The 132,186-nt window shown below is 37.7% G+C and overlaps 5 protein-coding genes across 8 annotated transcripts; 2 read left to right on the forward strand and 3 right to left on the reverse strand.

Annotated features, from left to right (window-relative positions):
- Window positions 1-3,531: 3,531 nt before the first annotated feature.
- On the reverse strand, window positions 3,532-15,787 carry LOC128866283 (dolichyl-diphosphooligosaccharide--protein glycosyltransferase subunit STT3B). The gene is made up of 5 exons (XM_054106886.1): window positions 14,260-15,787; window positions 10,326-10,522; window positions 6,364-6,834; window positions 3,837-4,035; window positions 3,532-3,779 (listed from the first exon to the last, which is right to left on the reverse strand). Exons 1-5 carry the CDS (start codon window positions 15,652-15,654, stop codon window positions 3,708-3,710), a joined length of 2,334 nt encoding a protein of 777 aa, XP_053962861.1. The 5' UTR covers window positions 15,655-15,787; the 3' UTR covers window positions 3,532-3,707.
- A 1,690-nt stretch (window positions 15,788-17,477) lies between these two features.
- LOC128866298 (mitochondrial import inner membrane translocase subunit Tim17-B) lies at window positions 17,478-20,745 on the forward strand. Its single transcript, XM_054106911.1, has 4 exons — window positions 17,478-17,629; window positions 17,682-17,825; window positions 18,506-18,683; window positions 19,651-20,745. Exons 2-4 carry the CDS (start codon window positions 17,682-17,684, stop codon window positions 19,851-19,853), a joined length of 525 nt encoding a protein of 174 aa, XP_053962886.1. The 5' UTR covers window positions 17,478-17,629; the 3' UTR covers window positions 19,854-20,745.
- Window positions 20,746-22,051: 1,306 nt separating this feature from the next.
- Window positions 22,052-27,551, reverse strand: LOC128866290 (E3 ubiquitin-protein transferase MAEA). Its single transcript, XM_054106898.1, has 7 exons — window positions 27,060-27,551; window positions 26,358-26,463; window positions 25,189-25,464; window positions 23,717-23,841; window positions 23,519-23,661; window positions 22,720-22,792; window positions 22,052-22,663 (listed from the first exon to the last, which is right to left on the reverse strand). The coding sequence occupies exons 1-7, from the start codon at window positions 27,426-27,428 to the stop codon at window positions 22,565-22,567; spliced, it is 1,191 nt and encodes a 396-aa protein (XP_053962873.1). The 5' UTR covers window positions 27,429-27,551; the 3' UTR covers window positions 22,052-22,564.
- Window positions 27,552-29,363: 1,812 nt separating this feature from the next.
- LOC128866316 (cytochrome P450 307a1-like) lies at window positions 29,364-40,684 on the forward strand. 3 transcript variants are annotated; one of them, XM_054106954.1, is made up of 3 exons: window positions 29,364-29,818; window positions 29,865-29,965; window positions 39,178-40,684. In XM_054106954.1, exon 3 carries the CDS (start codon window positions 39,276-39,278, stop codon window positions 40,431-40,433), a length of 1,158 nt encoding a protein of 385 aa, XP_053962929.1. In that variant the 5' UTR covers window positions 29,364-29,818; window positions 29,865-29,965; window positions 39,178-39,275; the 3' UTR covers window positions 40,434-40,684. The 3 variants fall into 3 exon arrangements, with proteins under 3 accessions (XP_053962929.1, XP_053962937.1, XP_053962921.1); XM_054106962.1 differs by lacking the exon at window positions 29,865-29,965; XM_054106946.1 differs by lacking the exons at window positions 29,364-29,818; window positions 29,865-29,965 and adding an exon at window positions 35,597-36,113.
- LOC128866307 (nephrin) lies at window positions 33,508-107,535 on the reverse strand. Of its 2 annotated transcripts, none has more exons than XM_054106933.1 (15): window positions 106,802-107,535; window positions 97,916-98,045; window positions 87,368-87,576; window positions 87,194-87,304; window positions 81,472-81,678; window positions 79,928-80,079; window positions 71,283-71,427; window positions 69,422-69,552; window positions 66,658-66,817; window positions 59,743-59,913; window positions 58,624-58,746; window positions 56,627-56,760; window positions 53,996-54,170; window positions 52,546-52,814; window positions 33,508-33,709 (listed from the first exon to the last, which is right to left on the reverse strand). In XM_054106933.1, the coding sequence occupies exons 1-15, from the start codon at window positions 106,869-106,871 to the stop codon at window positions 33,647-33,649; spliced, it is 2,250 nt and encodes a 749-aa protein (XP_053962908.1). In that variant the 5' UTR covers window positions 106,872-107,535; the 3' UTR covers window positions 33,508-33,646. The 2 variants fall into 2 exon arrangements, with proteins under 2 accessions (XP_053962908.1, XP_053962899.1); XM_054106924.1 differs by lacking the exon at window positions 33,508-33,709 and adding an exon at window positions 48,784-49,306.
- Between the last annotated feature and the right edge of the window lie 24,651 nt (window positions 107,536-132,186).

A 132,186-nucleotide genomic window follows, 5' to 3' on the forward strand; every position in this document is an offset into this window, starting at 1 on the left:
GCTGAGCCTCTTGTCCAGTGAAGGTTATGGATTTCATTAGTCCCAATACGTTTGAATAAAACGCAAGTCCTTTGGTGTGTAGTGGCTTCAATTGGGGGGTTACATTACAAATGAATCAACGGAATGAAGATGAACAATTTAAATGTCAATTTAAAACACTAATAATGGCTGGTTGCTTATTTGCGGTAAATGGACAGTTTCAAATAGATTGGTGCTTACGATAACGGAATGGATATATTTGGTGGTAAAAATATTGAAATATCTTTTCGCAATGTTATGGCACTAAAGAATATATCCGCATTTGCGAGTAGGACACATTTTCTGCAAAAGACGGTCCCATTCAGTGCCCGATTGTAAGGATAGCATGAAGCGCAAATCAATACATCCAAAATCCAAATAGTTATTAGTTTGAAATAAACTAATTTTTTATATGCGAACAAATCCACTTTTAATTCGTAAATTAGCAAACAGTTTTCCCCTGCATGTAAACTAATTTATATACATATGTGTTCTCCTCATACCCATGTTTCTATTTGGTACATATATATATATGTATGTGTACATGTAGTTATATTATTATAACGCTAGCTTTGTGTAGTACATAACGAATGTAATTTATATAGTTATCATAATATAGTTCATCATAGTCAACATCAATTCTATAAGTTAATTAAAGAAATTGTAATAAAAAAGACAAAAGTAGTTTGTAAACCTTTAAGCTTAAATAAAATATGGCTAATTCGAAAAACTGTTCAGAAATAAATTATGTGCTTCTTTTGTATTTTAAGAATACCATTTTATTTTCCTTTGTGTATACACAGTCTGTAATAAATTATTAGTTTAACGATATTTTATAACGTAATAAAGAATTTCACAACGGATATAGAAAAAAAATCGATTTAGTTTTTCATCTTTAATTTATTCAAATAACATTTGTCGAGAATTTTTATAGTATCCCTTTATTCACTAGCTTTTCGACAGCTTTTCAATTTGGAGTTATGAAATCCTCATAGCAGGTGCTGCATATAGGAAGTATTTCCTTGCTTACTTGCATTTACATGCACATCACCCCAACGTAGACCCACAAATGTTGATGATGATTCACATGTGTAATTTCTGTCTGCAAGATATTAATAATATTCAAAATGTACTTTTACACTTATCTCTCCGCAAATTTCTTTTTATCTGCTCTGCTTATTCATTTAATAACAAAATCGAACACTTTGTTATTATGAAAAAAGTTGTTTGCGTTTATTTACTATTCACAATTCAATTCGCCTTGGAAATAATTATTTTGACACTTGTGCCAAAAAAGCAAGAACAAAATACATGTAACTTTTTGTTTTTGTACAACTGCTATTACCTTGTATAGATATGCCTTGTTGTTTACTACAAAAGAAGAAAATAAAAAAACCGTCGACTTGTACGTACTGTACTTCACCTCCAACAAAGGTAATGCCAGATTTTCGCACAGAGGAGCCGTAATTAATTTTTTTCCACTTTCACATAGTAATTAAATTTTACCAAGTGTATTCAAAAAGTTCGTACTTTTATAGTTTGTTTGGCCATTACGCTATCAAAATTCTTATTCCGATTAATTATTTTCTGCCAAAGAAATAAACGTTCCGAAAATTTCCAAAATAGTTTCTAAGTATATCAAAATTGTAATCAAAGTGTTTACCTACCATTCCAACACTGTGACAATCGTTACAGACAGATCGTCCTGTAAGCCAAAGTAATTTATATTTAAATATTATTTTAGAATCGATTGCCTTTACTGCTCCATCAAGGCTCAGCTGTTCCAAACATATCAAAAACAATCCCATACGAACCGACTATCACTTTGCTTAACAGTACGACGGCCATATCGCTTCTTTTCTTTACGTGTGAAGAAAAAAGGAAAATTTAACACGTTCACGCCGGCGCGTACCACCGGTGGCCCGCACAAGTCTGCTTCATGGGGCGGCGCGTACCACCGGTGGCCCACACAAGATTGCTTCGTGGGGCGACGTGTGCTACCGGTGGGCCGCACAAGATTGCGTCATCTGGCAGCGCGTACCACCAATGGTACTTTATTAGACGGTACCTATGCGATAAGATGCCATAATTGACTACGCTTACGAACAAATTCCGTTTCATGACCTGTAATCGCTCCCGTCCGATAGAGCGAAAAGATGTTAACATTGCCGTCTGTGGGCGAAGACCATGAATAACAGCGCCGGCGTGAACGTGTTAAACTCGAGTTTTGCTGTTGCTTATACGACTGCAGATTTACCAAATCCATTTTTCAGTTTTTTCCGCGACAGTAAAATATATTTCTCTTTGCTCTAGTTGCATTCTTAAAATTCGCATAATTTATTGGTGTTTCCTTTTCCCGAACAAATATCATATTATATGCGGCAGCATTAACGAAATATTGCCATACGCCCTACGTAAATGTTGCATATTTCATATGCGAAAAGAACAAGAAAAATTAAACCCTTTCATAAATTAAAGACCGAGTGTAATAAAATTGAACATTTCACTTCCGCTTTTTTGTAACAAATAAAATATTCCGACCTTGTGTACAAAGATAAATTAAATGTAGAATAAATGCAATATTTTTACGAAAAAAGAGATACGATAACATTAGCTTTTCAACCCCTTTTCACATAGCACAAAAACTGTATGATTTAAAAAGTGGTCTTATTGTATGTATTTATACTAAATTTATAGACTACCGTTGAATCCTATACCTGCTAGACCCCATAATCCTTTAGAAAAACGTTTACTACCTGTACGGATATGTGTGTAGCTGTATGGAAACCAAAACGAATCATAAAAATATATCGATCAACGCGCAAACACAAACTTGTAAATCTTTCATCCGAAAATGAAAAAAAAAAATAATAAGTACGCCACTAATTCATATACTCTGCGTTGTTTAAGAATTCAATAATTTTTCAAATTCGTTCAACAATTTTTCTGCCTAAAAATTCGTCTCGGCAACATTTTCAGTCGAATATTTTTTACAATTTTCGACGTGGATTAAAAAAACGAAAATTCATATATGCACTAAATCATTATACGTTCTTCCTTTAGCACTGGGTTAATGCAATTTCTTTTTTGGTTATTCATTTGGTCATCAATAAGATTTTGCATGATCACCTTGCGGTAAAAGAGATATGTTCGCGTTGCGTTCCACACAATTAAAAAAAAAAAACGCACTAGAAACAGGGTAACGCATAGTGCACTAAATAATTAATGCAATTAGAGGACAGTTAAAACACTGAAAAACTGAAAACAGAAAGAGAAGAAATTAAAAATTTTCCATCGCGTGGTAGGTACCAGTCATTGTCGGAGGATAATAAACACTAAAATTAAATTATCTTTTTTCTATGAACCGATCCTGATAAAAATCTAATTCTGATTCTGAATCCAATATATTGCCGTAATCCACATACAAACTAAACGAGAAAACCCGTTGAAAATTCGTGTGAATAATAGTGATAGTTTTAGAAATTCTCGTGTTTAACAGATAAACAGACAACGTTTCTAAAAATGATCTTATTATATTCTTGTACACTTCCTATACAACAAAATCGTATTATTGTAATCAAATTATAAGATTTCATATTTCGCTAAAAGTGAGGTTTGTTTGGAAATGTGAACTTTTTATGGTGTATTTAAATATAATACAATCCACTTATATTAATTTGCATTTTTGGTTATTTCTTAGACCGTTTGCCTTTAATCACAGTTGGTCGACTTCTTATATATCCTTTACGGCGTTTGGAATTCTGCAAAACAAAAAAAGTTGTAAAAAAGAATTATAGATTCTTTACGAATTATCACACCTTTTTTGATATATAATTTGTTGGCGCTAATGTTCTTTCACTGAGTTTTAATGAAGGCCTGTTGAATTCGTATGGTTTCTTTACACGGTAAATTCGCACCAGCCAATGTTCAGTAGTATACGCTTCTTCAAGGTAAGTAAGATCAAAGTCCTTGTTTCCAATTATTGCGTTCCTCGTTCGATCATATCCTGCTGGGCCCCTAAAATTATAATCCAAATAAAATGTTAATGTAAATAAATTGAAAATTAGAAATTCCATTAATGATTACCTTAGAAGGAAACTAAATGCATGTATATGTGTATGTGTATATGTATATATATAGGTATATATTAGTATATACTATAGACTTAACCGTTAAGAACTGTAGTGAGTATGCAGTGCGTTTTAATAAAGCCAAATTTTTAGTCAAAAGCCAAACTTCGCTATGTTTCAAAATTAAATTCTTAATATTTCATTATGAAATGATAACTAATTAATAAATTTACGAGTGATCAGTTGGAAAAAGTTAATAATGATTGAGTTAAGCTCAATTTCATTAATTGGTGCCAAGATTTTTGTAATTGATTACCCGGCATTACTGCTAGCTATCCAATTTCTTATTCCTGCGAGAACACTTTCTTTTAATTTTTTCACGTAAAGTTCTTTAGTACGCAGCATTAGCGCGTTCACTGCGACAACTCAACAAGATTTCGAATTCTATTATGGTTTTTTTTTGGCCAAGAAAGTGTTTTCTAAATTACTAAATTCAAGTTTATTTTAGTGCTTTCTGTACTTAGTTCTGAGTTATCGTCTTAGTCAGTAACAACCTTTGAAGTTTATTGACTTTTTGAAAATACATAAATAAATAAAATAAATATTGCTGATTTTACCTATGAACAACTTGTTTTTAAATGAGGAGACAATTTAAGTTAAGAAAGTGAATCAACACTGACTTCGCTTGGTCGCAATACAAAATATTAATGGTTTAAAACTGTTCTATGGCTCTAGTTCCTGGGCGATGCTACGGCTACTAACACGCCGGTCAACTCGATTATTTCTCTGATTTTATCTCAGGCCTGCTTGTGCGAGATGCATCTTTAACATCAAAAATGCCTGATGGAATCGACGAAACCAAAGTTGCACATAATTAGCTGCTACATTATCGGCACCATAAACACCAAGGCGCATCTATAGAAGGTGGTGTGATTAGAGTAGTTGATTGCTTGTTCTTCAACTCGCCTTTAATTTTGAAATATCAGAAAAACAGAATGACGAAAAGTTGTTTTTGTTCTGTAAATGTGCGACAAAATAATTGCATCTTTTTGTCATTCATTCCATTCTTCTATTCTCTTTCCCTTGACAGTTCTAATTTTAAAAATTTTGTTGTTGCTCGAATGCTACCACCTTGAATAAATTCGCCTTGATAAACACCATTCACAGTTTCAGCGGCCTGGCTTGCATTTCGTCCTTATCAAAGAAAAAATGTAAAATGCACCGAATTTTCTCTTTGTTGACTTCCATTAATTACATCCTGCAACTCACAACTAAATGGAATAACACAGCAAAAGAATTTTTTAGTGTGAAATAAAATTTAAATTGTTTGATCGATATTTTACGAGATCCATGCATCACTACAGCCGTCTACCGAGAAAATAATGGATTTATTTTTCTTTAAACTAAAAGTATAAAAGCCTGCATAAAATAACTCGTCGAAAAATAGAGATTAATGCAAATGCATTCGTGACAATATTGCACACCATGCACACCAAGTTTAAAAATCGACTAATGAAAAAAATGGGGGAACTTGACTTAGGTACAACCTTATTTAGCAAAATAAATAAATAACACAGGTGGAGAAACCACAAAATGTTAAAGCAATGTCGATCATTGGGACAGACAAATAGCGTGGACCGAGGTCCACGGTACAGTACCATAAAATGTATTAAGAAAAAAATTGGCGCTTACACCTCTGTTAGGTGTTTGGCCGAGCTCCTCCTCCTTTTTGTGGTGTGCGTTTTGATGTTGCTCAACAATTGGAGGGACCTACAGTTTTACGCTGACTCGGAACGGCAGATATTTTTTCTGAGAAGTTTTTTCATGACAATAAATAAAACTCATTTTTGGAACTTGTGCAATTTTTCTATAATTACATTTTTTCGTAAACTTTGGTATGCCAAATAGATTGCAAATTTATCAGCTTTCATTGCTGAAAGTTCTTACAAGTAACCTTAGTTCTTAATTTGCTTAAACTCAGTCTTGTGGACCGTGGTGCATCGACCTTATTCGCAAATGTGTCAAAGTGGTAAATTCAAAAGTTCAGTACGAAATCTTTAGAGATATTCATTTATTTGTGATTTATTATTTCAAATCCTGGCCAAATTGTTAAACAACGTACTTAATGTCAATGGACAGATGTTTAAAAAAAAAAAAAAAAAAAAAAAAAAAAAAATATTTCAAAGTGGTCATATCAACAACACACTTACACATGCATACATATGCTATATATTGAAAAATAATTAGTTTTGATACACTAACACTTTTAACTTACCTGTAATCAAGTCTAAGCTCTCCAAATCGGTAATAACTAAGCTTATACATGAGGCAGTTAAGAAGGGCGGGTGCACCTTCTGAGTCTATCCGAAACTCTCCCCTGTCAGTGAAGTAATCACTTTCTTTGATATCTTTCGGATGCTCTCCCTCTGCTATTCGTACCATCCACAAAAATTTATTAATATCGTCGCCGGAGTAACCAATAACTCCACCGAATATAACAAGCACATAATCAACATCCAATGACGTCATTATTTCATACGATTTTTCCTCTGTAGATGACATTGCTTTTCCTACTAAAGCTATATGACTATTATTCCAAGTATTATTGTCAACCAACGTTGTTCTGTTTGCCATTCCAGCTATTTGATACCCATAATCCCACCATGACATAATTCGAGCATTGTCTGCCGTATTTTGTGAAAGCCAATAATAAGCCTCACGGAAGTCATCTAATATATTACGAGACCTGCAAATAAAAATAAAACTCAGATTAAACCACTAATAATCACAGTGTTATATATAAATATTAAAGATAAAAGGCTCCGCGTATTTGAAAGGAGTTTCAGAAATGCAGCGACCGAAGTTACATATGTTAGACTCACTCACTTCAATCAGCATGGAAGTTAGATAATGTATTCCAGATTAGTGAGCATACTCCTTTTTTTTAACCAACTAGGAACCCTTAAAGTTTTTCGAGTAGCGCTTGCAGTCTTTCCTATTTTGAACGAATTAAAGTTATAAACCAAATTTCTAGTGTAGAGAATGAAGCCTTTCGAGTAGCGCTTTAGGAATGCTAAATTGGAATAGGCTCTAGGAAACACACAATTTACAATTTAATAACGAAAGTAAAACCTGAATCTAATAAGACTCCTAAATCCAAAAACTCCATAACTGTTGAAAGTTCGAAATTTAAGGGCGAATAATGTGAAGGGATACGATTATGAGATTTTGAGAGGGTCATATGGTAATATTTTTTAATATTCAGTGACATTTTTTTCTGACGCTCCACTCTGTTCGATTATTTAAATAATTTTGCAGTGAAAATACACTAACAGGCACGTAAACTTTCTATAAAGTTTCCAGTCATATGGAAACCACGAAATCAGGCAACGGATTATGAAGGAGCAACAAAAAATATCGGCAATTTGAAAACGTCTTTTGATTATACTCTATATATAATAAAGATGTGCTTCTTCCCTTAGGTGACAAATTGAGATGTCTTGTCGGTTTTATGGCACTTCTAAGGTGCTGTATACATCACCGAAAATATCAACTTGGGGGACGAGATTATGGAGATCTACAAAAAAGTGAAGCTTTTGAAGTGGAAAGGAAGCGTACAAGAAAAGACCGAGAGGTTGAAAATCCAGCAAAACTTCTCCTCCCGAGTATGAAACCTCTCAAAAGAGACATAGAAGACCCCTTGAAAAGGGAAGTTAGCAAGCCAAAGTGGAGCGGAAGTACTTATGTGGCTAAATACGTTTAATAAATAGCTCATAGCGAATGGATAACTAAACCCGTTCGGTTAAACCGAACGCCATTATCATAAAGAAGGCACACGATATGTCATACAGCGACAGGCTAAAATTGAGATCTAAAAAAACAGGGAAAGCAGGTCAAAAGAGTAGAAAACATTTCCAAGGGAGAAATCCTGTTTGAGTTCAAGTTCATGTTCATGAATAAGAAACACTGAGCTTGGAAATGGAGCAAATATAAGGGCACTATTTTTATTTGATGGTCCTGAATTGTTCGTTGTACCTGTTCCCTGGATTTTTTACATAAGTCCACCAAAAAAGCCTTCGTTTAAAATATTTCCAGTTGGTCCATTCAAGATTTAACTCCATATAACAAAAGCCTTATAACACCGATCAAATTAGAAAAGTAGTCAATCGGCTATCGTCTTGTTTGGCGTGTACATGTGTACTGCGCTACTAGGCGGTCCAATGCATCAACCTGCTTTAGTAATATGATGTATAAATGTGGTGATTTATAGATATGATGCATAATTTAAGTTTTCTTTTATTATTATTGAATTTTTTTATCAAGTATGCATTTTTAGATTGTTCAAAGATTAGTTCGCGTAGTCGTAGTAAAAAAAAGAGTGTAGGAACTAAGCAATAAAATATTATTTGCATATAAATTTGAAATTTACTTTATATTGGTCAATTAAATAGGCGAAATATTTGTTTGATTTTATTGCTTAAAAATCCCTTGCAGTTATATGCTGTGCAACAAGGTTTGCTATTTAGCTATGGTGAAAAAGAAAATTGCGAGGGGAACTTTGACTGCCCCATCGCTTGGGTATTGTGCACGATCATTTCACACACTCATCCAATCACTCGTTGTTCAGATAGCAACGAAGCAAAATGAGCGATACTGTGTTGATAAATTTTCGTATACCACTAACACAATCTTATTGCCAGCCGAAACCTGCACGATCATTTCACACATATTCACACACTCGTCCAATCAGTCCTTTTTCATACGGCAACGAAGTGTCATTGGTTGATTTTTTTCGTAAGCCACCAACACAATGACAGTTTTTTGTAAACATACCTCTAGTGACGTTATATCATCAGCTGATTCAGTCAAGATCGCTCAGAGCCGCACTAAAGAACTCATCTTTCAAATCTTTTCACCCTGACTGTGCAGCACACTACTTGCTACGTGCTTTATTTTTACTTTTCAAAATGCCAACTACAACAACCGAAGTGTGCTTCAACCTTTTCATGTGCTACCTCTGCTACTCATTTTGTTCAAAGTCTAAGCAACAGACTCCTGTTCGTGCTGCAAAATAATGCTTGTACTGAAAGCTATTTTCTTTTCAAATAGAAAAACATTGCTGTAGAAAATATGTAAGCAATTTTAAACCCTGGAAGGTGATATTTGAACAAACGAATCGAGTGCAATACCTTCTCTAATTATAGGAAAATAAAAACAATAAAAGAATGAATAGGCAAACCAACGCTTCGCACTTAAATTCAAACTTGAAATAATGAAACCGTATAAGTAGAATGCCGGACATATTGGGGGTTTCACGGGACAACTATAATAATTTTTATAGTACGGGATTGTAACAGCTATTACGGGACCGTCCCACACAATTCGGAACGGTTGGTCACCTTAGGTAAGACTCAATTAAGGAGTACTTGAAGTTTCCATGCGAAATGGTTAGGTTAGGTTAAATGGCTGCCCTAGCTAAGGGCTCACTTGGACAAATATTAAGAAATTCGTCCGTTGTGGTGCCATACATGGGAGAGGAGAAAGGAGATGGGAAGGAAGAAGGAGCCTTGGGATTAGAGACGATGATGACCATACATTTTACGACGACGCCGACGGGGGCTGATTTGCGTTCGTAGTTAGCCGTAACAAGCTACTAACGAACTTCACCAAATTTATGATATTTACACCGGCTATATTCGCAGGCGTAGCGAAAAAGTGGGAACCCAGATGTCTAAGTCTTTGCCAGACGAGAGCAGGGCAGCTGAGAAGAAGGTGTTGAGATGATTCCACCTCGTCCTCCAGACAGTTTCTGCAGAACGGACTTGAGGCAATCCCAAGTCTCACGGCGTGAACACCTAACGGACAATGTCCGGTAAGGATGCCCACCAAATTCAAGAGCTGGGACTTTGCTAGCCTTAGGAGTTCCCTTGAGCGTCCCCGATCTACCCGTGGCCAGAAGGATCTCGCGACCTTGCACGTTTGCGCACTAGCCCAGCGCTCGCTGAGTTGACTCGAGGCCCATCTTTCCAGGAGCAGACCACAGGTTCTCAGGGGAACCACAATTCTCTCATTTCGCGACGAAACCGTCTCCAATGCGAAATGGTAAGAAACAAATTAAATTTTGCAAATGCTAGATCTAGAACGTGTCCCAGTTCATTTATGTATATAATATACATACATAGGTATACATAAATAATACAAATACATGAATAGAATTTTCAAAAGAAATGAACTTACCCGTCTTGGTTGTTATGAAAGGCAAGAACAATGGATGGGCTTGAATAAGCGTTACTTGTAACCCATGTACAATGTACTGCAAACATCATCAGTATCATTAAAATGGCGAGAATAATAACGCTTTTCAGGTTAGAGCCAATTCCACCTCGTGCCTCATGTTGAGAATCATGTTTTGGACGAAACTTTATTTTCCCAGCCTGAAAAAAATTGTGAGTTCAAACATAAGTTAAGTAAAGCAAAAAGATATAAAAATATATCATTTTTATAGATTTACTGATTAAAATGAATGATTTACTTATAAAACTACACTGCATATGAGTCACAGCAATAGTAACCACACCTTCAGCTGATAAAAGTAATAGAACTCGTATGCTATCAACTAATCGACAAATACCCATTCAATTATTTAAATTGGCAGGGTAAAAAATACTGTTCTAAATTAACATCAAATAGCAACGGATTTATTGCAGCAATGGACTAGCAAACACTTTTTTTTTTAACTTTATGTTTGCTTTTTTAACTGAAGATAGTACATTTTTCATTTATGCCGTTTTCTCGATTTCATGGATTTCATGCCAAGTGATCAAAATATTTTGGAAATTATCGTTCGTTCTTTTCAAAATTGGCTTACTTGTAGGCTTGAGTATAAAATGGAGTGAACTGCAATAATTTAAAACAAAATTTAATAATATTTTAGACTTATTCAATATTGAAAATTTTGGTAGTTTTTAAAGACTTCGGTTCCTTTAACCATTTTTATAATTTTTTTTTTAATTTAATATCAAATATAATTTTGAAAAAATATAGTAAATATTTCATATATATATAAATACTATTTTTGTAAATACTAAATCTTAAAATTATTAAATTTTCTTCCAATTTTTTTCAGTTTACTCTCTATTATTGCAAAGCTCTCAATAATATGGAAATTATTGGATAAATTAATATAGTTAAAAATTTCTTATTTTCTGCATTCAAATACACCTTGGCACATAGCAACATGGCTTTTATCCTGATAGATCTACTTTTATGAACTTCGCCGTTTTTTCTAATTTTATATTAAACTCTTGAAAATAGGTTTCAGGTGGATGTTCTATAAACTAATTTAGTTAAGGCACAAACCATAAGTTATGCACTTGCCACTTGAAGTCCACTATTTTGCTTTTAATTGGCTTGAATCGTATCCGAAGAACAGAAAGCTAGTTGTTAAAAGTGGCACAGTTGTCATTTATTCCTATTCCATAAGTTTTGCACTTTCCCCTTGAAGTCCACTATTTTGCTTTTAATTGGCTTGAATCGTATCCGAAGAACAGAAAGCTAGTTGTTAAAAGTGGCACAGTTGTCATTTATTCCTATTGCTTTAACAATCTTCATCAACGATATCGTAGAAACTTTTAAGTATTTACTATACACCGGCGACCTAAACCTAAATCATATCGTGAGAAGTTTTTAGGATTACGTAAATATACGAGAAGATATCTATCGCCTTATCTCGTGGTGTAGCAACAGTTGATTATCGCTAAACTATTATAAATGTAACATCATAACGTTTTCACCTTACCTCTGCTCAATTATGTTCAACTAACTGTATAATACGCATGCTAGTTCTAAACGCGCTAATACGGACAAAGGCTTAGGATTTTATCTCGCTCAAAATTAAGCTTCAATTATCATTCCCGCTGCCAGCTCTAAAATCGGATTTATCAAACAGAACTCCCAAGAGTTCATTGACCCGCTGACCCTAAAAATATCTTTCCATGCCTACTAAGATCTCTGATGGTCCCGAGTTCATCGCTCATTGCGATAATTTGGAGGGAATTAAAAAAAGAATTCACTAAATTTGCTCTTCGTCAAATGTTCCTCTGTTGTTGAATTTTGAACTTACTGAGCCTTTCAAATAGAAGAAAACATCTTAGTATTACTATTATAAAGGACAACATGGATGAACTATTACTTCTTTAGTTTTTTAATATTCCACCCAGACCTCGAAGAGCTAAATACATACTATGTGTTTTACATAAAATATCATGGAACAAGTTATGGCTTGAATGAATCGATTAAAAAATTTATATCGCTGTTTAATGTTATTTCCAAAATATTTTAACAATTAAATTCTAGCCCAAACATTAAGTATACATATGTTATATGGAGTTCTAAGGCTCTCTAAGCAAGCCTACAAATAAACCAATTTTCGAAAGAATAAACGAAAATATCCAAAATTTCATCAAAACTTTCTACTTTTTAATCAGAATTTTTCAGCGTACTCAGTTTTAATGCATTTAACGCAACGCATTAACAGCTGCGATTTGCTAAAGAAACGTAATGAAAATGATCCATTTTTAAAACGATTGATAGCTGGCGATGAAAATGGGTTGTTTACAACAATATCAAGCGGAAAAGATCGTGGAGCAGGCCAGATGAACCTACTCAAACAATATCAAAAGCTGATATTCATCAAAAGAAGGTTTTGTTATCAGCTTGGTGGGATTACAAAGGAATTGTCTACTTTGAACTCTTACCACTCTTACCACCCCACCGAACGATCAATTCTGTTGTCTATATTACATTGAACAACTAACGAAATTAAACAATGCAGTTGAAGATAAGGCCCGACTTGGCAAATCGAAAAGGTATTGTATTCCATCATGCAAGGCCACACACATATTTGGCCACTCGGCAAAAATTATTGGAGCTTGGTTGGGATGTTTTGCCACATCCACAATATAGTCCTGACCTTGCACCATCTGATTACTTTTTGTTTCGATTCTCCTTGAATGTAAAAATTTCAATAATGATGATGATGTCAAATCGTACCTGATTCAGTTTTTTGCTAATAAAAACCAGAAGTTTTATGAACGTGGGATTATGATGCTGCCTGAAAGATGGCAAAAGGTCATTGATCAAATGGGCAATACATTACAGAATAAAGCTATTTAGTTCCATGAAAAAATTGTCTTTGATTTTCAAAAAAAAAAAAAATCGGAATTACTTAATTGCCAACCCAATATATTATATTACTTGGAACAGAAAGATTCTTATTCATTTTTGTCACAGTAGGAGTTCAGTTCAGATTATATGCATTCTTGACATCATAACGTTAAATTTAACTTTTGTCGAAAATTGCTTCTGACGTTCACTTTACATGAAAATGTTGAGTGCACTCAAAGATGATAGATTACCAGGTTGGTCTTCAGCTATTACCAGGTTGGTCTTCAGCTATGGTGAAAAACGAAATTGAACCAGCAACTTCGGCTGCTATGTCACCAGGTACTCGGCAACAGAATTCTGCCCGCTCATTTCACACTCGTCCAATTAGTCGTTAAGACTATAGATGACTAGACGCGAAACTCTTTTTCTCGTGAGCGCTGTCAAAATGCCCATTTTTTACAACTTTCATCAGCGATGGCCCACCGGAGGAGACACTAATTGGGTATTTTTTAAATACAAATTGGAAAATTTCAGCTTCCACATTCAGTTTGGGTGCTCGGCTCCCCAGTAGGCTTACATCACCCATATACACAACATACAATAAAAGAAGCACAATTAGTATGAACTACATATGTAAGTATACAAAAAAAAAAAAAAATTAAGATTTAAATGAAATTATCCATAAATAAAACATAAAAATTATGAAGATGAAAATATTATTATAGGGAAATACATAAAATAAATATAACATTAACTGGGCTAACTACATTGTAGGACAACAAAAACTAATTTGTAGGACAACAACAACCTTTTATTTTATATAACTTAAAAAGAGTTAACAACAATATGTGTGTAAAATATCTCAAACTAACGAGACTACTACTCATTCATTTGCATTATCTACGGTTTTAACTCAAAGTATAAAATATTTACATATTTTACATTAAGTATTATTATTTGTGCATTAATTAGTTATGTGCAATAATAAGTGAAAAATGTGTCTTACTTTATCGTAAAGATTTCTTTTCTCCACATTGTTGTCATCATGATCCTCCGCATTAGATGAAATTGCTCCTGGTATAGAAGTTTTTGAAGTGTTATCTTCTTTAAGGAATACTTCCAATATGGTAGAAAATGCGATACCCGCTAGTACACAAACGACTGGAGTTAGCGTTAACATTAAACGAACCATAACACCAGCAAAGTAAACTGCACTAATGGCATATAATATTACGAAGACACGTTCATCATTCAAGTGTTTAACGCAGTACCAAATTCCAACAGGGAACGAACACACAAGTATGTGCAAATCGAAGAAAAATGAAAACCAAGTTGTTGGCTGATGCTCTGATACTGATGCAATTATAGGTATATGTATCTTAGCATATCCTGTGTCCCAAAGCGAATAAAAACGACCACTCCATGGTGCAATTACTCCTAACGCAGTCAACGAAACTACGCCAACAAATACGATAATTGCAGCTACAACGCTTCCAAACAAAAACACTTTACGAAATTCATTCCGAGACAGGACGCTTTGCAAATGCCGCAACACAGCGACAATGAGCAATAGGACAAACACACCTATAGCGGCCATATGTTCGCTCGTGCGTATGGGTTGAAAACCAACAAATGGTATTTGCATCGATAATAATAAACCCAGAATATAGAAGGTTGAATAACTGGTCAAAAGTCTTGGGGAATAGCGTCCCATAATTAGTAGCAAAAATACGTGAAGTGGTATTAAATTAATGATGAACACGTATCCACCCCATGCAGACACCATATAAAAATATGATACTGCGGTAGCAGCTGCCCAAAACATGGACCCAGTTTTTATTGATCGCACCCATAAGAAGTATGTAAACTGAAGTGCGAATATTGCTATGCCTTCATTATCGTAGGAACCCGCTACCGACCGGCTTATATATCCCGGTACAATGGCAATGAAACTTGCAGCAAAAAGACCGGCTCCTTCAGACCACAATTCACTAGTGAGTAAATACGTTGATATTGATGTTAACCCACTAAATACTGGTGCCAAGAACACACAAATATCCCGAATATGAATAGGTATGTTCAAAGAATGTAATACATAGTGAATTCCACCGGAAGTTATCATCAATCCTGGATACACTGTTCCACCAACTATTCTTCCCAGAGGATACCATGCACGTTCATCGAACCAATTTAAAAACTTGTAAAATCCATGTTGTACCATATAAGCAGTAGCACGGTAATTGAACCAAGGATCAAACTCATGAATTATGGATTCAAAACGAATTACAGCAAATAGTCGTGATGAAAAACCTGCCAGCCACGCAATCAAGAGAATAGTGAACGTTATCAAACTGCTGAACCCAACAGATTTGCGCCACATAACTTTTGAAGGTTGGTTCATAATGGAAAAACTTGAATCTCCGTAGATTCGCGGACTACGAATTTTATTTCCACTTGCTACAATTCACAATCTTTAGAAAAGGTACACGTAGGAACACATTATTCGATACGATGTCAAGTCGATACTTTTACAATTCGATACTGAAATTTTTTACTTGTTATGCCACGTTCTCACCACAATTCGCAAATTATTCTGTTTCCGCGGCGCATTCATGATTCAATTTGCTACCCAAGGCGAATAGAGCACCTTAGGTGGCGCCTTTGAAAAACATTTTTTTTCTCGCGATTTTTACAAGTCTGACGTCAACTCCCTTTTCGATACAAAACAACCGAACAAAAAAAAAAGGAGAAAATATAAATGTTTGTGAAAATTTATTGAATGGCTTGGTAATATTGTGATTTGTGAAATGTAAACTAATCACAACGGAGTGATGTCTTTTAAATTATGAAAGCACAATTTAAAACCTCTAAGTGCAGTTTGTTTGGTACCTCTCTTTGTTACATTTGTTGTAGCAGTTCACTACCTCTGCTTGTCCTTTGCTTATTATTATTATTATTTGCTGTTAATTCAGTGTTGGAAAAATAAAGCTTTTAATGAATTTTATAGCGAAAATTTTGTTACTTTGTTCTCTCCTATTTCCAACAATAAGAAAAAGAGCAAGCAAATGACCGGCCGGCAAAAAGGTCCCAACAAAAGTGAATACGAAAATTCAGAGCATGAGTGCAACTGCAACTTCTGCAAGCAATTTACTTCAATTATATTTTATTGGACGAGTGTGTAAATACATGAGAAATGTATCATAGTTTTAGATTTTAATGTTGTCAGAGGGAAAGTCCAAGAAACATGCTGTTTTTAAATTTACATATTGAGATAATAAGCTGAGTTGTGTATTGCGGTCTCAGAGAACCTATACGCTTCGTAACTAGCACATCTTAAAAACTATGCAATCAACCCACTAGAACTAAATGCCGCTTTGAGTATATATGCAGTAAATAAAAGACTGTCTATAAACTATACAAACTAAAGAGAACGAAGTACCATGTTATATTGTGAAAGCAAGAATTATAAAAAAAATGTTTGGTAGTTTCTATTCTAGGCCACTCGCCCCCTTTACAAACAAGTGATTTCTCCTCCTTTTGTTTGTAGATTCTCAGAGTATGACGTGGCAGCGAAATTGGCAGACGCAATCTTGTATTATATCATTCTTGCTAAATAGCAAGGCAAATCTACTAAAAGTGATATTGGCAAACTGGCTAATTGCTATTTTCAATGAAAATTTTTCATTCACCGCGTGCATGTGGATGTCAGCATAAAATGATATGACGAAAAGCCGTTCTATTGGCACTATTGTCGTATGATTCTAACTCAAAATTTATTTCGGCTGCGCAACATAGTTAGTTAGTCTTCTTTTTCGTTTCTACTTTCTTTTAACTTGATATTTTTATGTACAACACGTTGTTGTTGGTCTAGTGTTACCAGCTATAATTAATGATCCTTGCTACATAGCTACCAAGGTGGTTTTAATAAGGTGACAGCATTCACCCAGCTGAATTTTTCGCCGTAGGTATGGCTTACGTCAAAATGATATGCTTTGTTTGTATGTATTGGTATGTTTACATTCGTATGTTTACATTTGCTTGCTGATTTTGACATGATGCTTGCACCAAACGCAACAACAAATACATGTAGGGTTTTACTTATATGTGTTTGCTGTCACCTGTAATAAATTCGCCTTGATAGCTACTGTATAGCAAATTCAGCAAAAAGTATCGATACCAAATAATACACTCGATAAAAGCATGAGTAAAAAAGAAATACTGTCATGTAAGTACGGACATCGAGGATCTCTAATTTTACTACATTTCACTATTACCATACAATAGTCGTAACTAATAATTCTTTTTAACGGTTTGAGGTTAAAAATCGTTAAGCGTTAAAATTTGTGTATAAGTTCGAGTATTTTGTATTAGTTAAGGTATATACGTGAAATGACAAAAAAAAACAACATAAAAATCAATTAATTCCAGATGGAAGAATATGCTAGGGAGCCGTGTCCATTCAGGATTATTGATGATTGTGGTGGTGCTTTCGCAATGGGTTGTATAGGAGGTGGAGTATTCCAAGCCATTAAAGGATTTCGTAATGCGCCATCGGGCTTCAATAAACGCATGGTAAATATTTTATATAATGTAATTCACCACGTTCGTACTATAATCAAACAATATGAAAAAATTTATTTTGTACAAATTTGGCTTGGATATGGTGAAATATGGTTAATGTTCAAAAGTCTAGAATAGGTCCCGTTATCCCTTTTATGGGGATATCTCTATGATGTCTTGCTGCATCATCGGTATTCTGACTTGCTTCCAAGCTTATTTTTATTACTGCGACATGTGCGCTGGTGTGTGAATTTATATATATATATATATGTATATATGTATGTGCAATGGAATTGCCATAACTCGTAATCAGAGGGACTACCCAAATATTACTAGTTTTTTGTGACATTTACGAGTCAGGGTAATATGAAGACGGAATGAAAAATTATCGCATTGGTTTATCGAGCATTTTCCTCCGAAGTTTCAAAATCATGTTTTCACTTTCCACTTAGAACGCAGTTCTAAAGTAAATACGTCTTTTAAGCTGACTCTAAAAGAGCTACACTATTTTGTTCGGAGTTCATGTATTCGGCAGCCCTTTACTGATATATCAAATACGGTGATATGTTGTAAGGTGAAATGCTTTTTAAAGTGTATGACTATTTTGATAAAGAACATATAATTTCTTATTAAGTGTATAGAAACAAAAGGCAATAAAATTATTAAGTGAACTAATAAAATATTTTACATAGATTGGGAGTTTGACTGCTATCAAAATACGCTCTCCAGTGATTGCAGGAAATTTTGCAGTTTGGGGAGGAATGTTTAGTACTATAGACTGCACATTGGTACATTTCCGAAAAAAAGAGGATCCATGGAATTCCATAATAAGTGGATTTGCAACTGGTGGAATTTTAGCAGCAAGAAATGGTAATTATTATTATAATACCTGGATTTTTATATGCATACATTTTTTAAAAAGCAAGTATTGTGTGAGTTACAACATGTCAAGGACCTGTAGTAATCTTATGGTTTACTATTGAAATTGGCTTTTACAAGTCTTTCCTATATTTTGCTTATATGATGGCCAGGGCTAAGAGCATTCGTCTACCGCTTGAAACCAGAAACAGTTTATTGTATTCACTGAGCTTAAAGTATTTATAATAAATATAAAGTATTTTAATATCTATACTACATACACACTTTGAGCCAATGCAAGGACATACATATATCGCTTTAGATTTAGCATATACCACCAGCATTTAATGACGTTTACACAAGTACAAAGTTTTGATGTTTTCTTTATATTTAATATTAGTGAACTGGTAGATTGAGCGTATAGATTAATAGTTGTTGTAGCAGCTCACCAGGCCTTGGCTAGTGCATTTTCAACGGGTTGAGTTCAGCTGGAGAGGAGAGGGATGTTAGGTCAGTGGTAACACCAAAAATGTTGAGGTTGTTAACCGCCGGTATTGGTGTGCCGTCGACTTTTACCTTTATATAATGAGGCACAAGTTAGACTAAAAATAAAGGCTCTATAGGCAATAGGTTGTTAGAGCCTCGAGGAGGATGTAAACATTAGTTGTTTGCTGGAAGAATCTCATAACCTAAAAAAGAACTTTTGTTGTATAAGCAAGCAAAAATTATCGCCAGCCCGTATTTCATGTTGTGTAAAGGTTCTATTAACAGTATCTCATTAGATGTAAATGTGCATATATGTAATACTTCTATATTAGCAGTATAAACAAGTGATTGCCAAAATTCCGTATTGCATAGCTGTGCAGAACATACTTTATGCATACTGATATAAATATGTTTTTCTAGACTCTAGTAAAGATCTTATTTGTTTGATTTACCATGATTTGAAAGCTAATATAATTTTCCATTATCGCTTTAGGAATCCCTGCAATGGCGGGTAGTGCTATAATTGGAGGAGTTCTGCTGGCATTAATCGAAGGTGTTGGAATTTTATTTACACGTCTTTCGGCGGAACAATTCCGGAATCCTACACCGCCAACCGAAGATCCGACGGTGTTGGAAGGTGCATCAAAATCATTCGGTTTCGGACAAACACACCAACAGCAATCGCAGTACCAGTGAATATGTAGAACAACCGAACTTTAAAATAATTTTTAACTGTAAATAATCTTCGGCTTTATTTAATTGGTTTTGGAAGGAACTCAAATTTGTAAAACGGCATATCGAATAATTGTTTTTTCAAATAAAAAATAATGGCCTTCAGACTATTTAGGACTTCGCTCTTCGAAAGAACGTAATGTTGCCATATTTTCGGTTTTCTGCCTTTCACTGTTAAAAGACTTCTAACAACTTGTGTAACTAAAAACAGCAGTCCTCACACATGTATCTTTCCAAGTAAATTACAAACTTCGCGGCTAAAACTTTTCGCCTACTTCATTAGATAATTGGTGAACCCATACGTAAAGGAATAAATATGGTTTCCAAATGATTTAAAGTTATGCTTATTGATTAGGGTAGCTTTAAGATAGTTTAATTGACTTTCTGTTATGAAACCAAAATTGTATGTTACTATTTAAAAGTCGAAGGCAGCCACACCACTTTCTTGAATTTCTAAAAAAATGAAATCTTTGTATTTTCTCAACTACTACTCTAACAAAACGGTGTACAATTCGACTTTTTATTCCAATAGAAGCTTAGAAATGAAGTATATTATTTAATATTTATCTACTGTGAGGGAATAAAATACAACGGCTCCGAAATGTTCAATGCTATCGAAATGCCGAAGTCACAACTTTTGTAAAAGTTAACGGGCGATTTTTTGTTTGCATCGTAGTTTACATGTACATTTATTGAAAAAGTAACAGGAAACAATTTTTAAAGTTTTTGAAATTTACTTTTACTATATAACGACATTAAACTTATTAAATAAAAATTTAATTAGTTTTAGATCATATCGTTTCAAAAATAAATAATGGACTGTATTTGGAAAATACAAAATGCAATACAGCAAATATGCATCTTTTTTATTTATTTTCAGTCTGCAGAGAGACTAATAAAATGAGTTAAATTTTTCAAAATATTAAGTTTGAATTATTACACAATGGGGCATATCGGATGACAGATTTATTCATTGAAAATAATTGGTTTTGTTAGTTGAACGAACAAACAAGCGATTATTTCTAAGACTATAGGACGAGATATGAGAGACAAGAGATTGGAAAGCCTTTTGATAAAATTGTAAACAAAAATTAACAAGAAGTATATTCTTCTATCAGACAATGACTAGGTCTAGCAATTTCCATGTGCCGATATAATGGTGAGAACCATTTGGCAAATGCGAATTTTGTACATATTTTTTGGTTTTCTTAACGCGCAATATTCGAAACGACTTTTCATCAAGGCAATAAAAAGTGACTAAATGCTTGAAGATCTGCGAAGTTATTAGTATTTTGGAATACTTTGGAGACAAGGAAATCAAAATGACAGCTTGGCGTCAAAAAAACACCCAGATATTTAATTTCGTGACTTCGATTTAGTACACAGTGATTTAATTTGTAGTTGAATAAACAACCTTTGGCTTTCTGTTAAATGTTGCATTTAATTTTTTTATATCATTGAGATATAAATAGTTCGTTGCGTACCATTGCTGAAATGCATACATATCTGATTGTAGGTTATTGCTGTAAGATGGGTGGCGTACCTTAAGCGTACTCGGTGGTCCAGAAATTCCAAAAAATCGTTTTTTTTTTGTTTTTTCGATCTTTCGAAAGTATAGTATCTTAAGAATATACTGTGAAATTTTCATGCGGAAATTCCCAATATTATAGCTTCTACAGCCCATTAACTAGGAAGAGAGTGGTCCACGCGCTCTTGTACCTAAAATTTTAAACTCACTCTCGAAACGACTTTTTTCGGCCTGGTGTTGTCAAAAAAAAAAAAAACTATTCAACCGAATCGTCTGAAATTATGTTGTTCACAACATCAATGGCTAGTAGATGGATACGCTCGTATGATAATCCTATTATTTCAATTACTTTATTTTATTTTTTTTGAATAAAGAACTCAAAAACTCGAATTTTAGAGTGTCAAATTCAAAACCGCGCCATTTTGTAAGTTTTTTTATTCTAGTAGCGGGACATTGCTGCAGTCATATTGATTATTAATTTTTTTGGTTGTTGTGCTTCAGACAAATAGAAGAGCCAAAATGGACAACACCGTCCAGGTACAATTTTCCGGATGGGTCAACTCCAGCGACATTTTTAAAATAAAAAAAAATTAATTTTTGTATGTAAAAGAAGTTAAATAAAAAGCCTAAAAAATTAAATATCGTTTTTCATTATTTTATTGTACAAAAAATTCCTGAAAATACCCTAAATTTTCGTCTCTTAAGTAAGGGGCTTACATTATACAAATGGCTGTGAGTTCCTTGCAGAGTATCTGAATACGCCACAACTTACTTATTTATAAATACATTTTAATTATTAAACTAAAATAAATTTTAAAATGTTTAACTCTAGGGATTTGGTAAAAAAAAAAAACAGGTTTTCGTAGACCCAGTTTTAAGTAAAATTTGAGTTAAACCAATTTTTTTTTAGCGTCTGTTGTGTTCTGTTAAATGAAAAACACATTGATGCATATCTAATCTAGCGTAGTAGCGTACAATTACTTGATAACTTAAAATATAAGACACAAAGGATAAGATGTAATTTGAACTTGAATGTCAGATAGCCCGTTTATTAGCAAAAATAAAATATTCATCTTTAAATTTATAGGTTTATACGTTGTTTTGTCGATTCGGATTTATTACTTAATAATTTTTTACAACATTTACTTTACATTACAAAAACTTTTTCAACTTTTGGATTCGAAAATGTTGTATTTGTTATGGGACAAACCACAGCGCCATCTTCTTTGGTTATTTCTGGTACCGCCTGAAATAAACAATAAAGTTAAAATAAATCGCTTCACGAAGACGGACTGGATTTACCAATTGTCCAAATATTTGACCGTTCGGCAACATCATTGGCAAGTTATGTTCATTTAGGGGAAGTCCAGTGATTCTACATATATAAGGACGAGATTAAAAAATTGTTCTTTAAATTTATCTAAGTCAAACGGAAATTTCATATTTTGAACTTATTTTTGTGTCATTTAAATAAAAGGTTGTCTAAAGTTTTCAAATAGTCACGTTTACATTATTATTTATAATTTCAATAAAAGTACGAGCGATGGCGGCCGTCGTAGCCGAATGGGTTGGTGCGTGACTACCATTCGGAATTCACAGAGAGAACGTAGGTTCGAATCTCGGTGAAACACCAAAATTAAGAAAAAGTTTTTTCTAATAGCAGTCGCACCTCGGCAGGCAATGGCAAACCTCCGAGTGTATTTCTGCCATGAAAAAGCTTCTCACAAAAATATCTGCCGTTCGGAGTCGGCTTGAAACTGTAGGTCCCTCCATTTGTGGAACAACATCAAGACGCACGCCACAAATAGGAGGAGGAGCTCGGCCAAACACCCAAAAAGGGTGTACGCGCCAAATAAATATATATATATACGACCGTTGAATCTATTATGATGAAATATTATTTAAATGGCTAAAAATGAATTTAGAGGATTCGCAGAGTACCACAGAAGTCATATAATGAAATTTCACACAGTTAGAAAATAGTTGGTTGCGGTTTGAACTCCTGTAAACATTTATTCAACCGCTCCAAACTTGAAGACAAACGATAATACGACACTTGTGAATCTCCTATAGAAGTTCTTAATCATACTACGAATCATACCTGCAAATAAGACGACTCTGCACGCAGTGTGAATATGGCAAATTCTTTGCTATTTGATTGAAATCCTCCTGACAAACAGGGCAATGAATACTCTTACAATTCGATGAATAGCATTGTGGCGTTTTTAATGCTGATAGGCCAGCCTACACGAAAATGTTTTTATTTGTAAATTTCAAAAATCGTATTCAATGATCTCACTTGGATTGCCACACTTAACAAAGACTGAGTTGATAGTTGAAACAGTCGATAGTTTTCATTCCGAAAGTTCAATGCAAGATCCTTCCAACGCCGTTTACTAAATAAGCTTTTGTATGGCTCGGTTTCTAAAAAATAAGAAAGATATAATTTATTAGAGAAAGAAGTAGCTCTACAAAAATTGGTATTCTAAAAAGTAAGTACGCAGTTATTAAATCTCTTTGGATACTTTGCCTCAGAGCGCATGAGAAGATGTGAAGAGCATGGAAGCTCTGCAACTGAACTTTTCAATTCACTTCGGGTTTGGTTGATAACCTCGATCCGTGTCAAATCAATAAAAAAAGTCACCTACTAGAAGCCATTTAAGCTGCTTTCAACAATCGTGTGACAATGTACGATAAAACAGAATCAAATGAAGTCACGAGTAAAATGTATGTTGTTCACTAGACAGGGCTAGTATGCTGGGGCTGCAGCCCTTGGTCGGGAAAAACCCGAGTCATTCCGGTAACGTAGAACCGGCTGCCATGGGGAGTGCCCGCACGACACTAACCACCTCTTCACATGCCCCCTAAAACCGACTCATCTAACACCCCTCTCCCTCTGGACCCAACCTGTCGAAACAGCATGTTTCCTGGGCCTACCCCTAGATGAGCTAGACGAAGACGGCCGGTGATATGCTCTACACTGACGGGGCTACCATTCCTGTTAAAACAACAACAACAACAACAATTAAAATGTAATGTAACGTTTCTACCATGATTGGAATCATCCTTGGCAAACCTCTTAAGCCAACACGGCGGGCGCCGTGTTTACAGTTTAATGATGAATTAATTGCCTTGACTTCCGACTTAACTTGGAGAATTCCCAGGGGCTGACATTAAAAAAAAAAAATGTTATTGAATATATTTTTCTTATACAAATTGTGATGTTTTATTAAATTCAATAAATTTACAGGTTTTAACTACGAATCCTTAGTGTATTCATCGAAAAGTATCTACATAAAACTAACCGTTGTTGTTGAAATCGGTTTTTATTTACTAAAATTTCAACCTTTGCACTACTCTGTACATTAAATTTTTTTATCCTTTTCAACGAAATTTTTTTTAACTAAATTTGAAATATTTTACATCTCATTTGCTTTTCAGCTTGCTTTGCACGATGAAAAATTGCTATTCGACTTTTATATTTATGTAGCAAACGAAGCACGAAGCATCGAAGTATAAAATGTATATTTATTTCTACATATTGGATTTTAACTGTTTGATTACTAATCTAAAATCGCTCCAGTTTCTATGATTTTTGCAAAATAATTTTCTTTAAACTAAACTTCATAAATTCGGACTAAAAGAGGCGTAGCTTATTCTTGCAAAAATAATCTTAAGTCTAGAGATTGAATATTTCGATTTCAGTGGCAAAAGAACTGAAAAACAAAATAGGATTTCCTTTCATAGTCAAATAAACATTTAATGACTTACCTGTATTTGGTTGATAAGCTAATAAAGCCATGCACTTGCAAATTTCTTTGAGCTGTGTTTTCTCGAAAGCCTGGAAATATTTTCTGGCGTGTTTCACTGCTTCTACTCGGTTATCACTTCGAACTAGTTCTACAAATTCTTGAACGCGTAAGCTGAATTCCATATTCGAATTAATTTTTCTAAGCTTAGATTTGTTGTCCATGCACCATAACACACATTTTAAGGTCTTGTGTTTGGTAAGATCATCCTCAACTTCCCTTGATGTGTGAAAAATATCTGTAACATTATTTGAGAATTAGCTGCTTTTTCTAATAAATGTACACATGTTAATCGAGGAAATATAGTAGATACTGTGCTTAAAAGATTTTACAAGAATATTCATTATTCTTTAAGGGTGGTGGTACTAGACCAACAACACTCTTCTGTAAGCTTGATTGTCAAAGCAAAGTATTGAGAACCTAGAAAACAAATAATGAATTCGCCGTGGTCGGCGTAGCCGAACATTAACATTTTGGCACCTTTTTTAATTTTAATGATTTTTGTAAAATGGTATATATTAATTTGAAAAAGCTCCACAAATCCAATTATTTATAATTTTAGAGAGCATAGAATTGCTGCTCGATCTGTAAAAAGTAAAAAAAAATCTTGTAAAATAAAGTTGTTGTTATAGTATGTCGAGCCGAGTTTTTGAATTCCGAAAAATGTTGCAATGTACGGCATTTTAAAAACAAAGTATGCGTTTTACGTCATAAATATAATTATAAAATTTTTTATAAATTTGTTTAATAAATTATTAAAAGTCAAATCTATAGAGAAAACACTTTCGAATTTTAAAAAAAATACAGCATCAAAAAATATTAAAAACTGTATGAGTTATCATGCAGACCGTGCTGGAAAAACGAGTTTCGAAAAAAAAATGAGTTTAAAGTTTGAGGTACAGGAGCGCGTGGACCACTCTCTAAATACTTAATGGGCTGTAGAAGCTATAATATTGGAAATTTCCGCATGAAAATTTCACAGTATATTCTTAAGATACTATGCTTTATAATATAAAAAAATCGATTTTTTGAAAATTCTGGACGTATGTAACCCCTTAAACATTGTGGGATCGCTAGATTTGGCAATTTGAATAATAAATAATAAATCAGTTCTTAAAAAAATGTTAATACCTAGATTAGTTAGATGTCGGATATCAGATTTCCTTGCAAGGCATTCAGCAGTTTCATAAAATCCCCTTCGTAGAAGATGTTCGATTACTATACGATCCATTCGAATCTGAAATAAAAGAAGCAAATATACAAATTATTCATATAAAATACTTGGGAGGTTCTCAAAAACAAAAGTGAAGTGAGGGTCTTTAAAAATTAAATGAGATATCTAGGACACATCAAGTCTACTCTCAAATTCGAGAGGAGCGAAATTTTTTAATGGGTTCGAAATCCCTCACACAATACACCAATACAAAGCTTTTTTCTAATGACAGTCGCCTTCGGCAGGCAATGACGAACCTCTGAATGTATTTCTCCCCCTTTAAAAAGTTCCTCATAAAAAACATCTGCCGTTCTTAGGGGGCAAAAAACTGTAGGTGTCTCCATTTGTGGAGAAATATCAAGATCCACACCACCGATATATATACATATAAAGGGTCCTTCAAAAGGCGATATGTGTTTGTTTTTGCTGTAAACGCAGACAAATATGCGCGTAAAAAACATGGCTATTGTCTTATTTCTTATGTTCAAAGTACGGTTTGAACAAAGGAAACAATTTTGAAAATAACTTTAATTTAATCAATGGTGTTTATATGTAAGTGAATACCGTTCTATTTTGATGTTTTATTAAGAAAAAAATAAATAGGACATTTTTGAACTCACTCTTTTCCACTGGTCCATTGATGCCTGCCACGCATCCAAACTAATGTGAGAATCCGGTGGAGCAACAATTCGCAAATGTTGCAGTTTGCGCTTGCACACCAATCCAGCGTTTAATTCGTCCAATAAACTCTCCTCTGCTTTTCTTTTTAATATTTGAAGGCGTTGTACAACATTTCCTACAAGTTTACTCACTTCGAAGACGGTGGGCAAAGCATTGTTTCTGTTTAAGATCTTTTCTGCATCCCTAGACACGTTCTGAATCTGATCCAATTCACGATCCAGGTTCTTTTGAGCAGATCGAAATTTTTTGTTTAAAACTTCGTAGGGAACTTTAAGTGTAGAATGTTCCAACGATTTAATTTCCGCCATCGTTCAAAATAACAACCCAAAATATTTATCTTTATTTGTTACTCTATCAACTTTAAAACTTCACCTTTCACACAATTTATAGATTTATAATAATATTTACAACGACTGTGGATGTGTTGAAAACATCGACGTCTTAGTCGATACGATATTTATCTTCGATACATCGGAATAATATGTCGTTTTGGCGAAGCGTTTTACCATTCATGGAATCAATGCATAATTTATGCAGAGCAACATGATAAGGAATCATAAAAATATATTTATTACGTTAAAATCCAAATAAATTTTTCACAATAATTTCTCTGAGATCAATCACTAGATTGTCAGGTAAAAGTTTATAAATTAATGGCAACACAACCTAAGACCGAATACTTTATGCATACAGCTCTGCTTGTATATATGTATATACCATTGTAGTTTCTAGATATAACATCTCGTATCTTCTGGCGAGTTCTGTCTCACCATCTGCTGTCGACATTAAGGCGAATTCATGTTCTTGTTTTGACATCTCATTCGCTCGCTGTGGTTGATTATTTTGATATACGTTTTGGAATAGAAGTATATGCAAAGGCTAGAAATGCCAAAGAAAACAAAGTATGGTACTAAGTTTACGTTTTATGTGAATTGGATGTCGAAATGCGTGAAATATCCTATGTATCTCACAGCGAAGTAGTACTCAGTTCACTCCGTGAATTCACCGTGTAACATGATATCAAAATGATATTAGCAAAATATTTTTGTGTCTATTTAAAATGAACATACGTCTCATTTAAAATGGAGCGGAAATTAGTAGTTGGTTTACCAGTAAATTGCCTGATTTAGAATACTCCGAGGACATGACATTTTTAAGCGAACCGTTTTCGGAAAGAGTGTAAGTAAATCTTCTTTATAAAGGGTGGCGCAAAATTAATCGGGTGGCGCAAAATTAACCATTCAACTTTTTACTAAAAAAAAAAAATATTTTGAATGACGGAAATCTTTATTTTGACCCTTACGTGCTCCATTGCTTGTCTGTTTGTATCCTGCAACTGTCTAGCTTACAAGTGTCAAATATGATTGCCGTAGGACGATATTTGCAAATATTATAAATCTTTCCATAATTGATTAATTTTACGCCACCTGTTATATATTTGTATCAATACATATGTGTAATAATATGTTTAAAAACGCTTGTTTTCCAAAATTTGCCAAGTGCTTTCGGGGAGATGCTCATAAATTTGACGTTTCTTCTCATTTGACAATCAATATTGCTAGCAAGCTAAATACCTGTTGCTGATGAAATTTCACGGCTGTGAAGTAAGTATTAGCTTTAGGAGTCGGTGCGAACAGACTCAATTCCAAGTTCCACAAAAAGCGCATGCAACTTGTAAGTCCAAACATAGTATAAGGGTAATAAGAAAACATTGTATGCTGAAAGGGAACTGATATATTTAAGCGATACATCCCAAAATATCGATGCGGGTTCTTATGTAGAGTATACATGCTCCAACCGTTGGATCAACACATTGTACAATAGGTTGGATGTTTAGTACCCATGTATACGGTATACAACGCATTGGCCATATTTATTATTTTTGTATTCGTGACGTCGCACATTTCGCAGGATGCAGAAATTAAATAAATTTTTCCTATAATAAGAATAATTGATGAAATTTTATTTTATTTATTATTTTAATATTTTATTCTATTTATTTTCTGTGTAAATAACTAAAAAGGAAAATTTAAATTAAGTTGGTTGTATAATTATTGTACATTTGCTATCTATATTATACATTGTATTGCTCTCTTTGTTCATAAGCTCAATCACTTATTTACTGTTGTGCCATGTTGAAAAGGTTTTTAATGGTATGGCCGATATCAGACCGTTAGCCGGCTCTCAGCGAATTATACAGAATCAGTTGGTGGGCTGACGTAGCAGGGGTAATGGATCGGTGTGTTTACGAAAAAACTAAGAATGTGTTAGTGATATACGTAAACGATTTAACACAATGTCACTACGTTGCCGTCTGAACAACGACTGATTGGACGAGTGTGTAAATTTGACGTGAAATTATCGTGCATATTTCGGCTGGTGATAAGATTGTGTTAGTGATATATGAAAAAAAAAATCAACACAGTCTTCGCTCATGTTGTTTCTCTGCTATTGAACAAGGACTGATTGGATGAGTGAATACATGTAATGATCGTGCAGAATTCGGCTGGCGAATTACCCCTCTGGCGTGGCAGACGAAGTTCTCTCACAATTTTGTTTTTCATCATAGTTATTGGCCAAAGCGAGTAATCTATCATCCTTACTGTGGTGTAGCTCATGTCGTTGAGTTCTGAGGGAGAGCGTCTTGAAATTCAAGATGAATGAACCCATGCAGCTGTTTAGTAGGTGGAGATATAGTGTAAGTATATTAATGTATTTCATTTGCTGATATATATATATTGCAGGTGATTAAATTACTTTTTTAAGTTCGAATTTAAGTCGAAATTAGTAAAATGGGCGTAACTCCGGCCCCCGCGACAGGATCAAGATCATTCAATACCCATCGGTAAGAAGACGAGCTTGTGAACGTTTAATTATGCCCGCTTTGGTTGCCAGGTCTGCTACGTGGATCTTTCTGTCTTGTTCTGGGACGATTGCGACAAAGTGAACCGGAACCCACTGCTGCGGAAAATATTGGTGTTCTTGAACCAGTTCGGGGTGGTTGGGTTCGATTGTTACCTTGTGGGTAGAGCTACAAGTTTTTTAGGTTATCCAAACTGGTACGTATGGTACGACTACAGGCTACTGAGCATTAACCAACCAAATATGTTCTGGAAGAAGCACACCCAATGCTTTTGCCCCAGCATGGTGTTGGTACCGTAAATATGTGGTTCCCTTTAAGAGCAATGGGAACATGGCATCATATGGGAGAGATGCGCTTAATAGGTGCCACTCTCTTCGGAATAAAATTGAACTCTTGAAAATTTGCGACGACAATACGAAGCAGTTTTTGATTAGAAAAAACTCTTTTGATAAGTTTCAAAATTGCATTTGGTTCAGAAGCTTGAACAACTAAAATGTGTACGTTTTCCTTCTTCTCCCATGCTTCATCTTCTGTAGAGAGTTGGAAGTGGATATTTTTCCGCCATAATGTAGGCTCTTTCAGGAGCTTGGAATTATTCAATTCATCTACGTTACAGTCTCGACCCACTTGATCATAGGCACAGGTTTGAAACCCCCCGGCCTAAAACACCAATTGAAAGTTTTTCCTAACAGTGGTCGCCCTTAGGTAGACAATGGCAAACCACCGTCAGCAGTGCATATTTCGTACCACCAGCCGATAGGCTACGATATATACGCAGCAGCCATACGTTCGTATTAAAGCGTGGGCGATGCCACAAATTTGGGAGCTGGTACTCGAATCAGTATTTACAAACCAAGGAATGCTTATTGAAGGTAGCTGCAGAAAATAGATATCTCCATTTATACGAGAACAAGAAGATGCACTCTATAAATAGGAGAAGAAGGCATATATATATGTACATATATGTATAACTGTAGTAACTAAATATGTTTGGCTTGGTGGCTCGTAAATTAGTAAAGCTGTTATCTAAACAAATCGAAATAAATATTTATTCGGCAGTCAATTGATTCTCAGTGTTGTTGTGGAGTCTGCATCTTTAAAATCTAAAATTGATGACTGGTTTGTAAACCACTTGGTTAACTTGAGTGGTCTCAAATTTAATATATTAACTATCCCACTTCTAATAACATCATACAGATGCTAAATTTTTGGATCCTATAAGTAATCCACATGGCGGCCGCCGTGGCCGAATGGGTTGGTGCGTGACTACTATTCGGAATTCAGAGAGAGAACGTCGGTTCGAATTTCGGTGAAAGATCCAAAAATAAGAAAACGTTTTTTCTAATAGCGGTCGCCCCTCGGCAGGCAATGGCAAACCTCCGAGTGTATTTCTGCCATGAAAAAGCTCCTCATAAAAAAAATATCTGCCGTTCGGAATCGGCTTGAAACTGTATGCCCCTCCATTTGTGGAACAACATCAAGACGCACACCACAAATAGGAGGAAGAGCTCGACCAAACACCCAAAAAAGGTGTACGCGCCAATTATATATTTGTAAATACCGGCGTATACTACAGTGTTAAATCAAAAAATTTGAAGTGATTTAAAGGAGTGCCGTCTCTTTACTACCATCTGAAAGTTTCTGCTTCTTCGCGCATGAGAATTTAGTGGTACATTTTAGTAATATCCGCCGTAAAAGCATATTTATATAAAAGGATACGAGTACACCTTTCCTTGAATGCCGATCCAACGAATAATATTTCATTCCACGCATTTCGAGAAGAGCTTCGATTCGATGCGTGAAAAACAACACGTAATTTTGTCATCGATCTTTCAGGTGGAAGGGTCATGTGGGTCACTCGTTATATTATTATTTGTTGGGTTCATGTGACCTAATTCGCTATATGCATTCATGAAGTCCAGCTACATTTTGCGAAGTTCCAGATCTTTCAAGGTTGTCAGTCTTATTTGCAGCCAAAGAGACAAAACTTAAGAAAATTGTTCTCGCTCTGCTTGTGATCCTGAATCTAGCAGAACTCTTGCCCGGAGGTGTTCTACGTAGCTTCTCTTAATATTGACAAGCCATCATTACACGATCTGGTATACTTGTCGTATGCATGACATTAGAGATCTGTGCGGCATCAAAAGAAATGAGTCACAGAAATGGGTGTATAATGAGTGGTGCAACCGATCCGCTCTGCATTTGATGCAGGAGTCACACTGCAATCATTTTATGCATAAGGGAACCAACTTCTTGAATCTTTAATCGCTGTTGCGCAGAGGGACTCTTAAAAATAAGGTATGGTAAGGTTATGTAATGATCCTTAGATTTACACTAAGGCCAACTTTATTTTCTCCGTACCCTGGCTTGGTTTGTAGATATTGGCGGTCGTTGACGGTCTTAATCAGGAACTGGATGTTCCATTCCTTCATGAAAATGTAGTCCCTCTCCCCAGTTTGACTTGGTCGTGGAATCAACTTATAATATCACTAAGCGGCATTATCGCATTTGTTATGTTGTTATCATCATCATCCAGCAATTTCGAACAGCTGACACTGTATCTATCATCATAAGCAACGATCTCGCAAATGGCTTTGGGATACTTGTCAGCTCAAAAAGTTACGAAAATCTGTTAAAGACTCTTTGGAAGACTTTCCAGGTTCCCAGTGATTCACCAGATAGACAGATAGCTAAATGGTAGAATTTATGAATGTCTGTTATCATAGAATCATTATGGATTAGGCTTCCGAAGAGAATTATGACGTTTTTAAACTCAGAAAATTGGCCGCTAAGTTTTGGCAAACTCATTTTTGGCGGTCTAGAGCTATGATTGATTTAATTATGGACTTTGCTTCAACAATTATGTTTACTAACTCCCCACGGGACGTGCCGTCCTCATCAATTTTTTCTATTTTCGACTGACATTCCATATCCTTTTCGCTATGTGAATTTAATATTTAATTTAAAGTGGGCTGTCCAACTCAATCGGATCCAACGACAGCTTGGATGCTGCTTTTCACAACATTTCTCTGGCGCTTTAAGTCAGTCATTTCCTTATTAAGAGAGGGACTTGGAATTGATAATTTTTGGCCTCTCAATAAAATAAAAACAATGCAGGTGGTGCTTTCGAAGGAACAAATCTTAACCAGTGAATTGACTTCCTGTTAAATTTGTCGACAGCACATGCTACATAACAGATAGTTCAGAAAATGGGAAAGATAATTTAGCTCGAAATAGAGAAAATGGGCATTAAACAGCAAAAATTAGCCAAGTATTATACAACAAATACAGGGTAAGTTGATGAAATTGAATGTATTTTAGTGGGATACACTGGTAAAATGTAGAATGGGTGATATTTCGGGCTTACAAAATTTCGCTTCTGCAAATTTCATTTTGGATCTAGGCATTGTTTTTTACTACTTAAGCAAGAATTTTCGGATTTGGTTTGCAAAACAGCTGCACCATCTGTAGAAGTATGAAATAATTTATTCGCATTGAATTACATCTATAACAATTTTCTCCATTTATTCAAAATCAAATAATCTTTATCTGAGCTTTAAGTTTAAATCTTTCGTAAAACCATTTAAAATATTAAGTTATGCACATAAATTCCAATCCACTTTGGTGCCGCCCTTTTTCTTGTAGATATCAACCATCATCAGATTACGTAGGCATGTCATTAGCATATTCCAAAAACGGAGCGGTGCACAGTGAGCCAGGTGGCACCTAAAAGTGACCAAAAGTCAGAGTTAAAATGTATGAATGCGAATCTTACCATCATATTCAGTTTTAATATTAGTATAAATATTTACATTATTAGTTGAAAGTACTAGTTTTTCATGAATTGTTTTTTTTAACTTCGAACACGATTTTTTACCTAATGACCTCCTTTTTTATAAGAAAGCTATCTAAAGAAGTGTAGACAAAAGTCAAGTAAGAATGTAAGAATTGCACGGAAGGATGCAGTTAAGATTTAAGGAACGGAAGGTCGACTTCAAACATATCTAGTTGTAATATTGCAACGAGATGTCGTACTCCCAAGTATGAAAAGTAAAACGGAACAAGTTTTTTTTAATAGCGGTCGCCCCTCTGCAGGCAATGACAAACCTCCAGGAGAATTTCTGCCATGCAGAAGTTCCTCATAAAAAACCAGTTGTCGCTCGGAGTTGGCTTGAAACTGTAGGTCCCTCCATTTGTGGAACAACACCAAGACACACATCACACAAGTACGAGAAGGAGCTCAGCCAAACACCGAATAACAGGTCCCAATAAAGGCATCAGAATATAAACTGAGCTAAAAAGGCAATGAAGTTGATTTCAACATTAGTGATGTCAATTTGTTTGTCACGCTGGGCATTTTACAAAATTCACTACGATCGATATTGGGACTGTTAGTTGGTGTATAGAAATCAGGGGACTCAGGTACACAACCGATGGAAACACTGTTTCCAGAGCCTTCGAAAGTCCTGCACTACTTGGTGAATGTCTCGGCTTAAAATGCTCGATCCTATCTATTCAGCTTACAATGGATTAAAACTAATTTGATAAACTTTGTTCTTGCACTGCACAAATTTTTGTGGAATATTGTTTATGGTATCCCATATATCTAAAAGTTCATTATATGCTTGTTTACGGGAGTGCGAGTATTCTACCGGTAGGACTGTTTAATGAAGCAGGATTTCAAAATTTAAAGAAATCAACAAAGCAACTTAAGTAATAGAGCTGCATCTTTTAGGAATATGTTTTATAGATCAATGGATACAGCAAATGCTATCATGTCTTCGAAAAAAAAAAAAAAAAAAATGCCTGCCAATTTCTAAAGAGGCTTTAGTTTTACTAACTAAAGTTCATAGTGATATAAAAACTTCTGAGTTCCAGCTCACAAAAATACGGAATCTTAGTACTTACAAACTTCAACTAAAACAAAACCAAAGCTCTACAATCCACGTCGATTTGAATTTTTAAAATGTGATTTAATATTCGTAAAATGCAAAAAATTTTAATTACATTCAACCAAGCAAATCAAAAACGGGTGTAAAAATTAAACAGTCATACTAAATCAGTTGTTTTGATTTTTTTTTAACATGACCTCAAATTCTAAATCTGTGATAGTAAGAACTACTGGATAGCAAATTTCAAGTGAATTGAACCACTTCAGATCGCTTACATCCTTTTTGGGTGTTTGGCCGAGCTTCTCCGCCTATTTGTGGCGTGCGTCTTGATGTTGTTCCACAAATGGAGTGACCTACAGTTTTAGCCGACTCCGAACGGCAGATATTTTTTTTATGAGGAGCTTTTTCATGGCAGAATTAGACATTTGGAGTTTTGCCATTGCCTGTCGAGGGGCGGCCACTATTAGAATCAACTTTTTCTCCATTTTGGTGTTCCATGGTGATTCGAACATACTTTCTCCGAATTCCGAATGGAGACGCACTAAGCCATTTGGCTACGGCGGCCGCCCTGATCGCAATTACCCGATCCCAAAAACAATAAACAGCATATCTGAAATCTTTTCTTTGAATTTTGATCAATAATTAGCGTTCCTGGGCCACTGTGTAGTGGCGAAAATACTTATGCTCAATTCAAAACGTCGAGTAAGCACTGATACCTTTCGTGTCAATTGGAGTATCGGACTTATTCATAGTGAAACTTACACGATCTAAGGGTTATTTACTTCAACGTACTAGAAGCATATCAAGAATATTTGATACCATAAATATTATATTTTAAAAAATGCCGCCGATGTTATTTTCGTGTTGCTTAATAGTTATAATATTTGGTTGTTTGTATATTCCCATATTATATAACCATTTTCGTAAGATTAAAGTGATAACAGTTGAATCTTCAAGACGAATGATTCAAATTTACCAACAAGCACCGGGACCCTTTCCTTGGCCAATATTTGGCAGCCTTGGCCTATTAGCTTCCCACAAAGTGCCTTTACAATCATTCACGGAACTTTCTAAGAAGTTTGGAAATATTTACACATTAACTCTAGGGTCTACCAGATGTATTGTCGTGAGCAATTTGGAGCTGATTCGAGAGGTACTTAATCAAAATGGAAAATTTTTCGGCGGTCGACCAAATTTCATACGATACCACAAGCTGTTTGGAGGAGACAGAAACAATTGTAAGAGCATAACTTAAGTGTCAATTTATCTATTCCGTTACTTAAAACTTAATAACATATACATATATCAAAATCCAGCCAAATCATATACCGTTCTATTGCCTTAAATCTTGAAATCTTTAGTGAATAGTTTCTTCTAAACATGTGCGTTTTGAGTTTGTTCCACGAATAGAGGGATCTACAGTTATAAGCGGACTTCGAACGGCAAATTATTTTTGTATGATGATCTTTCTCTTGGCAGAAATACACTCGGAAGTTTGCCATTGCCTGCCATGAGGCGACCGATGTTAAAAAAATGTGTTATCATTTTGGTGTTTTATGCACGGAGATTGGAACCCACGCTTTTCCGAATGATAGTCATTCACCACCCATTCGGCTACGTCTCATTATAATGAGTAAATATCTAGTAGCGCCGCTGGTTAGATAATCTTCTTTTTATTTTTATACCTGGTTTTATTTACTGAATCTCTTAGAGGAAAATTAAGTCCTTTTAAATCTTCATCGCATTCCTTTGGGTGGGCTCTGTAACTAATTCGGAGCGATATTTTCGTTGTACACGTGATAGGTCCATTGTATGTGTGAGAGCAGTAACAATGGGACTCGGAAGGGTCTGCAATTTTTTTAGATATTTTTCTCTGCTATTTTTGATTTTGTATATATTATATGTTCGAGTTTTTAATGTTGATGTGTAAGGTCCAAGTGTATGCCAAGGTACACAACATTGTTACGTCGTTGTTGTTGTTTTTCTTGTTGTAGTAGCATAAACATTCCCCATACATACATATTTGTTGAATGCCACGGGACTGACAGTCCTTGACCGGATATAAATAAAAGTTGTTCCGATAGCGTACAACCGACACGTGGGAACGAAATTGTCAAATTGAGAAGCTATAACTCGAGAAAAAGTTCCGTATTTTTGCGAAACTCAGCAAGGATGATACAAGGTAAATTTATGCCTGATTCTTTTGTCAGAAATATTATTAAGTTTGAGTGCTCCCAAGGTAGCCTTCTTCTCTATCATGATAGATAAAGAAGTATGCCCGGAACTGCACCTAAGCGAGGGTTCTGTCAAGCACCACACCAAGGTCCACAGAATCGGAGAGAGTACACCCCCTGAGGCATCCTGGAGTAGACAGAATCGACCCATCAGGTCCCGGAAAAAATGTTTTAAGCAGAAGTTTGCCCGCTAGTTGTCCAAGCTTTTTGTTCCATCAAGGAACTTCACGTGGGGAAGTAATTTTTTCCTTGGGGACAGTTGTTTTCGAAAGCTGTTACATGATCTCAGTGAAGGTGTTCTGCGTCGGTCTCAAGCTCTTGTTCATTCAAAAGCCTAACCATGCGGCGGGTTAAAGTTGTCCCCAGCGAGTGGGTAACCTCCTAAAAAAGATTTTTGTCTGTTAGAGCATTTTGTTGTTTTTCGCTTTTTGTTCTTGTATGCCCGCCTGTCGTAGTGTGGTTAGCTTAATATTTTGTTGCTTCTATTTAGTTTGGTCGTTTTACAGTGATAAATGGTTGTGTCTTCATTTTAGTAGATTTTGTAATTTTGTCAGGATTTTTTTTTTCACCTATCCCACCCTCTCCACAAGGCCAGCCGGCGCATTGTTTTTAGAGGTGTGGCAAACATCGGACCGTTCGCCCGATGCGCTTAGCGGTTCTGAAGGAAGCAGCTGATTTGCTGGCGTAACTGTGGTTGTTGTCTAAAAAACGAGTGATGGGAGGACTGGGTGAATACGTGGGAATCGAGTGGGTAGAATACCGCTGTCGAAACTCCAATGACGTGATAGCCGACGTAACTGTCACATTTTGTTTTGGATAGCCAAACTTTGTAAACCATCATCCTTGGGTATAGTTAGGCATGGATCACAAAATGATAGAAATATGGTTTTCTAATAACGGTCGCTCCTTGGCGGACTATGGCAAGCTTCTGAGTGTAAAAGATCCTCATAAAAATACCATCTGCCATTCGGAGATGGCATAAAACTGTAGGTTTCTCCATTTGTGGAACAACATCATGACTCACACCACAAATAGGCGTAATATACATTATATTATTATTATATTAAAATGTTTATTATTATTATTATATTCAGATTACTGCGATAATTTGGGAAGTTAATTTATAGTGTTTTTATTTTTCTTTTGATTTGAAACTTACATAACGTCGTAGCCGAGTGCGTAAAAATTTATTTTCAAAGAATAATTTATTCAGATATTTCGACACAACATCAATCTTTCAGAACACGTCACAAAATAAGCGGTGCTAAGATTATTATATCTCTCAACGTTACTCAAGCGTTAGGCGATTAATTAGTGACAGAAATACCATTGAGATACCTATGGCCACGGGCAAATCAGAAACAATAATACCCAAGAGGCCAATCGGTCATGGAGAGATGAAGGCACATGCGTTACAGCTAAGCTACTGTGGCCGCGAATAAATAAGAAAAAGACAAATGGATTGCTTAGCCTTTCAATAGAATATCTTGAAGGTAGTGGCTTATGTAACCGGCCATTGGCTAGTTGGTAGGCATTTCTTGAGACTAGGAGTTTTCTCCCATGAATATTTGTAAAAGTTGTAGAGATGAGGAAGAAACAGTTGTGCACTTCCTTTGCAATTGTCCAGCGTTAGCTAAACTCAGAGCAAGTTTCCTTGGTAACTATTTTTTAATTCTCTTACGGAACTGTATGGCGTGTGGATAGAACTAATCCTGGGCTTCATAAGAGCCACAAAATGGTTTCATGAAGATAAATAAATGAGCCTCCCATGTCGCAATGTGGTATCACAACGAGCTTGTAAGGTTTAAGTAAGTTGGTCGTACAGACCGACTACCACCATAACCTAACCTAACCTAGGCGATTAATTTGCTTTCGACGAAGTATGACACAGACTGAAATAAAGATTTCGAGTTCAACTACATTATTGAATTTTATATTAATTATTTTTTTGTTCAGTTGTTAGTACATCCCTAAACATTCTACAAGAATGTTCCTAAAATATTTAAGAAAATCATTACACTATTACAAACATTTAACAAAGGATTCACGAATTTCATTTAAATTATAGCTCTTGCTCTTTGTGACTGGTCACTTTTGCAAAAAAGACGCCGCAACCTTGCACGGCGGCACTGCTCACCGCGGAACTCATCTCCCTATTTTGAGAAGATGTCAAAAATTGGATGTTCGGAGACTGACATACTAATGCAACAGCTCAGTGAAGAAACCAATGGCGGTAAACCGATATTAATCAAACCTATTATTCAACGCACCTGCGCAAACATGTTTTTTAGATATATGTGTTCGGTACGTTTTGAACATGATGACCGGGAATTTTGTAAAGTAGTTGAGTTTTTCGATGAAATTTTTTGGGAAATAAACCAAGGATATATTTTCGACTTTTTACCTTGGTTGGCACCATTCTACAGAAACTACATCAATAAGATAACTCACTGGTCCATTACTATACGTTGCTTTATTATGAACCGCATTATAAAAGAACGGGAACAATTTAAAAACCAATCTGAAGATGACTTCACAGATGCTTTACTTAAAAGTCTCATTGAGGACATGAATGTCTCGCGGGATACAATAATATTTATGTTGGAGGATTTTATTGGAGGACATTCAGCTGTGGGAAATCTAGTAATGCTTACCCTGATGTATTTGGCTAAGCACCGCAATGTTGCGAAAAAAATTCAATTGGAGGCCGATTCAATTGCAACACGAGAACGTCGAACGATCAGTTTTTATGATATTGATGAAATGCCTTACACTATGGCAACCATTTTCGAAGTTTTAAGATGTTCGTCTTCACCCATAGTTCCACACGTGGCAACCGAGGATACTATAATATCTGGTTATGGTGTTGCAAAGGACACTATCGTTTTTATAAACAACTACAACTTAAACCATAATAAATTGTTTTGGAAACAACCGCAGCACTTCCAACCTGAAAGATTTTTGGAACAGCCGTGTAAGAAAACCGGATCCAAACAAGTAGTTAGCGGGCCGAGCAGCTCTGCAGAAATTCTAACAGGAACATCTTCTGAAAAACCGAACGAGTCGATGCTGAACCGAAAAAATAGTTCTCTTCCGCAGATAAAGAAAAACATACCATTTTTCCTACCATTTAGTATTGGAAAGCGTACGTGCATTGGACAGAATTTAGTACGAGGCTTTGGTTTTATTTTAATAGCAAATATATTAAGGCAATACGATATCAATTACGAAGACAACGCTACTGTACATATAAAAACAGGGAGCATTGCACTTACACCAAAAGCGATACCGTTAGTTTTAGTAAATAGAAATAAAATCCTTTAAATAAAAACTTTATGATATTTATGGAATTTGTGCACTAGAAATTCTAAAATATGCGTACGTATAAAACGTATATGGTACATCTAAAATTTCACTATTCATCTAAAAATTTGAAACAGTAACGCTTTCTTTGCTACATAACATCTATCTATTCGTTAATTTATCTTTTGGTATTATTTAGACGCATGTTCTATGATTTAGAACGTTAGCAGAAAAAATATTTTTTTTTCGTATTTAAATTTTAGCTAACTATATTATAAAAAAAAGATTTGGCAAAATTTAATATGTGGCGCAAAATTAATCACCCTATTTATAATTTTTGCAAATGGCGCCGTACTTCAATCCTATTTGACACTTGTGAACTAGAAAGCTGCAGTATACAGACAAACAATGGAGCGCGGAAAGGTCAAAATAAAGATTTTAACCACACAAAATATTTTTTTTAGTAAAAAAGTTATTCAAAAATTAAATTGGATGATTAATTTTGCGCTTACGATTAAAATATAATTTTAGCGACAAATAGGCGAAAGGTATGCATTTTGTTTAAAACATACTTTGCACCCACAATCGAATATCTTATCAAGGAAATTTCGATGTCAAAATTGATAATCACATAACTAAGGGCTGATTGTACTGGTTAAATGTCTACACTAAAATACCCAAAATGTTTTAAAATTTCATAAAATACTTAATTATTTATACTTATATATTAATTACCTATCCCAGTTAAACTTAACAGGGTCGTTGACAAATTGCTTCTATCGGAAATGTATTTTTTTATTATTCCGATTTAAGTTAATTTCAAAACTATGTAAAATTCTACTAAAAATATTATTGTTGTTCTTAATAAAAAATCATTCAAATATTTGTCCAACATTTCATTTGAATTTCACAGAGACAGGATTCGGCCTGTAGTTAAGTTGTTGATATAAGAAGCATTTTGGTTAATAGCCTAGACAGTCGCCTAGGCGGCGTTAATCGGGATTAAGGACTTATTTCGGAATTATCTCATGAATGAAGTGCAATTAATTCGGATTGGTAACTAGACTTCATTCTCATAATTTAAGCGGAATAGATAAATTTCCGATGGCAACATTGCCGAAAAATGACAGTTGAGATCTACTGTGAATGAAAAATAATGAAAATTAAAAAAAAAGAACAAGCAAGACTGGATGCAATGCTAGTTTGCACTAACACGTTCGAGATTACATGAATAGTTTTGATATTTCGGAGCAGTTGGAGGAATTGCAATTTAAGCTTTTTTTAAATAAATATTTATTTATTTCTTATTATCAGGGCAACTAATAACAGAACTTGTTGCCTGCAATCCATATTTTACTGACAAAACTATCCAATAAGCAAATCAGCTGTTCATTAATCCGCGTAACAACCGTCTGTTACACTACAATTTTAATCAATATTAACTGCGCCGGCAACCCGATTAACACCGCCGTCTGTCTAGGCTATAATGGTGCTTACAGCATACATTCCAGCAAGTGACTCTACCAATGAAGGATCCTCCCAGTGAGCTTAATTTCCTTTCATGCTTCAAAATCCAGGAAGGCAAGTTTTACAAGTGGTATTTTGTAGCGTATGCTACTTTCTGCACCTAAAGGTATGCATGTTGTAAAAATTACTTCTCGCAAAAACAATTGCGGAGGAGTTCACGGTTTTGTATGCAATTTCATTTTCGGCTGCTGTATACTTCGGGGGTTGCTCATTAAATTTTTTTTATTTCAAGCAATTAACTTCTTCATGTTGCTCATTCGTTAAATTATTCTTGGTTGGCTAGGAAACATCGTACACAATTCATTAGACATTTGCATATGCATACATTGTATATACCCACCCCCAGATTTAAAGTGGTAAAAATTAGTTCCCAGATACAGAAGCTGTTTTTGTACAGAAGGGGGTGAAATTGAAAATTGAAATTTGAATAGGTCGAGCCAAGGAGCACAAAGAGGTTTGGTGGCTCCTCAAACACTCAGGCTAAGAAGCACATTGTATTTAGAGCTCTGGAAAGAGGGTAGATAGCCAAGGAGGAAAGAAGAAAAGTATCAGAGAAAGAGATAGGAAAGAATAGAGACAGAGACAAAGGTAGTTAGTTAGTCCTGTGAGAACTTTCCAGATTCTTTGGCAAATTTGTGAATATCCTCCAGATTTAGAGAACGAATATTACTCATTCTCACGACATCGACTCTCCACCAGAACAGAAGCGTAAATGATGATTGGTCTAATAATGCTGTGTATATTCATGGGACCACAGCAGGTTTCAGACCCATGGTTTTACCAAAGGCTTTACGGCATTGCCTCCCAAGTCAGTTTCTTGTCCAAGATTACTCGTAGATAGATAGAAGGGGCAGCAACAGACAAGATGCGAAATCGTTTCTTCCTCTACTGCGCTATTTTCGAAGAAGAGTCTGCTTGGTTGTATTCTGCTTTGCATCTTCTGCCAAACAATTTCTCTTAATACCTCTATGACCCGGGGCCTAGGTGAAATTTAGACTGTTCTACTTCGACTTGGCTAGCTCCTGCAGAGATTTATCTCAATCCAGTTCAAAGTTTAGGATTGAAATTGATATAGCCCAAATTGCCGATTGAATGCCATTAAATGTGAATAAGTCTCTTCTTAAAGTTTCGGTTCCAATCTGCTGCACAGCCTCTGCGTGGAAAAACGCTGCAGTGAACGAGTAATCGAAAATAGAGGTGATCCTCGTGAGAAGATACCCAAACAAAGAGCCTTGCCAACCTTTCCCGTGTGGGATTTTCCTATCAAAATTAATATCTAGACCCGACGTCGACCCTGCGATCTATGGTACAGGTAAATATTTTTAGAATTTCTTATGATTCTACTGGCCTATATGTCTCAACGTAAGACAGCAGGAATTACAAACTTACACCCAGAGATACACTCGGTGTAGTTTAAAGTGTCCCACCTCTGAAAATCATTCTAAATCTTTACACCTTCTATGTTTAAGGCAGGCACCATACAACCGCTTCATACAGGAGATGAAAAAGGAGCTTAACTTGCTGGCAATACGAGGGTCGCCTTTATATAGTTTTCGCCTTTGTTACACTACGTGTGATGAGCTGTAATTCGATATTTTCATCGAAAAGATTGGTACTTTTAGTACAAACTTATACAGTAGGTTCTGTTTTTATGCGGTAGATACGTTCCGCAAGAAACAGCATAAAAAAAACAGCATAAAAAAAGCTACTAGTTCTATAGTAAAACTATGGATACGTTTCAAAAGTGCTAAAACCGCATAAATCTGAAATAATGTAATAAAATCGCATAAAAAAGGGCACTAGTCCCATATTATAACTATAGATACGTTCTATAGACCGCATGAATCTGCAATAATTAAATAAAATCGCATAAACAAAATATTGGGAGGATGGATCCATGTGTAGAAGTCCACGCAAGTGGGGAAAGTTACTGATCGCCATTCACTTGGGAATGGCCAGGACGATTCTTCTGCATATGGTTCAAGCAGCTCACAACGGCCGGGATTAGCCCACGTATCCTCTGGGTAGCTTCCGAACATCCGTTCGGGAGTGAGCTAACGTGAGAAGGCGAAACATTCCAGGATAGCTGGTTGTGCGTTGGGTTTGGGACCCGCCACTTAAAAATCGCCCCCAATGAAAAATTTAAAAAAGCCTCGGATGAGACCTCCCTATACTGTTGATGACCCCTGCAAACGAACTAAGGATTACGATTTGAGGGCATGCACCTGGAATGTCCGGTCCCTTAATGGGGAAGGTGCCTCTGCCCGGCTGGTTGATGTCCTCGTGAGAGTAAAGGCTGACATCACTGCCATCCAAGAGATGCGATGGACGGGGCAAGGAAAGAAAACCATAGGACCTTGCGACGTCTACTACAGCTGCCATGTAAAGGAGCGCAAATTCGGTGCCGGATTTGTTGTGGGAGAGAGACTTCGTCGCCAAGTACTGTCGTTCACTCCGGTGGACGAGCGTCTCGCAACAATCCGCATCAAAGCCCGTTTTTTCAACATATCGCTAATTTGCGCCCACGCCCCGACGGAAGAGAAGGACGATGCGACCAAAGATTCCTTCTATGAGCGCCTGGAACGTTCCTATGAGCGCTGCCCCCGCCACGACATAAAAATCGTGCTTGGCGACTTCAACGCCAGGGTGGGCAAGGAGGGAATTTTTGGTCCCACAGTCGGAAAATTCAGCCTGCACAACGAACCATCCGGTAACGGACAGAGGCTGATCGACTTCGCCGGGGCCCGAAACATGGTAGTCTGCAGCACCAGATTCCAGCATAAGAAGATTCACCAAGCCACCTGGCTGTCTCCTGATCGAAAAACACGAAACCAGATCGATCATGTTGTGATAGATGGAAGACACGCTTCTAGTGTATTAGATGTACGTACGATCCGAGGACCCAACATCGACTCGGATCACTACCTTGTTGCAGCCAAACTGCGCACACGCCTCTGTGCAGCAAAAAACGTGCATCTACCTACGCAAAGAATGTTCGACATCGAAAAGCTGCAATCACAACAGACAGCCAGAAGATTCGCCACTCGACTCTCACTCCTGCTCTCAGAGAGTACTGCCCAACAAACCGGCATGCATGAGCAATGGAGCAACATTTCTCGTTCTCTACGTACCGCCGCCGAAGAAGAAATCGGATTCCGGCGAGCCCGAAAAAACAATTGGTACGACGAGGAATGTCATGTTGCCACAGAAAGAAAGGATGCCGCCTATAGAGCCACGCTGCGATCGGGCGCAACGCGAGCCATGTGGGATCGCTACAGAGAGCTGAAAAAGGAAGAGAGACGTATTATCCGAAATAAGAAACGAGAGGCTGAAATACGTGAGTGCGAAGAGCTTGAGATGCTGGCCGACAGGAACAACGCCCGAAAATTCTACCAGAAAGTTCGGCGGCTTACAGAAGGTTTCAAGACCGGGGCGTTTTCCTGTAAGAACAAAGACGGCGAACTGGTGACTGACGTACAGAGCAATCTTAAATTATGGAGGGAACACTTCTCGAACCTATTAAACAGTGACAGCTGCGCATGTCACCGAGAAAGTGAAGATCCCGATACCCCAATCGTTGACGACGGAACTGTCGTTCCGCTACCCGACCATGACGAGGTGAGACTCCGCGGGCGCCGACGGACTGCCTGCTGAGCTATTCAAACATGGCGGCGAGGAGCTGGTAAGGTGCATGCATCAGCTCCTATGCAAAATATGGTCGGATGAAAGCATGCCTGGCGATTGGAATTTAAGTGTGCTCTGCCCAATCCATAAGAAGGGCGATCCTGCAATTTGTGCCAATTACCGCGGGATTAGTCTTCTAAATATCGCCTATAAGGTTCTAGCGAGTGTATTGTGTGAAAGGCTGAAGCCCACCGTCAACCAACTGATTGGACCTTATCAGTGTGGCTTCAGACCTGGAAAGTCTACCATCGACCAAATATTCACAATTCGCCAAATCTTGGAAAAGACCCTTGAAAGGAGAATCGACACACACCATCTTTTCGTCGACTTCAAAGCTGCATTCGACAGTACGGAAAGGAGTTACCTATATGCCGCGATGTCTGAATTTGGTATCCCCGCAAAACTAATACGGCTATGTAAGATGACGTTGCTCAACACCAGCAGCTCCGTCAGAATTGGAAAGGACCTCTCCGAGTCGTTTGATACCAAACGAGGTTTCAGACAGGGTGACTCGCTGTCGTGTGGCTTCTTTAACCTGATGTTGGAGAGCATCGTACGAGCCGCAGAATTTAATCGCTCAGGCACAATATTTTATAAGAGCGTACAATTGTTGGCGTATGCCGATGATATCGATATCATCGGCCTTAACAACCGCGCTGTTAGTTCTGCCTTCTCCAAACTGGATAAAGAGGCAAAGCGAATGGGCCTGGTGGTGAACGAGGACAAAACGAAGTACCTCCTGTCTTCAAACAAACAGTCGGCGCACTCGCGTATCGGCACCCATGTCACTGTAGACGGTTATAATTTCGAGGTTGTAAAAGACTTCGTCTATTTAGGAACCAGCATTAACACCGATAACAATGTCAGCCTTGAAATCCAACGTAGAATCTCTCTTGCCAACAAGTGCTACTTTGGACTAAGTAGGCAACTGAGCAGTAAAGTCCTCTCTCGACGAACAAAACTAACACTCTACAAGACTCTCATCATGCCCGTCCTAACGTATGGCGCAGAAGCTTGGACGATAACAACATCCGATGAAGCGACGCTTGGAGTGTTCGAGAGAAAGATTCTACGTAAGATTTTTGGACCTTTGCACGTTGGCAACGGCGAATATCGCAGACGATGGAACAATGAGTTGTATGAGCTTTACGACGACATAGACATAGCGCAGCGAATAAAGATCCGGCGGCTACGTTGGCTGGGTCATGTCGTCCGAATGGATACAAACGCTCCGGCTTTGAAAGTATTCGATGCGGTACCAGCTGGTGGTAGCAGAGGAAGAGGGCGGCCTTCTCTGCGTTGGAAAGATCAGGTGGAGAAGGACTTGGCTTCACTTGGTGTGTCCAACTGGCGCCGGTTAGCACGAGAAAGAAACGACTGGCGCGCTTTGTTAAACTCGGCCAAAATCGCGTAAGCGGTTATAGCGCCAATTAAGAAGAGAAACAAAATATTGTATTTTTGAAAATTATATCTTTATTTAAGAAACGTCAGAATCGAAAAATAAATTTAAGTCAGAAATAGAATCAGACAATACCCACATGTTGTACGTTCGTTTCGGATTTGGCGTAAAATCACTTTCGTCACTTGAGGAAATGTACACGTCTGATTTAGATAGGTATGCAGGCGGTTCCATACTTGTAGGGTCAGCATTTCTGATGTAATCTGTGATGAGTTTTTGCTTAGCTGGTTTAGAATCTTCTTTATATGTACAATTCCCGATAGGTCGACATGCATTTTGTAATTTAAAAAAAAACCGCACTATTTCAAAACCGCATAAAAAAAAGCCGCATAAGAACAGAACCTACTGTATATAACTTTTCACTTACGTGTTTTATTTGTTTTTTTTTCAGTTAGTTGAAAAGATGAACTTGAATATGAAACTAACTCCTGAAAATTTTCGTGCTATGATTTATTACGATTTTCGAAATGGATTATCGAGGAAAACCAACCGCTCATGACGAATCATCTGTCACCAAAACAATGCTAACTTTCATGTATCGGCTCACACACGAGTTTTTGAGCACTCAAAAGATCGAATTAATGGGTCATCCGTCATATAGCCCTGATTTGGCACCTAACTATTGTTTTTGTTCCCGAATATAAAAAGTAAAATGCGTGATCAACGCCTGAAGAAACTGTTAAAGACTTGAACAGCTCGTTTTGGAGGTATCCACATCTGAGTGACAAATGTGCTATGATTGGTTTAATTGAATGTAGAAGTGTATTGACTTTCAAGGAGAATATTTTGAAAAGTAAGAAAAAATTTTCATTATTATTTTACTGTGTTTTCAAATATATAGAAATAAGAATAATTCGTGCTTACACCGTTTTTTGGGTGTTTGTTTCCTCCTCCTGTTTGTGGCGTGCGTCTTGATGTTGCTCCACAAATGGAAAGACCTACAGTTTCAAGCCGACCGGCAGATATTTTTTATGAGAAGCTTTTTATTTACGTACTTCCTAACAGTAATCACGCGGCAAACCATAGGCCTATGGCGGCCGTTTTGAGTGTGTTCATTATTGGGCGCAAAAAATAAAAAGCAACCTTCTTATCGTAGCTGTAGCTAAAGATTTCCTCTAAGAGGATTTTGGATTATGGTTAATCGGCGGTCTTTACAGAGAGTTTTGGTAAAATACTTAAATATCTTCCCATATAAAGTACAGACAGTGCATAAGCACTTGGCTGTTGACCGCCAAACGCCTGAAACCTACGCTCAAGCCATCCTGAATTTTGGGGTCACCAAGTCTGTCTTTTTGTGCGATTTATTAAGTCGCGAGTCTATGTCAAGAAGCCTCAGACTCTTCAAGCGTTCAAGGAGAATATCCGTCAAGAATGCCAGGATCTTTGGTGGGTAAGAGTTTTGGGAAATGCCCTAAATTGGGCCCGTATGATCATCAATTCCGGCAACAGCCGCTTGAGCGATACCATTTTCTTTTGTTAATCGAGACAAAATTAGGTCATACATAAAAATAATCCGTGTAATTTTCAGGTATTAACAAATTATAGCCAAAGAACATCGGGTAACACATTTTGGCCCATCTTGGACATTGGATTTATTGCGGGTGATTAATACATCTGAAGTCACATCCTAATGATAAGCAACATGAAGTAGTGCATAAAATAAATAAAGATATAATCAATATGAATTCTTATTTACACCAGTTTATTTTATTCTTATATTTATAAAATTTACATCAATTACAAAAAATGTGAGACCTTTGGGAGATAATATTTCGTATGGAAATCATTCGGTTACTTGCAGGATCATGTTAAACGCCCTGCATGTGTCCTATAGTCATATCGTGCTCCCGCGTTTTAACATTAGCGGAGTTTGAGCTGAAATTTCATCACATGGCGTGCAAATTTGCTCCCCCCTCCGTAAGTAATTGTTTTTATATCTTCGACTTGCTTGACCCCGGGTCTGAAATTCATATTGTTTCCCGAAAGCAGGCATTTCTGGTACTATAGAGCTTGAATTTATGATAGAAAATGTTTTGGAACTGGATTGTGGTGACACAGGTATTGATTGCGGCGTTCCGTTCAAAAATTGTTGCATGGATACCGAACATTGCTTATGATTCATGCCAATTGCTAATGAATTATATCCAGACCACACTTGATTTTTTAAATGCCACGGCAAACTAGTTTGGTTAATACTGTTAAAATACATATTTTCTGATGACTCCTGTAAAATATATAAAATAAAATTTTTGTTTTTTACAAAAATTAACTAATTATTGCTTGAACGAGAGCTTAAAATGTATTATGAAAATGCATACAAATTCCAATTCTGCAACTACGGAAATTTTTCTTTTTATAAAGAGTAGGAGTATGGAGGATATATAAGTATGTATATGTAGATATGATATATATGAAGGATATGAAAAAGGTGCTTATGAAAATTGCTTACATATTATCACTTAGAAACACAGAGATTTTAGATTCCCCACTACTTGGCATGAATGGCGATTCCAGTAAACTTTGCTTTTGCCATCTTATTAATTATAATATATTGTGACGTTTTTCTTAATAAAAACGCAAGGCGCATTTTTTAAAGGTGGTAGCACTAGACCAGCAACAATGTTTTGTACGTTTGATTGTCACAGAAAGAAGTAGAAAACAAAAAATTAATTCGTCTTGTTTTATTCCGTGCTGACAGCCACCTGACACAGCGAAAGAAGAAAACAAATCAGCTGATTTACCAACGCCACCTTTAATAGATTCACCTTGTAAAACGTCTCTCTATAATTTCTCTGAGTTCGATTACTAAATAAAACTCATAAACTACAATAATAAAATTGCCTTGTTTGTATAGTAACTTTCACTGAGGCTGCACTAACTTAATTTTTATCCGGAAATTATTTTACTTTATTTAAATGAATTATAGAACACTGAATTATATATATTGAACATATTTTATTTATTTAAAGCACTTAAATATGTAATTGAGTATTTTTTTTAGGCAAAAGTTTTTGGACGAATTACGTAACATCCGTCAGCTTTTTTTGGGTTCACTCTGTCAACACAAAAGAAATATATTTAGTCTTGCCATAAGTTCTGTTACATACTTAGTCCGTTATAGATACGAAGTTATAATACTTTTTTAATCATGTAGGTTCTATTTAATCACGCAAATAAAAACTATAAAAAAAAATGTAAATTTTCATTCGAAATGGTCACCATTTGCTTTTACACACGCCTTCAAACGATTAGGCCATTCGGCTTTTGCAGCACGCACTGTTTCCATGGATATTAACGTCGCTGCTCAAACCAAATATTGTTTGAGACTCTCCAAATTTCTGTGAGGTCTTCGACGGACCATGTTTTCCAGTTCTGACCACAAACCGTAGTTCAATGGATTCAGATCTGGATTTCCACACGTTGAATCGGCTATAAACCCAAGAATATTGTTTTTTAGCCACCATTTCCTGGTTTTTGCTTTATGCGCTGGAGTAGAATCTTACTGGAAGATCCAACGCCCTCCATTGAAGAGAGTACTGCTCAACTGTTTCCCACGCTTTCTAAGACAACCTCCTGGTACACTTTTACCCCGGTCTTAATCCCTTTTCCCCAAAAATGAAGAAATGCAACGCCTTTGCAAAACACTCCACAAGAAACCATTATCATTTTGTTTATAAAAAACTTCTTCAACAGTGAACATTTTCTCATCTGTGAAAGAATATTTTCATGGTCGTTGAACTCGTGCCACAGAAGTAGCTGCTTGCATCTGTCGAATCTAATTTTCTTCAAGCGCATTGTTAAATGATGACCAGTTGAGCGACCGAAGGCTTTCATGTGGAGATCATCTCTAATTAGTTCTGATATGGATCTGGTCGGTACATTCATTTCCCCGGGCATGATTTGCTGCTTTCTAATGCGGCATTTATGGCTGCACTAGTTCGAACCCCGCGACGACGACCACTTCTTTTTCTGTATGTTACTTCCGATGTTTGGGAAAAAGAATTGATCGTGCGGTAAGCAAACATTCTCGAAACACTAAGTTTTTTCAGCTGTTGCACCTTTACCATATTTATGTAATGCAATCACTGCAATGCAATTTTACTTAGCTCCCTACCCCATTGTTAACAAGCGAAATTTGCCACGAAACTGAGTATAATTAATGAGTAGACAATGCATACAAAAACAGCAAAAATTACGGAACTTTTTTCTGCCCATTTGTATGCATTATATAATTTGTAACAGAATTTATGGCAAGACAATATGACGATCTTGAAAGGTGTGTGCCTATCTTAAAAATTTTGGATTGTTGCCTAACTCACAAAGCGGGTACACCAAGCATTGATAGATACTTCTAAGCCAGATTTTCTACTTCAGGCCCGGCATAAGATGCGCTGATTGGTCTACCCCCACTTGCTGCTTTCGTCTAAGGAGAGGCCTTGAAGGCCATCTGCAGGCTGAAACACAATGGGAACTGGTACGACCCCCGTCCGGCATGGGAAAACAATGAAGGCATGGACTTCGATCTAAGGACCCTCTCCTTGCCCCTTGACTCCATGCCATCAAGAGTCGTACTTGAAAAGAGATACAGTGCGGTGCTGCCAGAGGCTCAGTTGTAGTCAAACTCTGAAAATGAGACCGGCAAACACTGTTTTCGCATTTTCATTGGGGTCTACGTGGAATCCAGCGGGACAAAACTGCACTTTGCTCTTGGAATGCATGCATGTGAGTTCAAGCGGAGGTGTATGCTGTTCAAGAAGCGATGAACTTGTTGTGGAAAATAGATGGAGAGGCAGATCTATATGTGTCTGCAGCGACAGCCAAGCTGCGCTCATGACCTTAGACAGCTTCCCAACCACATCAGGGGTAGTCGAGTCCTGTAAATCCAGGCTGAACTATGTCGGTAGACATAATAGATCTGAGACCAACTTTTTTGGCGCGGAGCCCGTTCGGCCACTCTCTTCTGCAGGCATCAAAGCCACAGTTAGAAAATGGGTTACTACAACGCATAAGCGAGCTGGGCAGGCTGAGAGAGCCTTCAGATGGACTAAACTGATATTACCTGTCATGTCCGATCGACTGTCGCAAATCCTCCTGTCATTAAGCAGAAGGGACTGATGACGGGCCACTTTCTGTGGGTGAAGCGCATGGAAAAGGTAGACATCTCAGACAGTACTCTGCCCAGCTTGTGAAGAGGAGGATGAGACGGCGGATCACTTCCTTTGTGTCTGCCCCGTCTTCGCTCGAATCAGGTTTGAGGTCTTTGAGCTTGCTTATTTTTCATTAGCACTTCCAAGGCACTTACATCAGCTTTTGAGGTGGATTAATATCGAATTTTTTAATTATAGTACCAGTTAGTTTTATATTTAAATATGTATTCGAGTTTGTATATCATAAACTTGATAAAAATTTACTAAATTGAATATATTTTATCTTCATACGGATTTCAAGGAATCTATACATTACCTGTTTTCTAGAAGCTATCAGCTCAGGTATAACATCTGGGTTTCTCTCATCACTTTCATTCGTGTCCATGTCTTTAATGCCAGAGCTCCGACTCGATGCATCCCATCGGTTGTGTTCATGTGAACACTCTTTTATCATATGTCTTGAGTTTCTACATGTTGTACGCAGAGAGAGAATCACGGCTAAGACCGCTATACACATTGTTATAGTTAATCCCACAGTTAAAGACATCAAAGGGGGGAAAACGAATTCAGTTTGATGGTTTTGAACTGAAAAACAGTAGGTTAAATTAATATCTAGTTTTAAGAAACAGAGTTATTCATCAATAATTGCATGTATATTAAATATGGATATAAGATGTAGAAGTTAACACGAGAGTCAATATATCGGTCAATATGAATATGTTGACACGGCACTACCCATATAACGCGCACCGGTACTGCAAGCTGTCGAACTTCAACAAACAATTCGTTGGAAGCAAAGCGTCAGCAATATATACCCAAAATCAGTCGAGCCGAGAGCGGCTCCCAACTTTCATTGTTTCAAATACCCACTTAAAAATACTTACTTAACACTGTGGGTTCTTCAAAACAACCACCTTAAATGTAGGGCTACTTAAGGAAGGCAAAAAGGAAAATTGAGTCTTAAAAGGAAAAAATCTCTGCTTGCATTCAACAGATCAACTACCAGTGTCCTCACAGCTGTTATAACGGGTCACTGCCTCACAATGACTTCTGCAAGAGCTGTGGAGATGAAGAAGAAATTGAGTCGGTACAACATCTTCTCTGTGAATGTCTTGCGTTTCAAAAAAGCAATGCCAAATATTATGGCGATTATGTTATTTCTTTGATACCTGGGAAATTTGCAATATGTCTCATTGGAGGGACTAGTTACCTTCTTAAGAAGATCCAAGTGGTTTATCATAAGCAAATTAGTTAGAGGATAGAAATTATACGCAGGTATCACAATGGGCTTTAGGTCTACCGGGTGCCTTGTCTTGGGCAAGCAACCTCGCTAACTTAACCTAGCCTAAGGAAAGGATCCACTTATATGGTGAATCTGTGCATCTGAACTCCAGGTCCTCCAGAGTATAAGGACACCTAATACGAAAATATTTTTTAATATTTTTGAAGGTGTAGCAAAAAAATATGCTTAGAACATAAGCAAACTATTACGGATATAATTTCCAAATGCAAAAAACTGAATAAAAAATACATTTTAAAACTGAAACGAAAACAATTTCGAAGATCACTTGCTACGCTCAAACAAGATCCTCTATTTCAGATTTTTTGTTTTCAAATGCTTTTACAAAATCTAGCCCTGAATAAGTTATGGCATTACATAAACCTCTTTCGCCTTTTTTCATTTTTATGAAAAATTTCCAAAGGAATTAATTACAATAATAATGTGTTAATCTTTTTTCTAATATTTATGTATATTTAAAGATTACCTTTCCACGCATTTAATCGCTTCTCTGTAATTTTTAATACGTCACTTTTTAAGATGGTGGCTTCTGACCGCCCCTTTGAATTAAAAGCGTACACCGCTAAGACGTATGGATGTGTGGGAATTAAAGCAGAGATAGTGAATCTGGGATATGTTGACGTTATATTCAGATACAGCTCCTGGAAATGAAAAAACAATATTACATATATTTAAACAATTCCATCAAATTCAATTACATATAAGTTTCTAAATAAAGAGCTTAATCGAGTATTTTTATTATTCCTTATCCTTCAAAACTACATTCCAAACATCGTTTAGTTTCACTCTCGTGGTGTTCATCGAAAGCTCACGAAGAACAGAAAACAAAGGTGGCGCTCAACTCGTACCGCTATACAGTTCTCAGTGAGTTTGACAGAATTGTTGTATGTGATGAGCTCTTGTGCAATTTATTCGTGTGCTGTTTGTGTAAATTACTATATTAGTTGACACCCTCAATAAACTATCAAGAACATGCGCACACATCCACAAACAATTTTCCTTACGGGAAAGCTACTACACACCGAAAAACTGGTCGGAAAAAAGTAGGCTTTGATAGTGACACTGGTTGGGAAAAAGTACTTAAGCTGTAACAGTTTGCAAATAAATTCAGAAAAAATTTAAGTGGTGAACAAAAAGTTTGAATAAAAGTGAATTAAATGATTTAGAAAAAAATCGTTTAATTTAATTACTTAAAAATCAAGTCACAAATACAAAAAAATAACGAAAATGTGCTAAAAACAAAAACGTGCTTATTTTTAAATTAAGGTAATTTGTATTTGTGTATATTTATATGTATTTATTATTGTGTGTAAATAAGGTGTAAAACCACTGTTCAGCCACACATGCACATATCCTCATTCTCTTTTGGTTATGTATTAGTAAAGCCAAACTCTTCGTCCCTTCATACTGACTCTTGGTTGTATTCTTCATCAAGCACTCAAAAGAGCTAAGCTGTCTCGTAAGTACAAACAGTTCGTGTCAGCAACCAAGCCCATTGCTGCTCTAGAGAGTTGATTGCATCGTCAATGTACGTAATGGTATGCCAATGATTTTCTCGGTTTTTATAGGTTATATTTTTGGGTTGGATTTTTGATGTACTGTTTCTTCAATGTAAGCCTTAAATATGATAAAAACATTAATAAAGTGAAAGAAGGACCTAAATTTCATGCAGAGCTGAACTCGGCTCAACATTCATCAAACGCCTCATTGCTGGAGACGTGACGTGACATAAGTCGAGTGAGTGGAGAGCTCCGAATGACCCCAGACAAAAAAAAACCATGCTGTTTTCAGTCAAAAAAGAAAGTGATGCTTACGGTTTTTAAAGATTACAACGGTATTGCACACCACGAATTTTTTCCAGAATGTCTGATAAGGACTATTATTTGGGCGTTATAAGACGTTTACGTGAAGTAATTTGTCAAAAAAAAAAGTGATTTGTGGGAAAACAACTCGTGAATTTTTGACTAAGAACGAAACGATTACCACTCAACAGTCATCGAATTCATCTGCTATGGCTCCCTGCGACTTTTTTTCTGTTTGATCGAGTCAAAAAACCACTTCGGGAAAAGTGTTCTAAGAGCCGAAAGTATAGTTCTAGAAATGTTTCAGGACCTGGATCAAACACTGGCATAAGTGCGTTGCAGTAGTTGGGACAAGAGTTTGGGCACGCATAAGAGCTTGGCGAAATCAAAGTTCACTCGGTAGTCACATATCGCGGTCCTAGTTTTGCGATGCGTATGTTCCATTTTAGTAACTCTCATGTTGTAAGCTCGAAACCTAAGCTTTTATACCTGAGAGTGGTATTTTTATTCATTGACTCTCTAGTAATAATAATAAACTTATTGGGAGGTTGAATTAGTTTTAAAGGTTTTTTTCGAAGATTTGGGGCTTTATTGTGAAAAAACGGTACAAAATATTTTATTCGAAGTATTGGCCATCGCTAGCTACAACTTTCGCCCATCTTTCGGGCAATTTCCGGATGCCGTTTCTCCAAAATTCTGGCCGCTGCTTGGCTATCCATGACTCAACCCATATTTTGGTAGCCTCGTACGAGGAGAACCGCTGGTCCGCCAAATCGAGACTCATATGCCGGAACAAATGATAATCGGGGAGAGCTATGTCTGGACTATACGGCGGGTGGGGTAACACTTCCCAGCCAAGCGTTCCAAGGTATTTTTTGACAGGTTGAGCAACATGCGGCCGAGCGTTGTCATGTTGCAAAATAACCTTGTCGTGCCTTTTTACCGTTTCCGGCCGTTTTTCTTTCAATGCCCGGCTTAAACGCATCAATTGCAGTCGGTAACGATCCCCCGTGATTGTTTCGCCCGGTTGGAGCAGCTCAAAATATACGACGCCGACCTGATCCCACCAAATGCAGAGCATGATTTTATAGTATTTCCCATATGAGAAATAAGAAAATAAGAAAAATTGAATAAATTTTGTTTTTTTTTAACTCAGTGTTATCTCACCCGAGTTAAGTACAGCGATTTCTGATCGTGAACCATAAACGCGTTAATTCTTGAACATATTCGGTTAAATTTTTAACATTTTAAAGTGAAGCATTGGATTTGAACTAATTAGGCACACTCATGCTTACCTTCGTATGCATATTCATAACTTCCAGAATGAAGAGTTGGGGTAATCCTCCATTGAATCCTTCAGTACATGCTATGGTCAGCGATGACACAGACATGTTTATAAAGCTGCAGTTATGAACTTGATCCGGGCGACCTTTTTAAGAAATAAATAAGTAGAATTGTTGAGTTAGGAATATTTATTCAATAAATTGAATAATACAAGAAATTATTTCATTATAGCAAAATTCCTAAAAAATTAGATTTTGGTTATTACATAAAGAAAAGTTTAGAGAAATCATTGTGTGATGGAACTCCGACAAAGTTGTAACAGAAATGTTCGCAATGATGTGGAATGTAAATATGTATTATAATATTTTCTTTGTATCTGCCACCTTTTCTACTTTAAATATTTGCTATTACAACTGGATCTCAACGGGAAAACATTAGATTAATTTTTTAATTACAATATTTATCGAAAATTATAAAGATAAAGTTTATAAATTACTATTACTATAATTACTAATTAAACATTAGATTAATTTTTTAATTATTTATCGAAAATAATATAAGATAAAGTTTATAAATTACTGGTCGCTTACTTTCCTGCTATATGGAGAAACCTGACCACGCGTTGAGCAATTGACTGATTTCCGATGGTGAAACACAGCGCTCGAATCGGAGAATTTTTTCCGTAGAGAAGGGCACTCAGTAGAAAAACTCAATTCGATTAGCAATAGTTTTATCCGTTTATTTAGATTAGCTCTCATTTTCGAGATATTTGAGATTGAAATTTATGGACTTGACTCAAAGAAAGGTATTTTTTTTACTCGTTTTTCTAATTTGAATCGATAGAAATCGATCGAAAAAACCAGGGATCTTAAAATAATAGTTAGCACATTTTTTAAAAATAAAAAAGTGAAAGACAAAAATCTCGATGTCCTAATGTCTCTATAAGAATCTGGCATACTTTTTATTTTTCTAACTTTTTAGCAAAATTTCAATATAAACTTATAGAACTTGCCTTTTATTTTTTCAGTCAAGTTAAAATTCAACTCCTATATTTTACGACAAAAATAAAAGGCTTGCCTAAATAACAAAAACTCCAATTTAAGAGAATTTGATATCAATCTCTTAAGTTTCCGACTCACATTCAAAGCCAAGGACAAAAATTAGTTGCCATCTGATTCCCTCATAGTTGAGACATACTTTCATCCTCTGATTTTGGAAACACTAATATGACCTCTTTCTTGCCAACAAGTAGGCCTCTCTCTTGGACTAAGTAGGCAATTGAGTAGTAAAGTCATTTCTCGACGAACAAAACTAACACTCTATAAGAGTCTCATCATGCCCGTCCTAACGTGTGGCGCAGAAGCTTGGATGACAATATCCCATAAGGCGCCCCTTGGAGCCTTTTGGACCTTTGCACGTATCGCAAGCGGTGGAACCATGAGCTATACGAGGACAAAGACATAGTGCAGGGAATAAAGATGCAGCGGCTTCATGTCGTCCAAACACTCCGGCTCTCAAAGTATTCGATGCGGTACCAGCTGGTGGTAGCAGTGGAAGAGGAAGGCTTTCTTTGCGTTGGAAAGATCAGGAGGAGAAGGACTTGGCTTCACTTGGAATGTACAACTCACACCGGTTAGCACGAGAAAGAAACGACTGGCGCGCTTTTTTAAACTCGGCACAATTCCCTTAAGCGGTTATAGCGCCAATCACGAAGACGAAGAAGAATACTTGTTGACAAGATAGATTATCCGTTGGATTTTTGTAATTTAGTACAGGAATATCGGTACAGTATTATCGAAAAAAAAAAAAATGTTTGAAAGACAATTAGTAGATCTATATGGTTTGAAAATCATCTTTTAGATTGCGAATAAACGAATCTGACCCTAAAGCAACCCTTTGAAAAGCTCTTTATATATACTCATACATATATTAAATGCTTAAAAGAGGAAAGATGCAATGAATATAAAGTTAGAACACGAATGTATAAGTGAACTTAGTATTTACTTACCCGCTGCAATAATGTGGAACATACAAGGCGTTCTTTGAATGCCGATACTATTAGTGGCTGAGCAAAGCAGAGTTCCATAATCTAATTCTGTAATTGGCGTGTACTCCACAGATGAGGTTAATCCTAAAATATATTCGTTTATTTGAAAATCACTGTCCATAATAATTTTTTAAACATTTTGCAGGCAACTTATAAATTATTATATATTTTGTAATAAATAAAATACTTGTTTTAAAAAGGATTGAAATTGCCCGAAATATTTGAGGCTACTTCTCACCTCCAGTGAATTTTACTCGGGACTTAAAATCTTCAAGGTTGGCAAGTCTTTGGATTGCACCTTATTTTGTGAGCTCTAGCGCTTCTGACTTGCTAATCTCAATCATATCTACTACATATATGTAATAATAATACTAATTTCTTTTCCATTTTTAGCGCGTATAAATAACGAAAATGTGTGTGGAAATGTATAAAACTAAAATACAAAAGAAAGGAGAACCATTTTCAGACAAGTAATTATTGTTCCAAAAATGTTTATTTGTTCATTGTATTGCAGACCATATTCAAGTGCTTATTAGCTTAATAACAAATGCTTCTGTTGATTTGATTGCCTCAATTTTATACAAAATTTTGAATAAAATGTAGGAAGAGTAGTCGATTAGTACTAAGAGTTGAAGCTTTGACTACTCTCTCGGGTTCTGGGCATTGTGAACTTCACTTGTGGAGATATTTTCATTTACAAATGCACTAATTTATCTTTTGAGGCACAAGCGATGTATGCGGTAACGCCTGTAAAGTCTGGTATGGAGTTCTGCTTAAGCGGTTGAATTCAATTGGTATGCTGATGGGGATTATAGGAGCTTTTAAATTCACAACATTATTTTCTTACGACTTTCCATTGAAAAACTGTTTCTTCGACAATGTTGGGTAACATTCATCCCACATCGGCAATAGTAGACTCTTTTAAAAGATAGTACCTGGTCGACTACTTCCACAGCTTGAATTATCTTCACCACATTAAAGAATTTATAAAACACACGTTTTTCTTGAGATATTTTCCAAGATTTGCAAATAGATTAAACTAAACATTTTACTTTAAATGTTAATTGTTCCAATACAAACCTGCTTTTAAAATGTGATTTGCTGCAACGTCTATACTTTCAACAGAGTTGTTGAAAGCCCAATTAAAGTTCACCGTAGGAGGATTTGCATCTACGGTACATTTTATATTCACATTTTCATGTTTTGCAACTCCATATATTTTCGTTTGATTGGACACACATATTGGCGCATCTGAAAATTTTGAAAAATAAAAACTTATTACAATATTTATTGAATCTAAAGTACCTCCGTCATCGATCTTTTACCGTCATTTATATATAAATATTTTATATTAAAAATTAGGTAAAAATTCCATCTGATATTTCTGCATTAAAACTTATTTCGTTTTTAAATAATGCAAAATAATTGGTAGCTTTTTGATGTCTTATTTTTCTACTTATTTTTTAGTTTTTAAATACTTAAATTAAATGGCAACCATATTCCGAAATATTTCTGAATTTAAGTTACCAAAAATACATTTAAAATAGGAAAAAAATTCAAAGGTTCAAGAGGGATTTGTCATGCCATAGGATCCATGTGATGCAGGTCGTTCTTATAAGACATATATGCCGAGGGCGTGTCTATTCTCAATTCAGAGACCGGAGAATGAAGAGTCACAGGTGGGTAAGGTGAGCAATAGGTCGAATGATATGGTGTACAATGTTGTAGTTCTGAGTAATTAATAAAACTCACGCCACCACCTTTTTGGTTTACAAAGTTCTTCTTGTTTTATTCAATAGCGTTACAAAATTCTTCTTGTTTGATTTAATAGCGTTACAAAGTTCTTCTTGTTTGATTTAATAGCGTTACAAAGTTCTTCTTGTTTGATTTAATAGCGTTACAAAGTTCTTGGGTAAAAAATAAAAAATGGCAAAGCTTCGAATTTCTCTGTTCGCTTCAAGTGTAACTACATATATATTAAAAAAATAGTTTAAAAAAACTAAAAAAGACGCTTTTATTGCTAATCGAACTAAAAAGTAGAAAATAAATTTTAATGACAAAGAGACCTATAATGAAGTAATAGCAAATCGAACGATCCGTCATAGTCAACTACCTTGATATAGTAAATATTACAATCATTCTATTGGCAACTACCTATGTACAGAAGGTTATGAAAGTGAAGCAAAATGCATCCCACGCTTTTAACTCTAATTTGAATTATTCTATATTATTTGTATCTTAATTTTTGTTATAATTCTGTTCTGAGGTAGTTGACTATGACTGATCGTTCGATTTGCCATTAGTTCATTATAGGTCTCTTTGTTATTAAAATTTATTTTCTACTTTTTAGTTCGATTAGCAATAAAAGCATGTTTTTTAGTTTTTTTAATTATTTTTATTTTCTACTTTTTAGTTCGATTAGCAAAAAAGCGTGTTTTTTAGTTTTTTTTTTAACTATATTATTTTTTATTATGAATGAAAATTATTGTTATCATTGCAGTCAGTGAATTAATGATTCGATATATTCGTGTTATATTTAATTCCTTTCTTATCGACTGTGAGTCTAAAGCTATGCAGTTATCGGCCGTGATAAAGAAGTAATCGGGATGAAGAACTTGTTTCGTGGAGGGAGCCTGAGAAACGGCTACCCCACTCCTGAAACGGAGAGGTAACAACAAAATATACTGACATAATCAAATTGTTACATACTTTTTCCCATACAAATCATTGATTGAAGGTCGAGCCTTGTTTTTCTGAATGAAAATTATTGTTTTCATTTAGTCAGGGATTTATAGTCCGATTTAATTGTGTTATATTTAATTTCTTTTTTACCGACTATATGTCCAAAGAAAGGCCAGCATTGGCCTTGACACAGAATAGATACTCTCAGCACAGAAAAAGGAGACCGTGGATTATATTGACACAATCAAAATGAGATGTAAAGTTCCCGTTTTGTTTTTTTTAGTTCATTTTTGTTGTGAAATGTACTTTAATCGATAAAATTTTATAAATGAAATTATGGTAATGATAAATTCCTTCTTTATTTGCCAAAATTTTCTTCCGTAAAATAATTTCAAAATTTATGTTTTGATTATTTTATTGTAATTAACAAAATTACATCTTATATGAAAATTATTTCATCTTATATGAACATTGAATAGAGTAAATTTGCGTGAATGAGACTTGTAGTATCTATGCATGTGTAAAGACTATACAAAGTGAGAATGCAATTACCCTGAAAACGTTTTAGCCTTCTATTCGTACTGCAGTGCCGCGTGCCCGAGCAAGTTCGAAATCGAAAGAGTAAGTCGTAGACTCCCGAAATCAGTAAGAGTAACTCGGAGAGTGCAGGCATGCGCAGACCGCGCGTTAGCTTTATCTTTCTTACTACTGTGGGCAAAAAGTAAGGTGAATTTATGTTATTTGTCAAAGTTCGCGGGATTAAAATTTCGCTCTAGTTATTTTTTTCATGAGTTGGCAGCACTGTTAGTAACATCTGGGCCAACTTTCATGTGAATGTCATTATCAGTAATATATTTTCGCTTGTGTTTACCAAACGACCAAGAGTGCATTTTTCGATTTTTACAATGTCTGATTTGATTGAGCAGAGAAGTGCCATCAAATTTTGTTTTCGGAATGAAATTTCGGCTGCGGAAACGTTTAGAATGTTGCAGAAGGCATCTGTGAAAACCATTTTGAAAGACCATTTGGGCCTACGAAAAGTCAAATCTCGTTTGGTACCGAAAACTCTCAAATTCTTGGAAAAAAGTCGTCGTGTTGATGTGTGTGAAACAATGCTTTCAGACTATCAGGACAAGCTCAAATGCATCATTACGGGAGATGAGACTTGGATTTATGCTTACGACCCTGAAACAACCGACCAATCAAGCGAATATCGTGCTAAAGGCGAGGCCAGACCGAAAAGAGCACGTCAAAGTCGTTCAAAAATAAAGGTCATGATGACAGTTTTTTTCGATTTTCGTGGTGTGGTGCACTATGAAGTCCTTCCACCTGGCCAAGGAATATTATTTGAGCGTTATGCTTCGTTTACGTGAAGCAATTCGTCTAAAAAGACCAGAATTATGGGCCAACAACTCTTGGTTTTTGCATCACGATAATGCACCGTCTCACACTGCACTCGTTCTTCGTGACCATTTCGCCAAAAATTCCACGCATATCGTTCCGCAACCACCGTATTCGCTGATTTGGGTCCGTGTGACTTCTGGCTATTCCCAAAACTCAAGAGACCACTCCGGGGAACGCGTTTCGAGTCGATTGAGGAGATAAAAGCTGAATCGAAGAAGGTGCTGATGGCTATACCGGAAATGGACTATTTGGCATGTTTCGGGGATTGGAAAAATCGTTGGCATAAGTGTATTTCATCGAGAGAGGATTATTTTGAAGGGGATGAAATTGCAACTTATTACTTCAACATACAAGAACCCAAAGAAGTACTTTGTTTTGCCGAACACAAACTTTATTTACCGAAGTCGCCAAAGTCAGTTGGGTGTTCTAGATGGCAAGCTCAAAATATATATAATCTCACAATGTAATTTATCCAGCAGAAAGAAGTAAGAGAAGAAATAGAGATATAGCAAGGAAAGTTTTACCTTAGCGCTCTGTTGGGTTCGGAATGGTTCAAGGTCCAGATCAACGATCCTTAAAAAAAAAAACGATTACGAATTTTATCCAGTAAATATCGTTACACTATTGGTTCAGGCAATAGGTGGCCGCCGTAGCCGGATGGGTTGGTGCGTGACTACCATTGGGAAATCAGAGAGAACGTGGATTCAAATCTCGGTGAAAGACCAAAATGAAGAAAAAGTTTTTTCTAATAGCGGTCGCCCCCAGGCAGGCAATGACAAACCTCCGAGTGTATTTCTGCCATGAAAAAGTTCCTCATAAAAAATATCTGCCGTTCGGAGTCGGCTTAAAACTGTAGGTCCCTCCATTTGTGGAACAATATCAAGACGCACGCCACAAATAGAAGGAGGAGCTCACCCAAACACCCAAAAAGGGTGTACGCGCCAATTATATATGTATATGTAAATATATATTGGCTTAACTACCTAACTGTAATATAGCTATAACCATACTAGGTAGGTAGGTAAAATGGTTGATGTACGATTCTGGCACCCCGCAAGTAGCACTAAAGCGCCGTTTTGATACCATTCTGAGATCTCAACAGGTAGATATCTACAGGCAGCCAGAGCTGTTGATGTAATGAAGAAGGTTGATGGGATACTGCCCCAGGCTGTCGAAGAACCTTCATCGTTTGGCTGTCAGACCTAGACATTTACAGAGAAATTGTTCTACAGTCTCCTTCTCTAAAATGTCCGCACATTGGGGGGTTAAATGGTACGCCTAAATGACCGGTAAACACAGCTACAAGTATGGAAATTGAATAGCGCGGAGTCCTCAGAACTATCTACGCCCTACGTCTATTATACTGGGCAATGGATTTTCGAAATATGAAGAAACATGAAGAAATGCAGCTCCATCTTTGTCTGCGTTCTCCTGAAAAATAAGCTGTGCAATTCCAGTCCATTTTAACAATAGTTTGGGGGCTGCCGATGGCTGGGTAGCAGGTCTCTGAGACAATTCAGCCGACCCCTTCCTTTCCAAGCTCATCAGCAATTTAATTTCCCTCCATATTTTTTTGTCCCATGAATACGACACCCACATCAGAGAAATGTTATTATACCTGCATACCCAAGCGATGTTAATATCTCCCTCGCTCCCATGTTCCTTAAACATTTTGCATGTCTGAAGAAACGCAAAGACTTCTGCCTGAAAAATACTAGCAGTATTTGGCAATCTTAAGGGAGTGGATAAAGTGGCTGATTTAGGGAAAACCCTTGCTCCGACTTGGAGCCGTCAGTGAATGGTGAGGTAGCAGCGTCGGTGCAGATTTTCCCCTCATTGCCATCCTGCCTACCTGGAAAGATTATCCCAAAAAGATCTGTACGAAGTTTTGAAAAATGGGGTGTTAACTGCCTAAAAATGTTACCTTGCCTTCAGAGGCCACCCTCATTTAACCTGATTGCACTTTGAGCAGGGATGGAAATAACGTAAAAGTCGATAGGAAGTAAGTGCAAAACGAAATTAAGGGCAGCACTGGGGCAAGTTTGACATGCATTATCTCACGTGCTAATGATGGTTCCTAAATAAACGAAGTCTCTTACTACTTTAAATTCACAACTTTCAAGAATAATGTAGGTGCCGATACGCGAGTGCGCCGGCATTTGTTTGACGAGAGGAGGTATCTCGTTAACCATTCGTGTTACTTTTTATCCAACTTAGAAAAAACAGAACTAAGGCGCCGCTGTTATGTACGGTAATGTCAATATGATCGACATACTCCAATAATTGTACGCTCTTATAACAAATGGTGTCTGGGCGCTTAAAATCTGCGGCTCGCACAATCATTTCCAGCATCAGGTTAAAAAATTTACACGATAGAGAATCAAATTGCTCAGCCAGGCTCTTCTCAATTCTGACGGAGCTGCTGGTATTGCTCAATGTCATTTTGTTATTATTTAGTTTAGCGGAGATACCAAATTCAGGCATCGCTGCATATAGGCAACTTCTTTTCGTGCTACCAAATGTGGCTTTAAAATCAACGAAAAGACAGTGGGTGTCGATTCTCCTTTCAATGGTGATTTTCAAGACTTGGTATATTGTGATTATCTGATTTTTTGGGGATTCTCTAGGTATAAATCTACCTGATAAGGTCCGCACAATACGGTCGATTGGAGCTTGTATGCGATATTTAGAAGACTGATCCCTGATCCCCCTTCTTATGGATTAGCCAGAACACACTTTAATTCGGCAGGTGTGTCTTCGTTTGACCTTTTTTGCATGCACCTTACAATCTTATCGTCGCCACGGACTCAGCCGGCTTATTCTTTTAACGCGTTATTGCTATTCGCACTTCGTCATAGTCGGGTAGCGGAATGACAGTCCCGTCTTCAAGAATTACTTTAGATGTGAACCACCAGGCTGCCGTCTTTGTTCTTGCATTTAGCGTTTTCGATACAAAAATATGAGAAAGATGTATTGCTTTTGAAATACGAATAGTAAAAGAAGATTTCATACATCGAAATAAATAGCAAATTTCTTGATTACTTGCATATTTATAAACAATTGAAAATCTATTGCCTCTAAAAATTAACAATTGGGCTAGAAAGTTAACATTTATGAGAACAAGAGTTACTGTTATTTTTCCTTCCTACACTCAGCTCTGTTAATTTGACTCTGTTAAGCTTCTTCACTGTTAAGCTGATGGCCGAATTCTATAGCCGGAACAAGGTATTCTTAAACAGTTCGCTCTCATATTCGTAATTGGATCTTCCTTACCTAAGACCTTCTCTGCTACAACTCTCACTAGCCGTTTTCGGTTCACCACTTCTCTGTCCACTAGAGAATTTTGCTATTCAGCAGCGAAAATTTTTTATTTGAAGCAACAACAGTTTAGCGATGAATAAGCGGCTTTGTTTATAGTTGCTTAGCTCACACGCGACATGCGTAGCCCAGTGCTTCCAAGTATTAGTAGAGGTATTATTTTTATTATCTTTTACATACCATAGGTAGAATGAAAGGCATTGGAAATGCATAACAGTTTGAGCGAGATGTGGTGAGGAATAGCTTATCTTTTAATAGCCCTCGACAGGATCAAACCACTTTGTATTGCTTCGTAAAGCATTAACATTACATAAAAGTTTGTCAAAACGAAAATAATGCAATGCTGCCAAATCATATGTCACTCGTTAGGTGGCTGGTGAGTCGAAAGCAGCTATTGCTTATGAGTTTGCTTGATTCCAAAAATTAACAGTGAAGTTCGGTATGGACCGAACTTGTACGCTTCCTTACTAGCTATTTATTGTGTTTAACCATATTTTTAACTTTTAAGTGTTTTTACTTAATTTTTTATATATTTATCAAATTTATTTATTTTTATTGACTTTTCTTTTTTGCCATTTTAGTACTACTTACATAGGATATCCAATGTAAATGGGGGACTTTGACCTTCTCCTTCGGTATTATATCCGATGCAGGAGAAATTACCGCCACTTGCTTTATTCACGCCTTGCAAAGCTAATGAATGGTTGCTAATAATGACACCTTGGGATATATTAGTTGGTAAATGATGACCCTGTGAAAGAAATTTGAATTACTATCTTTTGGTTAAAATATGACACAAATATATGTATGTACGTAGGTACATATGTGTCTTTCAAAAATATCTGCTCTCCTCTTATAAAATATCTGTTCCCTTTATCATGATTAAATACCAAGCTTTCGGGTAGGTTAGATCGCCAACCAATATTGCAAACAAAAATTTTAGAACTGCGCTCTAATCTCAATTTTTTTTTTAATAATATAAAATTAACTAGAAGTCACTTTTAACTGTATATTTTCTTAGATATGAGCTGTCTTCGAGTATTTCTATGGAGTTGGGACTAGTGTTCGAACCGCATCTCACTCAATTTACCACTGCATCTCACTGTTTAGCTCATTTGCTTTAATTTTGCTGATTTTTCAGATTTTTTGTTTTTGTATTTGTGCAAGAAGTTGCAGGGGCACGCCTACGAAATCATTTCTGCTATCGTTACAGAAGAAAAATAAAGACTAGACCAGAGAATTTTATTATCAAATTTTGACTATGTGTTGGTAAAAATTTAGCTACGAGTAAAATTAAATAATACCGACTTTCATGCAGGTACAGTTGCAGGTAGAAAAATCAATAGCTCTAAATCTTTATCAATGTCAAAGTTGCCACTTTCATTTTCTGCTAGCCTATCAATTTGAGCATTTCCCTTTAGATATCTAACAAAGCCAAACATTAAAAAAATGTTCGGTTTTGCTCGCTGTGTGTCAAGCTTCACTATGTGTCAGCTTTTCAGTTGAACTAAGTTTAAACGCTCAATTTTGCAGGCATCAACTCAGTTTGACAATAAATAAATGACCGAAGAACTTTGAAGATATAAGAACATGCGTTGTTGCTTATGCGGGATGTTGCTTTAACTGTGACAGGAAAACTTCCGACGTCATGTGGACTAGGCGTAAACGCTTAAGTGATAAAGCTAAAGATTTAAATGTAAAAGGCAGAGGAAAGCTTCAGCAGCACTTTACTCATGCAAGAAAATCATAGGGTTGTCTTGGGGTTTATCACTTTTTGTACTCAAGCAACTTGCAGAAGGTAATGATCACTTCACATTACTAAGAAAATGCCGTTGTTTCAATAGTTGCAGGCTCGTAATTCACAAAGTAACTGAGATTTAAGAGGATACAAACGAGCAGAATTTTCAAAAAAAAAGATTATTTTTACAGATTATTATTCTTTATAGTTTAAGGCGTATTTCTGTGGGTGTCGATTGTAAAAATTCTCCATAGATACAAAGTTATGGTAGAAAATGTGACTGCCCGACTGCTAAAACGCGCACGGATCAAGGCTATGAAAGCAACAAAAGAGTCCAGAATATCTCGTCGACTGTAAAAAAATAAACAACAACAATTGCTTACTGATCAGGAAGGCATACAATATGCAGCTGAAATCGGAGACTAGACACGTAAGTTAACAAAATAAATTAAAAAATTCATTTTAAGTTCTTGCTTTAAATGCGCGCGACGTCGAGCGAAATGCACTTTCAAGTTTAAATTCGTTTTTCTCGAAACTACTTTTTCCGGCACGGTCTGCATGATAACTCATACAGTTTTTAGTATTTTTTGATGCGGTTATTTTTTAAATATTCGAAAGTCTTTTTTTTTGTTTGTATTAAAAAGTTGTATAAACATAATTAACGAGTGAAATTTATGACGTAAAACGTATATTGTTTTTTTAAATACTGTAAATTGAAAAATTTTTCGAAATTCAAAAATTTGACTCGACAGACTTTAACTACAAGTTTATTCTACAAGAATTTTTTTTACAGGGCCATCAACATTTCAAGTAGAAATGATGCAGACCGTGGAGAAATTTTTTTTCATTGTTCTTTGGGTCATGTACTCATTTTTTTATGAAGTTTAAGTACTAATAAACATGTATAATATTTTTTTATATTTATTTCTATTGTCATCCCCTCTAAAAACAGTTTTTCTTTTAGCGCATTTTTGGCGCTGCTGAACGTATGTAACCCCTTAATTACTTGCAATTTAGGTACTTTACTCTCTTTTTCTTATGGCAAAGTATGTAATTTGAAAGGGGTGAAGAGCACGAAAGAATACCAAATTGCCTCTACAATTCTTGAGGTGTTCAGCAACCTCTCCGACATATTTTTTTTACAATATCTTTTTTTGCTTCCGTTATTAAATTTAACACTTTTGGCTATTATTCAACATTTGTTAATTTTTTTTGTTTATTAGTCATAGTTATTATTTAATGAAATTAGGTTTATATTATGAATTTATCGGTTTTCTTCTCAACACGGTCGCTATTACTGCGTTCATTGCGGAATACGCCTGTCTCATTCGCATTTCGAACAAAGTGAAACCAGAACTTATGTAATTTGGAGTTTTTGTGTTTTATATCTACACATGTGGTATTTGCAGGCCCGTCGAGAAGGGGGGGATCGGGTACTTTTTCCCCGGGCCCGGAGTTCTCAGAGGGGCCCGGACTCGAGATTATACGTATTTATATAAATTAGACATTATTGGAAAGGGCCCGCATTTGCAATTTTCCCCCGGGCCCGGATATTCTCTCTACGGCCCTGGGTATTTGTATTTGTATTTAATTTATTTTAAGTATATATATGCATACGTTATGACGCCAATCCACGCGGTAAGCTGGGGGATGCGCTTTTACCACGCAGTCAAAGTAAACGTCTGCGCCTTCCTTAATGGTATTTTGATTTAGAGATGTCCCAAGACGTATTTCAGCTTCAGGAGTATCTGGAATTATTTAAATATATTTAATTATTACGTCTATTTAACCCATACAACATTTAACGCAAGTAAAACAAAATTAGTTTATTGAAACGTGGTTAAAAATATATATTTGAACTTAAACGAAGAACTTATTCATTTTAGCGCAAAAATACACGTATTTTAATGTAAATTAAGTTAAATTTAAAAAATTAAATTAAATTAAATAAATTGTTTCTAATTACTGTTGTTAAAAATTGGCATATTTCGCTTGAATTAGTAAGTAAAGTGAAGTAAATGCTAATTTAATTTAATTATAATAAAATAATAAAGCCCCTGCACTATTGGCAGCCTAGCCAGTAAAATGGGTGTACCTCACAATGATTTCTGTAGGAGTTGTGGAGATGAAGAAGAAAGAAGTTGGACCGACACCTTTTCTGTAAATGTCCTGCACTTCAAAAAAGCCATGCCAAATATCCTGGCGATTATTTCTTTGAAGACCTGGGAAATTCGCAATATCACTGTAGTGATTAGTTACCTTACTAAAAAGATCCAAGTGGTTTAAGCAACTTAGTTAGAAGATGGAAATCAAATGCTGGTATCACACTGGGCCTTATGATCACCGAGTGTCTTATCTTAGACAAGAAACCTGTCAGCAACCTATCCTAGCCTAGGCCAACCTACTATACGACCAACACGTGTTTCTTGTTACTCAGCTTAACTTAGAAAACGTAAAGAGATGTAGGTTTTAGATGCTTCAGTTAAGTTTGTAAGTATAAAGAGAGCCGTAAGAGAATTTTTTCAGCTGGTTTTAATAAAATTCTTGCAAATATTTTCAAATATTATTCCAAAATTGATTTTTCATAGAAATGGGAAAGATATGGCAACGTGTCAAACCGATTGTCGAAATTAAAGATAAAGCACACAAACAAAAAAAAAAAAAAACTTTGTAATCATATATGATGAAAAATCTATATGGCTTGTGCAATCATGTTGACGTGTACAGTAACAATTTCTAAGTTTCTACAAAAACTGAATTAAGTCCAAGTCTTGGCTAACACAGCTCTATGAATACGTGTGATGAGTGTAAAAATACGGGTGCAAACAAACCATGACAGCGGTTATTACGCCAGTAAATCAGCTGAATCCTTCAAATTCGCTGAGAGCCGATTAGCGCCCGCTGTTGACGTCATCTATTCATTCTATACGTCGTGTAGTTGCATGACGGCTGCTTTTACAGCTACACAGAACTAAGGAGTCTGCACTATTCTACAAAATTCTATAATGTTCTAAGATATTCTGCTCTGCTGTTTAGCCCCACGACTTTGCCGTGTTTGACCCAGGGCTCTTGGATGCAGGTAATGTAAATATCCTGCTACACTCTAAAAGATTCTAGCATGGTCTCACTGCACCATTCTATCTCGTTCTACTATGGTGCTATCTATTCTTGAATTCTTCCAGATGTTGGCGTGTTGGCGTCGAAAGGCTCATGGGATGGTTAGCGTTGTTTTTGTTTGTGATTGCTGCACTTTATTTTTATGCTTTTGCGTAACAATACATTCAGTATTTTTAACGGACCTATAACAAAATATAAAATTCAGTTATTACAAAAAAAAAATTAAAAATAACAACACCCAATTAAGGACGGAGGTCATACTATGGATGCGTATTACAAATTTAGCGATTTGCCCAGCTGGTACACCCTACCCTATTGAAGGGAATTTTAACGATAAATACGAATTTATAATATAACTTACATTGAATGTCGAGTATCCACCCATCTTCCAAGGGTGTTGTTGTTATAGCAAGATTATACGCTTTGCAGGAGAGATATTTCCCGGCATCGGATTTTTCAAAAGTGACCGACAACGTACTTGTTGTCTGATTCCCGTCACTTGATGTCTGAAATAATGATTCAAAACATATATGAAAAGCTGAATTAGTACAAATATTGGAGATTTTTGGACTAATCAAATTAATGAACACATATGTCAATAATTAAAATTCCTAGCCAGCAATCGGAATATGTGGAAATCTTTTGTAGATAGACTAAGTTCTTAGTACATATACCTATATGTATTGTAACACCTGAACATGTCAATAATAATAATATGTCAATATGTATGTATGTATATCATAAGAAGAAAAAATAATGAAGCATTCGCTGGCTAAAACAAATCGTCTCGATCTACTTCTTGAATTAATTATTAAAACAAAATTTAGCTGTCCATTAACATGCAAAGTTTTAACATTGAATTTTTGAAGGTGCGTTTTATGGTGGCCACCGTAGCCGAATGAGCTTGTGCGTGAATACTATTCGGTAGGGCAAATGTTCGAAACCCACTGTGAGCATGAAACATCAAATGAAAGAAAAGGGTTTTCCTATTAGCGGTCGCTCATCGGCAAGTAATGGCAGCCCCCGAGTGTATTTCTGCCCTGAAAAAGCTTCTAAAAAATATCTGCAGAGCGGAAGCGGCCCTTCAATTTGTAGAACAACATTATGATGCGCACCTCAAATTGGCGAAGGAGCTCATGTCAAGCACTATCGCAGGCACTGAATACAAGTCAACTTGTAATTGCACCGCCAGCTGCAGAAATCGTAACTCTTATGCCCGAATCCCATGTAGACGCCATTATAGCTCTACGAAAAAATCGCCAAGTATGGACGATACAAACATAGAATCGTATTTTCTGCCCATACAGTGCTGGTTGCGAGAGTTTCACAGGAAGTATAATCTGGTTATGTCACAGCTAACACCTAACAAATTGACGGTGCTACCGCACGGAATCGATACGGGCGGTAAACGGCAGCTACGCGTATAACTTGTTTGGGCCACATGCCCTTAGGCGACCTTAAACCTAGCTAACTTTTGCGAGATATATCTGTTGGCGGTAGCACTCAGGGCGAAACCGTTTTATTAGATTTATGGGCATCGCGCTTGGCTCCATATGCTCGAGCTGGAGTTATCCCTTCTAAAGTCAACCCGATGCTATAGTCAGCATGATAAACTTTCCTCAAGTTAACATGGTAGGCCGCCCTTCAGCGCAACTCCAACTGGCGAAAGAGAAGCAACTAACAAAGCAGTTCCAGTTCTTGACAAGGCAACGCCTACTTCAACAGAAGTCGAAGTTAAGGTAGATAGAGGAATGAAGGTACGTCTGCAGCTGATTTATGGTGGTACCACGAATGTTTCAGCCTTTGCCGATATCACGCGGCCCCTTTTTTGCATGAAGCTCAGGTCTTTTGGGACCTACTTTGCAGCAACACGGCGCAAACTCAAATCATTAACTACAATGTCCTGAACGGGTCCATAAGCAATGTTCAAATCCTCTGCCAGCTCTCTAATGGTTAATTTGCGGTTATTGACCAACTTTTCTCTCACTTTATTATGTTTTCAACAGTTTTCCATGCGGACGGCCTTCCACTACATTCTTCATCATCGATCCTTCATCACCATCTCTTCTGTTTTCTTTAGAGTGTCATTACCGAATAAGGTTTCCCAACATTTCTAAGGTTTTCGCGCCATTGAATCCGCATTTTTGGTATGGGCTAAGGGCAGAAAAATACAAACACCCTAGAAAACGAAGTGTAAAGGGAATACTTGATTTTTGGGGGTCGATTGGTTCAAGTTCCTCTATTAAATTACAGCAAATCGACATTGCAAAGCGCACATTTTATATAAAAAAAACTTTACTACTGCAAAAACGGATCGCTTTTGCCCAGCATCTCTCCATATTAGCTTCTTCTAATTAATCCCTTCTTACTACACCGACATCGGCGCATACATTAGCACAATTTCCTCTGCCATTATAGGAATTTTGCAGTTGCAATGAAGTCAATAATACGATAAGGCCACATAACAAGTGACTATTTTCTTTTTTATTTACTTTTTTTTTTTTTATTTAACTTTTGGCTTATCGATTAGTTATCGTTAGTTGTAAAAACGCAACTCGATAACTTCAATAGTAAAAAACGGAAACGCCAGCAGCGTATCGCAGAAAGAGGAGTTGTTGCTTCGTGGAATTGTGTTGGTAAAAGATAAACGAATTGCGATGTGTACGAAAAAGTACGAACGTCTATCAGAAAATATTCTCCGAGCTATCAAAGCAAGGGTATGCCTTGTCTGCATTAGTCGCAAAATACAAAATAGCCAACCTGACTGCTCAATAGCTTTTAAGATATAAGATTTACTAAAAGCAATTTTCTTTCGGAAAATGTAAGGAGCCGATTGGGCCGTAAGAGGTTCACAGTCGGCGTGAAGTTTGTACGAAGACGTGCGTACAATTATTGGCGCTCACCTTATCAAGAATGTGAGTGAAGGAGAGCATTGACTATCCGTGAGCATTATACTACCATAAAATTTCATGTTATGCTTTATTTAACTATTTTTTATTACAATCTTAGGCAAATAACAGGAAGCGTCTATATTCCCTCCGTTGGTGGTGTCAGAGCCGGCACCTTCGCCATGGCTTGATGAGTTACCGTCAGCCTCATCTCTAACCCCCATCGAATTGCAGTCGCACTTGTTGTCTTCGGCTAACCCTCGTCCTCCAATGCGCGCGCTACGAGAAAAGCAAACGAAAAGTTTATATTATAGTAATGCACGATGAGTTCGACAAAGTTTAAAAAAATTACCAAGTTGGAAGAAGAAATGAGGAATGACAACGAAATACTTACCCAAAGTCTCTTGGATTTCTTAATTAAAAATCATTTAGGACCCAAAATAGGATTAAAAATAGGTGTGTTGTTATTATATGTCCACGGAAAGAGAATGTCATATGTCAATAGAGAAAACGGAGAGGCCGTGGTTATGCTGAAATTTTAGTTGGCGAACCCTGTGCATCGAACACGAAGAGAGAGAGAGAGAGATCGTTGACAAAATTTGTCCGGCTAAGCCAGAGATGATAGATTTAAAAGGTTTGCTCTTTAATTAAGGTGAAAAAGAAAATTGCGAGGAGAACTTCGGCTGCTACGTCACATGGGATTCGGCAGCCGAATTCTGCACGGCCATTTCACATATATTCACACACTCGCCCATCCAGTCGTTTTTCAGATAGCAACGAAGTAACATATGAGTGTGGATTGTGTTAATTTTTTTCGTATATCACCAATACGATCTCAGTTTTTCTGTAAACATATCCCAAGTAACCCAAGTAACATTAGCCTAACAGCAGATTCTGTCAAATTCGTTCAGAGACGAATTACGGTCTGTTATTGAGCACGTCTGAATTCTTTTCATCATACGGATCTGTGAAGGTGCCGTATTATTAAGAATCGCATTATAAACCAAAAGGCCGTGATCTGGCGCTATACCTTTTCTTATAGAGTTTCAAAATATACAATTTTTTACATGCCAGTATATCGTGCCTATATTTCATTATCCATTTTCCGGAATGCAACTCTGTAACAAACTAAGTACAACAGAGTAACAGAGCAGAGCGACATGGGGACGCTGTCTCGACATGCGGACGCTGATCGCATGCAAATCATCTTATGTGATATAATACAAATGGAAACCTCTCATCGCAGACCTCATGCGATAAATCACATAGCTTATGGCATGTGGTTTATCGTACGCTGTGAGCTGCCACTTTGGTGTTTTGACAGCTATATTTTCATTTATACGAAATCTTTCTAGTGGCGTAATTATAAGATCAAAAGAGAAATTTAAAAACAAAATGTTTCTTCTAATCCCAATGGTCTATTCAACATTTTTAGCGCATAAAGGCAGCGATTGATCCACCGACATGTTTTTTAATTTTTTGTTTAATAAACGTATTTCCTTTGTTCTAAATTGCGAGGAGTGCTTTGCCCGGAAGTCATTTTCGAATGAAGAGTTATGTGATGAAATGCGCACGTAAAAATAGATCTACAACAATTGTTCCGCATGCCCTGAAATTGGCAGTTCACATGCGAACAAATGCAGATCTGCATAACCACGGCCATAGTAAAAGAGCAAAGCAGAAAATAAGTAGGAGAGATGTGAGAGGGTAAGTAGGAGAAGTAAACAGATTTATGAGAGTAGAGTGGTGATTCTTGGTTCTTGGGAGCAGTGGCATGTGACTACGTACTTACCAAAATATTTTCTAAGAGCGTTTCCGAAACTTCGGCTTCATGTTTATTGTTTGTTCGTTTAACCAAATTCTGGGCAAGTCATCTTTCTCCTCAACTAAAGAGTTTTGTAAAACCGCGGCACGCATTTATAACTGAACTCGCGTTATGGATATTATTCTCAATCTCCTTACCAACCCTGTGGAATCTACAAACATATAAAATAATAAATAATAATAATAAAAAATATATTAAAAAAAAAAAAAAAAAAAATAATAATAATAATAATAAGCAAATATGTACTGTACAAATAATTCAATAGACAGATAAAGTGAATTACAAGTCCAATTGACTCGAATTGTATACTCATTTCAGCAAGTACGGTACAGTTCTGCAGCTCTTTCTTTAATAACGACCTCTCATAAATACGAGTATATGAGTCGTTACAACTTCCTGGAGAGCATTAATGTAAAGAAAATGACATCTGCAAAATAGGGGCAATTTTACTTAAGTTACAAAAATATGTATGTAGTTCAAATTAAGCAAATTTACCTGGCGACAACTAAAAACAAAAGCAAGGCTGAATGCCATCCTTTATAATTATAACAATATACGCCTTCTTCAGGTCCTGGATGTGTTCTTATGTACATTAATGATAACCATCTTAGGAAATTAAATGAAAAAAAAAAAAAAAAATCATATGTAAGAGTTAAAGCATACCAATGGCGCCAATTCATCGAAGAAACCCAATTTGGATGAACCCAGATATATATACACCCTCTTATCTTTTCTCTGCTGAAAGGGAAGTGATTGAGGTACCAGTGATATAATGTAATACGAGTACATTCCGTACTTGCTTGCAAAACTCCGCAAACACTGGTTTCTCTGGTTTTTCCGATTTCGAATATATTACTCACACTACGGTATTCAGTGGACGATCTCATGACGTAGAAGCAATGGATACACAAGATTAATGGCTTTCTTCAAATTTGTATCTTTCTTTTCCAAAGTCGAAAGATTTAGCTCTTTAAAGCTACACCGCGTCATGCGAAAATTGTTTCTAAACAACTCCTCTCCATTATTTTGGTAATCAATTTCCCAAAAAATAATTAACCCTTAAAAATTAATTAAATTTAGTATTAATTATTAATAATTACTAATTTTTTTATTAATTAATTAAAATAAAATAAAAATTAAGCCATATTTCCCATACAGAAATAGAAGGCCCAAATATAAATAACAATAATTAGGCAATGTTAGGCTAACAATTCCAATGCATTTTCGGATTTACATTACATTGCATTTTTATGGAATCTTTATGCACTTTTGCTTTGCGCCAGTCTGAAAATTGCAGTTTACAGTCAGCGTCGAAAAATAGAAAATGTATTCATAAAAAGCTGGAGTATATAAAGTATATTTATGGTAATTTTTTTGGAGAACACAAAAAATTGTAAAAAACTCAGCTGATATGTCTTCTTCTACCGGTTTTCGCAAGTGATGGATAAGTTTCCGTTCCTTAACTTGTTGGCTTTTCTTCTCTTTGGGAGAGAATTTTCGCTTACACTCTACGAGTATAGGCGTCTTCTTTTCGCCACACGTTAGCAAGTGGTGAATAGATGAAGCAACTGGAAGAAATGAACATATATTGGCAAAGCGGCAACAGAGCTGCCTTAAATTACATGTGTTTGTACGACAGTGAGTTATACCAGTCTAATGAGCTATAGCCATACTCGCTAACGGCGAATCTCACTCGATAACTTTGTTGTTGCTTTCACACGCAAATTTTTCGTTAGGTTAGTCAAGCGGAGAAGTGGCGAATAGAAGAGGCCTAGTTTCATAAAATGGTGAAACCTGTTGTTTTGATTATTTTCAATGCTACTACGACATTGTTTGGCGAAATGTAAAGTTGATAATGCAGAAATGTTAAATTTACATGAGAACTTCCTTTCGGTATTCATTATTTCGGATAGAGGGTGAGAGAGTGGCCTGTTCTTAAGATTACAAAAGAAGCAGGATATTTAAAATGTTTCATAGCTGTATCCTTATTCCGCGTGTTGCTACAACCATGGCAGCAGCTAACTTTTTTTATTTTTTTTTAACGAACATTACTAAACATTTTTCCAAAAATTTTCAACTGATATGTTTGGCTTTACTTTGTTTTATTTTTCCGACGGTAAAAAAGTAAATATGTGAATTGGTGTGTACACCTCTGACACCAAAACGAAAACAAGAATTTTGTAGATAACAGATAGAATAGCTTTTATTTCGATTATACAAGGGGACGTGCCACATCCCATACAAACTGAATTTTTTATAGTGCATATCTCTGGAAATATATGCAATTTATATCCAGTTACAGCCATAGGCCACAACCTATTGAATTCAAAGTTCTGGATCCAGATAAATCCAGATTTCCATATTTTTAAATACATATTTTGTGATCCATTTATATTTCACCTTACACGATCAATAAATATTACGATCCAGTATTGCGATTCAAATATCGCGATATTTATTGATAATGTCGGCTACGCCTACGTATCATAGATGCTTCAAAACTAATTTTAGTAGGGTGTTACCACCCTGTATTGTATTAAAAAAAAAACGATTTATCAAAAAATAGACATAAATATTGCAGCACATGTATTAAGACAAATATTATATTTTTAAGTAAAATCTATTACAAAAACCAATTTTGTGTGTAGCGTTGCCACCTGAATTTTATTGCATATATATTGAATTAGAGAAACCGCCCCAGAACGTATCTTGTCAATCCTGTACCGCCTCAGGCGGAACCACCCCCATTTGGCACAGAACGGGGAAGTGGGAAACTACAAACCGGAGATGCAAGCAGGTTACCCTGCAAGCAGCCAGTATCAAAAAGTAGCGAGGACGTACAGCATGCCCAGAAAACGACAGGGTATCCCAGCTATACGAGATAAGAGTGGCCAGCATACTATTTAGTTACTCGTAGGCCCGCAAAAGAATTCGCTTGGTGGCGTTGTTCACGAACTATCCTGCGGATACCCTAACTGTGCTCCAGGAGACTATAATGGAAAAGGTCTTCAAAAGTTGGATTCCTCCACTGGTTTCCTATGGGATGTACTTCAGCCAGGTCTTCTGCTTGGTGACTGTTAGGAAAAGAAAATTGTGGAATGGCTTGCAAGCGTGTCACCCAAGATTGCGGAGTGGAAAGGTCCGTAGCTTCGGCTTGGCACATCCTTAGCAGTAGCAGTGAAGAGGAAGGGACTCAGGCTCAACAAGGGTAAGGGCTTCCAGTTGAATTACTCCCATCGCTCTGTCACCATGAGGCGTGATAGCTATGGTCACCGTGGCTGGAAACGATCCGGTAACTCAGATGATCCGAGTGTCAACCATGCCCGCCACGGTGACAGTTTCACCAGACGGGGAACTCTGGCCAGTGACTGGGTCTGCAGCATTCGGAGAAGTCATGGAACCAGCTTATATCCTCATCACGCAGAAGCTAATGAAGGGCCTAGACCTGAGAAAACACGCCCTTGATAAAGGAAGCCAGAGCGAGTTGCGGCTCTTGGATGTGGACAGATGAACGACATTAGGTGTCAGGTTGTGAGGTTTTCTTCGTGTATTCCCAATCAGGTCACAGGATCATACAGTTTGAACTGGGAATAGGAGTCACTCAAGAGAATCCGAGTAATACTGGCTGGGATAAGTTTGAGAGTCTGCTAGATATGAATTAGATCCATCGAATTGGAGACTGGGTCCGTTATAACCTCATGTCTCGAAAGTTATTTTACGTAAGTTTTGTTTAGTTATATTTGTATTTTTATTTTTATAGACATATTTCTAGGTAGGTGGATAAAATAAGCAGTTCTCATCCGAGGCTTTGTTGTCGTTTTCATTGGGAAGGATTTTTACGTGGCGGGTCGCAAACTCAGTGTACAACCAGATATCCTGGGATGCTTCGCCTTCTCACAGTTGCTCGTTCTCAAACGGATGCTCGGGAGCTACCCAGAGAATACTTAGGCGTATCCCGGAAGTTGCGAGCTGCTTAGACTGTATGCAGAAGAATCATCCTGGTTAATCCGAAGTGAATGTCAATCAGGGACTTTCCCCACTTGGGTGGACTTCTACACACCATCCTCCAGATGCACTCGACGTATTCGCACCCAACAGTAATGATTTCGAGATTGTAAGAGACTTCGTTTATTAGGAACCAGTATTAACACCCATAACAATGTCAACCTTAACAAATACACGGCTTGTGGGACGTAAGTAGAAAGAAAGATGAGCCGCGAAAGAATACCAATCTTTTTAGCATTCTTTAAAAGCTATATTAAGAAGTGTATGCATATGAAATATCGTACTTACAGTTTCTGTGGTTTTTTCTAGTCGGATTTCATTTTGCCACCATGTTATAACTGCGGGGGGCCTTCCTCCGGCACTTTGGCATAAGAGGTCATATCGGAGGCCGGCAGAGAGTGGTTGACGTGCTCCAAGTAAACGAATATTCAGAGGTGGAACTGATGTACGAAATAAATATAAATGTTAAAATATCTTTCCACTCTTTATACTAGTATAAGTGTAATAATACAATAAATATCTAAGGACTGGCAGAATTTTTCAATACAAGTGATGGGGGATATTTGCCAGAGCATTTCACTATTCATTAGTTTTTAAAACATAAGATAAAATCAAAAGACGCATAGCTAAATGTCACTTGGAAACGTGATAAAATTGTTTCTAATAAGAGCGCCCTTCAGAATTGCATTAATTAAGAGTCGGTTATATATAAACGTATTTGAAAAATGTTCCTCTTTACCGATTTCCAGCAATTTCATTAGCGAATAAAATATCAAATTTTTTGGCTTCGTAAATTTGGATATTAGAATCCCTGGTGAAAAAATGCAGACGGTGTGGCCAATTTCAAACCGTTAACCGGCTCTCAGCGAATTTGAAAGACGTTACATGTGTCATGGTAATAGTTTGTTTGCGGAAGTATTGAGATTGTGTTGGTGATATACGAAAAAACCAACACAGTCTCCACTTACGTTGCTTCATTTCGACTTGAACAACGATTGATTGAGCGAGTGTGTGAATACATGTAAAATGAACGAGCTCCCCTAGCTTATTTGAGTAATACAATCGCGAGATTTTAACTTAATATTGCCCCAAGTGATTGCTGCTTCGGTTTGACTGTGAGCCACTGTATGTCTTGATGAACGGGGCAGGGTGCGACAAAGGGGCGTGTAATGTACGAGATTTGAGACTCTATATATATATAATTGGCGCGTACACCCTTTTTGGGTGTTTGGTCGAGCTCCTCCTATTTGTGGTGTGCGTCTTGATGTTGTTCCACAAATGGAGGGACCTACAGTTTCAAGCCGATTCCGAACGGCAGATATTTTTATGAGGAACTTTTTCATGGCAGAAATACACTCGGAGGTTTGCCATTGCCTGCCGAGGGGCGACCGCTATTATGTTTTTCTTAATTTTTGGTGTTTTCACCGAGATTCGAACCGACGTTCTCTCTGTGAATTCCGAATGGTAATCACGCACCAACCTATTCGGCTACGGCGCGAGACTCTATAGAGACAAATAATTGCAGAGGAATATGTGAGGAGCTGACTGCAGCAAAAATTTATGACATTTTGTCTACCTTCATTCACTCTTAATCCTTTCTCTCCAACACTGGGAGGGAAGCTTAGCTTGAAAAAGAATTCCAATGGAGTATTTCTCCCATCCATATATTATAATGTTATCCCGGAAAATCATCCGATATATATTTTTAACATCCTAGCTACGATATTGAATATAAAAATTCATCTCTAGAATAAATTCAAATAAAATATAATATTTGCTTAAACTTGATTAATGATTGAAAAGGTTAATTTATTATGCGAGTTTGTACTTACAGTTCATATCAATTTGCACAATAGCCTCGATAGCTGCTGTTTTTTGATGAATGCCCGCTTGACATGAGAGACGCCCATTCAGATGTTCTCTTTTTAAAGGCCCGAATTTTATGACACTTTGTAGTGACTTTTTATCGACATCCAAGCTCATTTCAGACTTTAATTGGACGCCTTCGTAAAACCATACCAATTCAGGTCTAGGATTGCCTGTAATAAATTTTTTCATATTTTTATAATGTGGTTTTTAATACTCAGCTTGTTTATCTAAGTACGTTAGTGGAGTTGTCTCATTAGCCATTTGGATTTGTAAAAAGGTATAATAAATCCAATACAACATACCAACATATTGTAGCATTTATGTAATACTATATCTTAGTAGAAAACTGCAAATATGCTTAATTAACGCACATCGAGCTTCAACTTTATGACCGTACATTTTTGTATGGAATTCTTTGAAAAGTGCTCTTTATAAAGTATTTTTTGGTGATTCCTCGATTCAGAGTTATTGCCTATTTACGAAGAATACTATATACACATTTTAGAATTCTTGCTTAGGGTCTCAACCAAACCAATTAGAAACGATAGTGTCCTTGCGTAGTAATGAAACCCCGCGTATCTTCAAAAAATTTTAACAGTGAGTTAAAGTTTTCACTTTTTGGTCCAATAGGCGTTTAGTATATTTGAAATATTAGTTATAAATCGGGCTCATACGTAAGTACTACCTTTAAAGACCTACATAATTTTGTTTATGTTTTAATACTCTAACTCCTACCCGATACGTCTTTTGGTCCTCTTTTTAAATAATTTACATGGAAAATTTATTAAAAAAAAACAATTACGTGGTTAAAATATTACAATATACAAAAGTTTTAAGTAAAAAATTCTACAAGGGACACCGCAAGTGTCGTCTCAGGGACGTATACCAATAACAATCCCAAGAAGATGTATTCGATTTGCTTTGGATGCACATTGTACTTTTTTATTTCCTGATATATTATACATTAGATAACATACTCAATTGCTGAACTGTGTATAATTGTCCATAAATATGCTGTCATATGTGAGTTCCAATTTTTGACTGCTTGCCCCACGTGAAGCATCGTGGAACGGCAGTATCTGGTCGACTACATAGTTCAAGAAATTCAGTTAGTGTGGATTTTTAGGAAATTAGTGTTCGTTGTAGGAAATAGACACGCTCTCCAATTTGAAAGCGCACCGCCAAAGGTATAACAGCGGATCCAGCAATATAGCTTTTATTTGTCAGTCCGCTAAAATTGCAGACCGCACATAATGCTTATTTGTTGCATTATTTTGCATTGTGGTTCTTCTCATCTTACTGAAAGCAGCTGCTGGTGCGATTTTCACTTGTGCAGGCTCTGGCTTGAGGGAAAAAATCAAAGCACAGGTAACACCTGGTCAACACCTATTGCCTTGGGAATAGCCGTTGCTATATCATCTGTAAATAACCGCCTGAGCAAGGCAAAACGCTCCCCTTTCGCAGGTATAGAAACCACCCATAATCAAAAAACGGCTGTGTAAAAACAGTGCTCATTTACGGTAGCGAGACGTGTTATACAAAAAAAAAACCATTATACACAAGATGCAATGTTTCGGCAATCGCTGCCTACGGCGAATAATGAGAATTTTCAGAATTTCGAGAACAATATCCAATCAAATACTATGGGAAATCACGAAGCAAAAACGCATGGATAACGACACTAAGCGCTAGAAATACGGGTGGATCGACCAATCACACGTTAAGAAAGGATGCAAACAACATTGCGCATTCAGTTTTGGTATGAAACCCGATCGGTACTAGAATCATATGAATAATGAAACATCCAAATCGAACATCCATAGCGAATTACGATACATGGTATGTAACAGAGAGGGCTGGAAATGTTTTGTAGATAGGCTAAGTTCCTAATTTTATAATGTTAATTTATGTAATTCCAATACGCCAATAATAATAATGACATCTTTTTTGGTTGATCTCATCCAAATCATGAATCTCTATTGAAGTAATCTTAGAGATTATTTTATTTCTGCTGTATTTCTAAACAGATTTTGTACACCTTTCTTGAATACCTCTTAACGAACATGGTTGAGTTCAAGCAGTATTTCCCTCTTGGCAGTTTTTTGTACTCTTTTGATCTGCTATCCGTATTTGCGTAAGTCCGAATTTCTCTTGCTTTTGCATGGCATCGTCTAACTTTGTTATGATAATGACGTTTGATTTAACAGGCTTAAGGTTGGGATTAGCTTTATTAGCTTTTTATCTTTATCTTATCCATTCGTTTTGACCTACATATGTATTTTTCTCCATGTTTGGTTTAATGCTGCTGGTGAAATTTGTGTCAGCAAAAAATTCCAGTCAGAAGAAGCAGTTGTTTAAAGCGCATAGGGAAAAATTTGGCAAGTTTATGTTTTTTTTTTTCAGTTTTGATAACGCATTGATACAAACATTACGAGTATTCTATATTCAAGCCTAATATTAATTCAATCGGAGAAAATGCTATTATCAATTGCAACGTGATCACGAAATTCTTCCCCGTTTTCGAAATTCGTGAAATAAAAATATAAGTATAAAATTAAATGATTTAAAATAAATACTGCACATGTACTTATTAAAATGAATTTATTTACATAAATGTATAATTATATTTATAAAATAATTATAAAATAATTTCCAATTTTGTTTTGTTTTTGTTTGATTGGTTTTTCTGCTCGATAGTAACAAATGAGTTGAAAAGTCCCGGGCCGAACAAAAAAAACACGTTTCTCTTTTTGATCAAAATTAGCTCTATTCATCAACGTAATTTCCATCTAGAATAACGCAATCATTCCAGCGCCGCTTTAACATTTCAATATCACTTTTGTAGAACGATTTATCTTTTGCCTCACTTCTTCACTCGGGCGAAATTTCTTACCGGCGAGCATTTTTTTAGGCCTGCGAACATCCAGTGGTCGCTGGGAGCCAAATCTGGCGAATACAGTGGATGTGGGAGTAATTCGAAGTTCAATTCGTGCAGTTTTGCCATTGCTCAGAATCATTACCACGTTCTTGAGCAAACGCGGAACCCACATTGAACAGAGCTTTCTCATAGTCAAATGCGCCTGCAATATAAAGCTAACACATTCTTTTAATGTCTTTACGATGTCAGCCTCACACAACTTCACTTTTCGATCATTCAAAACGATGTTGTGGATTTTTTTGATGTTTTCTTTTGTTACCGCTTTATTTGGACGTCCACTATATTGGGCATCATCGGTGTCTCTACGACAAACTATCGTTTTATTGGTGTTTCTGATGGAGCAGAGTCCCCATAACACTTTTCAAGCCATTTTCATGAAATTTGAGCAGCTATCTTCTTAAGTTTAGTACTAACTGAAAAAGTGGCGAATGCAATAAATCTAGTGCCATGTATGTGTTAGGCTAGGAACTTTTCAGCCCATGTGTTATACAAGTGTATTAAGCAATGCCCTTTCAATAATGTCTTTTGCTTTTCCAAGCGCATTATTGAAAACACTTTCAGGCCTACCTTAAATCGAGGAACGAAGTGGTGTCAATAGTCACCGACGCAGTATCCAGCTTACTTCGTCTGATTTCTTTTCGAAGACGTTAAAAACGCACAACGGTAGCAGAAGTTATCATCATCACAAATCATTATCAAATGAAAATTGCTTATTAGTATCCTTTTAAATATACAATAATTATACAGCGCCTCTAAAAACTGAATAACGCTTCTAAACTAATAACAAAAATAATAAAAAAAAACATCGGATACACATTTTATTAGCGCATATCTGGATGTATAAATATTTTAATAATAACACAACTTTTATTTGAATGTGTAAGTTACCAGCAGGGCATTTATGCTAAGATAACCTTTACGGTTATAATACAAAAACTTTACTCAAGAAGGGTGAATTATTTTCTCATGCGATCCACTGATGCGCATAAAACGCTGGTAAATCGTGTTATTGTAAAAAAAAATCTTTCATTGTTTCTCTTTTTTCTTCACCCGTTATTTGCAATGCAATTCAATACGAACATAACTTCTCTTCCATTTTAGCCAAACATCTCTTCAACTTTATGGTCACTGTTTGTTACGCATCCATTAACATTTTGCGCTCGACTGGTAAATATTTGTTTTGTAGCTGCTTTCTCTACAAATAAAACTGCTGCAGCAATGGAGTCCCTTTTAAATATCGTTATTTTATTTAATTATATTTTTAAATAACGCTTGCAATTTCAACGATGTAAACAAAAATAGCTGAATTTTATTTAAAAAGTTGGTAACAGTAGGTCGAACTTGGTTTAAGTGGTTGGAATTACTATATTAAAATAATTTTTCCCAGCGGTGGAGTTTCTAATATCATTTTTCCCGAATTCGTGAGTTCTGTTCACGACGGGAGCTCGTAATATAGTATACATATAATAGTGCGCAGACTCCCTTTGAAATGCATATGCGTGTGCGCTGGGCCTACTTCGTGTTTATACAATTTTGTTTTGCTTTGATTCCCTTATTCACACAGGACGAGCTCTTTGTAACGATGCTGCATTAGATGAAATGATAAAGCTACGAAATAATTCATACAACAATCGCATTATCTATTACCACGTACAACAACAAAACGTGGATTCTTCATGTTACCACTAAGCTTAAGTTCATTTAAAGACTAATAACTAATAGTCTAAAAAATTAAAAAATGCGTCACTTCTCTTTTCGGTCGCTAAATCAGTCGTGAAGTGGCGGAAATAATGAACTGCGATCATAAAACGATTTTGAATCACCTTCATTCAATGGGATTTATCAAAAAACTGGGAGCCTGGCTGCCTCACGAGCTCAACGAAAAAAAAAAAGTCGCCTTCAGATTGCTTCTTAACATCTCGCCTGTCATCGAGCAAGACGTGGTCATAAGCAGCGCTTTTTGAATCGCATCGTCACGGAAGATTAGACTTGATGTCTACACATCAATATGAAACAAAGAAAGGAGTGAGTGGCTCCAGGAGATACGCCACAGCCGAGAGTCAAGCTGGATTTTCAACCAAAGAAGATCATGATGTGTTTAGTGGGACTGGGAGGGTATGGTGAACTGGGACATGCTCAAAAAGAATGCTACGGTCAACAAGGAGCTCTACATTGCCCAGCTACACCGCAGGAATGAGAGCTCGAATGGGAGGTCCTTCAGCATCCGCTGTATTCTCCGATCCTTGCACCGACAGATTACCATCTTTTCAGCTCCCTGTCAAACCATATGGAGGGCGTTACCTTCGATAACAAAAAACTGGCTCAACAACGTCTTTGACTCCAGACCAGGCGATTTTTGTTCGTCATTTCGTCAACAAAGTTATCGAGCAAGATTCGCTGCTAGCGAGTATGGCTATAGCTCCTTAGACTGGTATAACTCACTGTCGTGCAAACACATGTAATTTAAGGCAGCTCTATTTCCGCGTTGCCAATATGCTCATTTATTCCAGTTGCTTCATCTATTCGCCTTATGTGACGTATGTAGATGCGCAGAATGATAAATTTCACCGATCAGCGCATCTTTATATGCAGCTCATTTACGAAAGCTCGCGCATTAGTGCATATTAAGTGTTGTTATGCAGCTGGGTTGCAATAGAATACAAACTCTTCAGGCTAATAAGATTTATATACCAACTTGTATTGATAATTGTTTGAATGTACGTCTTCTACAAGTTTTATGAATTTACCTCCGATGGCTTCACATTTAAGTATTAGAAAATCGCCTTCGTTGTAAGGTCCAACTACGGTTGATCGTTTAGTGCCATTTTCATCACTTATGATGATTTCCTTGGGTAAAGCTTAAAAGACAATACGATTTTACTTAAAGCATTGCAAGTAGGTAATTACCATACACATCTTACCAATTACTGTTAATGCGATTTGACTGTTATACGTCTGTGCTCTATCAAAATCAACTCGGCATCTGTACACCCCAGTATCAGACACTTGACTATTGCGAATAGTTAACTGCCATGGCTCGTTAGCAAGTATAAAGTGAGCCCTGTCTCCAAATGCAGTTTCATCAGACCATCGCTTTGCAGTTTTAGATATTCCAGCTCGTATATCAACACTACAATTAGAGGAATATTACAAAGTGCGGCGTTAACAGGGGTGTAATAATAAATTTGTATAAACAACACAGGTATTGGGTAACTAAATGAAGTTTTCATGTAATGTAATGTTTGCACGAAATATAAAGTTTTATAACAGTAGTGATGGAGTGTGATTTAGTACCGATCGCATAGAACGTCGAAAATATACAACTGTAACTCATGTACAAAATCTTGTAAGCCACACTTATCTAAAAGCCTTCTTCTTCTTTAACCCCTTGCCGTGTCATTTAGCCCGACGAAATTCGGTCCTAAGTGTTACGCGTCAACGCGTGGTAAACACATCAGAATTATATTATATAAACTACTTTGTAACAGCAATTATGAGACTCGTGACTAACTCTGGTGGCGTACAGATAGAAACTAGTATTCAATCTCGACCCAGGCTCGTGATTTTTATGTTTGATTCGACTATCTGTACATGAGGTCGGCTCGTGATATTTACTTTTGGCCCGACGATCTATTCACGAGCCGGGCTGGTCATATTCATGTTTGGACCAAAATTTCCATCACGAGTCAGACTCGTTAAAGCACGGCAAGGGGTTAATTGACACTAAAAGCGAATTGGTTTAAATATGAATCTGGTTGGATGTATGATCTTTATGTTGTCAGTCGTCTCTCATGGTATAAATTCTATTCGCTTTGCCTCATAATTCTTTCCATTTTGCTACAAAAACATAGAAGGTCTGGCCTCATTCTTTCATATATCTATAATAGGCGTCCTAACATTGAGCTCGTTACTTCGTTGCTTTGTAGTTTTACGTATATTTTGCCTAGCAACTAAGCGCCAACTAACGAATCGCCGTGGTGACCAGCTTGGAAATTTTATTAGTAGTTGGTAAAATGACAATTGACATTAGATGGTTAGAAGGCGCGAAGTTAAAGTTAAAAATATTAAAAAAGTGCAGGAAAACCAGTAAGTAAGTTATTTCGCTTGCACCAGAGGCTATAAAAAAATAGATAGATGATGATGGCTGAGAATGTCGAAATTCAAGTGTATATGTCTCAAATCCTTTTATTAATTGATTATCAATTTTTGCGTATTCGCTGCATTTCGGCATTTTTAGTTATTGATTATGGAACCAGATTTCATTTATATAGCTGCCTGGGCTGGCTTCGCAGTAGCGCATGTTGTTAACGCAGTTTATATAGGGGAGAATGAAATTGCTGATGAGCTTGCCAGGAAGGGGTCAACTGAATTAGTCTCAGCGAACTCCTAACCGGTCATCGGCATCTCCCTGACAGTTGTTAAAGGAAAATTGCACAACTTATTTATCAGGAAAGCCCAGAAAAGATAGATCCCCATTTCTTCTTATGCTATTTCGAAAACCCTTTGGCCCCAGAACAATAGACAGAGAACACAGAAAAACCTGTGGCCTCCACGACATTGAATTTCCAAACTCGCAGCTGTGTGATGAAAACACGCGAAAATATAGGTTTACCATTTAACCCCCATTGCAGAAGCTGTGGTGGCCTTTCAGAAAAGGAGTCTGTAGTGCACTTTCTTTGTAAATTCCCGGGGTTGGCAGCTAGACGATTAAGTTCACTGCCTGTGGCAGTACGTAAATCTAAATTCCATCAATATTCTCCATTACATCAATAGCTCTGGCTGGCTGTAAGTATCTGCCTTTTTGGAGGTCTCATAATGGTGCTCTAGTGCTACTTGGGGAGTGCCAGTCTGGTACTTCAACCATTTTACCTACCTTTCCAAGACCTTGATAGTGGTTTCTAGCTCTATCTTACGAGTGGCTTGCCCGGTATTTGTTTTCATGTCTTTATTCGTCCTTCATGACACCTCAAGAATCGCAGCTTCAAGGTGCCCAATTAGCGTCGCCGAGACGGCGCTAAGGATCACTTGGAGTATATAGGCCATCATGCTGAAATTAAGGATCGTACAAACCCTTGTTCTCAACTTTCGTCAACAAAAATCATTTATAATGCGTCTGTAGCGCCACCATTGACCGAAATGACGATTCCAGCAGTATTTTCAAAGAAAAATGGGCTAATTATATTATACTATCGCTTCAAAGACCACGATTAAGTCTCACTCTCTGAGGATGCATTGGCTTCTCGCGGATCACGTGCGGGTTTTTCGATCCCCAGATGCGGCATTTGCTTGTTAACATATCTGCCGAGATGAAAATGTGCTTCGTATAAAAGTACTTTTGTTCAAAAATGCACTCTTTGGGCAAGCAAATTTGAATTTGGAAATACCCTATGATCAGAAAGTACCGGGAATATTTAATTTAAACGAACCGCGCTTGTGGGAACCGGCCCATATTTGTTGAATTTTGCAGGATGATAACACGTCATCGCAACGAACCCAAATTGTGCTGGAGAATTTGACCAAACATCAAGTAAATACCATCGTGCAAACACCGTATTCACCAGATGTGGCCCCGTGTGACTTCTTTTTGTTTCCCAAGTTGAAGTTACCACTTCGTGGAAGGAGATTTCAGTCGATAGCGGAGATCAAAGAGAATGCGACGAACGAGATGAAGGTCATCCCTTCGTCGGTCTACCAGTGTTGCATGGAGGACTGGGTTAAACGTTGGCACATGTGTGTTGCTAAAGACGGGTCATATTTTGAAGGAGATAAAATAAATTTGCCTGAAATTTAACTCTGTTTTGTTTTATTAAAACTTTCCCGGTACTTTCACATCATAGGGTAAGCTCGAAATATTTCCCAATGGTGTCTAAGCGTAAAGCTTCATTGCGTTTCGCGAAGATATGACAATGACTGTCTATCAAAATTTGAAGCGGAAAGAGCTGTCACTGTGAAAATAAGATGTGTCAAAACACGAAAGCTCTCGCACTGACTGGGAACAACAACCGAGTGATTGAGTTCCTAAACCGAAAACATGAATTCGCTTTAAGCCAGACGACAAGACAGAACAAGGCTAGACAGAAATTACCAGAAGATATGAGTTTATGAATAAATACATAAACAAAGTTCCACGCGCCCGAGGTAGATCGAACTCAGATGTTTGGCTTAACATGTTTTTATTTTCGACCATAATTTCTCAATTGGGTTGAGTATGGTGCAAGACGCAGGAGTTAAGTGACTCGGAGCATTATCGCACACTGGCTGATTGAGCATGGAGGCTGACCCACCTCTGAAGTTCTTTTTATCCATTCCTTTGTCTGCTTAACCTTGAAAATATTCTGAAAGCAAAAATAGCTCCAATGAGATTAGCGTATTGTCCTCTTGCAGCTGGTAATACCAGAATGGCTCGCCGCACACGAGGACATACGAGGGGTGCCTTTTATATGTCGGGATTAGAGAACAAAAACAAATTTTAATCATCGAAAATCACTTTATTGTTTTGCAAAATAATATCTATACACTTTTGCTTGCGTTTGAACCAATTGCCGAAGCACTTTTGCCACTCTGAATGAGGTACCTCCAAAACATGCATTCTGAATGCCGCAACCGTTTCTTCAGGTGTCGAAAAACGTTGACCTCTCAGTTTGTTTTTTACGTATGGGAATAAAAAGAAGTCATTCGGTGCCAAGTCAGGACTATTCGGCGGATGACCCATTAATTCGATGTTTTGGGTGCTCAAAAATGCAGTTGTTTGAGCCGATGTGTGAGAGCTCGCATTGTCCTGGTGAAGAGTGATCCGTCTTTGGCGATTGGTTTGCCTAATTTCTTGGAAAACAACTGGCAAAAAAATGGTTGTGTACCACTCAGAATTTACTGTTCTGCGTTGTTCTAGTGGTACGGTTGCGACATGTCCAGTTTTTCCGAAAAACAGGCGACCATTTGCTTGGAAGTGCTTCGTGCGCGAACAAATTTTGTTGGATTTGGCTCATCTTGAAACACCCATACAGTCGACTGGTGTTTACTTTCGGGCTCATACGCGTAAATCCATGATTCATCACCTGTCACGATGTCATAGACGTGTTTCGAAGCCACGCGGTCGTATTTTTTGAGCATTTCCTTCGACCAATCGACACGAGCCTTTTTTTGAGCGATTGACAAATTGTGTGGGATCCAACGCGAACAAATTTTTTTGACAGTCAAATGTTTATGTAATATTGAATGTATGCTGGTCCCACTAATGCCTAAGATTGTCCCAATCTCACGATATATCATATGACGATCTTGCAATATCAGTTCGCGCACAGCATCAATGGTTTTCGGAACAACAACTGATTTTGGACGACCTTCACGAAATTCGTCTTGGAGTGAGCTACGACCACGATTGAATTCACCATACCATCGATAAACACTGGTCCTTGATGGAGCTTCATCGCCAAAAAATGAATTAAGCTCATCCATACAATGTTGCTGAGTTAATCCACGTCGAAAGTTGTAAAAAATAATCGCACGAAAATGTTCACGATTTAATTCCATTTTTGGACCGAGATGAATCTTTTAAGTTACTGTAAATAACACAAATAGCGCTGGTATTTGAAAACGTTCAGAGTACGTAAAAGCCAAAAAATGTCAAACTTTGCGATACAGCTGTCAGTTGCCAGATTGCAATACCAGGGTTGCCAAATCCCGACATATAAAAGGCACCCCTCGTAATAAATTAAAATTTGTTACATCAATATAAATAATTTGTTTCCTTGTTTGCATAAATGCTTTCAATGCCTTCACATATTCTGCACATTTAACCTTATTTTCGGCTTTATGAAGACTGATTGGTGGTGAAAACCTTTCAATGTAAGAACCTTGAACTTGTAAGTAGTTACAGATTTCGGTAATTGAAACTGTTTTTTTTGAAATTAGTATTCAATTTTTACGCAGGGTTAATGTGTAATTTTCTGCCACCCAATTTATGATGCAATCTTCTTCTTTGTCTGCTAGTGCCTTTGGTTGTAATCCACCCCTTTTAAGCATACTAATTTTTTCGGAAGTTTGCATACGCTGTGTAATAATTGACATCCAACGATCCTGCCAACCCACTCAATCCTGCCAACTACACTCATCCCCCCATCAATCATCCTAATCATATCTTGGCCACAATATGGCTTGCATTTCTTCCACTCTATTACCTTCGAATCTGAATAGCTTGAAAATCAAATTTGCATTCCAGTATAGGGTTTTTTTAGAACTCACATATGTGCCTTCAACGAATTGCCTGCAAATCGGGCAAGATCCTAACTCCAATATGCTTCTGGAGCAATCTTGGTGCAGGAGTTATTTGCACTGGAAAAAATGTAAAACAAACTCTAAACATCCTAAATTCCTTTAGGTCATAATTCTGTATGTTCAAAGTTTAGAATAGACAAAATAATGCAAAATTAATCATGCAAATTTATTTTGCGCCATGATTTTGCATTTTTTAAGATATTGCAAGGAAAAAATGTATGTGATGTGTCCAATGAAAAGTTAGTATTTTTTTAGAGGTTAGGTTTTCAAGTTGGCACTACTTTTTTCGTAGATGGTCTTTTTGACAGCTGTCACTTGATTTATGCTCAGTTTGGTTTGCCATTTCATAATAAATAGACTTACACCTGAACAACGTTTGCAAATCGTGCAAATTTGTTACGAAAACAAATGGTTCGATTCGCGCGACGCATCGCGCGCTGCGTCCAATATTCGGTCGACATAATCGTCCATCAGAGTCACTAATTCGATTAACCATGGATCGGTTTCGCACCACGTTTGCTTTAGTGGATAATACGCATCCTCAGAAACGTCGTACAGTGTGCACCGAAGACGCTATTGCTGCTGTGGAGCAGAGTATCGAAGAAGACCCGAATGAGTCCATCCGCCATCGCGCGCAGCAATTGGAGATGTGCCCATCCACTTTATGGAAGATTTTGCGGAAGGATCTTGGTTTGCGGGCTTACAAAATCCAACTCGTGCAAGAATTGAAGCCGAACGACCATCAAGCGCGTCGCACGTTCGGTGAATGGGCCCAAAACGAGATGGCCACCGATCCCGATTTTCGCAAGAAAATGTTTTTAGCGATGAAGCTCCCTTTTGGTTGAATGGGTATGTCAATAAGCAAAATTGTCGCATTTGGAGTGAACATAATCCACAAGCCATTGCTGAGACGCCGTTACATCCTCAAAAAGTCACTGTTTGGTGTGCTCTATGGGCAGAGGGAATCATTGGTCCATATTTCTTTAAAAATGAAGCCGGCCATAATGTTACAGTCAATGGAGAGCGCTATAGAGCCACGATTAATGACTTTTTCGTGCCTGAATTGGACCATGTTGATGTGGACGACCTTTGGTTCCAACAAGACGGCGCTACATGCCATACAGCCAATGCAACAATCGATTTATTGAAGGAAACTTTTGGTGAGCGCATTATCTCGCGCCGTGGACCTGTGGCGTGGCCTCCAAGATCGTGCGATATAACACCGCTGGACTATTTCTTGTGGGGCTATGTGAAGTCGCTTGTCTACGCAGATAAGCCCGAGACGATTGACGTCTTGGAAGAGAATATTCGGCGCGTTATTGCTGACATACGGCCCCAATTGCTGCAAAAAGTGGTCGAAAATTGGGCCTCTCGGCTGGAATTTATTCGAGCCAGCCGCAGCGGCCACTTGCCCGAAATCATTTTTAAAACATAATGGCAAACCCTTATCTTTATAATAAAGCTAAATTCTTGGCCATAACATTAAATTATATACGTTTTATTTCATCTTGAAAACCTAACCTCTAAAAAAAACACCCTTTATATCAAAAACTCAAAAACAAGTGAAAACAATTGGCAAAATTTCGTACCTAACCAACAAAAATCTAAAACAAAACAACGATTTTGGAAAAGAAATTCAAATTTATTTTTCATGTATCTTTTAAAAAAACAAAAATTATTACAATAATAATTCGTTTCGCATATAAAAATTTGTAAGGTTAACAAAAATATTTGTGTGTTCAATCACATGATTACTTTTTATACGTACTTTATGCCCATAATATACATAAAATAGCAATTTGAAATGTCACAGTGTTTAGTTCTAAAAATCTTTCTCTTCTTAACACTTTCCTCAAGTCTTAAATGTAATTCATAAGAAGCTGTATATAGATGTACTGCCCTTTATATCTGACTATTAGTTTTAAGTTTACGTCTTAAGTTTACGTTCCATACTAAATAAATGAATAAATAAATAAGTAAATAAAACGAAAATATATATATTTATGCCATATTTGTATAAGCTTTGGTAAATTCTATGGTGAAAAGATTTGAGAAGGTGTGGCCAATAACAGACCGTTATCCGGCTCTCAGCGAATTGAACAGAATCAGCTGATTGGCTGACGTAACTGGGATCACGATGCGGATTGCTTACGAAAAAACTAAGATTGTGTTAGTGATATACGAAAAAAATTAACACAGTCTTTAATTATGTTGCTTCATTGCTACCTGAACAACGACTGATTGAGCGAGAGTGATACATGTGAAAAGATTGTGCAGAATTTGGTGCCGAATGTCCTGCGACATGGCAGCCGAAGTTCCCCTCACAATCCTCTTTTTCACCATAGTTAATGACCAATCCTTGTAAATATATCATCCTTGCATATTTATGTTTTTTTTGTTGTGTACATATTTTAAAAGTTGACTCAACTCATAACATTTATCATGATTTTATAAGATTTTATCAATATATGTAAAGAAGTCATAAAAAAAAAATAAATAATTGGCGCGTACACTGTTAGGTGTTTGGCCGAGCTCCTCCTCCTATTTGTGGTGTGCGTCTTGATGTTGTTCCACAAATGGAAGTCATAACAATGCATAAATATGATAAATATGTATATATAAGTATATTTAAGAAAATTTCATACAAATCCTAAAAATGAAAAATAAGTAGCAAATTTGTTGAATATTCTCGTATATTAAAATTTGAAATCTATTGTTTATTGTCTACAAAAGCTAACAGCTGAGCCAGAGTAGTTTACATTTATGAGAAAAGTAATTCTGCTATTCTTCCTTACTACGCTCAGCTCTGTTAACTTCTCTCTGTTAAACTTCTCCGCTGTTAAGCTGGTGGCGGTGAATTCCATCGTTGCGAGTTGCTAATTATCAGTCGCGCGCTTATCAGTAATAATAGGACTCTCCTTCAACGTGTTGCTATCGTTTCTGGTTTGAGTTTGAAAGTCAACTGCTTGGATGTGAAGTTAAAGAAAGAAAATTTAGAAGAAAAGTAAAAATGTGCAAGAAATGCAAACCAGACAAGCGAAAAAAGGGGATTAGTAATATGCCGGCAATCCAGCCCTCACTATTTACACGTTCACTAAAATTGTTACTTAAATTTTATTATGTATCAAATCTATTTTAATATTTTGCAATAAAAAAAATTATAATTGAGAACACAAAACCACTTCGCTTTTATTTAGATATTTTGGTTCACAGTTTTTCCTTTTAGCCTTTTAGGCAACTTCTAGTTACTTTTGGTTACATATATTCACGACATACATATTTATTTACTTATTTCTTCTAATATTTTTTCATAATAAATTAATAAAAAAAAATATTTTACAATTTTATGCAAATGCTCCCAAATTTGCTTATAATTCGAGTTACTCTTGCATTTTCATATGATTTTGACAGTCCTGCTTTACCTCCAATCCGTACTGCTCTGCTTCTGACATCACAGCAAGTCCCAGCGCATAACCTTTCATTCTACAGGGTCCGGAACTCGAAGTATAACCAATTAAAAAGGCCATAAATTTAGTTTAAAAAATTACTTTTATTCAATAAAAAGTAAAAAATGTGCGAAAATAATACAAAATTAAGAATGAATTTACTTTTGCTCGATGTGACCACCTTTTGCTTTGACTATGGCCTTGAGACGGTACAGAAATAAATCGCAAGCTGTCCGAATGTGACTTGCAGATATTTTGGCTCACTCGCGGACCATGTCTTTTTTCAGCGAATCGAGACTGGTGAATCTTTTAGTTCGGACCTTGCTCTCCAAAATTACCCAAAGAGAATAATCCATCGGATTCACGTCTGGTGAATTTGGGAGCCATTGTGTGGACGTTATGAAGTTCGGAACGTTGTTTTTTAGCCATTCTTGGAACGCTTGAGCTTTGTGAGACGATGCCGAGTCCTGTTGAAATGACAATGGTCTGTCACCAAAATATTTGTCTGCCCACGGCTTCAAAGTAATACTTTCCCGATAATATTACTCATTTACCTTGACGCCAGGCTTGATGAAAACGATTGGAGAGCGCCCATCTGCGGTTACAGCGGCCCAAACAATTACCTGTACCTGTACCAATAACATCGATCGATGACTCAAATTCTCGTATGAACGGTCAGTCAAACAAACCTTATCGTTTTGTGAGTTTACGAATTGCTCAATTTAAAAAACTTTGTCGTTAGAAAACACAATGTTTGGGAATTTACCGCTTTCGACCAAGCGAGGCAACTCCTTCGTTCTCTCAAGTCTGACTTGTTGCTGCTTTGGTGTGAGATCATGCGCCTTTTGGATCTTGTAAGGCTTGACTTTGAGATCATTTTTCAGTATGCGGCGGATGCTACGGTTAGATATTTTCAGTTCTTTTTGCCATTTGATTGACACTTCGACGGTGATTTCGCTCAAGTCGCTTCTTAACTTTTTGAACCATTTCACTTGACGTTGCAGTGTTTTGATGACCACCTCCATGGCGTTTCGCGATACTACCAGTATCATTGTAACGAGTAATGGTGCGATAAAAAAAAACATTATTTACTTTAAGGTGCTCGAGCTCACGAACAATCGCTGGTTGCGATTTTCCAGCCATATATGTATAACGCAATCACGCTATTATGTTTAAAATCCATTACTGATTTTCTTCTTTCGCGTTTACTCTCGGCAAAATGCCTCCGCGCATTTGTAAACAATACTCTGGACTATCATTTAGCCAACTAACAGATAGATGATGCACGGGCATCACGCGCGAGAGGTCTAAAGTTGGTTACATTTCGAGTGCCGGACCCTGTATTATTCTTGGCATGACAATTCCTGACGACATGAGCTAACAACAACAGCAGTAAACAACAACTTTGTGTCTCTAGCTTAATTTCTACGTATCCATAAAAGTGTAAGAGCAAGAGGGTAACTACAAAAACTTCCAAAAACTTTTCTTTCCGCTAGAAATCTTAACGCTAATTAGGGATTAATTAACGGTGCAGGATAAATGGTAATTCACTCGTCAGCACTGATATTATTATTTTGTTTGCGTTGTATAGTGTATTTGAAGAGATTAATCCTATTTAATATTGTATTTTTTTATTTTACTATTGCTGTATGTAATAAATAAAAATATTATATTAAAATCGTTTAGAAATAAGACAATTTTTCATGGCGTCGACATAATATATTTTTACTGATGGGTTTTTAACTTTACCTGTATATAGGAGTGCCTTTACCCTCTCGATACCAAAGTATTAGAATGACTTCATCACCAGAGTTAGTTGTTGCGTTGCAGGGTAAATGTATGGTCTCACCACTAATTGCTTCTATTTGATAAGATGGCACTGTAAATATAATATTTATAAATTATAAGAAGAATGTCTGAAAGACTGTATTTTTATATTCATACATTTTTATTTCATATTCAATATAATATTATATATACATATATATTATTTGTTTATCAAAAGTGCATATGTAGGTAGAATATCTATAATCATTCGCACTTTTCATTTCAATTTTGTCGCAGCAAATAAAGTAGGTGTGCCAACTTGCAATACATACGACAAAGTTAGTTATTTTAATTACCCAATACTCATATTTATTTCAACACTTTTTGTTTCATGGTGTACCAAACACCTGTCAGGTTTTGTGTTTCATATGAAACTATCCAGTTATGTGCTGTGGAAGCACAACGCGCAAGACGCAACATACCAGCATAATGGCGTGACACTTCTCGTATGGATGGATGAGACAAACTACAACTTTGAATTCTGCAAAAACTGACTAACGCTGTCATGCTTCCGCGTTCTCTTCCGGACTCTGAACTGTCCATCAGGGTCGACACGGAAATTTCCTTGCCGGCACAGTTCCAAATGAAATTTTCGATAACGAAATTAAGTCACTAAGTTTTTTCACTTACATATAATCACGAGTTGACTGCTCTTTGCTTGGCGCTGCAATCTGGTCGATAGTTGAATTAGCCCTGTATACATCGACCAAAAAAATTGCTGTTCACTTTCCGTAAACAACAAGATAAAATGTCTGACCATAAAACAAAACAAATGGATTTTAAGTCCCAGATTACGATAGATATTCGTCACGGGGTAGGAATATACAAATCTGCAGCGGATTTAATGTGACTTATTGACGTCATCTGCCGTTCATTTATAAAAAATTAGCACACAACCAAAGAAGAGATACCAAACTACAAGCGATCCCGTCAGGTAACATCGCTCATTCATTAAAATGCACACAGTTTGTTCCTCCCTTTAGTTTAAAGAAAGTTTACTGCGACTACTCAACTGCAAAGGTTCGGCCTTTCATTGCGAAAAAGTTTAGAGCCAACGTTTTGCAACGACGCGCCATATCAACAGAACAATTCGCACTTCTTGACATTCTGTGGTACAATTATTAATCATTTTACACGATGATCAGATGTTTTTTCGTTTCAGTGCCCTTCGGCAATTACAACAGATCTCGCAGGCAGTATAATGTGTCGATTTACCGATAGCAAGGCATCTAAGGATGAACGCAACATTAATAGCGAGTTCAGCCCACTGTAAATGATTGATGGGTCGTGGCATCGTTTTTGTTCCTCCCGATTTGAGGTCCCAATGTCAGGTGTCTGAGAACTGGAGGTGGCGCCATTAAAAAACAGTTACTTTACTCTGACGTCAGCTCCCTCCCCTTCGCAATACAAAACAACGGTTGATTATTGTTAGGTATTGGCGAAAAGCTTTGGAAGGGGCAGCGTAATGAGATCAACATATGTATATGTGGTCGAACCACTGAGATAGTAACAGGAATCTGGCTGGTGTTGTAACATGACGTTGACAATCAATGCAAGATCTCGCCTATTCGTAAAAATTTTCATTTAAATTTACTTTGTCCGAACTGAGTACGGATACGTGCAATCCGAAATTTCATTAATCCGGTGTGGTTATTGGACAACGGGAAAAATTTCGTGGGCGCAAAAGAAAGACCAGGAAGTTTGCTAAGATTTTTGATTGTGAAAGAGTACAAAAATAATTGGTGTTGGGATTCAACTATTATGCCAACCCGCATGGGAAAAAATTGGCGTAATGCTTGAATACATTTGGGATTCAACTATTGTGTCAACCCGCATGGGAAAAATTGGCGTAATGCTTGAAGAGGATGCTACGTTAAAGGCTTAAAAAATTTGCGCCCAAAGAACATACACTTTCATATTTCCCCACCGGCGCCGTAGTGACCACTTTAACTCGACAAGCCAATAGTCACCATTTTATATTCGATGCAAATATTCTGAGAGTGCAGTAGGGATGTGGAATTGTCGAATAAGTGTACCATGAGTAAAACCAACAAATGGGCGGCTTTTAATGTGGCTGTTTTCTATTTCTTTATTTGCAAATGTGGCACGTTAATAAACCACAGTTCCTTTTCAGCAGTAGGAAATGTTAAAGTTTATCTGTTCGAGAATTTCGAAACAACCAATTGAGCCACAAATAACATCACAAACAAAAAAGACTGAACGGTGCAGTTGTTGGCAAGAGGCTATGTGAACCTTTCGATCCGGAGGAGAAAGAGGAAATTCTCCGCTATTGCAGTCCTAAACTTCCCATGCACAACTGGAATGTGGTTAGGGTAGAGAAGTCTTAGGGACCTTTCTGACAAGCACTGATCTGCTAAATGCAAATCCAGGAGTTGTGGCTAAGTAGTACGGGTATTTCTGGAATCAGGACAAACAGAAAAGAACTAAAACTATCGCAGCATATAGGTAACTCCTTTCCGTACTTTCGAATGCAGCTTTGAAGTCGACGAAAAAATGGTGTGTGTCGATTACCCTTTCATGGGTCTTATCCAAGACTTGGCGCATTGTGGATATCTGGACAATGGTGGACTTTCCAGGGTTCCGTTAAGCGCCTTTTTAATAGAGTAATAAGGATTAAGTTGCCTTGGAATGGGTACTGTACAACTCCGAAATGAGGAAAGCTAAGCAAAAATTATTAAGAAGAGTCTGCGAAAGTGGCGAAGGTTGCCATGAGTGCGCGAGGTTTAGACGCCTTCACTCGAAAAAATCCACTCCTATAGGGTATCGAGGTGTTGGAAGATGAGCAGTGAGGGGACACTCAAAATACTTCTCTACGCCCATTTTGCTATAAACTCGAGCCAGATATATCGGCTAGTTAAAAGCTTCTGTAAACATCGTATCCCGGATAAATCGCAGTATAAGCTACTATAATATGATGCTCTGAAAAATTCAGATTTTTCAAGTCAAGCGTCGAGTTAGGGTTAGCGATAAGCTGTTGAAAGTCTGCGTCACTTTTCTGAGTATCAGCTAACCACGGGCAACTGTATTGTTCTGCCCACTGAGGTGTTTTATTTATGTGGTGAATTGATCTATAAAATTGATTCGGTGGAATAGCGGTGGTGTACCGCGCGCTGAATGCGTTTAAAAACATACTGCAGCGGTTTATGGTCAGTATGGATCACAATATTTCGGCCCTCGAACACATACCGAAAATGTTTCACAGCATCGTATATTGCGATCGTAAGTTGAAAGCATGTGTATTGAGTCTGGTAGCGCCCAGCTAAAGAAAGTAAGCGGTTGCTAGGCCCTCTTTTGATAGCTCCAATGAATCTTTAAGTGATTCCTTCCATTCTTCAGGATGTGATTTTTTATCAACCGGTCCAGCTAATGGTTCGTTCGGTGGAGCGAGTACCTTCGCCGCGTTTTTGATAAATTTCCGCTAGAAGTTACCAATTCCAATGAGACTGCGTAATTTGGTGGCTTTAGTTGTCGGATCGCACCGACTATTTCGGGCAGTGGCTTAATATGACTACTTGAAATCTGATGACCACGAAATTTTGCTTCGGGTTCTCCGAAAAAAGACTTTGTTTTATTGATTACCTGTCAGCAGTGTTCAAGGCGTTGAAAGTTTTTAAGTCTTTGAGATATTGCAGCTCATCATCTGAAGCGACGAGAAGATCGTCAATAAATTTGGGAACATTTGCGCCGCATTTCTGAATGCAAAAGATATGAACGAGAACTAAAACAACTCGAAAGGATGTGAGAATTGCGTTTTTTTTTAATGTCTTGTTCAGCGACTGGAATTTAATTAAACGCTCTGACGAGATCTATGCAAAGAAATATTCTTTTATTGTGCAAGTTAGTACCGAAGCCTTCTAAATATCGCACATGGTACCTGCTGGGCAGTGCGCGCTCGATAATCACAAAACCCCGCGATTTGCCGTTCATTTTAGACGCGAAATGCAATGGGGATGACCAAGGAGTTTTAGATGGTCGAGAAATTGTGGCAAAGAGATGCGATTTGTCAAACAGAGGCGGTGCGATGTTGCAATTGGAGAGTCTTACAGAGTTACAGCCTTTATAGACTTTCTTTCGTGTTTTCTCGAAGCTTGCATCCGAATAGGTATCGTCAAGCTTCAGTGCCAAATTTTTTGTGGTGAAAACATAGGCCATCTGTCGACAACAGCATGCGACTGTGTTACAAGCTACGTCTGCCACGAGGTTGTGGATTTTGTTGTCTGCCATTACTATGTGAGTTCCTTATACGATGTGTGTAATGTGAGATTCCGGCGCGTAGCTACTTTTCTTCGGAAATACAGGAATGTAGGGTGAAACGTTTAGGATTACCTTGTGAATTGTATCAGCTAGGCGGCTAGGATCTTCTAGTGAGGTATAAGGCTATATTGCCAATCACGGGCGCGTTTGCTTTAATCACGTTGTCCGAAACGTTTGGGCAAAGACTACGAAGGTCGCAGAAAAAATATGAAGCGGTGCGATCACCAATTTGCTCGCCATCTAGAAGTTGTAGTAGTTCGGAGTATTTTTAGTTAGTAAGGCGCTCGATAGCTCGCTAATCTACATCGGATGTTTATTTTAAACAAATAACATACACGGTAAAAAGATTTGAAAGAATGAGCCATCACTCGCTGAACTTCGTTGCTGTCTGCAAAACGACTGATTATACGAATGTGTGAATACGTGTGAAATAAGCGGGCTGAATTCTGGTATGGAGTCCCCGATGATGTGGCAGCCGACGATACTCTCACAATTATGTTTTTCACCATAGCTGATGGCCAAACCCAAGGATGATAGATTACCAGGTTTGCTATTTAACTATGGTGAAGAAGGAAATTGTGAGGGGAACTTTGGCTGACATGTCATTCGGGAGATTCAGCAGCTCAACTCTGCACGACCATTTCGCATGTATTCACACACTCGTCCAAACAGTCGTTGTTCAGATGGCAACAAAGTGCCATTGGTTAATTTTTTTCGTATATCACTAACACAAACTAAATTTTGTTATACACATCCCATCAGCTCATCCGCTGACTCTGTCAAATTCGCTCAGAGCAGAACAATGGTCTGCTAAACCTGGTAATATATCGTCCTTGAATAATGTAGGTACTGGAAATACTGAAAAAGACTTTGATAGTTATAAGGCACTGGCAGTGTTGCCATATATATACCTATATATATATCTCGATTTCTTTATGCTATTACATATAACCATTATGCGAACGAAATTATAATACCGTTGTGAACAGGTCCTTGAAAAATGTAGAATTATTTTGCAACTTATAACTTCAACATGTTCGTTTGCTCTCACGCCCCATGTGACCAAAGACTGCTTCTATGCGCCTCGAACGTTCCTATAACTGCTGCCCTCAGCATAACATAAAAATCATGTTTAGTGACTTGAATACCAGGGTGGTTAAGGAAGGGACTTCTGGTCACACATTCGGGAGATTCCTACAAAATTCTAGCCACGATCATACAAAGCGGACTCCAATGTATCGGATGCTCCTTAAGGGACGAGCAAACTGAATTTTGCCCTCACCGACGCTGTGTTGACCAAGCCAACACTCTAGAGCAATCAGTCGAGTGGCGCTACCAGCTTTACATGCTGTTCGTTGACTTTAAAAAGGTATCCGATCAATCAAATCTATATGGCTGGCGACATCAGCGACCCATCCACCACCAACGCAGGCGTAAAGGAAGGTTGTCCTCGGTCGCCCCTTCTCTTCGCCATCGTCGTAGACTACGTTATGAGCAAATTGACACTGCACAAAAGAGGCGCCATATGGAGTTTCACCACACATCTAGAGGACCTGGATCTTGCCGATAACGTCTGCCTCCCCTCTCTTACATTTTCTGACATGCAAGCGAAGGGGGACAGACTAGCCGCCCTGGCACACACTGTCGGACTGAAGGTCAACATCGCCAAGACGATGGCTGTGAGAGCCATCCATAATAAGCAAGCCATATAATGGTTGACCGTTGCCCGGTGGAATTTAACAAAAGCTTCTACCTCGGCTGCAACTATCATAGCAGACGAATATGTCAATTGCAGGATAAACAAAGCAAGAACGGGGTGAATGCATACAGTAGGGGCGAGTTCACAAATCTCCAGGCGCTATAAACTGCGAATATTCAGCTCATGTGTAAAGTCGGAAGTGTTGTACGAAAGTAAAACATGCCTGGGCTCTAACACCATCACGCAGAGGCTGCAATCTTTCGTCAACTAATACCTCAGCATTATCTGTAGAATATTCTGGCCGAACACCATCAGCAACGACACACTATGGAGATAAACGAGTGAATAGGGATACAAATGTACGTACAATCCCAAGACTCAACGTTAACTTGCATCATTATCTTGTTGCAGCCAAGATTCGCACATGCCTCTGTGCAACAAATAAACGTACGCATAACTACACAAAGAATGTTCGGAGCCACATTCTCTGCGTACCGCATAAGAAGGGACCCTCCTTATATGGCTCTGCCGCAAATGGGAGCAATACGAGCCGTGTGGGATCGCTACCGGGAGTTGAACAGAAGAAAAACGTGTTATTCTAAAGAAGAACCGAAATACGTGAGTGCGAAGAGCTTGAGATGCTGGCCGACAGAGACCAGTTTATATCACGACTGAAGCTCACCATCAACCAACTGATTAAACAATACTGATCTTTAGATCTAGAAAATCCACAATTGACCAGATATTCATTACACGTTAAGTCGTGTTAGAGATCTATGAAAGGCAAATCGGCACACACAAATTTCTCGTAAATTTTAAAGCGGCTTTCGAGAAAGAGTTGCCTATATGCCGCAATGGCTGGATTTGCAAAACTAATACTCAGCAGTACCAGCAGCTCCGTCAGAGTTTGGAGGGACCTCTTCGAGCTTTCGATACCAAAGAAGTCCGCAGATAGTTCGACTTATGTCGTGTGATTTCTTTAACCAGATCTGGGAAAGATTGTGCGAGCTGCAGAACTTAAGGCATATAATTTCTGCAGTGTATGACATCATCGGCGTTAACAACTGCTCTGTTAGCTCTTCGTTTTCTAAGCTCAGCAAGGAAGCGATGCAAACTATTGTTGATAGTTGATAATTTCGAAGTAGTGAAAGATCTTGTTTATTCGGGAATCAAGCATTAAACGTGGTCAGAGCTCCCCTACACGGTTGAAGGCAATAGTGTAAAGACCCACGAACTTTTGATCTGCACATGTTATCAGTTTGCTGCGGGAGTGAAACCATCCTGAATCGTGTAGATCCTTCCACCTTTAGGATATCCCTCCATAAATTCCTGTTAACTGGTCTCAGTTTACTTGGGAGACTGCTCCATCGTGGGAACGAACTACCCTAACGTACCATTCTTTCACTGTTTCTGCGAAAGACGTCTCCATCTCTCCGTTGGCCCCATTGGCGCCCAGGGTCGGAGACAGCTATGATGTTTTGGTATCAGCCATTTCCCTTTCATGTGATGGTTTGCACTATCCGCTCTGGTATTCTCCACATGCTCGGAGATGGAGGATCCCCCCGTGGTTCTCACTGTTTCTCGGCTAGATCCAAACCACCAGGCACAAACATGTTTCCGGTGGTAAGTACTGTCCGAGGCAGTGGTACTGTCAGAAGGACGAGCATTAGGTATCAATAGCTGAGCCATGGCGTCGATGCCACTTTGGGTGCTACTACTTCAGCTTGTTTTGACAGGGCTGTCCTTGCCCCCGATTGCCTATCTGAAGGGAGAGTTACATAAGTTCGAATAAATTGTCCTTTAAAAGAATGTTCGTAGTCCTCATCAGATGAAGCTATAAAACATTTTAAGCTTCTTGCTCCTGATGTATAACTTAAGAATTAAGACTACCCATCCGAAGTTACTCGTATTGTTCTGCACACTTCAGTAAGAGGGCAACGTTTGATATGCATAGAGGCATGATGGACTAGTTTCGTTCAAGGCTTATCTACTAGTAAAGCTGATTTGGGCGCGAACAAATTAACCTGATCAGTGTTCTACAAGATATAGCCCCCCTTTTTGCTGATATTTGTGCAATCAGTGGTATGGGAGATATTTCTCATAGACTATCGACCTCGACTATTGTTTTAGTATAGTTATTATATTGGAAAACATTGCATCTGAACAATCAAAAGACCTTTTTCTTGATATCTTGAAAAAAATTCAAATCGTAGCTGTGAGATATATAAATATTTACATGATCAGTTAAAAAGGCCTGAAATAATAAGTAAGAGTGCTCACGTTCAATGTTGTAATAGTGGCAACACTGCGTTTGTGTCAACAGACATAAACCGTAAATAAATTTTGACAGATTTTTTGATTTGGAGTAAAGCAAGGCGAATCTATTAAAGGTGGTGTTGGTAAATCAGCTGATTTGTTTTTCTTCTTTCGCTGTATCCATGTAGCTGTCAGCCCGGAATGAAACAAGGCGAATTCATTATTTGTTTTCAAGTTTCCCAATACTTTGTTGTTGGTCTAGCGCCACCACCTTTAATAAATGCGCCTTGGAGTAAACTAAGAAAGTTTTAATTTTGACAGATTCGCTACGAAATCCAAATATAAAAAAACTGAGGTTTACAAAGATTTATTTATATTCTGCATTTTTTTTTTTTTAAAACCTTGATTACTCTTTTATCATTGTCATATAATTGAAGTATAGGTATATTTTGAAACTATCTTTGAATGTAATGACTGTCAGCATCAACTTTAGCTTTTATTGATGTATGTACATATGTACGTACTTATATACCTCCATATATTATATTTGTCAAAATATCACTGAATAATTTACATACCGTCTTTGTTTCCATATACGATGGGCAGAATAGTTGATAAACATAGGAGGAATAGCTGAGGAACATTCATTACAACTTTTTATTTACTGCATTAACACACGTTTCGAATAAAAATTACTGTTATGCTGTGAAAGCAGCGTTATAAAGATTTTGTTTGGAAGCGTAACAATAGATAATACCGAATCATACGAATCAAAGCTGTATAACACTACACCACTTTGTATCTTGGCATTGTATTAAAAAAGCCCACTATAAAAGTCACAATACGTGTATTTGCCATACACACACTTTTATATTTTGCTAACTACATTAAAAATCGTTTATGGCAAAGTCAAATAGAACACAATAAAGTTAAATTAAATCTCCTAAAAGCATACTAACATTAACCTCTTTGCTGTTCCTACGAGTTATTTATTGCGATTACTCTTCCAAGCTGAAAATAATATCCGGGTACTTACACTTACATGTGTGTATAGATGTTCACTTTATGTCTGAATCAAAAGTTTTATCAAAGGAAAGTCTTTGAATGCGTTTAATCCAAAGTTATCCCATTCTCAGCTTCATTGTGGGTGTTGAAAATATTTACCCATTTTTTTTTATAAAACAAACACAAAACACAAAATCATACAGAAAAAGTTGCTTTGACGATATAATTTAAAGCTAGAAACTTTTTAAAGCAGTTTATGCTGAAAAAGCCAACGAAAAGAGAATATAGAGGTGCCGACAAAGTGAGCTTCTGCTGGGGTTTGTTTAGATTTTAAAATGAGATGTACTTTGACAATTATTATAACAGCCTCGAAGCGCTGGTCGATTTTCGATGGAGAAAGGTATATGCCGAACGGTAAATGATTCTCGTAAACATCTTCCTACTTTAAAAATTAAACAGCAATTGAAACGCGGGGAATATAATTATAGAGTCTGTCACAATCCGATACGGTTCTCGAAATAAATTTCATGTAAGAAGAACAGAGAAAATAGGGGAACATGTATGTGCACACTGTTTGGAGCTACAAAAGGTAAATGGGACCTCTTTGCTACCGAGAAGGTATTTTATTGGTACCGCATCGAATACTTTCAGAGCTGAAGCGTTTGTCTCCATTCGGACGACATGACTTGGACAACGCAGCCGCTGAAATTTATTCGCTGCGCTATGTGTATGTCGCCGTAAAGATCATACAGCTCATGGTTCCATCGCCTGCGTTGCTCGCCGTCACCATCGTGCAAAGGTCTAAACATCTTCCGCATAATCTCTCTCTTAAACACTCCAAGGGGCGCCTCTTCAGCGCCATACGTTATGATGGGCATGATGAGAGCCTTATAAAGTATTAGTTTTGTTTGTCGAGAGAGGACTTTACTACTCAATTGCCTACTAAGTCCAAAGTAGCACTTGTTGGCAAGAGAGGTTCTCCGTTGGATTTCTAAGCTGTCCGTTGAATGCCGAGGTAGTCCACGGAAGTGGGGAAAGTACCTGATTATCATTCACTTGGGAGTGGTCAGGACGACTCTTCTGCATACAGTTCAAGCAGCTCACAACTTCCGGGCTTCGCCAAAGTATTTCCTGCATAGCTCCGGGACATGCGTTTGAGAGCGGGTTAATGTGAGAAGGCGAATCAATCCCCTTCTGGTTATGCGCTGGGCTTGGGACTTGCCACGTAAAAATCTCTCCCCAATGAAAATCACAATAAAGCATCTGAAATTTCAGTGGTAACTTTGTAGTAGATTTTTAAGCAACTTACCGATGAGATAGAAACTTAAATTTGAATTTAGCTCAAACCAGGCTGGATATCAATATTTACCATTTTTTCAGGTTTGATCGAGTTTTATAAAAATTTTACACTTATTATAATATGATGAAAAAGAAAATTGTAAGGGGAACTTCGGCTGCCGAGCCCTCCGTGGCACAATAATTTCACATGCATACATACACTCGTCCGTCGTTATTCAGAAGGCAACGAAGTGACATTGTGTTGATTTCGTATTTCACCAACAGAATCTCAGTTTTTTTGTAAACAAGCTGATTCATAACCCCGGATAAGTCAGATCATTAGCTGATTCTGAGAGCAGGATAACGATCTGTTATTGGCCTCATCTTCCCAATTTGTCTCGCCATAGGTTGTTCCCCTTCCGGCGCCGTTATTCCAGTGTTTGCGAGTAGCGTTAACTCGCCAGAAGTCCCCCTTAGAGGTATGGTTCTCCCTATCACTCAGCTGTCATCAAATGTAAGTTCAAGGCTCAATTGTGGTCAAACTCTGAAAATGAGACCGGCAAACACTGTTTTCGCATTTTCGCGGATGGCTCCAGGACCGAGCACGGCTCTGGCTCTGTGCTCTACGTGGAATGCATGCTCTTTGCTCCTGCAATGCATGCATCTGTGTTTCAAGCGGAGGTGTATGCTGTTCAAGAAGATATGAACTTTGTTGTGGAAGACAGATGGAGAGGCCGATCTATATGTGTCTGCAGCAACAGCCAAGCTGCGCTCATGAACTTAAACATCCCCCCAATCACATCAGGGGTAATCGAGTCCTATAAACCCAGGCTGAACTATGTCGGTAGACATCATAGCCTGATGCTAACTTGGGTCCCGGGACACGTGGGTATCGTGAGTAACGAGACCTCTGACTCCCTAGCTAGGATGGGCTCTGAGGCCAACTTCTTTGGCCCGGTTAGCAAATGGGTTACTACATCCCACAAGTGAGCTTGACAGGCTGAGAGAGGCTGCAGATGGACTAAACTGATGTTACCTGTCATGTCCGACCGACTGTCGCAAATCCTCCTGTCGTTAAGCAGAGTGGACTGCAAACAGCTGGTTGGAATGATGACGGGCCACTTTCTGTAGGCGAGGCACATGGAAAAGGTAGGCATCTCAAACTGTGTACTCTGCCCAGCTTGTGAAGAGGATGAGATGGAGGACCACTTCCTGTGCGTCTGCCCCGTCTTCGCTCGAATCAAGCTTGAGGTCTTTGGTACTGATGTGTTAAGAAGCGACCACCTGGCTCCTTGGCACCACAAGATCTACTTAAAATTCTTCTTCAGACGTCGGGTAGATTTAAAGAAAATTAAAAGGGAATCCGAGTGTATTACAATGGACTAAATTATGTCTGAGTGCTGTACTTCCTAGTTGTCCTAACCAAAAAAAAAAAAAAAAAAACAATTAACGATATTGCCCGACACGCCAGAGCAATGAGCGAGCCGTCGTTGACATCTCCTATGCCAGAAGCAAACACGTAATCCATCATTTACAACAATATCATTTACGGAAAAACGAAAATCGCAAATTGGAGATGTTGCCTGAGTTCATTGGCTGTCTAGAGGATTGACGGCGTAGTGTTTTCTATTATAAAGCGTGACTAAAGAAGGCCCTAAATCAATCACCCACAAGCGGCAATTGCTTTTGGGGCCATATAGTGGCGCTGTGCTCAAATTGATCACCTCGATCATTGCCATTTAGGTGTGCCTTTCTGAAGAATTATTGAGTTGGACTGTACACGGGCTCGGCTGGCCTGTATTTGAACCGACAGTAACTGCTCTGTCCAATGCTCCACGGTGTCTTTTAGTCACCAATGACAACCAGTGAACATGAGCTACACGACCTGATGGCTGATTATTCCACATAAAGCTTGGATAGAATGGCGTGTATAAGTGGCTTCCTGGCATCGAAAGGAAAATGCAGCGTGAAAATACGTATTTGTAGAGCTTTAAAAATAAATAATGGGCTCCTACATTGTCAAGGACCGCGCCAGCAGACTTCAGATCTCCAGCGATCTCTTCAACCCTAAAAAACCAGGGAAATTGATGCTGGTTTTCGATGCTGCTGCGGAAGCAGATAGTGTGCCACTGAGTGCTCATCTCCTGAAGAGACGTCAATATGACTCGCATTGCCATTTGTTTTGTTCCATTTTTGCTAATGTAACGAAAGACCCCGGGGCTTATGACATACATGTAATGATATTCGTTGCTGCTTCCCCCAGGGTGCGCTCAATTTGTGAGAACAACCAACGCGATTGAGTATGCTAGTCACCTCGCACGACTAAGTTCATGCAGCTTCAGAAGTAAGATTTAGGATGAGCAACAAACTTTGTATCAAATTCGGAAGAGTTGATAACAGCTTCGTGTGCCAACAACGCCACAGTTCCTACCATTGGTGCAGCTTGTCGCCGAAAAGGCCTTAGGCATGTATTAGCAGCCGTCCGGTAACGAGTTTAGGTTCCAGCTGAGATTCCATGGTGTAGCGTAGGTGAGAAGGTCATCACTGGTGATATACATCCTACAAAGAGCTTGCTGAGTATGGTATTACTCATGTTCGACCCGCTTGTATTCTTGAGCTATTTGGCGATCGCGGCCAAAATTTTCAAGAGGGAGATTTGGACACGAAATGTTTGACGGGATGACCCAGTGCCTGACGGCGTTGATACTAATCGTAGTTTAATAGATTTGTGAAAACTACTGCTTGGGGGCTATGGTAAATAAAGAGATGTCGTTGTCGCCGAAGTGTTGAGGAGTATGCTTTGATTTCACAAGAACTGGGCGCATTTAAAGGATTTTTTTCATCACGCCCAGAAAGGAGCGTTTTCCCTCGAGCTTCAGAGTATTGGAAACGGTTTGTATGTCCTACGTACCAGTGATCTATTTCAGTTGTCACCGTATAATGATAAAAAAGGAGTTCTGGAAGTTCGGGGTCGTATAGGTGCTGCAAAGTGACCGCTGGGTGCCTTCCAATCATGCTCTTACGAAATTATTGTTACATTATAATTTTCTGTTCTCAAACATCAGAACACTCATTATTTTGGGCTCATTACGGTTACTATAGGACGTCGATAAGAAAAGGGTTGGGCGGCGTTATTCACTACCTGCTAGTTGGCCAGGGAACTGAGTACGGATACGTGCAATTCGAAAAAGAGAAAAAATTTCGTCGGCGAGAATGAATAGGCCAAAAAGTTTGCAAAAATTTAAAAGCGTACAGAAAAAATTGGTTCCAACCCTTCAGAGAGAGGTGCATGAGGGAAAAACTGGTGTAATGATTGAAGAGGATGTTACGGCAAACGCTTACACTTAATATTTCACCACCGAAGCTGAGAATATCGTCAGCTCGCGCTCGCTAACAGACCTTTCCATCGCTTCAAGCCAGGAAAAGCCGCTTACTTTTTACTAGGTTTGGCAAACACAGCACAAACACCAAGCATCAACATCGACGGGATGTTTGCTCTGAAAGCAGTGGTGAATCACTAGATGACTTCACGCCACTTTTTGAAAAGGTGGATCCTTGAATACCTCTCCATTTTAACTCGATTTCCCAAAAAGTATCAGACCACAGGAAAAGATTTTTAGAGATATACTCTTTAGCAGACCGAATAAGTATACCAAGAGCGTCAATAAATTGGCGGTCGTTAACGTGGCTGCTCTCTATGTCTTTATTTGCAATGTGGCAAGTTTATAAAACACGATTCCATTTTCAGCAGCAGGAAACATTGAAGAGTTCTGTTCGATTGCAACAATCGATTGAACTACAAATCAAAACAAAAAAGACTGAACGGTGCATTTGTTGGCAAGAGGCTGTGTAGGGAATTTTTGGAAGTGAGCCAAGCTGAAGTCGGTCGATAAACATGAACTACCTCTGCAGCCGTGTACCCATGTCTGGCTCCTCTTTAAACCTTTCGATCCGCATGAGAAGGAGGAAATTCTCTGCTTTCCAGCTCTAAAATTTGAGGGGATTTTGGCCTCCGAGAGGGAGGGCGCAGACCTAGGGGTCGAAAATGAATGTTCTTCACATAAATCTTTAGCGCTCTAAGGCGGCGTCCGCTAATTTACCTATCTACCTTGAGCAAGTTGAAGCTGACGTAGACCTAACTCAGGAGTTTTGGCTGAGTAGTAAGGGTATTTCTGGAATCAGGACGAAAAGTTATTTACTGAGAGTGCACATCCATGTAAGTAAACCTAGATCCCGCATACTCATCAGAAAAGAACTAAAAGTATTTACTTTCAAGATGGCATTGTTACCGTAAGGCTGGAGTGTCATACCAGAAAGTTCTGGCTGGTCTCAGCCTACATGACACAGGGTAGCAAGGTGGATCTACCTTCCATATTAGACAGGGAAGCCCCAGCTGAGACGAAAAAAAGCCGGCGTCATCATTGGCACCGACGCGAATTCCCACCTCACTTGTTAGGGAAGCAAGAGCTTTAATGGAAGAGGGGAGATGCTTGACTATTTACAACAAGAGTGGGGTGTATTAAAAGTGGAGTGCCTGACCTCACTCTGGCCTCTTCCTCACTGATGGGCCGAAAGGAGGTTGGAGAATGCTTAATAGTCATTCCTGCGGAAATCCACAGGATCTTCCGAAAATTTGGATCTTCAGAGGCATCAGTCGATGAATCGGTGGTCATATTTCCCTGTGCATGTCAAAGAGCTCCCCAGAACTCTTATCCACAAAGGGTAGGGGTCCACATTTATAGGGTATTTAGGTATTGGACGATGATCAGTGAGGACATACTCAAAATACTTCCCTTCACCCATTTTCTGACAAATTCGATATCGAAAAATGCCAGTTGGAGTTGCGAGCCAAGCTTTCTTTGCATCCGTAGCAGCTTGCTGGATGAGCGCCGTGTGGCTTTAGAGATTAGTTCTTTCAAACCCTTCAAGTGAGGTTATTAGGTTAACAAAACTGCAGCTGCCGAATTTTATGCGTGTTCTTTTCAGACATTGTCCGCTAGGTATTCATGCGCTGATGCTTGGTATTGCTTCAAATCTTTCCTTCTCCCCAGTTGTCCTGCTCTCACTAGGGTGATATGCATACATCTAGGTACTCAAGCTTCTCCTCCTATTGGTGGCGTGCGTTTTGATGTTGTTCCACAAATGGAGGGACCTACAGTTTTATGCTGCCTGCGATTGGCAAATGATTTTTTATGTTGAGCTTTTTTCTAACTGAAATACACTCGGAAGTTTGCCCCTATCTGCCAAGGGGCGACCGCTATAAAAAAATATGTTTTCTATCAATTGGTTTCGAAACTGTGCTCTGTAGAGAGATTTAAAAACTCACATGCCGTCGACTTTAATTGCGGCGAATCCAACCACAAAGCTCGCGAATGCAAGAATGAGTATATGTAGCACTGTTTGTTCGGGGATGAATTTAGCTCACATACGACTGGCGGCAAAGAATACCTTTGTTATTTAGAACTCGTCCAAAAACCATGACAACCTTAACCTGAACCATTGCAAAGCTAGAGCTGCTAGAACAGACGGTAGTAGAAAAGAATATTGTGGCAAAACACGAAAGTTCGCGAAATAAATAATTAAAATAAATAAATAAACAAAATACAAAAGCATGTTGTGTTGCCATTAGTTTGTGACTTTTGTTATTAATTCAGTGATCGAACTCAGAGGAATTATTGGGAGACGCTTTATTGGCATTGTTGAGTAAAGCCCCAAAAAACAGGACCCTAGAAATGAAAATGGCAAAGTTGAGTGAACTTATGATTCAGTATCTCGTGAAGTAGTTGGAACAGCGCGGCTTGTCAACTTCTGAAAACAAAGCAGGGCACGGGTTCGAGAGCATATGGAAGCAGAGGACATCGATGTAGACAAATAAGTGTTCCAGCTAGAAGCTGGGGAATCATCGACCAAAATGAAAAAGAAGGGAGAGAATCCAGAACCATCAGCAGGAGTAGACATGTGGCATCGGAAATATCATCGCAGATATCACAAATTTCAGCACAGATATCACAAATATCAGTAGAGCTATCGTCGCAGACAAATGCGCAGCGGGAAAAGCAACAATAAATCACTGGAGTACTGCAGACAAAAATACTGCATTAGTTGTCTTGCTTAAGGGTACCGCCGCCGAAGTACTGGAGGTAGTTTTAGAAGCTGATCGGGGTAACTATGAGAGTCTATGATGGTAGAAATAGAGACTCGTTACGGGAATGGCCACAAGTAACAGATATGTGAAGAAAGAGACACGCATTCATAAGAGGTATACGTGAGCCGGACACGAAACAGGCTGCATACTTAATATCGAAGGGACGCTTGTTGATACAGTGTCTTTTGCACTTACACAGGAATCAGCAGCTCTGTTGAGCAAGCCAGTGCTCAAATTCTATCAGATTGAAGCTGAAGAGCCTACCTGACCGGAGGAAAGTATGAGTAAAGTAATAAGAGAGTCCTTTCCTCAATTTACATGGCCAAGAAGCTCGGAGATAAAGTGTTACAACTGCGGTAAGAGAGGGAATATTGCCTCCTCAATCGGATAGAATGGTCGAAAGATTCAAGAGTGCAGGGAGGAGTACTTGCGAATGGTAGTTGGAAAGTGCCAACGAAATTGGGATAAACACATCCAAATGTTACTGTTGGTTTATCGCTCAGCGAATAAAACTACCGGCCATTCACCCGCAAGGACCATTTGAGGTAAGGCAATATACCCGCTAATAAATAACAAAATGAAGGATCAATTTGACCGTGCCATGAACTTCGTAGGATTTAGCGAAGGTGACTTGATACTTCAGTGAGTAGTAAAGTTCTCTCTTGACGAACAAAACTAACACTCTATAATGCTCTACTCATGCCCGTCTTAATATATGACGCTGAAGCTTGGACGATGAAAATATCCGATGAGGCGCCCCTTGGAGTGTTTGAGAGAAAGATTCCGCTTAAGATAATGAGCTGTATGGGCGAGCTTTACGGGATATAGACATAGTGCAGCGAATAAAGATCCAGCGGCTTCGTTGGGTGGGAATGTTGAACGATGTAGTATATTGTAGAAAGATTGGCTCCATTTAGAACGAAGAATTTGCTGTCTAATCGGTACGATCAGACTGAAGCGGAAGGCAGTGTGGCAAAACACGAAAGTTCGCTAAAAGATCTCTTCACTATTCTCTACCTCCAAGCTCTATTCTCGAAGTAATTCAAGCAGTCGAGGATAAATTGGCTAGTGACGCAATACTTGATTATCTGTGGTAATTGCCGGTGATTTTAACGCGAGTTCCTTGGCATGGGTAGCCGTAGAACCAACACCAAAGGCAGAGCCCTTAGTGTTGTTCTCTCTAAACAGTGTTGTCCCTGCTAAACACTGAACAGATGAATCCACGTATAGAAAGGATAGGATGATATTCATTATCGAACTTATATTTACAAGCAATGAGCTCTTCCGGCGCGATTCTTGGAAAGTTAGCAACGAATATACTCATATTATATTTTCAACCGCTAACAGCTAATGATAACAGATATTAAACTACGAAAGAGTCATAGGCAAATTCTCTCACTGCAAGTTGGATGCATATTATTAACTCTCTTCGCGAACTAGAAATCTATATATGTATATCTCTGAAGAATCATATGAACGGTAATGTACGACACAGATAATCTAAGTAAAGAACTTAAAGTCTTTGGAGGATCATCGAAGGGATCTATTCTGGGTTCAATACTCCAGAACATTATGTACAATGGTGCACTTTGATTGCAGCTACTTAAGGGCAGCTCAAAGTGGCCAAATACACAAAAAAAAATTACCAACATAGCAAACTGCTTAATCCGTAGTATACAATTATAGTTGGCAGAAGCAGGACTCGAACTAGCTTAGTACAAGACCAAGGCCGTCCTGTCTTGTTATGAAATAGTTTCGTATTAGGAGTTAAAATTAGTTATATACCATATTCGTGGACAGGTTGACTCAAGAGCAGTCGAGTAAAAAAAGTTTCACGGGCACTGAATATAATGATGCTGAACGTGGGAGGCCCCAGACAACTACGTAGGTAACTGTTCGTAAGCGTCGTACGTAATATCCTCCTATAGGTCCCGCAAATCTGGTCCGATGCTGTTAAGGTCACTGGATCAGGGGAAGCAGCCCTGGTGGTTAGGGGGTTTGTCTCATTGACATAGTGCCGAGCGAAGCAGGGATACACGTGTTATAGCAAGAGTGATGGGACTGCCTACTTAGCGGTCGTTGAACATACCGTCTGATTTCTTCGATGAAGACGTGGGTAGGCAGAAGATATTGGAAAGTGGATTTCCACCTGACCCAAATGCAGACGGGACATAGATGAAAATCCTGTTTATATATGCTCAGCATGAGGATAGGCACCTTCTAAGCAGGTGAATTTTTAGAAGGGGCTGAACATTACTTTTTTTGTCTATCAAGCCATTGAAGGTAGCGAATCTGGTGAATATTATGACTGAATTAATAGAAAATTGGTCCGTTGTTTGCTCCATGGCAAACACTATTCTAAATAAGCTGCGGCACGTTGAACAGTTCTGCAAGATTTCACAGAAAGGCAATAGGTTGCCCCCCTCCACCGAAGGAAGGAAACGGAGCAGGGACGGGTTTTTAGTGCGGTGAGCCGGAAGGGAAGTCCCACAAGCAATTTAATTGTAAAGCAATTTAAACGCAAAGATTGAAATACATTTTTTGCTCACTTTCTAATTTTCTTTTCACAAGTAATTCGCCATAGAAGTTATCAGCCGATTTTGACATTCACGCAAGTGTAAATGTTGTTGTTGCTCTAGCGATTAGATTATATATATATATATATAATTGGTGCGTACACCCTTTTTGGGTGTTTAGCCGAGCTCCTCCTCCTAATTGTGGTGTGCGTCTTGATGTTGTTCCACAAATGGAGGGACCTACAGTTTCAAGCCGACTCTGAACGGCAGATAATTTTATGAGCAGGTTTTTGATGGCAGAAATACGCTCGGAGGTTTGCCATTGCCTGCCGAGGGCGACCCGTATTTTGCACGTTGGCGACGTCGAATATCGCAGGCGACGGAACGATGAGCTGTATGAGCTCTACGACGACATAGACATAGCACATCGAATGAAGATCCAGCGGCTACGTTGGCTGGGTCATTTCGTCCGAATGGATACAAACGCTCCGGCTCTGAAAATATTCAATGCAGTACCAGCTGGTGGTTTCCGAGGAAGAGAAAAGATCAGGTAGGAAGATCAGGTGGAGAAAGACTTGGCACGAGAAAGAAACTCGGCGAAAATCGCGTAAGCGGTTATCGCTTCATTTAAGAAGAAGAATAATAGAGAGACAGAATAAATAGAGTTGGTTTGAAAATTGGGTTGAGGTCACTGTTTCGCATGTCTTTTGGATTCTTTGATGAATCTAAAGAGATCTTGAAAAGTATGGACTTGATCCATACTTAGTACATTCAATAGCCTAATTCTGATTCAAGAAAACGCCGGTCAGCTACAGAGAAAGAGCTCAGCAGTGCCCTCACTTTCAAGGCAGGATAGGCATATTAGGGCGTCAATGATTTCCATGGTAGCCATATGCTGATCACAATCATTTTGCTCTGTGATTACACCCATCAGTACTCAAGTTCTTCCTACTAAGTTTTAACCGCAAGGTCGCTAATTTTACTTGTCTACTCTGCAGCAGCTCAAATCAGACCAACGCCTTCTATGGGTAAATCTTATGAAGCCATCAATGCATAGTTGAATTCATGCATAATTGACGCCTAAAAAGGGTTCAGGGCCTAGTGGTATGCTTGCAAAACTTCATTAGCCAGTTTATCAGCCAACTTGTTCCCTGTAGTACCAAAAGGTCCAGGCATCCAAATAAGTTCAGTTGTGTCTTACTTTCATCGACTAATTTCGAAGATCAGCGTGGGTTAGCAAGGGCTCTTAGTGCAGATTGACTGTCACTACAAACTCCAATACTGTTGCCCCGCCACTTTTTCTCAATTAGCCAGTACGCCAAATTCAAGATCTCATAGACTTCCGTAAGGAATACCGTGGCCATCTGTCCTGTGGCATAGGAGTACTTAGTGTCTTCGCCTAAGTACCATCCAGATCCGCTGCCATCACTGGTGTTGGGTCCCTCGGTGTAGAAAGTGTGCTGATAACCCGTTACTAGGTTTTCTGGACTTAACCATTGATCTCTATTTGGGAGCAAAACGTCATACTTCTTACCGAAGCTAACGACAGGCACCCGATTGTACACCGGCATCGAAAACAGTGTGCATCGCTCTGACAACTGGTGGTATATCTGACATTGGCCAGTGCTTACTTCATTTCCCCAGACTCCGTTTAACTTGAGCCTGTACGCCGCCTTCATTGCTTCCTTTAACATTTGAAGATATAGAGGTTGCAAATTCAAGGTTGCATTAAGAGCATACAGATGTCGTACTCAAAGCACCGGTGACACCCAAACAGACACATCTCTGTAGTCTAGTTAGGGGATTTATTCTGGAATTAATCATAGTAGCCTTCTTACAGCTAGACTACAGCGTTGTTTGTAGTAATGAGTCTAATCAGGGTGATGTACAACTAGTTTACTATCACCGGTCTTAGACCCCATGTCTTGCCAAAAGCTCTATTACCCTGCCAGAAGACTTTTAGTGCTCGAGATATCTTCTCCTCGACCTGCGTTTTCCAGGTCATCTTACTATCTGGGATTACCCCAAAGTATTTGACCTCAGAAAATAGTTGCAGTGTTTCTCTTTTCAAAATGGGTAGTAACAGACCTTCCATATTGTGTTTCCAGTGAAAAGTACAAGGTAATTTCAGACCATGCAGTTTGCACCAATGCTCAATCTTGTTTAGAGGTTCCTGCATTTTATTGCATAAACGCTTGTGAGCCGGAAAGTATTCTGGAGGTTACTTTGAAGCCGTGGGCAGACAAACATTTCGTTGGCAGACCATGGACGTTTCAATAGGACTTGGCACCGTCTCACAAAGCTCAAGTGAACCAAGAATGGCTAAAAAAACAATGTTCCGAACTTCATAACGTCCACACACCGACTTTCAAATTCATCAGGCGCGAATACTATGGATTATTCTCTTTGGGCCATTTTGGAGAGCAAGGCCCGAATTAAAAGATTCACCAGTCTCGAGGCGCTGAATAAAGCCATTGTCCGCGAGTGGGCCAAAATACTTGCAAATCACATTCGGGCAGGTTGCGGTTCGATTCTGGAACGTGTCAAGGCCGTCGTCAAGGCAAAAAGTGGTCATATCGAGCAAAAGTAAATTGATTCTTAATTTGGTATTACTTTCACACATTTTTTACTTTGAATTGAACTAAAGTAATTTTCCAAAATAAATGTATGGCCTTCTTAATTGGTTACACTTCGAGTGCCGGACCCTGTATATATAAGGTGTTTTTTCGAGCTCCTCCACCTATTTGTGGCGTGCTTCTTGTTGTTGTTCCACAAATGGAGCGACCTACAGTTTTAAGTCGGCTACGAATGGCAGGTATTTTTAATGAGTAGCTTTTTCATAGCAGATATACACTCGGAGGTTTGCCTTTGCCTGCCGAGAGGCGACTGCTATTAGAAAAAACTCTTTTTTATCATTTTTGGTGTTTCATGCACGGAGATTCGAGTCTATGTACTCCGAATGGTAGTCACGCGCCAACTCATTTGGCTACGGCGGCCGCTTATATGTCAGAAACTTTTTGGTAAATCATAGTTGGTTTTGTCAACTTTGACCAAACGCCACGATTACTCAGCGAATTCGCCTTGAAAGAAACGAACAAACTTACTTACATCAAGGAAGCATGAAAAGGTAAACTGAAAAAACTTGTGCAAGTTTTCCATTGTAGGCAATTAAATTGATTTTTAACCATCCACTAAAATGCATCAAACAGCGTTGTAACCATCATCGAAACGTAAATTTGGTGACCGTCAACACTACCACCATCAACATCGCCAGCATCAATCGCCACCCGCAAACGGAAAGGTTATGTGCACACGTATATTTTTTAAAGCGGTTATATGAATTATTTCAAATTATGTATGTTTTATTATAAAATTATTTTTATACACGCGCCCACTAGAGCACAGAGGCCGGATAAAACGGCGCCCACTTCATACATTTAACGACTAAAAAAAGTCTTTTTGTCACTGCAAATATTTAATTGCTTTCAAATGTTGAAATGTAGAATGCATTGAAAATAATATTTATAAGACAGACAACGTTTACACACAGATATATTTTATGGACGAGTAAAAACAAAAACCATTTCAAAATAAACAAAAATTATAGCATCCGTGCATATAGTCGGAGAAGCCAGTTTTAAGTAATTATTTTGACTTATTTCTACCGGCATAACAGCTCATACTAATATTTTAAAGTAGCACAAATTACTAAATCAACTGCCCTTTGCACACCATCCCCTCAACAAATATTGTGTTTGAGTACTTTATAGTATAAGTAAATTTTGCGTACCTGCTTCTGTCGTCAAGAATTAAATACCATGATTGGGCACCCTTAATAAAACTTGCAGAAAAATCAAAACCATGGGTAACGCTGGCGTTTAATGCGTACTTTTATAAGCGCACATATATTTCCAAATATTTGTGCACATAATAACCCTCAAATTCATGCACGTGGCTCTTGACACGTGCTTAGCATCCAGGTTAAAGTTGCGATTATATTAATCGCTGATTAGTAATGGGACGTAATAGGAAGTTAAATAAACACTTCATTCACAGATATGAGTTCCTCTTTCTTTTGCCAATATGATATATTTAAGAGATTAAGCTTTATTTTTTAATACGAAAAACGAAGCAAATCGATGAAAAAGCGAATTGAATAACATGCAGATATACAAACCTATATTTCAACATTTTAACATACGTGTATAAAAAACAACAACAATAAAAACATTTTTTTGTTTGACCAATTAAAAATATATTTAAGATATTGGGTTATGTATCTTTTTTTAACGGAAGTGAAAATTAAGAGTCAATTCATATTTAAAATTATATCTAGGCCGATGGCTATTAGTGCCTTTCGCAATGTAATATAATTACTTATAATTATATTTCTAGTAAATAAATAAATTTAAAAAAATAAAAAAAGGGGAAAGTCTAGGTTTACCATTTAACCCCCCTTGCAGAGGTGGGGACTTTTCAAAGAAGGAGACTGTTGAGCACTTTTTCTGTAAATGCCCGGGTTTGACAGCTTTTTTCTTCGACGGCCTTGGGTAGTGCGCCAACCTAAATCCTTTCAATCTTCTCTAATACATAAACAGCTCTAGCTGGGCTGTAAATATCTGCCTGTTGGAGGCCTCATTATGGTATCAAAACGGCACTTTAGTGCTACTTGGGAAGTGCCTGCGTGGTACTTCAACATTTCATCTACCTACCACTCGTATTTATATTCCAGTCAACGCTTGTTCGCAATTCTGCTCGTTTAAGAACTACCCATATTCAGCGCGCGTTGCTGCCGTCAACGTAGATTAGTTTGTGCGTTGAAAGCTTTTTTGTAAACAAATAGAATAAATGTAGGAATAATATCGTTGCAATCCTAATCGATAGCATAATCCTGGAAATTCCTGCTAAAAACAATATTTGCGCATATATATTTATGTATGTACATCAGCTAGCAAAGTAATGGTAAAACCATTCCTCCATAAAAACAGTCGCGTTTTAAAGCCTGGAGAAGAAATTTGCAAGCAGACAAACCGGCATATTACTGATTAATTTTTACTTTTAAGCTACATATGTGCATATGTGTGGCGACCGCCGCAGCCGAATGGGTTGGTGCGTGACTACCATTCGGAGTACGTAGATTCGAATCTCCGCATATGAAACACCAAAAAAAAGTCATATCGGTCGCCTCTCGGCAGACAATGCCATGAAAAAGCTCCTCATAAAAAATGTTTGCTGCTCGGAGTCGGCTTAAAACTGTAGGTCCCTCCATTTGTGGAACAACAATAAGACGCACGCCACAAATAGGAGGAGAAGCTCGGCCAAATACCCAAAAAGGGTGTAAGAGCCAATTATATATATATAAATACATATATGCCTACAGTTTTGTAGGTTAGGTTAGGTAGTGCTATCTGATCTGTAATAGATCTGACTTAGACCCCTAGGGTTAGAAGATATCATTTTATATAATTCATAATGCACGTCTTCGCGATGTTTAAGCCGTTCAGCCTTTTGTCAGTAATATCCTTCAAGGATGAAAAATATGTTCATCCTGGGCACATTTTTCGAGTCCTATAGATAACAGGGCAGTGGCAAGGTAGGTGTTCTAAAGCACCCGTAGCATTCGCTTCGTTGCATGTGTTACACGTATCGCTTCGGACTAATCTCATTTTGTTGCGTTAAGTGGAGTGAAATGGTGTCCCATCAGTACTCCAACCAATATTTTGCAGTCTTTCCTAGCCAGTGATGAAATAAAGTTTGCAGTTTTGGTATTTCAAGTCCTGGCAGTTTTGTACGAAGTTGAGTGTCCCCATAGTGACTGCGTTTTCAGAGCTAGTTCCTCATGTAATTCCGTTTTCAGAAAAGAGAGTGATGGGCATACATATGTCTGACGTACTCAATCTCGGCAAGCGAATACCTGCCTCAGCGTGCTCATCAGCTCCCTCATTTCCTTATATTTATTTTTTTGTGTACTGGTATCCAGTAAATAGTGCCATGCCCATTTCGGCCGAGTTCACCTATTTGGTATGGGGCCGTTCAAGTATTACGTAAGCAGATTTATTACAATTATTTACCCCCCATCCCCCTTGTCAGCAAAAGTAAGCAAAGCTTTTACCCCCTCCCCCCATGCTTACGTAAACATTTTTCAATTAAAAAATGTATTTTTTTTATATTATAATTATAATGTTATAATTATAATTTCAAAAATAAGAAAATAGATTTAGAATAGAGATTAGATTTTACTGATGCAGTATTCAACATAGAGTAAGGGACAAAAATATTATAATCTTACGAACATAACAAACTTATTTTAAATTTTTGGTACACGTATTAAATTCAAATTAACAGTCTTCAGTCCATGAAACCCGAATCCATGATTCTAAGTTTTCGATGACATTGGAATGCTTGGATTGCTGCTCAGTGTTGTGAATCTGCTCACTTTCATCCAATTTTGGAATGTCTACGTCGTTCTCATCGAGCCATTCAACATCATGGTGCTCTAAATTTTGAATAATGCACATCAGTTCATTAGCACGACGAGCAACGACTCTTACAGGTCTAACTTTCCTATCAGTGTGCGTGTTTGCTTTTTTATGGATCTTCTCGATGTGACGATTTAGTGACTTGGTGGAAGCATGATAAAGACCACACGTTTTGCATGTTCGACTAGATAGCCTCAATTTTACCGTCGGACAAAAATAATCGTAGGGCATTTGCAGGAAATCTTTGAGTGAAGCACTTAAGCGTAGAGCTAAATTGACTGGAAGATCAAGAAATTGCCCTCCTTCATCCAAAACCAAGTCATCAACTGTTTGTTTTACTTTTACAGGTGGTGGAAGAAACCTGTTATCTAGTAATCTGAATAGGCCACTTCTTGGACGACAGCATTCTGTATTTCTACATTTTACAATTTGAAGCAAGTATTGGCTTTCACACACATGTTCTGAATACCATTTAATGTCTGGAAAATCAGGAAGATCTTGTTGACCTGCCCCAACATATTTTGCACTAACATTATAGCCATCAATTTCCATTGAACTCCATACTTCAGCTAATACATTTCCTGCAAATTCGAAATTAGATCTTTCCAAATGTTCATCAATTGTAACGCCACGTTCATCCAAATGAGACCCAAAATGGGCATGAGGCAATATTAAACCAGCCAGTTCCCGACTAAGAGGAGCCATTCTGCGCTCTACTTTGTTGTACGCACTTCTTCCAGGAGCATTGGTAGCTAAAAACAATGCATCGAGATCATGTCGCTTAAAGTGTTGTATAGCAAACCCTATGACTTTTTCATAACGTGGATTTTCATCTGGCCCTCCATCAACCGTCATGATTACCACTGGTTTTACTAGTCCATGGTCAGTTTTAGCTAATGGTCGAAACTCTTCAAGTTCGAGAAGGGTCTCGAAATCCTGAGCATGAGTATTAGCAGTAGATGAACTATGCTTTCCACTTCGAATAGCGATGTATGTTGGTCCAGAATATTCAACGGCTTGCGGTTGTCCTAGCATACTGGAAGTGATTTTGATATCAGCGTAAACAGATGGTATTAATTTATGACGCTCAGCGATTACCCAATCGTGGTCAGGTAATTTGTTTCTATGTGCATTAGAAGAGGTGCTTCTTGCTTATTTGCCGCAGTTACGCCAATAGGGACTCGAGCTTTATCATCTTGAGATATGAAAAATACTTGATCTGATCCAAGTATGGATGCTATGTTCTCTAAATAATGGATTGATGTTTCAGCGAACTTCATATCTCAGTGGCTCTTGTGGTGATCAGTTTGAGCACGAATGAGCTTAACAGGGACTGTCGATACATGTCTTCGTCCCTCTGCAGAATTAGACTTTCTGGGAATCAAACGAAGATATGTCCCACTGCGACTAATGTCAAATCCTATTTTACGTAATTCTTGTGTGAGTTCATCAAGAGTTTTTACGCTGCGAATAGATTCCGTTCGTCTTCTATCATCTGCTGCACTCCCAAATAAAGCTATATCCGCAATTGTTTTCAATAGTGATGGTTGATTGCTTTCAAGATTGGGACGTCCCACTGAATCCCTCAGAGATAGTCTTTTTTTATTTCTGGATTTTCATGACAAATATCTTCTAACTTTCTTTTCATACCATCCCTGTGTTTCTTCTGGGCAACTGCGTTTTGAATCTTCCTGGTTAAAGACTGTTTTGCTGTTTTTATTTCCTCACGCAACTTAGTGATCTGTTTATCAACTTCAGCACGGCTTGGCATAGTATCTCTGGTAGAATACAAAGCGTTCAGATTTTTTTCGAGTAGAGCAATCTTATTTTTCATAGCTTCCTGAGAAGGTTTTGCTCTCTGTTTATCTGCATTTTCATTATTTTCACATTGTTGTTGTGATTCATTACCGGGTTTTATTTTCTCTTCTTCCTGTTTTTTAATATTTGAAGCTGGCTGTATAATTTGTGTTTTTTCTGCAGGTTTACAGGTAGTCGCTGCCTAAAAGTACAAACTTTCTATTGGTTCTGCTAAAGATTCTCTTATTAAGCTACATAAATACAAAGTATGCAATAAAAACTGCATTTAAAGATTATATAAAGCCATAGCCCGTCATTTACGTGTATCAACTTCCCCCAGAGGGAAATTGCAAAATTCGCATAAATTTCTAATATTTCTAGTACTCATAGGTACCTAAAATGATTTCGTCACTCACCTTGGAAAAAAAATGTAGTAGATTGGATTTATTCTTAGTCGCCGCTTGCAATTCTTCTTCAATTCTCTTAGATACAATGATATCTAGTTCCTTGTCGGACTTTGCTTGTAATTTATAATTTCGCCACACTTCGTTAACTAACTTTTGTACATTTTGTACTTTCGCACTTGTATGAGATTTTTTAAAACTTTCAAACAATTTTTGGTATAACTTGGATTCGTCTATTTGAAACGACATCTTATTTAAACGTTAAACTTTGGCTAATGGAATCAACGGTAACACAAATGTTGTCTTGCATTGTATCGGAACAAAACAATACACTAACAGAAGAAATTTAGAGAAGTGAACAGCGCGCGATAATTCCCCGAATCGCGTATGCGTGTATATTTGCGGGAATCCCCGAAAATGCGTTTCGTTTTCAAGCATAGATAATGTGAGGGTTGCCATTCGTGTAAAAAAGTAAATAACTACTGATGACGTAATCATCATCTAGACTCCGCTACCCCCCATGTCATCCAAAATAAGCAAAACAAAGACCCCCCCACCCCTAATAGTACTTACGTAATACTTGAACGGCCCCTATCTGCATTGTTCAACACATTCCGATTTAGTGCAAGGAGCCATTAAAAGTTGAGTATTAAGAAAAGTAAATTTCAGCTGCTTTTGTTGTGGCATCCATTTCAGCTTGAAATATACTACAGTAATTTGGGAGTCTGAAAGACTTTTGGAGATCAAATTGCGAACAAAATACAGCTGCTCCTACTCCTTCCGCCATTTTGGCACTATCTATAAAGAAATTGTATGAATGGTATTTGGATTCCAGATCTTTCGGCCATCGATTTGGCTCTATAATGACGCTAGGCTTTTTGCCAAATTTAACTTGTGGAATCACGTAATCTGACCTTCCGGTTGTATCCAGAATATGACTGTGACCAAAAACCTATGGGAGAATCGTCCTGACATGTTCAGTCTTAGAGCAGTTCTTTTGACTGAGTTTTTTACTACTAGTTTGATTGGATGCCAGTTGAGAATGTTTTCCAATGCCGCTGTTGGATTTATGCTCATAGCACCGGTTACACATATTCCTGCAATCCTTGCACGCTTTCTAATCTTTTAACGTAAATCACTTTATTGCACGCCGTCCATCATACTAGCGAACCACAGAGCATTTTTGGTCTATTGTCTGCCATGTATATCCAATGTGCTAGTCGAGGAGATAAGAGCCAAGTCTTGCCGATCTCTCTAGCCGTCCTTGTGAGTATTTCCTCTGTTAGCCTTTACCGATATTATACTGGACCCCCATTCGCCTATCACATCCGACAGTTTAATAGGCTGCCGATCCAGTGTTGGATAGCAGGTTCCACACCAATTGAATCCAGGCCCTCTATCAAAGCTTCCGTAAATATATTGTTGACAGACTTGGTGACAGTAGTTCTTTCCTTAAGGGGTTAGGTGGGTTTCAGAGGTTGAAAAAAGGAGATTTTGAATATTTTTTTTTTAGTATATAAAACCATATATTTCATTTAAACAATTCACTATATCTAAGATACATATATAAAGAATATTTTGTGAAATTTTTATTTAAAAATTTCGAAAACTCAGCCGTTGGTACCTCATCTTCCTCGACGTCTCAAAAAAAAATCCTCTTGCCGTGGACAGCATAACTCATTATTGGTTCATCTAAAATCAAAAAGCCAAACGGATTTCGTTAGAGCATGGATAAATCTCGTTGTTGGACGAAGGAAACAAAAAAAAATTAAAATTTGAATTTTTGACAGGCTTTGAACCAGAAAACACATTTTTTAGTGAAATTTTCGACATACATTGGCTCAAAAAAAAAAAAGTTGTAATTAATGAAAAAAAAAATCCTGCGTTCAATAACTAGATAATGTTATTTCAAAGATTTGTACAAAATTTGAACTAAATCGCTTCATAACTTTTCGAGATATCGTGTCCACCGACTTAAAAAATGAAGTTTTGAGATAAACACGTATACCTGCGAAGCGCTCAACTGACGTTGCCTAATGGGCGAAACTTCTGAAGGGTCTATCTCTTAGAATTTTACTCGGATCGACTTAAAATTTTAGGAGAGTATTAGGTCAATTAGCCTATAGTCCTTGCGATACAAGTGACTGCTTTTATCTGGTTTAGGCATAAAGACAACCATAGCTAATCTCCAGCTTCTAGGGATGTAGTTTACTCTCAAACAGTACAGTACATATTTCTTTCAGCCACGGTATCAGCTCAGAGCTTCCTTTCTGCATCAGTGCTGGGAAGATTTCGTCCGGACCCACGGACTTCAGAGACTTAAGTGCCCAGTCCAACCTAGTTGTTGAGATCAGGTCTACAAAGTTCTCGTCACTGCTGTGTGGCGCGTAACTGTAGAATCATTGGGAATGGCGCTGAAGTTTTTTCTAAAAGCTCAATCTGCAGTCTCACCGTCGGCTTCCGTGGTTTTGAATTTCTTCAGTTGCGGTATTGCTATTCGCAGCGCGTCATGGTCAGGTAGCGGAGCGACAGCCCTGTCATCAACAATTGGGTCAACGGAATTTTCACATTTTCTTTGACATCGTGTCGGCCCGTATTTTAAGTTCTTCGCATTCACGTTTTTCCGCCTCTCATACCTTCTCTCTGATAATATGTTCGCAGCGCGGCCATATTTCTGTGGCAGGGTGCATGCTGGCTTGTTGATCAGTACTCTCTGGGAGAAGGAGTAAGTGTCGAGTGGCGAATTTTGTGATTGTCTGCTGCGATTGCTGTTGGAATCCGATGCTGCTTACTACCGCATTTTGGGTCACGGCGAAGTCGATCAGTATCAGGCCGTTAGTGAATGTTTTTTTTTCATGTAGGCTAAATTTTCCGACTGTGTAAATAAAAATCCCTTCCTTAGATATCATTTGAAGTCATTAAGCAATATTTTTATCTCGGCACTACTCATAGAAACGCGCTAGGCGCTCATTGAAGTAGTATTGGCCGCATCGTCCTTCCCCTTTATCGCATTGATATGGACTATTGCGAGAAGCTCGGGCACCGTAGTAAACGAAAATACTTGGCGCCGAAGTCTTTCCCATCTTAACTCCGATAATGGTATTCTTGTCTTGTCCCGTCCATCACATCTGTTAAATGGCTAATGCCCATGTGGAAACAAATTCGGACAGAGGCACCTTCCCCATTAAGGGACCGGACATTCCAGCTACTTGCCTTCAAATCGCAGTTACATCCACTTAAATCGTAGTCACTCACGTTGCCTTCACAAGTTTCCGTGCTCCCAAACGGATGTCCGGAAGCTACCTAAAGGATACTTGAGTGTAACCCGGAAACTTTGATTTGCTTCAACGCTGCAGAAAAACGCCTATTTCAAGAGTTATTGACGGTGTCATTTCCCCTGCTACGTCAGCAAATCAGCTGATTCGTTCAAATTCGCTTAGAGCCGAATAATGGTGTGATGGTGATCACATCTTTGCATTCTGTACATCGTTGTTTCCAGTATAACATTAAACTCGCTTGTACTGTACAAGAAGGAATTTTGCGCGAAAGAGCACCGATTCAAGCACATCAACTTGTTCAAAAGCAGTGCTCCATTAACTCAAACAATCAAAACAATGTTTACAGAAACTATCAGCATTATCTGTCATTTGGTTTATATCAATTGCATTCGATTCATTTCATTTCATTCATAATTTTTTTAATAACTATTGGAAAATCTTTATCTTTACGTTGATTAATAACAAATTTGGGTTCTTGGTAATATTGTAAGATATTATAAAAGATGCACATTTTAACAGCGCTGTGACGATAAAGAGAGTCTCACATCATTTCACCCAAGGCGACTTCGCGGTTTGGAATATCACTACCCTACTTCTTGCCTTATTTTCTTGTTTATATTCTCATTGACAATTCAATCAGCAAATTGCAAGAAGGAAGTACATGTAAATGTTGTTTTTGTTCTAGCGAAGTCATCTCATTGATTTCATCCCTGTCGATATAATTTCAGTGTTGCCAAATAGATGAAATATCTATTCCTTAAGGGGGCGTTCACACAAATCTTTTTGGTCTTATCTTAAAAGAGATTTGAATACTATTTTTTTAATCGGAAATATATGAAATGCAAAACATTTTTATTCCGAAGATTTATCTGCTATCGATTGGAAAATATATTATAAAGAACAGAATCTTCAAATACAGTACTGCCTGTACGTATATAATACAGAACGGATGGTCGCCGTAATCATAGGATTTGTTTTATTTTAATGCCAAAAATGATATGTTTTATTTATTTATTTTCAAGAAGTCAAGAAAACATAATTCTGGACTAATCACTAAGCTCGTGCTTGTGGGCCATTTCGGAGTTCAACATTAAGCTCTGATCATAAGCACGGAGTTTACCACACAAGTAAATTCCTTTAATTCACTGTAAACACCACACGTATTGGTGTTTTTAGGCGTGCAACTTTATTTTTCTAAAAAAATTGTTAAACAGCTTGGCTCTTTTGACGGTTCATTAACATACTATATACAAGCAGGTCAACTTGAAATTAGTTGTTAGACTTAGTTTACTCGTATACTAATTTAAGGTCAGTAAAGCCAAATGTATTAATTTCAATTTCAATTTACATTCTTTCCAAAATACTTCGGCGTTTATTGACTTTATTTTAGCCGGTGGCAACAAACGAAGTCCGCTTATAACTGCTATTGCACTAAATTGGAGTTGTATGAGCTTCCCCGTCACCGAGGGCACCGTGCAAAATGTATTAAGTAAAGATGAAAATTCTATAGCGAGTTGTCCGATTCCACTACGCAACGCACTGATACTGGGTCTTATGTGGTAGACTCACTGAAAATCGAGAGGGATCTATTTAACTTTTCCTTTACATGAAAGGCTGTTGAATACCACGGAAGACAGGTTAAACGGAGACTCCGTAGCACGACCATTATACCATAATTTGATGTTCGAATGCTAAATGCTCTATCATACGGAGATCGTTAAGGATTACACGACAAACGGACCTGTCAGCTATCCCCCATATCATATCGCTTTAAAGGCATCAAAATCAACGACTAAGTAACGTGTCGTGTGCTAGTGAATATGGATTATCGTTAGAAAATTGTTTGTACACTAGTTAAAAACTGCAGGAGGATTCCGCCTTGTTGCCTCAAATACTTTTTGTCTCTCCAATAAACGATAGTGGATGGTTTCAGATTCCAAATCTGTCAGACATGGAAAGAAGTACGAGTGTAAACATCGATGCCATGTTCTGGAAATAGTTCTGCGGGATAGTAGCACAGAAAGTGTCCTGCGACAGAAGTCATTGAATATGTATTTCTATCGGGAACGCCCGGCATGACGAAAGTCACCGTACTAATCAAAGGCCGGTCTAGATTGATGAGGGGCCTAGTTCTGTGTTCACACCTTCTAGACCTGTCTAATTACCTCATGCATAAGTTCTGTGGTCCATCTACTGTTGTTCAGCGTGATGTAAACTGACCTGATCCAGATCTTGCTTGAGAATAATGGAATGTCCACATATTGGGCAGAGTTGACTGATTTAAGATCAGTTCCCTTCCAACTCATCCATGATGCATTATCCAGAATAGAGTCTGTGCTCAGCGAACCGGAAAATGTTTGTGGTGTGCCGCTCAGCTAGCTCTTTTACAATACTAAATTTAGTCCTTATGTTTCTATCAAAGTAATGAATCGAAATTTGAAGAGCATAAATAAACGCGCTAAACTGTGGAAGTTCGTATATTGTTGAATTACGAAGTACTTGTATATTAAATGCAAAAGGGTTCAATCGTTAATATTTGAGGAGACAGCTTTGTGTACGCACATGCACAGGCTCTGAAAATTTCTCAATTTTCTCTTCATGTTGTCTTAATGTATTGAAATTCAAAATTAAATAGGAATGTCTGTTGTCCGACAAACAGCTGTTTCGGATGAAACTTCGCGGTATTTCCAATACATACTCATATATATGAATTGAGAGTATCGACGTACCTCCATTCTCGGAGGTATTAATACTAATTCTGCAGAAAAAACCTCAACGGATAATAAAGCTTCGCGACATCTGTGAGGAATTGCCGTTTGGTGGATCGTCTAAGTCCTCTTCTCACGAATATCTGTAAGGTTTGCCTCTACATACCGGAGGGTTAGGCAATGGCAATAACGGTTTTCATACCCAAAAGAGTCAGGACTTTTCATATGAAGTCTTGGAGATGGGTAACCCCTATTGTCAGGTACGCAGTAAGAGGCACTCTTCTGCGCGTGGCCCTCTTTCCCCTACTCTGGAATCTTACAGTAATCACTCTAATCTTAAGATTGCAAAATAC

This window comes from Anastrepha ludens, chromosome 2 (assembly GCF_028408465.1).
Source record: "Anastrepha ludens isolate Willacy chromosome 2, idAnaLude1.1, whole genome shotgun sequence".
NCBI classification, from domain to species: Eukaryota; Metazoa; Arthropoda; class Insecta; order Diptera; family Tephritidae; genus Anastrepha; species Anastrepha ludens.

Coding starts and splice junctions, on each gene's coding strand:
- LOC128866283 (XM_054106886.1), bottom strand. CDS start 15,654: ATGAACCAACCTTCAAAAGTTATGTGGCGCAAATCTGTTGGGTTCAGC. Junction 4,036..6,363: donor GAGCTTAGACTTGATTACAG/GTAAGTTAAAAG, acceptor TTATAATTTTAG/GGGCCCAGCAGGATATGATC. Junction 3,780..3,836: donor CAAATTATATATCAAAAAAG/GTGTGATAATTC, acceptor TTTGTTTTGCAG/AATTCCAAACGCCGTAAAGG.
- LOC128866298 (XM_054106911.1), top strand. CDS start 17,682: ATGGAAGAATATGCTAGGGAGCCGTGTCCATTCAGGATTATTGATGAT. Junction 17,826..18,505: donor CGGGCTTCAATAAACGCATG/GTAAATATTTTA, acceptor TATTTTACATAG/ATTGGGAGTTTGACTGCTAT. Junction 18,684..19,650: donor AATTTTAGCAGCAAGAAATG/GTAATTATTATT, acceptor TTATCGCTTTAG/GAATCCCTGCAATGGCGGGT.
- LOC128866290 (XM_054106898.1), bottom strand. CDS start 27,428: ATGGCGGAAATTAAATCGTTGGAACATTCTACACTTAAAGTTCCCTAC. Junction 26,464..27,059: donor CAATGGACCAGTGGAAAAGA/GTGAGTTCAAAA, acceptor CTTTTATTTCAG/ATTCGAATGGATCGTATAGT. Junction 23,662..23,716: donor TGTTAAGTGTGGCAATCCAA/GTGAGATCATTG, acceptor ATTTTCGTGTAG/GCTGGCCTATCAGCATTAAA.
- LOC128866316 (XM_054106946.1), top strand. CDS start 35,717: ATGCCGCCGATGTTATTTTCGTGTTGCTTAATAGTTATAATATTTGGT. Junction 36,114..39,177: donor TGGAGGAGACAGAAACAATT/GTAAGAGCATAA, acceptor TTTAAATTATAG/CTCTTGCTCTTTGTGACTGG.
- LOC128866307 (XM_054106924.1), bottom strand. CDS start 106,871: ATGAATGTTCCTCAGCTATTCCTCCTATGTTTATCAACTATTCTGCCC. Junction 71,428..79,927: donor TAGAAAAAACCACAGAAACT/GTAAGTACGATA, acceptor TCATTATTTCAG/ACATCAAGTGACGGGAATCA. Junction 52,815..53,995: donor GCGATTAAATGCGTGGAAAG/GTAATCTTTAAA, acceptor ACTGTTTTTCAG/TTCAAAACCATCAAACTGAA.